General features: G+C 46.7%; 3 protein-coding genes and 2 pseudogenes across 3 annotated transcripts; 2 read left to right on the top strand and 3 right to left on the bottom strand.

The window, feature by feature from the left end:
• Positions 1-41,915: 41,915 nt before the first annotated feature.
• On the bottom strand, positions 41,916-43,411 carry LOC144109507 (uncharacterized; annotated as a pseudogene).
• An 11,543-nt stretch (positions 43,412-54,954) lies between these two features.
• Positions 54,955-60,418, bottom strand: LOC144113140 (dolichol kinase-like; annotated as a pseudogene).
• A 14,310-nt stretch (positions 60,419-74,728) lies between these two features.
• On the bottom strand, positions 74,729-129,061 carry Psa (puromycin-sensitive aminopeptidase). Its single transcript, XM_077646049.1, has 21 exons — positions 128,837-129,061; positions 128,614-128,755; positions 127,285-127,369; positions 119,325-119,524; positions 118,399-118,506; positions 115,650-115,850; positions 114,334-114,430; positions 112,651-112,799; positions 108,133-108,297; positions 107,958-108,062; positions 101,046-101,201; positions 100,884-100,962; positions 100,664-100,800; positions 94,921-95,055; positions 92,121-92,340; positions 91,577-91,719; positions 86,472-86,528; positions 82,530-82,637; positions 82,301-82,453; positions 79,563-79,610; positions 74,729-75,191 (listed from the first exon to the last, which is right to left on the bottom strand). The coding sequence occupies exons 1-21, from the start codon at positions 128,965-128,967 to the stop codon at positions 75,048-75,050; spliced, it is 2,763 nt and encodes a 920-aa protein (XP_077502175.1). The 5' UTR covers positions 128,968-129,061; the 3' UTR covers positions 74,729-75,047.
• Positions 104,594-105,386, top strand: LOC144113137 (uncharacterized). Its single transcript, XM_077646051.1, has 2 exons — positions 104,594-104,713; positions 104,757-105,386. The coding sequence occupies exon 2, from the start codon at positions 104,805-104,807 to the stop codon at positions 105,261-105,263; it is 459 nt and encodes a 152-aa protein (XP_077502177.1). The 5' UTR covers positions 104,594-104,713; positions 104,757-104,804; the 3' UTR covers positions 105,264-105,386.
• Positions 129,062-129,234: 173 nt separating the features above from the next.
• LOC144113136 (deoxynucleotidyltransferase terminal-interacting protein 1) lies at positions 129,235-130,829 on the top strand. Its single transcript, XM_077646050.1, has one exon. It carries the CDS (start codon positions 129,368-129,370, stop codon positions 130,688-130,690), a length of 1,323 nt encoding a protein of 440 aa, XP_077502176.1. The 5' UTR covers positions 129,235-129,367; the 3' UTR covers positions 130,691-130,829.
• Positions 130,830-144,179: the final 13,350 nt, after the last annotated feature.

The raw sequence follows: 144,179 nt of genomic DNA, 5'->3' as shown, positions 1-144,179 counted from the left end.
GGGGACAACCCCTTGGGTTGGGCTTAGCCTCGAACCCAGAGTCTGTTAACAATACAAACTAAATAAACAACAAAAACGCCACCACTCTCTCTCAAGTGAGAGTATACACAGGCTCTCTCTTCGGAGCTAATTCACTAGCGCCTGTCTTTCCACATTCTTGGCGAGTACTGCCTGTCCGCCATGACAGGTGTCCGTCACGGCCCTTCTGGGAATGCGCTTTTGTTCACGAGGCACGGCGGGAAGCTGTGGGTGCCTTCCCGGCGATAGCCCACGTCGAAAGGGGAAGGAGGGAAAGAATGTTGTCTTCGCGGTAGCGCATAGCGTCGGCTGTGGTACGGCACGCTCTGGCCCGCTGACAGCTCCCTTGTCCTGGAATGTGCCCGGGAGGGCCGCACCTGGAACGGCCACGCAAATTGGGGAGGATAAAGCCTGTTTCCCCGCGGCGGCGGCGGCGGGTCCGGTTGTTCTGGTCGTCACTCAAAGAGCATGGCTGGGTAATTGATGATGCCGCTGTCACGGCGGCGGGTCCCTTTGTTCTGGTCGTCACTCAAAGTGCATGGCTGGGTAATTGATGATGCCGCTGTCATCTGGGTCTCCGTCTACGCCGCGCCGTGGAACGCGGAACCTCGCAGCACACAAGGAATGTCACACTCGCTCACCCTCCAGAAGAATGTTCTCCGAACATTTGAGTCCCTGCAGCTCCCCTTGTCTTTCTGAATCGCCTCGCACAGTGCGTCCGACAAAACACTTTTCGCTGCACTCAACACCACTGCACAACACCAATGCCTCCGCTGTCATAACTGGCGTCTCCAGGGGCAGCACTGATCTTCTTTTACAGATAAACATGAAACTCAGCACCCAAGCCTCTCCTTTCTAGTCCAAACTGGACGAAATAAATTTACCACAGTTACAAAGGAGCTCCCACTTCTAGCACAGTCACGGCACAGACAAAAATATAGATAACGAAAGGAAGTAGGGCAGGTTCTGCATGCGCTCCGCATGCTCTCCTGTGAAGGTGTTACTTAATGACAGAAAGGTTTAACTATTAACTCCGATAACTTAACACATACGCATATAGCAATGTTATGAGCTGCGGCATTACACAATTCTAACCAGTTCACAACTCCGCTCTGTTTACGCCATTAGTCCGACTTAGCTTTCCGATTTCGCAGCGGATATCGGCCTTCATGAGTCATACTAAGTAAGTCTGTGCCCCTTTGTCTGCTTTGGGACTCGCGAGGGCTCGTGGCAGGAGCCTCTCCTGGCGTTATCTGCGCGGCAACCTCGCGCGCTTCTTCTTCTAGCAATGCATGAAGTAAATCCGGTGGCATTCCGGCCGTCAACTCGGGCGCCTGCCGAACAAATGCAGGAGAGGGCGTTTCTTGCGAACTATCTGCACGCTCCGCTTCACTTCTGTCCCCATCAAAATCCGCGCTTTCCCTTTTCTCATTTCGTGAATACTGAACCGGTGCCGACTTGAGGCGATTTGCGTGTATCCTTATCAAACGCCGGTTCACGTCTCGGACTCTGAAGTTTACCGGAGAAAGCTTCTCGACAACCTCGCACGGTCCTCTCCACTTCGTCTGGAACTTACGAGCTAGCCCAATCTGCCTTTGGCAGTTTTCAATGTACACGCTGTCCCCCACATCAAACGGCGCGTCTCTAGCACTGCGATCGTGCACCTCCTTCCTGCGCTTCGCCGCTTTCTTTAAGGACTCCTTTGCGATGTCCCTCGCCACTTGCAAGCGCGATTCTAGCTCAACCTTATAGTCGTCCAGTGAAGCGTATGGGACACGACGGGGGCCCTCTGGCACTTCACTAGGCTGGTCCGGGTCTCGGCCGTAGAGAAGAAAGAATGGCGATTCGCCCGTGCTCTCGTGTGCTGCGGAATTGTAGGCAAACATTGCATACGGGAGCCACAAGTCCCAGTCCCGCTGGTCGCGCGAAACAAAATGCGACAGGAACCCGGCCACGGTTTGGTTCAGTCGCTCCACCGCGCCGTTGCAAGCCGGATGGTACGGTGTTGTCTGCTTCTTAGCGATCTTAAGCAGCTCGCAAACTCTCCTCATTAGCTGCGACACGAAGTTCGTTCCCCGATCTGTCAAGAGTTGCCTCGGGGGTCCATGTCGGAGCACGATCTGTTCGACAAATGCTCTTGCAACCGTGTCTGCCTTCTGATCTGGGAGTGCTACCGCTTCCGCGTATTTTGAAAGGTGATCGACAAATACTAAAATGTACTTGTTTCCGGAAGTGGTCGTGGGCAATGGGCCCATTATGTCCATACCTGTCCGCTCGAAGGGAGCCGAAACCTCAGGGAACGGCTGAATTGGAGCTGGTCTTCGTCCCTTGGGTGTTTTTCTTTCGAGACAGGAATGACACTTCGCACAGTAGTCTCTAACATCCTGTCGCATGCCACTCCAAAAGTACAAACGCTCCACACGCCTGCGTGTCTTCGCTACGCCAAAATGACCGGCGCATGGCGCATCGTGAAACGCGCGAAGAACCCTTTCTGTCCACGACCGAGGTATGACGACTCTCTCCCAAGCGGTTTTCTCTGGTCTCCCTTTCCTGGTTGGCCTCGTGCGCCGACACAGGGTGCCGTCTTTGCCAATGAAATAACCTAGCTGTTCGGGGTGAGACGGTGCGTCCTCTAAGCTTTCGATTATTCGCTTCAGGTCCGGATCTTTGCACTGCTCTGTGCGTAATTCGGCGGGGTCGACTACGGGGACAAACTCATCTATAGCTGCCACGGCAGCTGTGCGGCTGAGTGCATCAGCATTCAGATGCGTCTTTCCTGACTTGTGCTCAACTTCAAAGCAGTATTCCTGCAGGTGTAGATTCCATCTAGCGAGTCGCGAGCTAGGGTCCCTGACACTCATCACCCATTTCAGAGGATGGCAGTCTGTGACTAGCTTGAATTTGCGGCCGTAAAGGTAGCATCTGAAGTGCTTTACTGCCCAGACAACGGCGAGGCACTCCCTTTCCGTAGCTCCGTACTTTTGCTCTGTGGGGCTCAGCTGTCGGCTAGCAAAAGCAACGGGATGTTCTTTGCCCTCGATAACCTGAGATAGCACGGCATCCACTGCGAACTTTGACGCATCTGTGGCCATAACGAAGGGCAAATTAAAATCCGGGTGGCGCAACAGCGGTGCACTCATTAGCTTCCTTTTCAGGGCCCCAAAAGCATTCTCCGCGTTTTCGTCCCAGCGAAAGGCGACATTTTTGGCTGTTAAGGCGGTGAGCGGCTTAGCGAGCTTGGCGAACTCCTCTATGTGCCTTCGGTAGTAACCGATCAGGCCGAGAAACTGCCGGACCTGGCGGACGCTAGTCGGGGATGGAAAATCCGAGACACACCTTAGTTTCTCAGGGTCCGGTCGCACGCCGTCAGCTGAAACAACGTGCCCGAGGTATTTCACCTCGTTTTTGAGGAATTGGCACTTAGAGGGCTTCAGCTTGAGACCCGCTCCTCTTAGTCGCACCAAAACCTGCTCAATATCGCGCAAATGGTTCTCAAAACTGTCACTGTATATGATAATGTCATCCATATACACGAAGCACAGCCTCCCCAGAAGACCTGCCAGGATAACATCAGCGGTTCTCTGCCAGACAGCAGGGCTGTTGGCCAGACCCATCGGCATTCTTTTCCATTCATAGTGCCCTGAGGGCGTGTTGAATGCCGTTTTCTCGGCATCTGCCGGATCCATTGCTATCTGCCAGAATCCCGCCGCCATGTCCACTACCGTGAAGTACCTGGCAGAGCCCAGCTGAGAAAGCGTCTCCTGTATATTGGGGATGGGGTATGGATCGATGCGAGTTACGGCATTTAGTTTGCGGTAGTCCACTACCAATCGATACGAGCCATCTGGCTTTTCCACCAATAGTGCTGGTGCTCCCCAGGGTGACTTTGAGTGTTCGACAATGCCGCGATCAATCAGGTCCTGCACCTGCCGCTCCATCTCCTCACGTTGGGAGTAAGGAATCCTGTACGCACGCTGGTAAACGGGCGATGAAGTGCCGGTTTCTATCCTGTGCTTTATAACGCCACAGCAGCCCAAATCCAGGTTGGACGCGGCGAATACCTCCGAGTAGTCGTTCAGCAAACCAGCCAGAGCCTCCCTCTCCCTGGATTTTACGTGAGAAAGATCGAACGACACCTTTGGAGCAGCCGAAGGACTAGCATGCTCTACAGTTGCGAGTACCGTATCGGTGGGCTCACGTTGCTCTGTCGCAAAGGTGAAGAAAGCCAATGTTTTGTTCTTGGGAAGGCTCAGTGGCTGCTGGCTACAGTTAACCACCCGTAGGGGCACTCTGTGGGCGTCATTAACTGTCACGAGGCACGCGGCTGCCTTCAGGCCATTGCTGAGAGAGTCGACCGGCTCAAGCACTCCCACGGCGCCGCTCTCTACATCTGAAGGCACAAACGCGTACAAAATGTGCTCCGACCAAGGAAGGACGACCGCCTCCTCGACCAGCCGGACGGCAACCCGCGAATATACCTTCTCCAATGATCCCACTGTTTGACGGGTGTCAATATCGGTAATGCGAATCTCAGCCCCTCTCCTGTTCAAAAACGGAACTTTTGAGCCGCCCGCATTAACCTCTTCCTCAGAGAATGAGACTACTACCTTCCCTTTTCTCAAAAAATCCTGCCCTAATATACCTGACACTCCGTTTGGCAGAGACACCGTGTCCGGGCATACGTAGCAGGGGTGCTCCAATGCAATTCCGCCGAGAGAGAAGTGTAACCGGTAGAGTCCACTTATGCCAAGAGGATCCCCCGTTATGCCTACAAATTTGGTTGCCATACCACCAGACGCTTCCAACACCTCGCGGTCCCCCTTCCTTCGAAGCGTGTTAAAACTGCTCTCCTTAAGCAATGTCACCTTTGACCCCGTATCTATCAACAATTCCATGCAACAACCATTTAACTTGCAACGCACAACAGGGCATGCCTCGTCGGCCACACAAACTACCACCACCTCTTCATCTACTGCTCCCTCCCCACGCTCCTCAGGCTGGGGAGGACTAACTAGTTTTTTGACTCGGCATCTGGAGCCCCGCTGTAGGCTTGCTTAGGGCGTGTCTCGCCTGCTTCTCTTTGTGGCTCCCCACGGCGCACGTTTTGGCAGAACCTGGCGATGTGTCCGCGACCCTGGCAAGCGAAGCATACGATTTCTTTAAAATCTCGCATACCGCGCCTGTAGCTTTGTGGCGGTCTCCGGTTTCCCGCGAATGGGCGCTGTTGAGCGCGCGCTTCAACCTGGCGTTCTACCTGCTGAGATAGCAGCTGTTCTAAGCGATCTAACCGCTCTGTCAAGAGAGCAACCTCAGGGTTGAGCACCGCTCTCTCTATGACGCGTACTCTCGCTGCGGCTGTCGTTAACGCCTCATTTTGTTCCTCATCCAATGCGGCCTCCACGGCTTGGTCGAAATTGCTCGGCTTGCGCGAGAGCACGAACCGGCGCACGGGGTCTTGCAGACCAGCCACGAACAAAGCGGTCATTTCCTCTTTAAGTATATCCTCCGCGTATTTCTTCTTAAGCTGGTCTCCTTCCTCCTCCCTGCTTAACGTATCGTGCGCTAGGCGCTGAAGCCGCGACGCAAATGTTCGCACGTCCTCCCCTACCATCTGTCCGGCGTCACGGAACCTCTGTACCCGCACGTGACGTGGTTCAGTGTCGAAATGCTCAAACGCGAGCTTCTTAAATTCCGCAAATGATTTTGTGGATTTTACTTTTTCGTCTCGCCATGCAAAATCATGAGCAGCTCCTGCCATCTTACACCTCGCCATTCCCAGCATTTGAGCATCGGACCGTCCCCCCATTTTCCCAATCTCTTCTAGCATGGAAAAGAAATCGCAGATTGGAACCCCTGTCTTATCTCCCGTAAACGTCGGAATGACGCTTCCTAATGCCAGCATGCTTGCTCCGAGCGACGGCTGTGGAGTGGGAGCTCCCTCAGATAAAGACATTTTTTTTTCAAGCCCTCCGGTGCCTCAAGCCTCTCAAATGGGGGTAAAAGTCCCACAATCAGTCCCGTGACTCCCTTTTGATTACAATTTTGAAGTCATGAATGTCGCAGCATTCAGAGGACATTTGCTTTTGAGACCCCACTTCTGACACCAGTGTGATGACCCCCATAATGCGCAGGTCCACACGGGACGGAGAGGCAAAGAGACACCGTATGGCTCAGTTTAAACAAACAGGTATATTCAATAATTACACATGATTAAGATTATACATCAGAGGCTGGGGCGACCGAGCTTACGTGCCGACGACTTCATGGGGGCGATGGAGTGGCTCCGGAGTTGGGCTCGAGCGGTTGCTGGCAGAAGCTGCACGCCGTCGGGCTTCGGCGCTGAAGGCCCTCTTCGCGAACGATGTCGTCCTGAGCGTGTATGCAGTAGAATTTCAATAGTCGTCCGTTTCTTCGAGGATGGTTCACAAACCCTTCCTCTAGTGTTGTTCGGCTTGGAAGATGAACAGGAGGCGAGCTTGTAGATGATGACAGCAGAGCATAATTTTACAACATACATATACAGAGAGTTAAACTGGAAAAAGCAGAACTGAATTTACAAAAGAACAAACTTTGCACTACTTTACTCATCGACCGGGCAGGTTAGTGCCTAAGTAGCATCACATTACATGCTAAGCATGGAGCCCCAGCTCAGACTGGACTGCATCCGTTTACATGTGCTTTTAAGCACTTGATTAACAAAGGACTAAGGGCGGTCATTTCCAGTGGCCCGCCCAAAGCATCAATTCTCCAATCCAAAATAACATGCGAGATGGGGACAACCCCTTGGGTTGGGCTTAGCCTCGAACCCAGAGTCTGTTAACAATACAAACTAAATAAACAACAAAAACGCCACCACTCTCTCTCAAGTGAGAGTATACACAGGCTCTCTCTTCGGAGCTAATTCACTAGCGCCTGTCTTTCCACATTCTTGGCGAGTACTGCCTGTCCGCCATGACAGGTGTCCGTCACGGCCCTTCTGGGAATGCGATTTTGTTCACGAGGCACGGCGGGAAGCTGTGGGTGCCTTCCCGGCGATAGCCCACGTCGAAAGGGGAAGGAGGGAAAGAATGTTGTCTTCGCGGTAGCGCATAGCGTCGGCTGTGGTACGGCACGCTCTGGCCCGCTGACAGCTCCCTTGTCCTGGAATGTGCCCGGGAGGGCCGCACCTGGAACGGCCACGCAAATTGGGGAGGATAAAGCCTGTTTCCCCGCGGCGGCGGCGGCGGGTCCGGTTGTTCTGGTCGTCACTCAAAGAGCATGGCTGGGTAATTGATGATGCCGCTGTCACGGAGGCGGGTCCCTTCGTTCTGGTCGTCACTCAAAGTGCATGGCTGGGTAATTGATGATGCCGCTGTCATCTGGGTCTCCGTCTACGCCGCGCCGTGGAACGCGGAACCTCGCAGCACACAAGGAATGTCACAGAACCTACAGTTTCTCGATACCCAGACGAGCACCAAGCTGACTGAGCCATTTGCTGCCCCTGTTGCTACAATTGCTTAGCGAAGTAATTGCGTAGTAGGTGGAATAAGTAGCATGTGCTGTGCTATAATGACAGTGATGAAGGCTTCAAAGGCGTCCCTGCAGTGACTCAGTGGCTGTGGTGCTCGGCTGCTGACCTGAAAGACGTGGGTTTTAATCCCAGCCGCGGCGGTCGTATTTCGATGAAGGCGCAATGTGAGATACTCGTGTACTGTGCGATGTCGGTGCATGGTATGCCCCCCGGGTGGTCGAAATTATCTGGAGCCCTCTACTGTGGTGTCCCTCATAGCCTGTGCCACTTTTTGACATTAACTCCATAAACCAAACCAAACCGAAGGTTTTAACGGCAGTGTCAGCAATTAAGGGAGGGCCCTGAAGCACATTATATTCAGGGTGTTCATACGTCCAGCATGAAGGGCTGCCCACATACCAGCAAGAATATTTCATATTCCCCGTTGCTTCTACTGTTTTCCCTCTCCTCATCATTCTTATTGCACTAAAAGGTACGCATTGTTGCTGGTAATCATCTTCCACATGGAAGCGGGAAGTTGTGTTGAAATTTCAGGGGCCGTGGCTCTTGAAAGACTGCAGCATCAATTGGTTCATGGTGACCCTGTTGTTGCTAATATTGAAGTTTGTTCTGATGAAACAGCAGACTGTTGGGTGCAAAATTTATGAAAATAGCGGTAATATGAGCCTGAGTTGCACTGAGATTAATTCACTGGCGCTGCAAGCTGCTTATGATGCCCTGTTCAGTAACAGTGCTTTGTAAATTAATATTTTTTGTTTGCATGTGGTTTGATTTATGTCTGACATGGGCATGTGTTATGACCCACAAGGCGAGCTTGACCTGTTTTCTCTGCTTTGTCACCACACAATAATTATTACAGCTCATATGTCTCTGGCTAGGGCATTACGTGGAACCGGACCATGCAAGCGCTGCGGCAGAATATGCGCAAAAAGCAGGACATGAAATCGCTTGGGATGACATAGAAATCGTCGCTACCAAAAGAAGCCTCTCAGCACAGCTGCACCTGTGGAATAATTGATTATACAGTTAATAGTGAACACTGTCAACAGAACTAAGGGGGAATCATCACCTGGCATATGCAAAATTAGGACGTCGACTTGTCAAAATTGCTGAAGCTGCTTCTTGCTCAGGTTGTTCTTCATTGTGAACAAGGAACTCTTTTTTGACAATTGGGCAGCGACCCAAGACTCCATCAACCATTTTAGTAGTAGAAAGATGACTGACGCCAACCAGGTTAACTTTTTGAAAAACACGACGTTTCAGGACCGGCTCGGTCTCTTCTTCATGGTGTGACTACGGGCGAGGGCGTGGCTACAGCCAGTAGCAGACTACGGGAAGAATGGTTAAGCACTCCCTGGGGACACCTCCCAAGAGGGAGGTGTCCCCAGGGAGTGATTAACATTCTTCCGTGTCTGTTGGATGTGCCACGACCTCGCCCGTAGTCACACCATGAAGAAGAGACCGAGCCGGTCCTGAAACGTCGTGTTTTTTTTTAAATTAATGCATTTTGAGAACTGCAACTCCAGCCACTCTTAAACATATATGAAGGGGCTGTCAGATAACTGAGTAGCCGAAGGTCAAGTTCAGTGGCACCACTAACTCCCCAAAAGTCCAAAGTAATCTCAAAGAAGTTGTAAGAGTACACGATTTGCCACGGCAACAGTGGCCATCCTGCAGTCATTTTCGACAGGAGCCGCTGCTCAAGCACTTAGCAGGCCTGCGTGGTCTGCACTCGGAAATACTTATAGTTCGTCGTTGCACAGAACACAAAGCTGGCCCTTATATAAATGCAAGGTATGCAGGTATGCTGCAGTCCTTGCTATAGCAGAGCTCTAGGAGTGGATCCAACAGATTCAAACAACAAACTAAATGCCCTATCCTAAAAGGAGCACATACTCGGGATGCATTTGAGATTTCCAAGTCGTGTTTGCATAGTCGACATCGTATGCTTGCCATGCCAGCACAAATCCCACCAACAGCTAGCTGTCTTCGTGAACGTAAATTTTCGCTCCCCTGCTAACCATGCTGTTTGTCTTATACAACAGGCGGGAAAAAAAATTATTTCTTCGATACAGAGGAATTTACTTTCCTTTTATCTAGCATTTCAGGCTTCGAGGTGCAGCTAAAAAGCACTACGCGGATGACGCCGTGATATGGCGATATGCCGTACACGATTCCAACCGCTTACCTTGAAAAAGAGCTATGTTTTATAAACACGCTACCTTGCGCGTCGACCTTCATTCAGTAGCATAAAAGTCTGCGCTTGTAGCAGGTACTGTGCGTGTTTGAAAGCACCGATTCACTGTCACTGAAGAATGATCCTCACTCACTACTGATACAGGCAAGTGCTAAGCAGTTCAATACACGAATTGCAAGATGAAGGATGCACACACTTGTCGGCCGAATGCACAGAATTCCTTGTGGTTACTTGGCAGAAGTCACTGCGAGCCTCGATCGTCTTATGTTTGGAGTTGGACAACGGCGAAACTGTAGACCGAACTGCCAAGCAACATCTATCATGCACGCGTAAACCCATTTCGCGCTGTTGACATGCTTCCGGAACTATACTTATCATTCACCTAAGCACGGTAGACCAAAACAGAACACAACACCGAGAAAAATCCTGTCCGTGCAACACCTCAACTACCTCAATGCCTTCTCTGGTCCGTGCGTTGTTAGCGTGTCGCGGTCGCGAGAACAGTCGCCCAGTGCTGACAGATCAGAAGAGGATCATAAGTCGGGAACAGTCCGAAAGTGGGGCACCACCAAAATAGTTTGACTTATTTTTATTGCAGCGGTCATAAGATCAGCTGATTTTTGCACTTGATGTATTATTCCGAGGTATTCTTAAATCTTTGGCCGTTTATTTTTACTTTGTCAGTAACCGAATCACGATCGTCTGCTACCAACTTGAAGGCCGAGAAAGTGCGACAGGTGCGCGGTTCAGTTAACTGTTTCATTGTGCCATTCTCCCCAATCTGAGTCGGTGCTTTGTTAAATATTATTTACGCCCTGAAGCTTATCTAAGGCGACGTCCTCTGCAGTCCTACTGCACTAGGAGCACATCAGCCCAAGCTCGCATACAGCGCATCCAGCGAATTGTGAGTGCCTTTCTGGTCGTCGTCTATACGCAGGATTTTTTCGAGCTGAAAAAAAATTTAGTTTGGTTCTCGGGCGCTATCTTTTTTCTTTACACAGTGCGCCAAGTCATTGGAGACAAAAACGAAGCGCTGTAGGCGCCCTATAGATGACCTGCAGCGAGCGGAAGGTAAAGAGAACAGTAGCCAGAGAGTATTCAAGACCATCTTGCACGCATCTTTCCGACCGCCTTGCATTCCACACAAAGGAGAGGAAATGCTAGCAAAGAGACTGAAGACAATAACCTTGACATCGGAGCTCCAAATGCTTTGGATGAGTCAGGAGCCATCGACTCTGTAGAACCTAGCTGCAGCTCAGAGGCTGGAGGAATTAGAGATAGCATACTTAATTAGCCCAAGTGAAGAACAGCCAAGCTTGGCCAGCGAACTGACGATATGGGCCCGTGATACAAGAGCTTGTGCATAACATTTTACCTTGCTTCTTAAAGCATTAAAGAGGCATGGCCACCCTGAACTGCCTGGTGACGCGATCAAACCCTCCTGAGAATGCCGAGGTCTTGCGACGTGAAAGAGATGGGATCTAGATTGTATCACTACTTTGGAATCAAAACAACCTTTGACCAGTGGCAGCATTACTGGAGACACAATTTCACTTCTGGTCAACATTGATGCATGGGCTCCCCATATCGAAGAGTCCAACAAAACAGTTCTGGCCCATATTGGCATCAGTTGCAGAGAATTACAAGCTGTGCCACGACTTCGTGTTACATCCAACAGACACATACGGAAGAATGTTAATCGCTCCCTGGGGACACTTATAGTTCTTACATCCATGTTTTGCGGCCACTGACCAGAAAGTCTTCAACACGAGGGCTTAAAAGCCAAGCTGCGCCTTGCCCGCAGTCACACCATGAAGAATAAATTAAGGGACCGAGCCGGTCTCGAAACGTCGTGTATTTAAAAAAAATTAACCTGGTTGGCGTCAGTCATCTTTCTACTACTAAATTAAATTTCCCAACCAGACAGACTTCTGTGAAATGTTTTCTTTTGAGTCGTTCAACCATGCTACTATACCTGACCATACAGCGTTCTGTCAAACCCTGGATTACCTTATATGAGGAATGGGCTTAGCTGAGATGTTGCTAAGTGATAAGTGGTGCCATTGTTATGAGAAAAAAAAAGAAGTAGGGGGGGTTGAAAGGCTTGTGTGAAATGGTAGACAAACTTCTGAGCAAAATTGCAAGTCTTTTGCTGTAAAACAGAGCAGCTAGCCGCACTTGGCCCAGGTGTTCATAGACATACGACATCATGATTAATAGTATCCACTTACCGTTTTCAGAAAGTGCTTCAGGCCTCTTTTAAATGAGATACACTGTAAATTGTAACAGTGATGTGTGCCTCATTGTGTTGTCATCGTAGGTATTAAGGAAATTAAGGAATTTGAAAGTGTGCGTAGTAGGGCGACATATAAGGGTAACCGCTGCTGGTTAGTATCGATAGGGTATCACAATCTAGTTAAACAAAGATCGCTCTCACCAAAAATGTGGGTTTTATAAGCTAGAAAACACGAAAAAAAATGAAAAACGTACACGTGTTGGCACCCCTGGTGAATGTCTCAAATGAAACGTGCATCGACATCAAGTTTTGGGTGAAGTTCTTCCCAGATATGCTACACTACGCGGCCTTCGCTTTAATACAGTGGCCGATCCATCCTTTTCGGTAAAGCTGCCATGAATATGAATGCGCTGGCGGGAAGATTTTAAAAAGTTTTCTTGTTTATAAATGCTTCTTTTGCTGCCGGATCAACGTCAACACGGCCAGAAAGAGAATCGATTTCTACTGAGCGAAATAACTTAGTGGAGTTGTTCTCAGAGGAGCAGCCTGATTCTTCAAGGGAATACTAGAATTTCTTGTATCTAAAATTGCCATTGAAAAGCAAAATGCTTTTGCTGAGTTGCAACAAAACTTGTGCAATAACTGGTTCTGGGCGTAGTATCTCAGCTTCTATCAAGTACTCATTTTAATGGCTACAATGTATGGTTGCTATACATACCGCAGCAGTGGCCAAGTGGTCTGAACATCCGCCTCGCATGCAGGAGGTGCGGGGTTCGCTCCCCAGTGCCGCCGGGTACCCACCGGTGATACAATGGGTACAAGCTTTCCCCTGGTCTGGGGCTCAGCTTATTTAGACTGAATTGCTTAGGAAATGGGTCTTTGACCTTACCTTGAGTAGAAGAAAAATACCTTGTGCTATGGCGCTTTGGCCACAGATGCCCTTGTGCCATAAAAAATCGTAATCATCACACACAATACGTAGTCCTATTTACGCTACAACGAGTGATGCCAAGGAAGTGACTGTGTGCACATTTGCACTATGGTTAACTTGGCCAACATCAGAAGAACCACAATGTTTGTCGCTGCAGTTCCTTGTTACAGTGAAATTAAACATGTCGTTCCAACATGTAAGTGTAACAGTAAGTGTGAACTCTGGAGAAGGCATCTTGGCACGATTGTGTTTCACTAAAGAGTGCATTTCTCTGAAGAGACCATTAGAAAGTGATTACTTAAGCATCTCGTTGGAGAATTGTTCACTGCTCAGTGAATATAAAAAAAAATCTTGCTTTAGCTCAAATAGAAAAATTCGTAGTTCGAATCAAAGTTGCACTAATCAACTACAACTAGTCGTAGTAATCAAATATCAAAGTTATAGTAATGATTAGCTGATCCTAAAGATTGGAAATTAATTGGACACACCAAAGGTAAAGGGACAGCAGTATATCCCACCAAAACTGTCTTTTGCCTTTTCTTTTACGCCGGTTAATTTTGAGTAATTTCTTCTGTGTGGGTTTCATTAGTGCCTCCTAGCAAGAAAATTCTAGTGAGTGGAATTGAAAGGGTGCAAATGTAGACACATTAACTCAGTCATAATATATTGTTTTATTTGTGTGCTAATGCTTCCATGTGTGCAGAACCATCAGCTGATTGCCTTTTGGGTACGCTAGAAAAAACTTTACGCTCATATGTTCTGCCAATTTGAGTAATGAGTCCTTTTTTTGATTGAATATTGTTGTTTCTTGTTAATTGAGAAGTTGTATTGTGCAAACAAAACATTGATGTGTTGTCTGTTTTTTTTTCTTTTTTACAGTCTTTTAACGTACTGCCAAACATCTCCAAGCCGGGGTCTGTTCAAAAATATTTCGCTAGCCGTAGTGACTTTTCCGGCACGACCAGTAGAGATCAAATGGGCTCACAGCAAAGCTCAGATGTAGCTGACAAGCTCTCATCAATCAGACTTCCCACTCTTCCGCAGCAAGATGGAGCTGGATACCGCGCTGCTTCAGATCATAGTCCTGCTGTTTTAGAGCATACCAGCCACACTTCTTGTTTTCCCGACAAAAGTGGGGGCGGTGAACCAGAATTGTTCACAACAGCAAGTCACACATCGTCACTGGTGTCTCCTGTGTGCCCACAGAAAAAAACAGCAGGGCTCAGAAACCTTGGGGTCATACTGCAGGTATTGAAAAGCCTACTAGAGACCTTTGTGGTTTTCCAGGTGTAGCAGGGGCCAGCCTGCTTCAAAGCCCAGCAGTACCAAGTGAAACTTTGCTCGTGGATCTTGCGACACCACAACAAGAGCAAAAGACCTCACAGTATTCAACGAACTCCAATGACAGTAGTATTACAAAGCCCTTCAGTGATGTGCAAGGTTTGCCGAAGGAAAATGACCTGCCATAAAACTTGGCGGGGGCATGTAGCTTGTCATTGGAACTGCCCGGACCTTCTGCAAATGATATACAAGGTGTTGTGAAGCCAGACACCGATGAGCTGGACTTGCAAGGTAACTCGGCAGTTGCAAATAAGCTGTCATTACTAGGGTCTGCAAAATCTTCACCAGAAGGGTTGGAAGACAGCCGAAAGAAAACAAGTGACATCTCTGCTCCAGCAGCATACTACATCAGTGAAGATAATTTATCAATCGGTGGCAAGGTCACTTTGCAAGAAGACTCTGAAGCGGACAGAAAAACTCCATCAGTGGATATACCCAGGACTCTGAAAAAAGAGCAAGGGAGCACTGAAAATACAGTTGACCATCACGATGCAGTTGGTGCTCCAATTCCATGCCATACTCACGAGCAGTCTAGTTTGTCGAGTGCCTCTTGTGTCAACTTGTTAGGCCCTGCTGAGGGTTCTTTATCAGCAGTCTTGCACAATGCACAAAGCATTTCCAAGTTGGAGAGCAGCCAAAGGAAATCAGATTACCATGACTCGGCTACAACAGCAAGCTGCACCATTGAGGCAAGCTTGCCATCAGAGACGAGGTCAGTTTTTCAGAAAACTCAGAAGTGAACAGCAATACTCCATCAGCCGAAATACCTAGCACTGCGGAGACAGGGCTGAGAGGCACTAAATGTACAGTTGACGGTCATGTTGAAGCCGGCGGTCCGTGCAATACTAATCGGGTGCCTAGTTTGTAAAGTACTTCTGAAGATAGCGAGCTAGACGACGATGAGGATTCCCTGTCAGCAGTAATGCACATTGCAGAAACCATCCCAGCAAACAACGTACCTCCCCCGGTGCGCCCAGAAAGGATGGAATGTCTCAGTCCCAGTAAAACATTTATCAAACATTTCCAGGCTGTAGAGGTAGGACACAGAAACACAAGCAAAAGGGAAGTGCGCCCACTAATGGCCTAGAAACGTTTTTTTTTTTCGAGCGTGTTAAGCAGAAACAAAAACTAATAATAGCATTTTGGTCCCAGAAAGGTAACTGGGAGCACGTTTGTGGGACCAATGCTTTTCAACAAAAAATACAAATTGACTCCTCGCTCCATTTTCTCTCTCGCGCCAAAAGCTACGGGGAGAGAAGGTTTTGCTCTTGCACTCGCCGTTTTGAGAGATAAAACAGTTTTGTTCGAACAGCCGAAGGAAGCGCATTTCACCCCGCATCTCTCTCGTGGGCCGTCGGCTCCATGCTGCAGGCAGGCAGGCTGCGGCGGTCTGCCTTTTCATCGCACCACCGGGAGCGGCGGTCACCAACGTGCCAGTCTTATATAGTGTTTCCAACTTCAGCACGGTGTGGCGGTCCCTGCAGGCATCTCCAACTACCAGCAGTCCTCGTTGCGCCGCTGTCTAGCAGAGGCGCAGTAATGGCCTCCCATCGCTCGCCCGGCTTCCTCGCTGCGCTCGCCCGGCTTCCTCGCTGGACGGAAGCCATCTTGCGCACACGTATTCGCGCAGCCCCTAGCCGCTCGCGCGCAAGCCCCAGCGCGCGGCCGCTCTTGCTCTCATCACTGGGCTGTCGTGAACTTCGTAGCTACGGATTTATGGCAGCTTTCCCGCGCACCTCGATGTGCCCACATAATTCCTTTTGGAACTGATGCAGCGGCGCGCGGCGCATCGCGTCTTTTGCGCAGCTTCACGGCCCTACACCATGATGGCGCTCTTACAGGCGTTGTTCGCGGCAGCGGATTTCAAGGCAATGGGAGACTCCTGGCGCGCACTCTGCATCCCTCAGCGCCTCCGACGACTGTGGCGTGTTGTTGGTGGCAGCGTGGCCGTCCACTGCGGTCATGGGCGGGAGAGACCTTGGGAAGCCCACCAGACTCTTGCTGCGAGTGCCCATGGTGCCCTGCGAGTGCCCTGCTCTACCTACATTGCCGTCCTGTCGCAGCGGTATAGTTTGTGTTGTGTTCGCGTCGCTGACTTTCAACCCACCCCCACCGGATTACTTGTGCCTTGATCCCCTTGATCTCGCCTCCCACGCCGTATTGTGCCGCACGCGCGGTCTGCTGTACTATGGGTGCGGCGCGCCAGGGCTCCTACCTCAAGACTAACCCCCTTTCCATCCGGCTCCAAGCAGTCTTATCTCCACACTTAGTCACAAGAAAATAAAACGAGGGTGTAACGAGGACGTAAGGCGTATGTTTGAGCGTTCGCTGTGCCGTGAGAAGGCGCAGGACAGAAGGCTGCATTGAATTCATGTATATAGTTGCAGCATTTTATTTCATCCCCGGGTTTCCGTTGGCAACGTCGTTAAGGTATGTTGGTTTATGCTCGTTTTTTTTTATTTTCACTTCGTAGAATTAATTTTTTTTCCTGTTTTGATAACACGCTCAAGCTTACTCCGAGGCCCGTGCGAGAGGCAAAGCCAGAGGGAGGTTTCACCCTGCAGAATATCCGTGACCTGGAGGGCGCTGCGTTCGCCGTGGTGAGCAGACGTGCTCATATCGGCTCCGTCGTTAATGCCCGCTTTGGCAATGCTGATTAGTTTGGATTACGAAGATTTTATTACCACTGTGTTCGTGAAGGTATCCGCTATCATCCGATACCCGACTTTCCATCCAAGGTGCGTTTTTCATCGATTCATCGGACTTTTCCTGGTTCACCGCCAAGAGGAGACGCTAGGCCGAAGCGAACCCAGGGCTCGCTAGGCCTAGCCAGCTGTTCTTCTGCCACAACATGGAGGGTTCCGCCGCCGCTTTGACGCACGGTTCCCAGGCTTCCCAAATGTGCGTGCAAGTAGAAGGAGAAGAAATTACGCCCGAGGAATTCCGACGCTCGCCCGGATGGCTGCACATCGGCGGGCACACGAGCCGAACACGCCTGCAAGGAACGCAGGGTGAGTCGACTTCTCGTGCCGATACTCCGAGCTCTCGACAGAAGCCTAAATTCAACAAGAACGTTAGGAGCGCAATTATTCGGGCGGCTCGCATGCCCGCCATGCCTGTAGAAGAAATTAAGATCGTCGTGCGGCCCCGCGATGGGCTCGATATTTTCAAGGCAGGAGCTGCATGCGTGGCTAATGCCATCATGGCGGCAGCGGGAATGGAGACGGCAGACCGAGCTGAGGATATGGCGTGTCCCAATACCCAGCAGAACATTATGGTGCTCAGCACTCCGAGCGAGGAACGAGCGGAGAAGTATGCTCGAATTCAAGCTATCAACGTCCGAGGCAAAATATACGAGGTGCGCGCGTACGGAACGACCGCCCACGACACAGTCAAGGGCGTGATCAGGGGCATAGCACTCGAGGACAGCGAAGCCGAAATAATGCAGCAGATTTTTACCAAGTACAACCCCCTTGCCGCGGGGGCGAAGCGTATCGGAAACACGACGACAGTAATCGTAGTGTTCAACGGTATCAAGGTTCCCAAGTATGTGCGTTACGGATCCACGCTCTACCCGTGCAGTCTCTACAGGAAGCAAATAGAAGTTTGCAAGGTATGCGGCAAGGTCGGCCACAGGCGCGACGTGTGCCCCACACCGGACGTTCGCGTTTGCCTTGCCTGCGGTGTTTCTAATCCAAGAGAGGGCCACAAGTGTGTCCCCAAGTGCAAGCTCTGCGGCGAAGAACACCCCACCGGGGACCGCCTCTGCAGAGCCAAATACAAGGTTCCATACGTCGTACGGCGACGGCGATGGGAACGCCGTAACGCCGAAGAAGAGCAAAAGCAAGCACTCGAATCAAGCTCGTTTCCACGCCTCGGACGCTCCCGCTCGCGCAGTGCGTCCCGTAGTGGATCCCGCAGCGCGTCGCGCAGCGCGTCGCGCCATGCCTCACGCCACGCTTCCCGTCATGCCTCGCGCAGCGCATCCCGCGGCCGTGACTCATCTGACGGGAACAGCTTCGGCGTTCAGCGATCGCGCTCCCGTGACAGAGTCAGCTGGGCCGACGCCGCAAAGGGCGGAGTTAAAAGCAGCAGCACTGCCACTAGCTCCAGCAGCGCCACTAGTGGCCGAACCACGCCGAGCAGCTGGCAGGCGTGGATTACCAGCCCCTACTACAAGGAACTCGAACAACTCCGCGCAACCAACGCGACGCTGGTAGAAACCACGCGCCGGCTCGCCCAAGAACTAGCCGAGGCCAAGAAAGAACTCCAAGCACAGCGAGCCCAGCCAGCCACTGTCCCAGCTCAGTCATCCGAGACACGTACACCCGCCGTTATCACCGAGCAGAAAACCGACACGCCATCACACCAAGGCACACAATCAATGGATACAACCCAAGACGAGCCCCAGCCGGAGCAGACCACTGACCCAACCCCCAAGAAACGAGCACGCACCTCATCACGACAGTACAAGGACCTGACCCAATTGGAAACTCAGCTCGAAGCAAAAATCGAAGCGTTCGCCAACACCTACGCCAGCACGGCTGCCGTCACCGACCAACGCCTGGCGCGGCTGGAGGAGCTGATCACCACGTCCTTCTGCACCATACAAGAGCGTTTCGCCTTCATTGAACAGACCCTTAAGCCCATAGTACGCAGCCCCACCTTTGTGGCGCAATTCTCCAACCACCCATACCTTCAAGAAGAGACGCAAGCTCCAACTCCGACACAATCATGTCCCAGCCCCAAGCCACAATAGGATCGCTACCGGGCCTTACGGTCTGGCAGTGGAACTGCAACAGTTACAACAGCAAGAGAGCAGTGCTGCAACAACACATCACCACAGTAACCAAGAAACCCGACATCATCCTGCTGCAAGAAACGGCGACGGTGACCCCACCCTCCCTGGGTATCGCGCTCATGTTAGCCCGGCGGAGGGACGGGGCGTCTGCACGTTCGTCCGCAAAGGGCTCACGTTCATCGAGCACCAACTCAAACACGGCCGCAGCAGGGTGGAATATACCTTCACCGAAATCATCCCAAACAAACAACGGAAAGGCAGCCTGTTCATCGCCAACATCTACAGTAACCCCAAGCACCAAACACAGAAATTCAAGACCCTACTACACACAGCCAGCACCCAAGCCAAAGACAACACGTTGCTGATCGGAGGGGACTTCAACGCCGCCCATCGAGCGTGGGGTTACGTGAAGGATACGGCAAAGGGACGGGACCTATTACAAGATATCCTGGACCACAACTGTGCCCTGATCACGGACCCCGCTCATCCCACCCGCATCGGCAACTCCGTAGCACGAGACACCACACCAGACCTTACGTTCATCAAGAACGACCACACGGGCAAAGTAACGTGGCACAACACCGGCGTCGACCTGGGCAGCGACCACTACATCCTCGAAATTACGATACCGAACCAATTCCGGCGCAACACCATTATGCCCAAGTGGACGGACTGGGACGGCTTCCGTAAGGGACGTCCCACCACAGCACAAGACATCACAGACATCGAAACCTGGACGGAAGAGCTTTGCGATGCTGTGCACTCGGCCACCAAAACCATCGAAACGGACGAGGACGTCATCGCCATGGATAGCCGCCTGGCCCATCTGTTCGAGGCCAAACGTTCGATACAGGCGCGCTGGAAGCGGCAACGGTGGAATCGCAAATTGAGAAAGAAGGTAGCCGACTTAAACAGGGCCATTGAACACCACTGCAAGGTCCTGTGCCGTCAGCAATGGAACGAAATCTGCAACCGAGCTGACAGGCAACTGCATCGCGGTTGCACCTGGAATCTATTTCGGCACCTCCTAAACGAAACCAAGACCAAGTCACACCAGCGCGACCGCCTCGCCCGCCTCCTGCACACCACCACACAACAACAAGGAAAAGACGCCGTTATCAAGAGCCTGGAAGCCAAGTATCTGCCGGACACGCCAACGGAAATCCACCCGCCGTACGGGGGGCTGCCCAACGCGTGGCTCGACCGAGACATTACCGTGTCAGAGGTACGAGTAGCGCTGCGCGAGCTCAACACCCGCTCAGCAGCCGGCCCCGATCTCGTTACCAACAAGATGCTACGAAACCACGACAATGCATCGATCGAGGCACTAACCCGTTACTTCAACGAATGCTGGCGTTCGGGCAAGCTCCCCGGACAGTGGAAAACGGCAAGAACAATCCTGATCCCGAAACCGGGCAAACCACCGGACATCGGCAACCTGCGTCCCATCTCGCTTACATCCTGCGTGGGCAAGGTGCTGGAGCACGTGGTGGCCAACCGGTGGCAGGAATACCTGGAGAAGGAAGGCCTCTATCCGGACACGATGATCGGCTTCCGACACAGTCTCAGCACACAAGACGCCATGCTACAACTAAAATAAGAAATCATCGACAACAAGACACAAGACAGCAAAGTAATTCTGGGGCTCGATCTACAAAGCGCATTCGACAAAGTCAAACACTCAGCCATATTAGCACAAGTATCACGACTCAACATGGGGGTAACGAGCTACAATTACATCCAAGACTTCTTGACCAACCGCCCGGTGGAACTGCACGCCGGAGACCTCAGACTCCCCGAACGCAAGCTCGGTAGCACGGGTACCCCGCAGGGTTCGGTCATCTCGCCGTTGCTCTTCAACCTCGTTATGATCGGGGTAGCGAGGGCAGTAGCGGGGACCGGCGTCCGGCATACGATCTACGCCGACGACATTACCCTGTGGGCGGCCGGCGGCACCGACGCCAGCATCGAGCAACAGCTACAAGCCGCGGTTACCGCCATCGAGCAGCACCTTGACGGCACCGGCCTAGTGTGCTCGCCCGCCAAATCCGAGCTGTTCGTCCTCACACCATTACGACCGGGACGGAAACGCGCCCCCCCTCGGGAATGCGATCACATCAAGATCATGATCGCATCGGGGCAACGCATCCCCGAAGTTCCCAAGATCAGAGTCCTGGGCCTGCTGCTAAACAAGAGCGGCCGCAACGACGAGACCATCAACAAACTTACCACCAAGGCAATGGACGCCATCCGGCTCATACACCGAGTCTCGACACGACGGGCGGGCATGCGTGAAGACAGTCTCGTGCGCCTCGTCCAGTCGTTCGTGATCAGTCACATCGCCTACGTTGCGGCCTACCTCAACTGGCAGGTCACTGACAGGAACAAGATCAACACGCTGATCAGACGGGCTTACAAGACGGCGCTGGGCTTAACGGAGACCACGAGTACGGCTCGGCTCCTGCAGCTCGGCGTCCATAACACCCTAGAAGAAATAGCCGAGGCGCAGCTCACCGCGCAAATGGAGCGCCTCTCTACCACCAAGACGGGGCGCAGTATACTGACATCCCTGGGTTACAACCCCCGAACCCCCAGCCGGCAACCATGCGAGATCAGCGAGGAGGCGCGGGCTCACATCCATGTGGACCCCATCCCGAAGAACGTGCACCCCGAATACAACCAAGAACGGCGGCAGGCACGGGCCCAGGCCCTCATCGAGAAACACGCCCAAGACCCGCACGCCCGGTACGTGGACGCAGCGGAATACAAACGAGAAGGCTTCGCGGCAGTGGTCGTTGCGGCGGCTACCGGCACCACGACAACGGCAGCGAGCGTGCGGTGCACGGACGCCACAGACGCCGAGGAGGTTGCCATCGCTCTGGCGATCTCCGAGGCCGAGTGTCACACCGTGCTCAGTGACTCGAGGAACGCCGTGCGCAACTTTGCCAAGGGGCGAGTGAGCGCGCCGGCGGCCGCCATCATCGGCAAGCTCCAGCCCCAAGACCGCCGCAGCACCATCCGTATCAAGTGGTTCCCGGCGCACGCGGGCGAGTGTGCATCCTCGCCGAACCACAACGAGACGGCCCATTCGGCGGCGCGAGCGCTTACCCTCCGCGCCCCCGAGAGTGACCGTTCCGTGTGGTGGTTCGAAACCAAGGACCGCGTAACCAGTTATGGCGAAGTTACCATGTGTTACCGCCTAGCTCGACGGACAATGCCGCCTCCCCACCCGGCACTCAGTCGGGAGGAGGCCGTCATCCTAAGACAGATACAGACCGGGTCACTCCTCGCCCCGTGTTACGTTTGGAGACGCCAAAATGCCAAGAATATTAAAGCCACTGGGAATCATCAATCTACCGAGGCTTCAAAGGGCCGTCGATGTGGTTGCAGCGCTACGAGTGCAGGTGGTGGCGTCTACAAGGATCCTTCCCCCCCCCCTGCTGTTTACGGGGTGAAACGGCTCCCCGCTGTCTGAGAACGGCTTTGGTGAACCTGTCTTTTGTTCTCAACGACGGACCCACCCGGGACATTTTTCTCCCTGAGGGGACGACGGGGGAGCCGGCGAGCGGCGGAACTGCAAATCAGCCGTGACAAATGCGGCCGGGTTTGACTAAGCCAACGTCTCCGGAATCCTCGTACTTCGAAAACAACTTCGACTTAGACTGTGCTTTCCCACGCTCTACGTGAAAGCTTCTGCGAACTGCGGTGGGATCCATTCGCCCCCACGCTACCGCTGTGAAGTGCAGGTGACTGACCTTCGACGCTCTCAATGGGACCCCCTTCGGGCTATTCATCACTGAAGCCTGGACAGCGCGGACACTAATCTGCCAGAAGTGGCAAGAGTGTGTGGCTGGGGGCGGACCCGGAAGACTGGACACGTGATCTACATCACAGTGATTCGAAGCATTTTTAATGATCTAGATTCCCCAACTAGGGACCTGGGGACAGCGGACCCTATTTAAGCAGCGATCTGGCGTGTGTTCGCCAGCTCCTGATTCACTCTTTCAATCTTTGTATAAATGTAAATAAACCCTTCAGTCTCTTCTTCACCTCGAAGACCCTCTCATCTCTTCGTCAACCCCACTACAGCAGTCTCCCGATCCGGAACCCGAGGACACCGACCTTGGCGAGAGACGGCACAGGCGAACCAGGGGCCCGCATCTAACAACTGGTTGGCAGCGGTGGGATCGAAGCGGCATCCCCCAACACCGGTGGTCTGCTACGGGAGAGAAGCCCCGCACCTAACAACTGGTTGGCAGCGGTTGGATCGACCATGCGGCGTGGTGTTGCTTCCGTGGGTGAGTGCTTGGACTTTGCTTGAGATTCGCCAGGCTTCAGTTGTTTGGGTTAATACATTGAACTGCTGGGAATCGAGGGAAGTTGATCAGTGAGTCTGATTGCGTGTAGCTCACGTCAACAGTTGTTCAGCAAAGTCAAGGCTCGGAGCAGTAAACATGGATCTAATGAAGTTGCCAAGGACAGATTTGCTGTCATTGTGCGAAGAGTTGGGTGTAGACGTAGGGGTTAAGATAAAAAATTCGGACATTTGCAAATTGCTCTTGGAAACCGAAGAGGAAAGAATAATTATCGATACGTGGGAACTCCTCAATGATGAGCGAAAGAGAAAGGAAGATGAGCGAAAGCAAGAGGAAAATGAGCGCCAACGGCTAGCGGCCGAGCGAGAGGAACGGGAGCTCAGAAGGTTACAGCTCGCGTATGAGCGAAAAAAACTGGAAGATGAGATCTCGAGAGGCAAGACTCCAGAGAGAGCGAGTCAGGCCAGATCGTTCCAGTTGGACAGACGTGACAACGTAAAGCAGTATTGTGAAACAGCGCACAACCGTCATGAAGATTGCGGAGCTTTAAGTGTGTCGAAACGCAGTATTGAAAGCCACACTGAGACAGAGGAGGATAGCTCCATTGCCGGCGAGCAGGGCGTTTCAGGGGTAAGCGCTCAGGCCGATAAGCGGTCGGTGGAGGACTGCCTTCAGGAAAGCGAACTGCCCAACTCGGGGGCAGCGGAAGGTCCGTCTGTCAGCAGTGTGGAGCTGACACTGACCTGCGAAGGCAAAGCGGCCAGTTTGCAATTGGATGAATGTCTCCGAGGTGCCTCTGTAAAACTAGATCAAGCTAATTGTGATCAGGAGACACAAACGGAAGTGTCTAAGCGTAAAAACTGGAAGAGGGCACCGACCAAGAAAAAACTGTTGAAATGCCAAGCCCTAAATGCAGGGGCGCAGACAGGTGCTAACGTTAGCACAGATAAAAGTGCGGCAGAAGCGGAAGAAAAGACTTCCCGCATGGGACCTTGTAATTTTGCAGCTAAAGTTACTGGTCAGGCGGCACGCGCAGATGCTTCTGAAGGTAACCCCAGAAACAGAAAGAGAAAAACGCGTCTACCAAGCAGAACAGGAGCGATGTTCTTGAAAGGGCATCGGCCAGCGTTAAGACCCAGACAACTCGGACCTGACAGAAAGGCGGTAAAGAAAAAGGCAAAGTGGCAGGAAAGATCAGAAGGCGCTAGACTGCGGTACACCCGGCGCATGGGAGCGCAGGAGTCGAGCAACACAGACCGCGCTCGCAGGCATGTTCGGCGCGCGCTCTTGAGAAAGATGGGTCCTTCACTTTCCCCACTGTATTCGAGGAAGCGCGCAGGGCGAAAGGGTAGCCGGGCTTGCTTGGGGCGAGAACAGAGAGCAGCTTCTTGCGCTTGTCGCGGTCCGGCGCCCGAAGTCGGTTATCGGCACTACGTGGGCTACCGGGGCCTTTTTAGCGCGTCGAGGGGCTGTGGAGATGACAGTAGCGATCAGGAATGTCTTCTTTCAGTTGCCCTTTGTCACGAGTTGACAGTCGTACAATCAGTCAGAGCGCGACCCCGGCGGGCGCGGCTGAAGAACTAATCCTTTCGACGCGGGGGTGGTGAGCCATGTTTGACCCCGCGTAGCAATTCGAAGTAGCTCTTCTTTTTATTCCTCTTTTTTGTGTGTGCGTGTAAAAACAGGGAAGGAAATGCTACTTTGTTTTACGTTAATGATTTGGATTTGATCAGGTGCTACTGTTTTCGTAAAACTTAAATAAAGGTGATTGTGCCAGTGAGTTAGAAAGGACGTGTGTCAATTTGAGATGCTACCAAGTGATAAAGGCACTCACAGGAGTTCAGCGAAGACATTTCCCGAGTTGAGGATGAGCTGTTTGCTTATGTAGAACCGTTCCGAGCAAGCAAATTTCTTTGTGTTTGAAAATTTGGCACAGGTTTGCTTTTTATCTTCAGTAGATTCAGAAATGTAGAACTTCGTCGAGATACCAAGAGCTTGTCGCTACATTCACTACATTAACAGCAGTGTTGCTAATGCCAGGCGAAGGCAAAGAAAGCACGGATATTTGTGCCAATTTGAGTACCTGTGTTTAACGGTGCTAGGTTAGATAGCCGATTACGCGAATGAAGTGAGGCTGCAGAATTCTGCAGAGAACAGCTGTAGCAGCTTTCTGTACCAGTGATGGGGACGAGGAGGCCGTCAGACCCCAAGATAGCCCCTATCGCTGAATTCCCGCAGCCCCGAACTAAGACGGATGTACGGTCATTTCTCGGTCTGGTGGGGTACTACCAAAGGTACATACCCAACTATTCACAGCTAGCAAGTCCTTTGACCGATGCGCTTCGCAAAGAAAAGCCGAATAGCGTTATCTGGGACGCAGCAAAAGAAATTTCGTTTCAGAGCTTGAAGAGCGTGCTGGTTTCGCGGCCCGTGTTACGCGCGCCGGACTACAGCAAGGAATTCGTGGTCCAGTGTGACGCCAGCGACCGGGGTATGGGGGTCGTATTAAGCCAAGTCGGAGACGACAATGAGGAGCACCCTATCCTTTATGCCAGCAGGAAGTTAACCGTAAGGGAAGAAGCCTACAGCGCTTCGGAAAAGGAATGCGCTTGTCTGGTTTGGGCCGCACAGAAGCTAGCCTGTTATGTTTACGGGGCGAAATTTACTTTCGAGACAGATCATTGTCCGCTTACATGGCTGCGTCAAATGTCGCCCAAGAATGGCCGCTTGCTTCGATGGAGTCTAGCCCTCCAGCAATATAACTTTTCTGTGCGATACAAAAGGGGCAAATGTCATGGAAATGCCGACGGATTGAGCAGGTTATTCCCATAATTGTGGTATCCGTTCGGTGGCAATTCGGTGCCTTTTCGTATTTTTTTAGGTGCCATTTAGCTTTGTTTTGGCGTGGTGTCCTATTATCCTTTTTCTTTTGCTTCCAAATTTGCCACCTCTCTTCAAGCCGTGTTCGGCGAATCGGGCTTTGGCAGCGAATTTGGCAGACATGGAAGCTGTTCTTAGTAGCCGAGATTACTGCTGTCAGCTACAAACTTTTGTGCTTACGTTTACATTGACAATGCAGTAGTATTGCAAAACAGCCTGGCGGCTCTCGGGTGAATTTCGTGCACTGCCTGGGGAGTGGCGCCATGTTGAGTGGCTGATTTCGACTAATGCCTCCGTTGTCCGAGGTTTAGGACTCTACTCTGTGCTTGCAGATAAGATGAAGAAGGGCCTCCCACGCTACAACTCAAGTCATCTCTCCTCGACCAGTGATTGTGACCACTGGCCGATCGAGATTGTCCTGGCCGCGGAGGAGCTGTTACGTTTGGAGACGCCAACATGCCAAGAATATTAAAGCCACTGGGAATCATCAATCTACCGAGGCTTCAAAGGGCCGTCGATGTGGTTGCAGCGCTACGAGTGCAGGTGGTGGCGTCTACAAGGGTCCTTCCCCCCCCCCCCCCCCCCTGCTGTTTACGGGGTGAAACGGCTCCCCGCTGTCTGAGAACGGCTTTGGTGAACCTGTCTTTTGTTCTCAACGCCGGACCCACCCGGGACATTTTTCTCCCTGAGGGGACGACGGGGGAGCCGGCGAGCGGCGGAACTGCAAATCAGCCGTGACAAATGCGGCCGGGTTTGACTAAGCCAACGTCTCCGGAATCCTCGTACTTCGAAAACAACTTCGACTTAGACTGTGCTTTCCCACGCTCTACGTGAAAGCTTCTGCGAACTGCGGTGGGATCCATTCGCCCCCACGCTACCGCTGTGAAGTGCAGGTGACTGACCTTCGACGCTCTCAATGGGACCCCCTTCGGGCTATTCATCACTGAAGCCTGGACAGCGCGGACACTAATCTGCCAGAAGTGGCAAGAGTGTGTGGCTGGGGGCGGACCCGGAAGACTGGACACGTGATCTACATCACAGTGATTCGAAGCATTTTTAATGATCTAGATTCCCCAACTAGGGACCTGGGGACAGCGGACCCTATTTAAGCAGCGATCTGGCGTGTGTTCGCCAGCTCCTGATTCACTCTTTCAATCTTTGTATAAATGTAAATAAACCCTTCAGTCTCTTCTTCACCTCGAAGACCCTCTCATCTCTTCGTCAACCCCACTACAGCAGTCTCCCGATCCGGAACCCGAGGACACCGACCTTGGCGAGAGACGGCACAGGCGAACCAGGGGCCCGCATCTAACACCCGGCAGTGCTACACGTACTTCACCCAGAACTCTATCCGAGCGATGTGTGCAATGTTTGTGCAGCTGGTCCGGCGGACCAATGGCACATCATGTGGGACTGTGCCAGGTTCCCGACCGAGGCTACCTCCAGGATATACCCGCCCGAACTTCAAAGTGCAGTGCAGTCTGCAGACAAGGACATTCAACTATGGGCCGTCCAGCAGGCCCGGGGTGCGCTCGAAAAGCACAAGCCTCACGACCCACCACAAACGGGCCGAACGGGGGTAGTGCAGAGGAGGGCATAACCCCGGGTCGACGCTTGGCCAACGTCACGACGCGTCAAACCGTCGGTTGCCGGCATTTTCAATAAAGTTTTTCCTACCTATCCGTGACCTGAAACCGCGTATCTGTATCGTGCGCCCATATCGTCTGTTCTTTTGGCACCCAGGTTGCTCTTTACATGCGTTTGCTTTTGCGTGTGCATATATGCTTTTGTACCCTTTAGAATGTTTTCTTAGGGTGCATCAACTTTCATCCTGTAATCCCACGCCTAAAGCATACCCTGTACGCTGATGATATTACCACATGGACCACTCATGGCTCTGACGGGGAAATTGAGGAAACTCTTCAGTTAGCAGCAGACACCATCTCCTCTCACGCGTCATCCATCGGGCTCGAATGTTCCCCATCTAAGTCCGCGCTCTTCCTAATTAGGCCAAAATCTAGCGCTAAGTCGCCCATCCAAATCAATTTAAAAGGATCCCCTATCCCCATCACACCCGCCCTCCGCATCCTTGGCCTCCACTTGCAGGAATCTGGACGAAATGAACATATCCTTAAAAGGCTCAAGGCCTCCACGCAATCCCTGTTGCACCTTCTACGCCGAGCGTCCTCCCTTAACAAGGGTTTAGACGAAGCGGACAACATGAAAGTAGTGCACGCATTTACGCTTAGCCGCATTCTATACGCAACCCCATATCTCAAGTTGAACCGCACGGAAACCGAACGCGTGAACGCAATGAACCGCCTTGCGACAAAGGCAGCCCTAAACCTACCTCGCAGCACTAGCACAGCCAAACTTCTTGCACTAGGCATGCATAACACCATTCAGGAACTAGTTGACGCGCACCTTCAGACACAGTACCTTAGACTTGCCACGAGCGCCACTGGCCGCCATATACTCTCCTCCCTTCGCATCAACATACCCGCTAACCAGTCAACCCTTATACCCATCCCTCGACACCTCCATACACCTCTCGTTGTGAAACCCCTTCCTCGAAACGTCCATCCCCAATATCACATCCCTCGCCGCGTAGCTCGCGCTAATGCCCTCCATAAGTACTATGGGCAAGCCCACGATGCCGTTTGGGTAGATGCCGCATGTACAGCGCATGAAGCGGTAGCAGTTGCCTACAATCCAACCCTACCTCACCCCCTAACTCACCGTCTTCCCTCGGGTCTACGCCTGAGGAGGCAGAGGAGACCGCCATCGCCCTAGCCCTTGCACATTCGGACGCCCAATACATCTTCAGCGACTCCAAAACGGCTTTGTCCAACTTTGCCAGGGGCAGGATTCACGCCCCTGCCTGGCAATTGTTGAACAACCCTACCCAAAATTTACCGCGCAGGGTAGAGCTTCAGTGGGTGCCGGCTCACTCTGGGAACCCTGGAAACGAGGCTGCCGATAAATTGGCCCGAGGTCTGATTTGCCGGGCTCAGGACAGTCTCGATCCAGGATTCTCGAGGGAGCGGGCGCACACCTTTGCGGAGCTCACGCAAATACCCCGTTTGGACCGTCGGACTTACCCTCCTCCCCACCCCTCTCTTACGCACTCCCAACAGATCCTCTTCAGACGCCTCCAGACCCGCTCTCTGTCATCCCCTCAGCTTTTATCCCACTATTGCGGCACATCCCCTGCATGCTCCCTATGTGGTGACCCCCACGCCACACTCTCCCATATCCTTTTCGGCTGCCCTGCTGACCCTCCCCCGCGGGGACAGCACGCCATCTCGAGCTGGGAAGACTGGGAGGTCCTGCTTATGTCTGCAGACCCGACATCGCAGCTTGCTGCGGTGACTCGGGCTGCCGACGTCATGTCCCGGCATGACCTACTTGATGCAGTGCGGGACCGCGCAGTGGCCCAGGGACCCAGCTGGGTCTAAAACTCACTTGCTGAATAAAGTTTTTCTGTCTGCCTGTCTGTATTATGTTTTTATTGCTTTATTTTTTCAGATTTCTCAGAGCTAGAGAAAAATTTGGCCATTATTATATGCTGGTGCCGTAGTACTCCGTACATTGTGTGTTAAATGGTGCATACATATGCGTCTCCTGTTTGTATTCATTTAAATGCAAAGAACACATCTAATAAACTGAAATTACATCTGTATTGCGCTGCTATTTCCTGTTATATGGGCGGGAACGGGCGGCGATTTTTTGAATTCATATTTCCTTTGTGTGTAAAATTTTGGCACATTTCATGTTCTTGTGGCGGGAGCAGCGCAGCACGAAACAAAGAATAGAGAGGCGGGAATCAACGCTGACTAACAACCAGATTTTTAATCCACGTTCGATCGAACATATACATCTTACTCGTGCATTAAGGAAAGAACATAAGCATGACAAACGCATAAGATTTACACGTGGTAAAAGATTAGGACAACGCACACAGGTAATCAATTTCGCTGCCACGAAACGCTATCGAAAGTATGCTGACGCATATACGTCGCTCTTTTGTCGGATGTTGAGCGCTTCTTCGGTCTCCCTGGTCCGTTGATCAAAATATGACGTGATGACCATTGTGTTGCTGAGCTGCAGGGCACACTCATGCTCTCTGCAAAGTTTTGATAATTCACTGCTGATGGCGCCCTTTAGGGATCTTTTGTGCTCTCGAAGCCGTTCATTCAAACAGCGCCCTGTTTGACTATAATGTACGTGCGTCCGCATGACAGAGGTATTTTACAAACCCTCTTTTCACATTTCACATGTTTTTTTTCCGGTGCTTTTTCTTTCATTGATTTTTCTTTCCTCGCTGTTGACTTTGGCGCACAGGCTTCTTAGTTGGTTGGGTGCTGACATGAGCACTTTTACACCAGCTCTTGTGCCTACCTTTTTGAGACTGAGGTTTGGTTTTGGTTTTATGGGAGTTTAACGTCCCAAAGCGACTCAGGCTACGAGAGACGCCGTAGTGAAGGGCTCCGGGAATTTCGACCACCTGGGGTTCCTTAACGTGCACTGACATCGTACAGTACACGGGCCTCTAGAATTTCGCCTCCATCGAAATTCGACCGCCACGGCCGGGATCGAACCCGCGTCTTTTGGGCCAGCAGCCGAGCGCCATAACCACTCAGCCACCGCGGCGGCTGAGGGAAATGTCATTAATGTAAGGAATGACCGCGTACGGCTTCCTTTCCTCTGATGTGGTTGTGACATATTTTCTGCTTCTAAGTGCTTGCAGAATCCCTTCTGCGACACTGGATAGCAGTCTCGTCGGGTAACCTGCTGCTTTCAGCAGACTGTTCTCGGCGTCAAAACTGCCTTGAACTTCATGATGACAGGATCTCGTCAATGCGGCTCTCATTGCTACTTTTGCTAAGGACTAGAAATAACAAGTGAACTCCCAGAAAACAACGTTATGCGATTTCTTGACTTGACGCTAGTGTGATGACCCCCATAATGCGCAGGTCCACACGGGACGGAGAGGCAAAGAGACACCGTATGGCTCAGTTTAAACAAACAGGTATATTCAATAATTACACATGATTAAGATTATACATCAGAGGCTGGGGCGTCCGAGCTTACGTGCCGACGACTTCATGGGGGCGATGGAGTGGCTCCGGAGTTGGGCTCGAGCGGTTGCTGGCAGAAGCTGCACGCCGTCGGGCTTCGGCGCTGAAGGCCCTCTTGGCGAACGATGTCTTCCTGAGCGTCTATGCAGTAGAATTTCAATAGTCGTCCGTTTCTTCGAGGATGGTTCACAAACCCTTCCTCTAGTGTCGTTCGGCTTGGAAGATGAACAGGAGGCGAGCTTGTAGATGATGACAGCAGAGCATATTTTACAACATACATATGCAGAGAGTTAAACTGGAAAAAAGCAGAACTGAATTTACAAAAGAACAAACTTTGCACTACTTTACTCATCGACCGGGCAGGTTAGTGCCTAAGTAGCATCACATTACATGCTAAGCATGGAGCCCCAGCTCAGAGTGGACTGGACTGCATCCGTTTACATGCGCTTTTAAGCACTTGATTAACAAAGGACTAAGGGCGGTCATTTTCAGTGGCCCGCCCAAAGCATCAATTCTCCAATCCAAAATAACATGCGAGATGGGGACCACCCCTTGGGTTGGGCTTAGCCTCGAACCCAGAGTCTGTTAACAATACAAACTAAATAAACAACAAAAACGCCACCACTCTCTCTCAAGTGAGAGTATACACAGGCTCTCTCTTCGGAGCTAATTCACTAGCGCCTGTCTTTCCACATTCTTGGCGAGTACTGCCTGTCCGTCTGACAGGTGTCCGTCACGGCCCTTCTGGGAAGCTGTGGGTGCCTTCCCGGCGATAGCCCACGACACAGGGGGGGGGGGGGGGAAGAATGTTGTCTTCGCGGTAGCGCATAGCGTCGGCTGTGGTACGGCGCGCTCTGGCCCGCTGACAGCTCCCTTGTCCTGGAATGTGCCCGGAAATTGGGGAGGATAAAGCCTGTTTCCCCGGGGCGGCGGCGGGTCCGGTTGTTCTGGTCGTCACTCAAAGAGCATGGCTGGGTAATTGATGATGCCGCTGTCACGGGTCTCCGTCTACGCCGCGCCGTCGAACGTGGATCCTCGTAGCACACACGGAATGTCACACTCGCTCACCCTCCAGAAGAATGTTCTCCGAACATTTGAGTCCACGCAGCTCCCCTTGTCTTTCTGAATCGCCTCGCACAGTGCGTCCGACAAAACACTTTTCGCTGCACTCAACACCACTGCACAACACCATATGCCTCCGCTGTCAATACTGGCGTCTCCAGGGGCAGCACTGATCTTCTTTTACAGATAAACATGAAACTCAGCACCCAAGCCTCTCTTTTCTAGTCCAAACTGGACGAAATAAATTTACCACAGTTATAAAGGAGCTCCCACTTCTAGCACGATCACGGCACAGACAAAAATATAGATAACGAAAGGAAGTAGGGCAGGTTCTGCATGCGCTCCGCATGCTCTCCTGTGAAGGTGTTACTTAATGACAGAAAGGTTTAACTACCAACTCCGATAACTTAACACATAAGCACATAGCAATGTTATGAGCTGTGGCATTACACAATTCTAACCAGTTCAAAACTCCGCTCTGTTTACGCCATTAGTCCGACTTAGCTTTCCGATTTCGCAGCGGATATCGGCCTTCATGAGTCATACTAAGTAAGTCTGTGCCCCTTTGTCTGCTTTGGGACTCGCGAGGGCTCGTGGCAGGAGCCTCTCCTGGCGTTATCTGCGCGGCAACCTCGCGAGCTTCTTCTTCTAGCAATGCATGAAGTAAATCCGGTGGCATTCCGGCCGTCACCTCGGGCGCCTGCCGAACAAATGCAGGAGAGGGCGTTTCTTGCGAACTATCTGCGCGCTCCGCTTCACTTCTGTCCCCATCAAAATCCGCGCTTTCCCTTTCCTCATTTCGTGAATACTGAACCGGTGCCGACTTGAGGCGATTTGCGTGTATCCTTATCAAACGCCGGTTCACGTCTCGGACTCTGAAGTTTACCGGAGAAAGCTTCTCGACAACCTCGCACGGTCCTCTCCACTTCGTCTGGAACTTACGAGCTAGCCCAATCTGCCTTTGGCAGTTTTCAATGTACACGCTGTCCCCCACATCAAACGGCGCGTCTCTAGCACTGCGATCGTGCACCTCCTTCCTGCGCTTCGCCGCTTTCTTTAAGGACTCCTTTGCGATGTCCCTCGCCACTTGCAAGCGCGATTCTAGCTCAACCTTATAGTCGTCCAGTGAAGCGTATGGGACACGACGGGGGCCCTCTGGCACTTCACTAGGCTGGTCCGGGTCTCGGCCGTAGAGAAGAAAGAATGGCGATTCGCCCGTGCTCTCGTGTGCTGCGGAATTGTAGGCAAACATTGCATACGGGAGCCACAAGTCCCAGTCCCGCTGGTCGCGCGAAACAAAATGCGACAGGAACCCGGCCACGGTTTGGTTCAGTCGCTCCACCGCGCCGTTGCAAGCCGGATGGTACGGTGTTGTCTGCTTCTTAGCGATCTTAAGCAGCTCGCAAACTCTCCTCATTAGCTGCGACACGAAGTTCGTTCCCCGATCTGTCAAGAGTTGCCTCGGGGGTCCATGTCGGAGCACGATCTGTTCGACAAATGCTCTTGCAACCGTGTCTGCCTTCTGATCTGGGAGTGCTACCGCTTCCGCGTATTTTGAAAGGTGATCGACAAATACTAAAATGTACTTGTTTCCGGAAGTGGTCGTGGGCAATGGGCCCATTATGTCCATACCTGTCCGCTCGAAGGGAGCCGAAACCTCAGGGAACGGCTGAATTGGAGCTGGTCTTCGTCCCTTGGGTGTTTTTCTTTCGAGACAGGAATGACACTTCGCACAGTTGTCTCTAACATCCTGTCGCATGCCACTCCAAAAGTACAAACGCTCCACACGCCTGCGTGTCTTCGCTACGCCAAAATGACCGGCGCATGGCGCATCGTGAAACGCGCGAAGAACCCTTTCTGTCCACGACCGAGGTATGACGACTCTCTCCCAAGCGGTTTTCTCTGGTCTCCCTTTCCTGGTTGGCCTCGTGCGCCGACACAGGGTGCCGTCTTTGCCAATGAAATAACCTAGCTGTTCGGGGTGAGACGGTGCGTCCTCTAAGCTTTCGATTATTCGCTTCAGGTCCGGATCTTTGCACTGCTCTGTGCGTAATTCGGCGGGGTCGACTACGGGGACAAACTCATCTATAGCTGCCACGGCAGCTGTGCGGCTGAGTGCATCAGCATTCAGATGCGTCTTTCCTGACTTGTGCTCAACTTCAAAGCAGTATTCCTGCAGGTGTAGATTCCATCTAGCGAGTCGCGAGCTAGGGTCCCTGACACTCATCACCCATTTCAGAGGATGGCAGTCTGTGACTAGCTTGAATTTGCGGCCGTAAAGGTAGCATCTGAAGTGCTTTACTGCCCAGACAACGGCGAGGCACTCCCTTTCCGTAGCTCCGTACTTTTGCTCTGTGGGGCTCAGCTGTCGGCTAGCAAAAGCAACGGGATGTTCTTTGCCCTCGATAACCTGAGATAGCACGGCACCAACTGCGAACTTTGACGCATCTGTGGCCATAACGAAGGGCAAACTAAAATCCGGGTGGCGCAACAGCGGTGCACTCATTAGCTTCCTTTTCAGGGCCCCAAAAGCATTCTCCGCGTTTTCGTCCCAGCGAAAGGCGACATTTTTGGCTGTTAAGGCGGTGAGCGGCTTAGCGAGCTTGGCGAACTCCTCTATGTGCCTTCGGTAGTAACCAATCAGGCCGAGAAACTGCCGGACCTGGCGGACGCTAGTCGGGGATGGAAAATCCGAGACACACCTTAGTTTCTCAGGGTCCGGTCGCACGCCGTCAGCTGAAACAACGTGCCCGAGGTATTTCACCTCGTTTTTGAGGAATTGGCACTTAGAGGGCTTCAGCTTGAGACCCGCTGCTCTTAGTCGCACCAAAACCTGCTCAATATCGCGCAAATGGTTATCAAAACTGTCACTGTATATGATAATGTCATCCATATACACGAAGCACAGCCTTCCCAGAAGACCTGCCAGGATAACATCAGCGGTTCTCTGCCAGACAGCAGGGCTGTTGGCCAGACCCATCGGCATTCTTTTCCATTCATAGTGCCCTGAGGGCGTGTTGAATGCCGTTTTCTCGGCATCTGCCGGATCCATTTCTATCTGCCAGAATCCCGCCGCCATGTCCACTACCGTGAAGTACCTGGCAGAGCCCAGCTGAGAAAGCGTCTCCTGTATATTGGGGATGGGGTATGGATCGATGCGAGTTACGGCATTTAGTTTGCGGTAGTCCACTACCAATCGATACGAGCCATCTGGCTTTTCCACCAATAGTGCTGGTGCTCCCCAGGGTGACTTTGAGTGTTCGACAATGCCGCGATCAATCAGGTCCCGCACCTGCCGCTCCATCTCCTCACGTTGGGAGTAAGGAATCCTGTACGCACGCTGGTAAACGGGCGATGAAGTGCCGGTTTCTATCCTGTGCTTTATAACGCCACAGCAGCCCAAATCCAGGTTGGACGCGGCGAATACCTCCGAGTAGTCGTTCAGCAAACCAGCCAGAGCCTCCCTCTCCCTGGATTTTACGTGAGAAAGATCGAACGACACCTTTGGAGCAGCCGAAGGACTAGCATGCTCTACAGTTGCGAGTACCGTATCGGTGGGCTCACGTTGCTCTATCGCAGAGGTGAAGAAAGCCAATGTTTTGTTCTTGGGAAGGCTCAGTGGCTGCTGGCTACAGTTAACCACCCGTAGGGGCACTCTGTGGGCGTCATTAACTGTCACGAGGCACGCGGCTGCCTTCAGGCCATTGCTGAGAGAGTCGACCGGCTCAAGCACTCCCACGGCGCCGCTCTCTACATCTGAAGGCACAAACGCGTACAAAATGTGCTCCGACCAAGGAAGGACGACCGCCTCCTCGACCAGCCGGACGGCAACCCGCGAATATACCTTCTCCAATGATCCCACTGTTTGACGGGTGTCAATATCGGTAATGCGAATCTCAGCCCCTCTCCTGTTCAAAAACGGAACTTTTGAGCCGCCCGCATTAACCTCTTCCTCAGAGAATGAGACTACTACCTTCCCTTTTCTCAAAAAATCCTGCCCTAATATACCTGACACTCCGTTTGGCAGAGACACCGTGTCCGGGCATACGTAGCAGGGGTGCTCCAATGCAATTCCGCCGAGAGAGAAGTGTAACCGGTAGAGTCCACTTATGCCAAGAGGATCCCCCGTTATGCCTACAAATTTGGTTGCCATACCACCAGACGCTTCCAACACCTCGCGGTCCCCCTTCCTTCGAAGCGTGTTAAAACTGCTCTCCTTAAGCAATGTCACCTTTGACCCCGTATCTATCAACAATTCCATACAACAACCATTTAACTTGCAACGCACAACAGGGCATGCCTCGTCGGCCACACAAACTACCACCACCTCATCATCTACTGCTCCCTCCCCACGCTCCTCAGGCTGGGGAGGACTAACTAGTTTTTTGACTCGGTATCTGGAGCCCCGCTGTAGGCTTGCTTAGGGCGTGTCTCGCCTGCTTCTCTTTGTGGCTCCCCACGGCGCACGTTTTGGCAGAACCTGGCGATGTGTCCGCGACCCTGGCAAGCGAAGCATACGATTTCTTCAAAATCTCGCATACCGCGCCTGTAGCTTTGTGGCGGTCTCCGGTTTCCAGCGAATGGGCGCTGTTGAGCGCGCGCTTCAACCTGGCATTCTACCTGCTGAGATAGCAGCTGTTCTAAGCGATCTAACCGCTCTGTCAAGAGAGCAACCTCAGGGTTGAGCACCGCTCTCTCTATGACGCGTACTCTCGCTGCGGCTGTCGTTAACGCCTCATTTTGTTCCTCATCCAATGCGGCCTCCACGGCTTGGTCGAAATTGCTCGGCTTGCGCGAGAGCACGAACCGGCGCACGGGGTCTTGCAGACCAGCCACGAACAAAGCGGTCATTTCCTCTTTAAGTATATCCTCCGCGTATTTCTTCTTAAGCTGGTCTCCTTCCTCCTCCCTGCTTAACGTATCGCGCGCTAAGCGCTGAAGCCGCGACGCAAACGTTCGCACGTCCTCCCCTACCATCTGTCCGGCGTCACGGAACCTCTGTACTCGCACGTGACGTGGTTCAGTGTCAAAATGCTCAAACGCGAGCTTCTTAAATTCCGCAAATGATTTTGTGGATTTTACTTTTTCGTCTCGCCATGCAAAATCATGAGCAGCTCCTGCCATCTTACACCTCGCCATTCCCAGCATTTGAGCATCGGACCATCCCCCCATTTTCCCAATCTCTTCTAGCATGGAAAAGAAATCGCAGATTGGAACCCCTGTCTTATCTCCCGTAAACGTCGGAATGACGCTTCCTAATGCCAGCATGCTTGCTCCGAGCGACGGCTGTGGAGTGGGAGCTCCCTCAGATACAGTCATTTTTTTTTTTCAAGCCCTCCAGTGCCTCAAGCCTCTCAAATGGGGGTAAAAGTCCCACAACCAGTCCCGTGATTCCCTTTTGATTACAATTTTGAAGTCATGAATGTCACAGCATTCAGAGGACATTTGCTTTTGAGACCCCACTTCTGACACCAGTGTGATGACCCCCATAATGCGCAGGTCCACACGGGACGGAGAGGCAAAGAGACACCGTATGGCTCAGTTTAAACAAACAGGTATATTCAATAATTACACATGATTAAGATTATACATCAGAGGCTGGGGCGTCCGAGCTTACGTGCCGACGACTTCATGGGGGCGATGGAGTGGCTCCGGAGTTGGGCTCGAGCGGTTGCTGGCAGAAGCTGCACGCCGTCGGGCTTCGGCGCTGAAGGCCCTCTTGGCGAACGATGTCTTCCTGAGCGTCTATGCAGTAGAATTTCAATAGTCGTCCGTTTCTTCGAGGATGGTTCACAAACCCTTCCTCTAGTGTCGTTCGGCTTGGAAGATGAACAGGAGGCGAGCTTGTAGATGATGACAGCAGAGCATATTTTACAACATACATATGCAGAGAGTTAAACTGGAAAAAAGCAGAACTGAATTTACAAAAGAACAAACTTTGCACTACTTTACTCATCGACCGGGCAGGTTAGTGCCTAAGTAGCATCACATTACATGCTAAGCATGGAGCCCCAGCTCAGAGTGGACTGGACTGCATCCGTTTACATGCGCTTTTAAGCACTTGATTAACAAAGGACTAAGGGCGGTCATTTTCAGTGGCCCGCCCAAAGCATCAATTCTCCAATCCAAAATAACATGCGAGATGGGGACCACCCCTTGGGTTGGGCTTAGCCTCGAACCCAGAGTCTGTTAACAATACAAACTAAATAAACAACAAAAACGCCACCACTCTCTCTCAAGTGAGAGTATACACAGGCTCTCTCTTCGGAGCTAATTCACTAGCGCCTGTCTTTCCACATTCTTGGCGAGTACTGCCTGTCCGTCTGACAGGTGTCCGTCACGGCCCTTCTGGGAAGCTGTGGGTGCCTTCCCGGCGATAGCCCACGACACAGGGGGGGGGGGGGGAAGAATGTTGTCTTCGCGGTAGCGCATAGCGTCGGCTGTGGTACGGCGCGCTCTGGCCCGCTGACAGCTCCCTTGTCCTGGAATGTGCCCGGAAATTGGGGAGGATAAAGCCTGTTTCCCCGGGGCGGCGGCGGGTCCGGTTGTTCTGGTCGTCACTCAAAGAGCATGGCTGGGTAATTGATGATGCCGCTGTCACGGGTCTCCGTCTACGCCGCGCCGTCGAACGTGGATCCTCGTAGCACACACGGAATGTCACACTAGCCTTTCTAGGCGCTCGCATATGCTGGCGGTACGGACCACGAAGCTAGAAGGGACTGCTCCCATACACATCTGCGCAATCCAAGATCATCAAGCGGGGGTAGAAAAAAACAGAAATGAGAGCCGCATTGACGAGATCCTGTCATCATGAAGTTCAAGGCAGTTTTGACACCCAGAACCGTCGGCTGAAAGCAGCAGGTTGCCCGACGAGACTGCTATCCAGTGTTGCAGAAGGGATTCTGCAAGCACTTAGAGGCAGAAAATATGTCACAACCACATCAGAATAAGGAAGCCGTACGCGGTCATTCCTTGCACTAAAGGCATTTCCCACAGTCTCAAAAGGGTAGGAGCAAGAGCTGGTGTAAAAGTGCTTATGTCAGCACCCAACAAGTTAAGAAGCCTGCGCGCCAAAGTCAACAGGGAGCAAAGGAAAAAATCAATGCAAGCAAAAACACCGGAAAAAAACATGCGAAATGCATGAAAAGCGGGGTTTACGAAATACCTCCGTCATGCGGATGCACCTACATTGGTCAAGCAGGGCGCCTGTTTGAATAAACGGCTTCGAGAGCACAAAATATCCCTAAAGGGCGCCATCAGCAGTGAATTAACAAAACATTGCAGAGAGCATGAATGCGCTCCGCAGCTTATCAACACAATGGTCATCCCGTCATATTTTGATCAACGAATCAGGGAGATTGAAGAAGCCTTCAACATCCGACCAAAGAGCGACGTATTTGTCTGCATACCTTCAATACCGCTTCGTGACAGAGAAATTATCTGCGTGCGATGTCCTAATATTTCACCACGTGTACATCTTGTGCGTCTTTCATGCTTTTTTCTTTTCCTTCTTATACGAGCGAGATGTATATATTCGACGAACATGCATTAAAAATCTGGTTGTTATTCAGCGTGGTGTCCCGCCTCACTGTCTCGTGCTGCGCTGCTCCCGTCACAAGATCATGCACCAACCAGCCCAAATTTTCACCTTGTTAAAGCACATTTCATGTAAACAGGTAAGTCTGAAAGGCCAGGCCAGCAAGCATTCACGGGAGTGGACAGATGTATTACACCACCTGTAACGTGAGCATGTGCCTGAAATTTGGCACATATGTGCGCTTAGATGCCTGAAGTCTGCATGAAAAAGAATAATTTTATTGAGCCAGAGCCGAGAAATCTATAGCATTAACCTTTTGGGGCCGTCCCTGGGATGCACAACTCTTTGGACACGGCTAGTTGTGGGGACGTTTTTTTTTTGGATGACTTCGGGAAAAATGAGCATTTCCTGGGGACATTCCAAATGTCCTGAGGGGATATTTCTGAGAGATTTTGAGGAGGTTTTGTTTGTTGGAATGTCCAAGTTGGAAACTGAAAGCCCACACGTGGTACCCTCAACTATTGGCAGCTTCCAGCAAATATTAATTTCACCTTCAACCACAGCAGCAAAGAAAGCAGCAGATGTGGGAGGTACAGCGATAATGCCAGCTCATTCAGGGGACGGCAGTGGCAGAGGGACCGAATTAGCAGAGATTCCTATCATGCATCCTTCTAACAGTGGCGAGACTACTTGGGGAGGTTCCTCAAGTCATGTTGTTCCGACTGCTGCTGCAGTGCCATTGGCAGGTGTCTCGAGTGGTGCAGCTAGCCAAGCAGGGCTGGTGCGCAGCAGCGCAGTGAGCAGGTTGTTGCCTTGGCTGCAGAAAGAATTGTAGGTGGTGCTAAGAAAGCGGTGCACATTGTGGTTACGTTGCCTTCAAGGAGTGCTGTACCTGGGGAGAGTTCGCAGGCTACGCAGAATATAAACACAAGGGCAGAAGGACTGAAGCGGCCATACTCCAATGCAGGCAGTGAAAACAAAGGGCTCTCTGATTTCCCATCCCGGCTACGTTCTCATAAGAAGCTGGCCGTCATAAAAAAACTCTGTCCTGAAGACCTGAGCACACATGTGGGCCGAACTTCTCGTAAAACAAAAGGAGGAGCTCAGGCGTCACAGTCAGCTGGCAAGGGACAGCAGGCAGCGATGCAAAGCCGACAGCCAGCAGCGCCAAGAACAGGACGAAAGCAAGTCTCGGGTGGCCAGCGGAAAGGCAAGCTACCAAGCAAGCACCCGGAGCACATGGTTCCCGATGTTCTGCACCCCGTGCAGAGTCCCTTCTCCAGTGAGTCCAGCTGCGAAAGTTCAAAGCTGAACAATGATGGCTCATCAGGTCCTTCCGATACCAAAAGTGCTCCGTATTTGTCCGCCCAGCTCAGAAGCATGAGATGCTCTACTGGGCAATCTTCAAGCACCTCTGCATCCAAGAGGGCTACTAGCTCCATGGAAACAACCCGGAGTCGCGTTCACAAAAAATGTAGAATATGCGAATAGGCTTCCCTGGCTATCACTCGGCTCTAGCCAGCCGGCCACTGTACAGAGACGAAGTACCTGTGATAAAGTCAAAATGTAAGCGGACAGTCGAGGACACTGGTAATGTTGACGTGGACCTTGATCGTTACATCTCTGAACTTTCGGCCACTAAGGGCCTTGAGATATATGAGAGTGTGTTGCCAGATCTGTTTGACAGTTGTACTACATAGTGTTACATTGCCGTGCTGTACATGTTTCGTTTTATTTTTGAAGTTCAGTTCCTCAGGAGGCCACCAGCAAAATGTAAATAAACCTCAATCTTTAAGCCCTCTTGGTACAGAGTTGCCATTTTTATGCAATTTTTCCCGTGCTGTGCATATTTTGGTTTGTTTTTGCTGAACTTGAGCGTCTCAGGAGGCCACTGGAAAAATTTAAATAAACATTAAGGTTTGGGGCCTTGTAATCCATAGCAATTTTTATTTAGATTGCCTGTAAAAGCAACACCTACACAGTTATGCAGTGTTACAAGCCAGCATTATGAGGCATATACGGCTGTCATCATAGGGTACACATGAACTGGGAGTGCTAAGTTGTCCACTTGAGTTGTGAAAGCTTCACGATATGAGCCCCGAGACAGAGCACCACAATCAGCAGTACAGTGTTCAAGTGCCCCACAGTGGGCACAGCAGTGAACAGCACTGGTATAGAATGCAAATTGCGCAACAACTGTGACTAGTATCCCCTCTACAGTCTTTGACATTCCAGGCCACTGATGCTTCCCCAGCTTGGATCCAATAACAGACGCTGCAGTGTCTCCAATGCCAAGAGCTACTGTGCCACTGAGTAGAATTAGTTTCTTCTCTGGATCCCCAAACTGTGCAGGAAAAAGCAGCAGTGATGCAGCACACCCAATAAACAAGTAGACGGGCGTTAAAATGAATGCCCCAGCATCCTTCTCATCAAGAAACATGGCAAAGGTACTTTGCAAGCATGTCCCCACAGGTTGAATTTCCAGGGTCCGGAACAGTTCGAGCAGAACAAACACTCCAAAGATAGCACCACATGCAAGATACATAAGGTCCGGGTCTAAAAGTACTCCTGGCAGGTACACTGACACGGTTGATGCATGGAAAATTTTGCGCACAACTCTAGAGCTGCTGCTGTACTTTGTTGAATACCAGTGCACAAATAATGCAGCCAATGCAGACATGATCAGCCCCGACACCATGAGCGAGAGTCTAGAGGAGTTGCTGAAGCAGTGGTACACAAGCAGACTTACATGTTCCGTACCGACCATGATGCTGCACAGGGGATAGACTAGCACAGCAGCAGGGAAAAGGAGGCCCATGTAAAACCCAGCAGGCCTTTGCAGAGCTTGCATTTTAGTCACTGCTGCTCAAACAATGCAAGGCTGAAGAGCCCCGCTTGAAGGAACCCAGCTGATGAACATTTAAGGACACAAATGTTTTCATAGACAATGCGGCATCCCAGGCTGCATCCTGACATAACGACAAATGTTGTGATTGCTTGGGAAGCTATCAGCAGTTCACCGAGAGTGAATATGACTGAGGCGAGTAAGACGGTAAAGACGACACAAGAGAGTTGAAAATTCCCACTTCTGCCACAGAAGCCGAGGCACTCCACGGAAGGGAAACGCTTGTTGCCACAGCAAGTAAAGCCGTGGTCCATTCAGCTGACACCACGCAGATGAGACTGCTAGTGACCTTGAATATAACGGCGAGAGACAACTTCAGCGAAGGTATAAAGGTCGCCGTGGTCATACCTGTTGCCAACTGTGAGCAGGCAGAAGGATAGAAGAACAGTCAGCCACAACCCACTGTCGGCGTGCGGCCTCTGGCTGAAGTCCGTTTGTTCTGACTACTGCCAGCGCAGGAACAAGAACAGGATTATCAGAACGGCCACCGCAGTCATAGACTGTGCGAGCATGCCAAGACGAAATGCAGTCATAAGTGCGCCCGCTGCGACGAAGTACTCCAAGCGCATTCGTGCTCCTTGATTTGCAGCCGGCATGGCAGAGTTCCATGGACAAAATCGAAAGATGTCGAACTGCTTGACCGCAAAGATCAGAATGGCTACGAATCAAAGCGATATGCGTTAGAAAACGCGCACGTGAACGGACGGAAAACACATCACGTAGGTTTCATGGCGTATTACGCTGCCTTTCCGCAAAGCTCAAGGAAAGGGAAAAAGCCACAATTTCGTAACGATCTCACGAATCACGTTGAGCTCGCCAAGGTAGCAAAGTGAACCAGGCAGCACATGCTACATCTGGCAGCTACGCCCACTCCGCTACAAGCGAATGTGGCACGGCCGCGGTCCCCGTGATGAGAGACTCTGCGAGAATCTAGGAGGCTGCGAGAGAGAGTGCCAAATGAAAGCCGAAAAGTGAGGCGAAAGAAGGGTAATTTCCGCTAGGATCGCTGCGAACGTTATCCTTCCCTAGGTGCTTTCAATGCCTCCTGAAGAACATGCCTGAAGCGTCAGGGCATAGCCTCCCCTATTTTTCTGTGCCTGGTCAATGGCGGTTGGGGCCGTTGCCAGGCGCCGTTCGCGCAAGTACGCGAAGCCTCTCGCAGATGGTGCGTGCAGCCCTGGATTGAGCAGATGACGCAGCAGTAAAACGTAGCGTAGAAAGCGTCGTGCTTTGTTACAGCACAGCTTCCATTTTTTCCAAACATACATAACGTGGGAGAATGGTCACGATGTTGGCTACCTACACATTGTTTTTATACATATACAAGCGTGCGTAAATGAGTTGTAGTAGTAGTATAAGGCTTTATTCAGGCACAAAACATTAGGTGCCTAGGATGTCGATGGTCTGCTGCACGAGCAGGCGGTGTTCACTTTCAGCTCCAAGCCAGTCCAGCTAGTATGGGAGGGTGTAGGGAAGAAACCCGATTGCAGAGCAACAGGGCAGGAGAATAGACGATGGGAGGTTGGCATAAAGAGGTGATCAGTCGGAACATGAAGGGTCACGACGGAATTTGTATACGTAACCTGTTCCTAGACATCTTTTTTTCCTTTTCTCTTATTAACTTGTACCTGGCTTGCCAGGTAGCACAAAATGTTATAAGACCATTCCATATTCGTTGCGTATGTTACATTAAAGTCAAATGTTGTGTGAACGTAGTTAAAATTTAACAGATTAGTTGGCGCTAATATTGTTACGCTAATTTAGAGGACGTAACTATAGTAAAACGTTAGAAATGGGAACTTTGGTACAGCGTTACAATTTAACTGGTAATGCAAAAGTTTGATATCAAGCTTTGATAATGTTAGAGGTACAACAAAAATCTTACAATGAAGAATAACAACATAATGCAAGGAATTGCATGCAAAGTGTTAATGCAGGAGAGATGTACTGACTAAAATGTTTATGTTAAAAAAGGCTTAACAATTTAGTATAACTCGGGTTTATAACCGCTTTGTAGGGCGCACAAAAAGCACTGCCGGAGAAGTAATGGAAGACATATAGGAGTTCAGACAGCATCTCAATTCGAAAACATGTAACAACCGTGTAACTTTATTATGCATGTTACATGAATACACGAACGCTTTTACTTATTTATTCAAACACCCTAAAGGACCGGGCGGGCATTACATAGGGTGGGAACAACATTAAATACAAAGCAACAAAAAATTGCGATAGGTACAAAATTCGTTGGCTGGGAACACCAAGTTGAAAACCACATAAAACACTCAAAATATAAAGATACATGGCAGTTGGTTTTGGAAAGCAGTGCTTCAACAAGAATAAAAAGGATTCAGCTCAAAATGGTGTTTTAGGGAGGTTACAAACGCTTCGTAATCATTTCCAGATGCAATGGTGCCATGGAGTAGATTCCATTGACGGATTTTCGAGGAGGAGAGGTGACTGAAAGAAGAGATTAATTCTAGCAAAGACTGGTTTGACTTTCAGTTGGCGATCAACGCGTGGGAGCCGGCCTCACCGACAATGCCAATGACACTAGATTTTGTGAAGAACAGGGCCTTTAACAGTCGTTAATACATACAAAGGACGCCATGTTATTGCGGCCAAGAAGGCACTGGAAATTTTTTTTCTTGGGATGTAGCGTTTATCTTGGTGGGAAATTGGCTGCATAATTGTTAAGACTGAAAATACCAATTTCACATATAGGAAGCAGAGACAACCATGTAGCCAGTGGGATCAGAGTCCACACCGTTGGCATGTCATGTCACATTTGGTGAGCTCAGTTGTGCTGTATGAGCGAAGGCAGTGACTGTCTTCCCCGATGGCTGTGGCCTTTTTGAGAAAGAAACAGGATGGCTGAGACTCCTGACTCTGCCAAGTTGCAGTAAATTTTTTATACGTGTTACTTCCAGAAACGAAATTGACTGCAATCTATACAGAGCACATGCGCTTGTCTCTTCTCATTTTTGTTGTCAGAGTTGTCGCGCAATGTCAAGATGCTATTGAATTGCTACAGTGTTACCATTTTCCACCTCCACCTCAAAAAGTAGTTTCTTTAAATATTTATGGACAACTCAGTTTTGCTTTCGTGTTTTCTTGTTTAAAATGCCGCATTAGACAATAGCATACAGGGATCACACCATTTTATTCACTAACACCACTAAATTTATAGCTGATTTTCCTCCCGGTGCTGTTGTGGTTTCACAAACTGAACGAAGGCAGTCACATGCAACTGATGTTTATAGGTACCGTGAGGCATGCAAAAAAATGGCAGGGTGGTTAACCATATGTTGTCTGTTGTCACTCTACCACTTGAAGCAGGATAGCTTGGCCATTGCAGAGAATCAAAACTATGCATGAGCAATTCTATTGCTGTTTTTTCCATACCTCATGTGACCTTAACACCAACTGCATATGCCACAGCCACCGTTCTGTTGGCAAAACCAACATTAAAAGAACATCAAGGCTTGTAGCCGTATGACTACAGTTGGGTGGATGCTAATGGGTAATTACTCCCTTATTAGTCTAGAAAATCTACTCTAAATTACTTAGCAGCTGTAGACGAACACCACGCAGTATTCCATGTATTCTATTTCAAATGCATCATTTGAAAGAAAAACGCACTCAAATAAATTAGGTGCCTACAGTGTTTTAGACCTTACAACTTTATGATCTGGCTTATTTTTACCTAAACTCCACATATCTTCCTTCACTATAGAGTTTGTCAACAACCAGAAGATTTGAGCTCTTCAAATATAAATTTTTTTGCCTTTCAATTACACTGAATGCTCCTACTGCTATTCCTGTCTCAAGCAGGTCATGCATTTTGATTAAGTGTTTTGAAGTTGTTAGCGGACAATCCGCGTAAATATGAGAGCAAGAAATAAACAAGTTATTGAACAAATACTGCCAATAATAAAGACAAAATCTTGAGATGTCATGATAGTTGGGGCAGTTGGTTTCCTCAAGCATAATAGATGTGTAATAAAATCCTGCTGACATAATGAAAAGAAGTTCTACTTCTTTCACATGGTAGCAAGCACAAAAGAAATGTTTTTACACATTTTGAACCTGCCAAGTAAGTAAATGAAAGTAAGCTAGACAGAGTTTGACTTGACCTAACTTTTTACTGCAGTTGTGCTCCTCAAGCCTTGGAGATGCTTACTAAACATAGTGCACTAGAGAGGTCACTATAGCTTTCTCCAGCTGCACATAGCACGTACCTATGCAGCTAGTCAAACTGCCATAGTCAAGTGTTATTAAGGAAAGCAAATACATATAAGGAACATGTACCTAACATACCTGGTAAACTTATGAGGTGGACTGAAACTCATCTACGGGATAAAAGACAGAGAGTGGTTCTAGTTGGCGTATTGTCATCTTACAACAATGTCTTGTCTTGCACCCTGCAAGGTTCTGTTTTGGGCCCACTTCTTTTTCTGGTGTTTATAAATGATCGCGCTCAAAGTGGTACTAGCCCAGCCAGGCTTTACACTGATTATTGCTCTTATTCATCACAACGTTGGCTACGAAACTGATCACAACTGCTTGCAGGATGGCCTCAACTCTGTTCTGTCGTGGTGCAGCACGTGGAACATTACAGTTTATATTTCTAAGTGCAATGTTTCACTAATAAAAAGTGGTCTTTCATTAAAGATTACCTGATCAATGACTTTCTCTTGTCTGTTGTGAGAGAGTATTAATACCTTAGGGTTATATTGTTGAGCTCGATGTCATGAAACGCTCATGCAGAGTACTGAATAGCAAAAGCTAGCCAGTCACGTGTTGAACTGCTTGCAACGCAACTTCAGACATGCTCCACCGGAGCTATAACCAACCTTGAAAATCGCAAATGTTCACTCGATCCTGCAATACGTGTGTGTGGCGTGGGACGTGGCAACAAAAAAGAATATAGATATACTCAAATGTAAACAGAAGCATCCAACTCTAATCTCGACAGGAAACTGATTTCACGAATCGTTCATCTGATATTGTGAAACGTTTGGCGTGGCCCTTGCCTTCTGATACAACTATGTTTTGCTTTTTAATATCCTAAAGAATCAAACTGGAATTTTCAGTGAACCTCGCGTTAAAGAAACCTACTTATGTGTCTTCCCGTGTGGACAACAGCATGGACATAACAGAATACAGCTGCCGACCAAACATTTTTTAAATTTTCTTTTTTCCCTCCACAAAATACAAGAGTGCAACAGTTTACCAGATCCCATTAACACAGTGCCTTCTGTGTCGTCTTTTTATTACTACATGGCCATTTTTGTATACATGGACACAGCTGAACTGTTGCAGTGTTTCTTTTTTATTTTAATTGAATTGTTGCAGTGTTTCCGTTTTTGTCTATTGTGTACTGTCCATCATGCTGCTGTCATTGAAATGTTGCAGTGTTTATTCTTCATTTGTACACTGTATGTATTCTGTATGAAGCACTCCATTTCTACAGTCCATCTTTTTTCATACCCTTGCTCTATAATAATGCCCTGAAGGGCCCTGTAGGAACCTGAATAAATAAACAGATATTTTTTAAATAAAAATTGCTTCCTTTATCAGTGCCTGTCTTTTCAAGGAGTGCCTTCAAGACTGTAATACATTATATGTACCACTCCTGCCAGCGAGTGAAAATTCCCAAGGAACCATTTGCTCCTCTTTCCGAGAGTTTATAGCTAGACGTTGACTGCTTCAAAGGCCACTGGTTTCCCACATTTGTTGCCTGTGCAAAAAAATTAAAAGTCAAGCGACAATGACAAAGTGAAGAGCACGTTAAATCACCTTCAGTTACATAAATTATGCATCGTCTAAGAACACAACTTGCCAACAAAATTTTTTCAACTCGTGGAGTGGTACAAAAGGACTCGCCCTCATAACACTGAGGTGAGTTATCATTGTTATCACAAATACTGCTAGCACAAATCTGCATGGACAGTCACAAGGAAGATATGTAGGAGCATTAATGTGAGAAGTTGGGCTAGTTGATATGTATTAATGGTAGATGAGCACAAAAAAGACGAAGATGGCAGAGAAGACAGCAAGACACAAGTGCGTGTGCCTGCCGCGGTGACTCAGTGGTTATGGAGCTCGGCTGCTGACCCAAAAGACACGGGTTCGATCCCGGTCAAATTTCGATGGAGGCGAAATTCTTGAGGCCCGTATACTGTGCAATGTCATTACACGTTAAAGAACCCCTGGTGGTCGAAATTTCCAGAAACCTTCACTGCGGCATTCCTTATAGCCTGAGTCGCTTTGGGACGTTAAACCCAATAAACTAAAGCTAACCACAAGTGCGTGTGTTTTGGTGTCTTCTTCTCTGCAGTCTTCATTCTTTTTCACTCATTTACCATGAATGTAGAAGCATGCCTGACAGTTTAAAATCTCGCGACACTGAGTATATTGCACGGCTCGTGCTAATGTAAGTACATTATTAATAAAGCAGGCAATATACAAAGGTTGCAAACACACCATTGTGGCCACCGCCTGTGAGCAGAAACATGAAAAAATGCTTGTTTTTGCAAATCACATGCCGCTACCTACTCTGACCTACACCATAAAACCAACATTGTGTGCTCAACAACACCAGCCATAACAACATGTGCAACCCCCGTGTAGCATCACAGCAGACTCAAGGGTGACACTAAGGAAATGATGACCCAACAAAATCAATTGTGGTGTTAATTACTTTGAGCGCAAGCTCACATTTAGCAGGCCACAACCGAAAGATGCTAAACTTAGAGAACATGTGTATACATCATGTGAGTACTTGACATGCTGCACATCAGATAAGCACACATCATGGCAGGCCTTGCACAATAGTGCATCTTCTAGGGACACTGTAGTTCCAATTTGATCTTCAATTTGCTTATACAGTAAGTACCTTGTCACAAGTGGTATTCTACAAGGTGCTGCTTGCCAGGGCCTACTTTCTGCACTTCCTTTTTTTTTTTTTCGCAGGTAGATGCAGGATTTGCAATAAGGCAGATTGCTCATAGTAAGCAGTATTCCAAGGCACTCACCTGATAAAGCCCAATCAGCATTTCTACACCTTATGTAGATTTACAATATTACCCAATTTTCCCTGCAATTACACCAAAAGTTACATAGCTACCTTTTGAAATTGTGAGGAGAAAAACAGCACAACAGGACGGGACTGAGGCAGGCGACAACACCCACCCTGTTTTGTGGTTTTGCTCCTCACGATGTCCTACCTACTGGCCTACAACCAAGTCTTTCTAAGTTACATTTTGCACTTGAGTCTACTCATGGTCTCAAGTGATTTCAAGACCAACTAAGCTGCCCTTGCATTGCCTCTTCCAGGAGACTATTATGCATTTTGAGAACTGCAAATCCAGCCACTTTTAAACATATATGAAGGGGCTGTCAGATAACTGAGTAGCCGAAGGTCAAGCTCAGTGGCCCCACCAACTCCCCAAAAGTCCAAGTAATCTCAAAGCAGTTGTAAAAGTACAAGATTTGCCACAACAACAGTGGCCGTCCTGCAGTCATTTTCGACAGGAGCCGCTGCTCAAGCACTTAGCAGGCCTGCGTTGTCTGCACTCGGACATACTTATAGTTCGCCGTTGCACAGAACACTAAGCTGGCCCTTATATAAATGCAAGGTATGCCTGCAGTCCATGCTGTAGCAGAGCTCTAGCAGTGGATCCAACAGATTTAAACAACAAACTAAATGCTCTGTCCTAAAAGGAGCACATACTCGGGATGCATTTGAGATTTCCAAGTCGTGTTTGCTCAGTCGACATCGTATGTTTGCGATGCGAGCACAAATCCCACCAACAGCTGTCTTCGTGAACGTAAATTTTTCGCTCCCCTGCTAACCATGCTGTTTGTCTTACACAACAGGCGGGAAAAAAAATTATTTCTTCGATACAGAGGAATTTACTTTCCTTTTATCCAGCATTTCAGGCTTCGAGGTGCAGCTAAAAAGCACTACGCGGATGACGCCGTGATATGGCGATATGCCGTACACGATTCCAACCGCTTACCTTGAAAAAGAGCTATGTTTTATAAACACGCTACCTTGCGCGTCGACCTTCATTCAGTAGCATAAAAGTCTGCGCTTGTAGCAGGTACTGTGCGTGTTTGAAAGCACCGATTCACTGTCACTGAAGAATGATCCTCACTCACTACTGATACAGGCAAGTGCTAAGCAGTTCAATACACGAATTGCAAGATGAAGGATGCACACACTTGTCGGCCGAATGCACAGAATTCCTTGTGGTTACTTGGCAGAAGTCACTGCGAGCCTCGATCGTCTTGTGTTTGGAGTTGGACAATGGCGACACTGTAGACCGAACCGCCAAGCAACATCTATCATGCACGCGTAAACCCATTTCGTGCTGTTGACATGCTTCCGGCACCATACTTATCATTCACCGAATCACGTTAGAACAAAACGGAACACTACACCGCGAAAAATTCTGTCCGTGCAACACCTCAACTACCTCAGCGCCTCCTCCGGTCCGTGCGTTGCTCGCGTTATCTCGCGTGTCGCGGTCGCGATAACAGTCGCCCAGTGTTGACAGACCAGAAGAGAATCATAAGTCTGGAGCAGTCCAAATGTGGGGCACCACCAAAATAGTTTAAAGGATATATTTTTATTGCAGCGTTCATAAGACCAACTGGTTTTTGCATTTGATGTATTATTCTTAGGTATTCTTAAATTTATGGCCGTTTATTTTTACTTTGACAGTAACCACTTCACGATCGTCTGCTACCAACTTGAAGGCCGCGAAAGTGCGACAGGTGAGCGGTTGAGTTAACTGTTTCATTGTGCCATTCTCCCTAATCTGAGTCGGTGCTTTGTTAAATATTGCTTATGTCCTGACGCTTATCTAAGGCGAGGTCCTCTGGAGAACTGCTGCACTAGGAGCACATCAGCCCAAGCTCGCATACAGCGCATCCAGCGAATTGTGAGTGCCTTTCTGGTCGTCGTCTATACGTAGGCATTTTTCGAGCTGAAAAAAATTCAGCTGCTTCTCGGGCGCTATCTTTTTTCTTTACACAGTGCGCCAAGTCATTGGAGACAAAAACTAAGCGCTGTAGGCGCCCTATAGATGACCTGCAGCGAGCGGGAGGTAAAGAGAACAGTAGCCAGAGAGTATTCAAGACCATCTTGCACGCATCTTTCCGACCGCCTTGCATTCCACACAAAGGAGAGGAAATGCTAGCAAAGAGACTGAAGACAATAACCTTGACATCGGAGCTCCAAATGCTTTGGATGAGTCAGGAGCCATTGACTCTGTAGAACCTAGCTGCAGCTCAGAGGCTGGAGGATCATTGTAATGATCCTCCCTATTATGATCCTATCACTATAGTGATAGTGAAGAACAGCCAAGCTTGACCAGCGAACTGACAACATAGGCCCGTGATACAAGAGCTTGTGCATCACATTTTGCCTTGCTTCTTAAAGTATTAAAGAGGCATGGCCACCCTAAACTCCCCATGGTGACGCGGGAACCCTCCTGATCAGAATGCCAAGGTCTTGCAACATGAAAGAGATGGGATCCAGATTCTATCACTACTTTGGAATGAAAACAACCTTGCAGCAAATTATGACCAGCGGCAGCTAGCATCACTGCAGTCAACTTTTGGTCAACATTGATGCATGGGCTCCTCATATCGAAGAGTTCAACAACAGTTCTGGCCCATATTGGCATCATTTGCAGAGAATGACAAGCTGTGCAACGACCTCGTGGCACATCCAACAGACACGTACGGAAGAATGTGAATCGCTCCCTGGGGACACTTGTAATTCCCTCTTCTTACATCTATGTTTTGCGGCCACTGACCCGAAGGTCTTCAACACGAGGGCTTAAAAAGCCAAGCTGCGCCTTGCCTGTAGTCAGACCACGAAGAATAAATTAAGGGACCGAGCCGGTCTCGAAACGTCGCGTTTTTCAAAAAAATTAACCTGGTTGGCGTCAGTCATCTTTCTACTACTAAATTAAATTTCCCAACCAGACAGACTTCCGTCAAATGTTTTCTTTTGAGTCGTTCAACCATGCTACTATACCTGACCATACAGCGTTCCGTCAAACCCTGGATTACCTTATATGAGGAATGGGCTTAGCTGAGATGTTGCTAAGTGATAAATGGTGCCATTGTTACGAGAAAAAAAGGAAGTGGGGGCGTTTGAAAGGCTTGTGTGATATGGTAGACAAACTTCTGAGCAAAATTGCAAGTCTTTTGCTGTAAAACAGAGCAGCTAGCCGCACTTGGCCCAGGTGTTCATAGACATACGACATCAAGATTAATAGTATCCACTTACCGTTTTCAGAAAGTGCTTCAGGCCTCTTTTAACTGAGATACACTGTAAATTGTAACAGTGATGTGTGCCTCATTGTGTTGTCATCGTAGGTATTAAGGAATTTGAGTGTGCGTCTTAGTATGCGTAGTAGGGTGACATATAAGGGTAAACACTGCTGGTTAGTATCGATATGGTATCACAATCTAGTTAAACAAAGATCGCTCTCACCAAAAATGTGGGTTTTATAAGCTAGAAAACAAGAAAAAAATGAAATCGTACAGGTGTTGGCACCTCTGGTGAATGTCTTAAATGAAACGTGCATCGACATCCAAGTTTTGGGTGAAGTTCTTCCCAGATATGCTACACTACGCGGCCTTCACTTTAATACAGTGGCCGATCCATCCTTTTCGGTAAGGCTGCCATGAATATGAATGCGCTGGCGGGAAGATTTAAAAAAATTTTCTTGCTTATAAATGCTTCTTTTGCTGCCGAATCAACGTCAACACAGACAGAAAGAGAATCGATTTCTACTGAGCAAAATAACTTAGTGGAGTTGTTCTCAGAGGAGCAGCCTGATTCTTCAAGGGAATACTAGAATTTCTTGTATCTAAAACTGCCGTTGAAAAGCAAAATGCATATGCTGAGTTGCAACAAAACTTGTGCAATAACTGGTTCTGGGCGTAGTATCTCAGCTTCTAACAAGTACTCATTTTAATGGCTACGATGTATGGTTGCAATACATACCGCAGCAGTGGCCAAGTGGTCTGAGCATCCGCCTCGCATGCAGGAGGTGCGGGGTTCGCTCCCCAGTGCCGCCGGGTACCCACTGGTGATACAATGGGTACAAGCTTTCCCCTGGTCTGGGGCTCAGCTTATTTAGAGTGAATTGCTTGGGAAATGGGTCTTTGACCTTACCTTGAGTAGAAGAAAAATACCTTGTGCTATGGCGCTTTGGCCACAGATGCCCTTGTGCCATAAAAAATCGTGATCATCACACACAATACGTACAGTCTTGTGTACGCTGCAACGAGTGATGCCAAGGAAGTGACTGTGTGCACTTTTGCACTATGGTTAACTTGGCCAACATCAGAAGAACCACAATGTTTATTGCTGCAGTACCTTGTTACAGTGAAATTAAACATGTCGTTCCAACATGTAAGTGTAACAGTAAGTGTAAGTGTGCACTCTGGAGAAAGCATCTTGGCACAATTGTGTTTCACTACAGAGTGCATTTCTCTGAAGAGACCATTGGAAAGTGATTACTTAGGCATCTCGTTGGAGAATTGTTCACTGCTCAGTGAATATAAAAAAAATTGCTTTAGCTCAAATAGAAAAATTCGTAGTTCAAATCAAAGTTGCACTAATTAACTACAACTAGTCGTAGTAATCAAAAATCAAAGTTATAGTAATGATTAGCTGATCTTAAAGATCAGAAATTAATTGGACACACCAAAGGTAAAGGGACAGCAGTATATCCCACCAAAACTGTCTTTTGCCTTTTCTTTTATGCCGGTTAATTTTGAGTAATTTCTTCTGTGTGGGTTTCATTAGTGCCTCCTAGCAAGAAAATTCTAGTGAGTGGAATTGAAAGGGTGCAAATGTAGACACATTAACTCAGTCAAAATATATTGTATTTTATTTGTGTGCTAGTGCTTCCATGTGTGTAGAACCATCAGCTGATTGCCTTTTGGGTACGCTAAAAAAAACTTTACGCTCATATGTTCTGCCAGTTTGAGTAATGAGTCCTTTTTTGATTGAATATTGTTTCTTGTTAATTGAGAAGTTGTGTTGTGCAAACAAAACATTGATGTGTTGTCTGTTTTTTTTCTTCTTTTTTTACAGTCTTTTAACGTACTGCCAAACGTCTCCAAGCCGGGGTCTGTTCAAAAGGATTTCACCAGCCGTAGTGACTTTTCCGGCACGACCAGTAGAGATCAAATGGGCTCACTGCAAAGCTCATATGTAGCTGAAAAGCTCTCATCAATCAGACTTCCCACTCTTCGGCAGCAAGATGGAGCTGGATACCGCGCTGCTTCAGACCATAGTCCTGCTGTTTTAGAGCATACCAGCCACACTTCTTGTTTGCCCGACAGAAGTGGGGGCGGTGAACCAGAATTGTTCACAACAGCAAGTGACACATCGTCACTGGTTGCTCCTGTGTGCCCACAGGAAAAGACAGCAGGCCTCAGAAACCTTGGAAGTCATACTGCAGGTATTGAAAAGCCCGCTAGAGACATTTGTGGTTTTCCAGGTGTAGCAGGGGCCAGCCTGCTTCAAAGCCCAGCAGTACCAAGTGAAACTTTGCTCGTGGATCTTGCGACACCACAACAAGAGCAAAAGACCTCACAGTATTCAACGAACTCCAATGACAGTAGTATTACAAAGCCCTTCAGTGATGTGCAAGGTTTGCCGAAGGAAAATGACCTGCCAGAAAACTTGGCAGTGGCATATGGCTTGTCATTGGAACTGCCCGGACCTTCTGAAAATGATATACAAGGTGTTGTGAAGCCAGACACCGATGAGCTGGACTTGCAAGGTAACTCGGCAGTTGCAAATAAGCTGTCATTACTAGGGTCTGCAAAATCTTCACCAGAAGGGTTGGAAGACAGCCGAAAGAAAACAAGTGACATCTCTGCTCCAGCAGCATACTACATCAGTGAAGATAATTTATCAATCGGTCGCAAGGTCACTTTGCAAGAAGACTCTGAAGCGGACAGAAAAACTCCATCAGTGGATATACCCAGGACTTTGCAAAAAGAGCAAGGGAGCACTGAAAATACAGTTGACCATCACGATGCAGTTGGTGCTCCAATTCCATGCCATACTCACGAGCAGTCTAGTTTGTCGAGTGCCTCTTGTGTCAACTTGTTAGGCCCTGCTGAGGGTTCTTTATCAGCAGTCTTGCACAATGCACAAAACATTTCCAAGTTGGAGAGCAGCCAAAGGAAATCAGATTACCATGACTCGGCTACAACAGCAAGCTGCACCATTGAGGCAAGCTTGCCAATCAGAGACGAGGTCAGTTTTTCAGAAAACTCAGAAGTGAACAGCAATACTCCATCAGCCGAGATACCTAGCACTGCGGATACAGGGCTGAGAGGCACTAAATGTACAGTTGACGGTCATGTTGAATTGTTCACAACAGCAAGTGACACATCGTCACTGGTTGCTCCTGTGTGCCCACAGGAAAAGACAGCAGGCCTCAGAAACCTTGGAAGTCATACTGCAGGTATTGAAAAGCCCGCTAGAGACATTTGTGGTTTTCCAGGTGGAGCAGGGGCCAGCCTGCTTCAAAGCCCAGCAGTACCAAGTGAAACTTTGCTCGTGGATCTTGCGACACCACAACAAGAGCAAAAGACCTCACAGTATTCAACGAACTCCAATGACAGTAGTATTACAAAGCCCTTCAGTGATGTGCAAGGTTTGCCGAAGGAAAATGACCTGCCAGAAAACTTGGCAGTGGCATATGGCTTGTCATTGGAACTGCCCGGACCTTCTGAAAATGATATACAAGGTGTTGTGAAGCCAGACACCGATGAGCTGGACTTGCAAGGTAACTCGGCAGTTGCAAATAAGCTGTCATTACTAGGGTCTGCAAAATCTTCACCAGAAGGGTTGGAAGACAGCCGAAAGAAAACAAGTGACATCTCTGCTCCAGCAGCATACTACATCAGTGAAGATAATTTATCAATCGGTGGCAAGGTCACTTTGCAAGAAGACTCTGAAGCGGACAGAAAAACTCCATCAGTGGATATACCCAGGACTCTGCAAAAAGAGCAAGGGAGCACTGAAAATACAGTTGACCATCACGATGCAGTTGGTGCTCCAATTCCATGCCATACTCACGAGCAGTCTAGTTTGTCGAGTGCCTCTTGTGTCAACTTGTTAGGCCCTGCTGAGGGTTCTTTATCAGCAGTCTTGCACAATGCACAAAGCATTTCCAAGTTGGAGAGCAGCCAAAGGAAATCAGATTACCATGACTCGGCTACAACAGCAAGCTGCACCATTGAGGCAAGCTTGCCAATCAGAGACGAGGTCAGTTTTTCAGAAAACTCAGAAGTGAACAGCAATACTCCATCAGCCGAGACACCTAGCACTGCGGATACAGGGCTGAGAGGCACTAAATGTACAGTTGACGGTCATGTTGAAGCCGGCGGTCCGTGCAATACTAATCGGGTGCCTAGTTTGTCAAGTACTTCTGAAGATAGCATGCTAGACGACGATGAGGATTCCCTGTCAGCAATAATGCGCATCGCAGAAGCCATGTCCATGTTACCAACTGAAAGCCCACGCGTCGTCACCTCAACTATTGGCAGCTTCCAGCAAATATTCATTTCACCTTCAACCACAGCAGCAAAGAAAACAGCAGATGTGAGAGGTACAGCGATAATGCCAGCTCATTCAGGGGACGGCAGTGGCAGAGAAACAGAATTAGCAGAGATTCCTTTCATGCATTATTCTAGCAGTGGCGAGACTACTTGGGGTGGTTCCTCATATCATGTTGTTCCAACTGCTTCTGCAGTGCCATTGGCAGGTGCCTCGAGTGGTACAGCTAGCCAAGCAGGGCTGGTGAGCAGCAGCGCAGTCCATGAGCAGGCTGTTGCCTTGACTGCAGAAAGAATTGTAGCTGGTGCTAAGAAAGTGGAGCACATTGTGGTTACGTTGCCTTCAAGAAGTGCTGTACCTGGGGAGAGTTCACAGGCTATGCAGACTATAAACACAAGGGCAGAAGGACTGAAGCGGCCACACTCCAGTGCAGGCAGTGAAAACGAAGGGCTCTCTGATTTCCCATCTCGGCTAGGTTCTCATAAGAAGCTGGCCGTCATAAAAAAACTCTGTCCTGAAGACCTGAGCACACATGTGGGCCGAACTTCACGTAAAACAAAAGGAGGAGCTCAGGCGTCACAGTCAGCTGGCAAGGGACAGCAGGCAGCGATGCAAAGCCGACAGCCAGCAGCGCCAAGAACAGGACGAAAGCAAGTCTCTGGTGGCCAGCGGAAAGGCAAGCTACCAAGCAAGCACCCGGAGCACATGGCTCCCGATGTTCTGCACCCCGTGCAGAGTCCCTTCTCCAGTGAGTCCAGCTGCGAAAGTTCAAAGCTGAACAACGATGGCTCATCAGGTCCTTCCGATACCAAAAGTGCTCCGTATTTGTCCGCCAAGCTCAGAATCATGAGATGCTCTACTGGGCAATCTTCAAGCCCCTCTGCATCAGAGAGGGCTACTAGCTCCATGGAAACTAGCTCCATGGAAACAACCCGGAGTCCCGTTCACAAAAAGTGTAGAATATGCGAATAGGCTTCCCTGGCTATCACTCGGCTCTATCCAGCCGGCCACTGTACAGAGACGAAGTAGCTGTGATAAAGTCAAAATGTAAGCGGACAGTCGAGGACACTGGTAATGTTGACATGGACCTTGATTGTTACATATCTGAACTTTCGGCCACTAAGGTCCTTGAGCAGTATGAGAATGTGTTGCCAGATCTGTTTGACAGTTGTACTACATAGTGCTATATTGCCGTGCTGTACATGTTTCGTTTTATTTTTGAAGTTCAGTTCCTCAGGAGGGCACCAGCAAAATGTATATAAACCTCAATGTTTAAGGCCTGTTAGTACAGAGTTGCCATTTTTATGCAATTTTTCCCGTGCTGTGCATATTTTGGTTTGTTTTTGCTGAACTTGAGCATCTCAGGAGGCCACTGGAAAAATTTAAATAAACATTAAGGTTTGGGGCCTTGTAGTCCAGAGCAATTTTTATTTAGATTGCCTGTAAAAGCAACACCTACACAGTTATGCAGTGTTACAAGCCAGCATTATGAGGCATATACGGCTGTCATCATAGGGTACACATGAACTGGGAGTGCTAAGTTGTCCACTGGAGTTGTGAAAGCTTCACGATATGAGCCCCGAGACAGAGCACCACAATCAGCAGTACAGTGTTCACGTGCCACACAATGGGCACAGCAGTGAACAGCACTGGTAAGTAGAATGCAAATTGCGCAACAACTGCGACTAGTATCCCCTCTACAGTCTTTGACATTCCAGGCCACTGATGCTTCCCCAGCTTGGATCCAATAACAGACGCTGCAGTGTCTCCAATGCCAAGAGCTACTGTGCCACTGAGTAGAATTAGTTTCTTCTCTGGATCCCCAAACAGTGCATGAAAAAGCAGCGGTGATGCAGCACACCCAATAAACAAGTAGACGGGCGTTAAAATGAATGCCCCAGCATCCTTCTCATCAAGAAACATGGCAAAGGTACTTTGCAAGCATGTCCCCACAGGTTGAATTTCCAGGGTCCGGAACAGTTCGAGCAGAACAAACACTCCAAAGATAGCACCACGTGCAAGATACATAAGGTCCGGGTCTAAAAGTACTCCTGGCAGGTACACTGACACGGTTGATGCATGGAAAATTTTGCGCACAACTCTAGAGCTGCTGCTGTACTTTGTTGAATACCAGTGCACAAATAATGCAGCCAATGCAGACATGATCAGCCCCGACACCATGAGCGAGAGTCTAGAGGAGTTGCTGAAGCAGTGGTACACAAGCAGACTTACATGTTCCGTACCGACCATGATGCTGCACAGGGGATAGACTAGCACAGCAGCAGGGAAAAGGAGGCCCATGTAAAACCCAGCAGGCCTTTGCAGAGCTTGCATTTTAGTCACTGCTGCTCAAACAATGCAAGGCTGAAGAGCCCCGCTTGAAGGAACCCAGCTGATGAACATTTAAGGACACAATGTTTTCATAGACAATGCGGCATCCCAGGCTGCATCCTGACATAACGACAAATGTTGTGATTGCTTGGGAAGCTATCAGCAGTTCACCGAGAGTGAATATGACTGAGGCGAGTAAGACGGTAAAGACGACACAAGAGAGTTGAAAATTTCCACTTCTGCCACGGAAGCCGAGGCACTCCACGGAAGAGAAACGCTTGTCGCCACAGCGAGTAAAGCCGTGGTTCATTCAGCTGACACCACGCAGATGAGGCTGCTAGTGACCTTGAATATAACGGCGAGAGACAACTTCAGCGAAGGTATAAAGGTCGCCGTGGTCATACCTGTTGCCAGCTGCGAGCAGCCAGAAGGATAGAAAAACAGTCAGCCACAACCCACTGTCGGCGTGCGGCCTCTGGCTGAAGTCCGGTTGTTCCGACTACTGCCAGCGCAGGAACAAGAACAGGATTATCCGAACGGCCAACGCAGTCGTGGACTGTGCGAGCATGCCAAGACTAAATGCAGTCATAAGTGCGCCCGCTGTGACGACGAAGTACTCCAAGCGCATTCGTGCTCCTTGATTCGAAGCCGTCATGGCAGAGTTCCATGGGCAAAATCGAAAGATGTCGAACTGCTTGGCCGCAAAGATCAGGATGGCTACGAATCAAAGCGATATGTGTTAGAAAACGCGCACGAGACTTCACGTAGGTTTTATGGCGTGTTACGCTGCCTTTCCGCAAAGCTCAAGGAAAGGGAAAAAGCCACAATTTCGTGACGATCTCCCCAATCACGTTGAGCTCACCAAGGTAGCAAAGCGAACCAGGCGGCACATGCTACATCTGCCAGCTACGCCCACTCCGCTACAAGCGAAAGTGGCACGGCCGCGGACCGTGTGATAAGAGACTCTGCGAGAACCTAGGAGGCTGCGAGAGAGTGTGCCAAACGAAAGCCGAATAGTGAGACGAAAGAAGGGTAATTTCCGCTAGGATCGCTGCGAACGTTATCCTTCCCTAGGTGCTTTCAATGCCTCCTGAAGAACATGCCTGAAGCGTCAGTGCATAGCCTCCCCTATTTTTCTGTGCCTGGTCAATGGCGGCTGGGGCTGTTGCCAGGCGCTGTTCGCGCAAGTACGCGAAGCCTCTCGCAGATGGAGCGCGCAGCCCTGGATTGAGCAGACGACGCAGCAGTAAAACGTAGCGTAGAAAGCGTCGCGCTTTGTTACAGCACAGCTTCCATTTTTTCCAAACATGCATAACGTGGGAGCATGGTCACGATGTTGGCTACCTATACATTGTTTTTATACATATACAAGCGTGCGTAAATGAGTTGTAGTAGTAGTATAAGGCTTTATTCAGGCACAAAACATTAGGCGCCTAGGATGTCGATGGTCTGCTGCACGAGCAGGCAGTGTTCACTTTCAGCTCCAAGCCAGTCCAGCTAGTATGGGCGGGTGTGGGAAAGAAACCTGATTGCAGAGCAACAGGGCAGGAGAATAGACGATGGCAGAGGTTGGTATAAAGGGGCAGATTAGTCGGAAGGATCGCGACGGAATTTGTATACGTACGTCTGCCGCTCTGGATGAGGCTGGGGCAGATGAACTCTGAAGGTACAAGGAGCACAATTGCACGCAAAAATAGAAGGAATTGAATAGCCGCCATCCTAGCTCAGTTGGTAGAGCACAATACGCGACATATGGAGGTTGTGGGTTCAGATCCCACTGGCGGCATGTGGTTTTCTTCTGCTTCCTAATAAAGCCGTTGCTGGCTGTGTGGTTTTACTTTTGCCCGTGTGCGGCCCCCAAATTCCTTGCGCTGCAGCAGAAACGAGAATGGCATTTTCAAATATCTATAAACTAATATGGATATTACTTATGGTAGATTTTCTTACTCTTTGTCAATGAGGAGCCTAAGTGCAATAGTTAAGGTAATTATTTAATATTAGTTAACCAACCTTTTAGTTGGCGTTTAAGCTTTATACTGATGCACACCACCGCTGACAACGCTATGGCGAAAAAATGTGCTCTTCTAACTCAAAAAGCCCATTTTAAAAAAAATTCGACTCAGGTGAAACACTCTGTATATGTACGAATGACCTGCCATTCAAGTAGAAGCAGAATCTGTTCCAACCGGATAATCGTAAGGCAGTCTTTTGTTGTATAGTTGTATTCTGCCTTCAACTAGGAACGGCTGACATTAGCGTCTACTCCTTTTCGTTTTGGTCGAACACGGAACTGAGGCCAAGGTCGCTTGCGTCAGCGCATATCTCGGTTTCTGCGTCTTAATCGAGGTGGCAAAGGATTGATTACAACTGTAGGATGCATTGAAGGTTCCTGGACTAAAGTTTCACTGACTTCACGTGCGTACCCCTAGCAGACGTTCTGTTCTGTCCGGAGGCTTATGTATGCTAAATAAACGAAGCAATTTGAGGAGAAGATGGGGTGCGATTGCTGCGCAACAAAGATTTATCGCACTGATTACTGGGAATTCTGAGCATATATATTCATGGCTGCCTGCGCCGCGACACGTTTTGTCGGTAGTTCTCCCTCACTGATGGTGGGCTTCGTTGTTAGCTGCGAACACAGCGAGGCAAACTCAGTTGCAAATTAAGAGCAGCTCTTGGAGACCCCACAAATACAGTAAAATATTTCCAACTGCCGACTCGGTACCAGCCAACACCCGTGCAAGTCTACTGCTCCGGACGCTCGCTAATTCGCTCTCTGCGGGTTCCGCACCGGCTATCTTGAACGGGCTCCCGAAGGGAGGCAGCACCTTCTTTAAGGAGGCCGCGTCCATGTATGACCGGCGCGACAAGAGATCGTCGCAATAGCTGAGCTAAAAAAACAACAACAAAAAACTGGGGGATATTTTTAAGCTTCGTCTTTAAGGGTATGGCGCGACAGCGGTTCCTCTTGCCCACGTAACGCAGACACCGCAGCACTGCCCACACAGACGCCGCAGCGTATTGGACGCCGAATGGAGTGTCGCTAATAAATTCACCCCTCATTTTCTCGTCGCTTCAATGCCGCTGAGGCGTTTCCTTTGCTTCCGTACGCTCGGTTCCATTTTTCCAGATCGCCGAAACTGCACTCACATCAAGTTCCGTTGTTTGTGCGGTGAAGCCTCCTCACACGCGACAGTGCCGCTTACAATGGGTGTGACACGGCAGCGGTATACCTACACTGTGCTGCACTGCTAAGGATACGGGTGGCCCTTACGGTTTTGGAGAAGTTATGCTTCAATGGTCCCGACAGTATGCACACAATAAAGCATTGCTGAAAACGTGGAAAATAATCACTGCCGCGCTATTCTCATCTCAAAATCAGGCAACTACTGCACAGACTTTCACCAAATTTAAAGTGATGCAAGCAGCACCTTTTTTTTCGGGGTCATTCGATCATTCACACATTTTTTCTGGTCCCTTGAAGTTCCAAATAACGAGCTTTTAGCCTTGCAGCCCATCAAATACGTCCGCACCGCGAGTAGGCTGACTCCTCAAATTGCTGATGGCCATTTTTGTAGGCAGTCGCACCACATAATTTTGAAACTGCCGTTGAACCTTTTTTTTTGTGTGTGTGTGCCAGAAGTATTCAAACTATTCGCTTCGAACCAAAAAATCACTATTCGCACACCCCTAGCTGGAAGGCTGCGAAGTATGGACATCGCTACCGGAGAGGGCAAGCGTAGCAAAGGGCATCAGTGCTCGACAAGCGATTGCCCAAATATTCCTACTCAGGTCAGAATTGCATACTGCACTGTTTCCCTTGCCCCTCTTGACGTGCGCGGAGCGACAGGCCCTGTCAACAGGCCTAGTGCATGTCCAGTCGCGTAGTTTTGTTTTTGCAGCTTCGGCGCAAAGCCGTGGCGACAGCAGCCATCGGTCGCCAAACGTGCCAGCCAAAGCCGTTTACAACGATTGCCTTGTCAATTTTTTTTTCTTTACAGAAGGCGTCTTGCCGCTCCGACGCCAATGCGCGCTTACCTCGCTTTCGACCGTGTGTTATTTTCGTTCTTCCAGCGTGCCAAACCTCCGTGCTCGTCACGAGTACAGACTTTAGTCACGAGATGTTCTGTTTACGCGGTGAAGCCTCCTCACGAGCGACGCCACCTGCCAAGCTACAGCGGTACCGCGTCGACGAATACTGGAAGAAGCCGCGGATACCCTCACCATTAGGAAGCAGTTCCGCTTCAGATACTCCTGGTAGCATGCACGAATTAAAAGAATCTTATTTGACCATTGCAGAGGTTTTTATCAGATAAATGCAGTTTTTTGCAGTTTTGGGTGTCATTCGATAACTCTACATACGGATAATTTGGATCATTCTTCCAATAACTTGAAGTCTGAATTAATGAGATTTTACTGTATATGTAATGGCCCAGTATGCTCCTGTGGTTGTAGTATTAGTCCAGTAAGGGTTTGAATTAGTCCAATTCGAAACAAGAACAGCATTAAATTATTTGACATCAGAAATTATTACTTCAGTTACAGAATGTCAAAGGAAAACCTGCAATTTTTTACACAATGCGTAACGAATATGCGGTAATAGCTTTTAAGCAGCCTTGCTCATCAACTCAGTATTAGCCCGCTGAAGGGTGCCTATTTGAATATGGCAAATGTTGAGGAAAGGACATTAGTGTTTGTGTGCTCCAAATGGAGACCTCTGTCAAGGTGTTGGCCCCGCAATTACAATAGCCTATCAGACTATTTGATTAATTTCTTCTTAGGGTAATTACTTATTAGTTGTCAATAAACAAACAGAATATTAGTTCCATTATCACAATTCCTGCTGGGGTATAAATCGGCACAGGCAGGATTCTTAGCGAAAGCTGTGCACACAGCTAAAACAACACACAATACATCATCAATGCCTTGAGTCTGCAACAAATCAGGGAGGGGCTTTGTGGTGCACCTACAAGCTTCGTGTAATACTATGAACAGTTTAGTGCAAACTTTGCTGATAAATCATGTCAGTGCTGCATTATCGTAGTTGCCACACATCCCAGTAAAAAAAAAAACAATTGAAACTGATTAGGTTTCCAACTGGTTTCAGTTGGTTCTAGTTGGACTGAATGGGTTTCCAACTGGTTCCACTTGGAACGGTGTTCCTACTGAATAGTCCAAATGGACTGACTGCCAACTGGACCCATTGAGTTTCCAACTAGTTCTAATTGGAATTGTTGCTCCAGTTAGTCTAAATAGCGTGCCAGTTGGACACAGCAGTAGTCTGGTAATTCACGTTTCCATTGAATGCTCAATTGAATCAGTCTTCGCCAACTGGAAAGCCCAATTGGTCTGACTAACTGCACCCAATATATTCATGTGAACAATTGCATATTTGAGAAACATGGCAAAACTAATTAGGTTATAAGAACTATCTACAGCTTAATCTACTAAATTGTATACATCATTTATGCTATCTCTGCCATTGAAAATGAATTTAATAACTATGCTTAACTGGTAAGTGCCACTAGCCCCATTATGGGAGTCCCACATATGGTATATATAAGCAGAAGCAAAAGTGCATTGTGCACGTGGATATGCGTTGGGCTTATGTTAGGTGTGTGACTGTACTAGCTGTTTCTTGTCCTCACAAATCAGTTTTTCTTTTGAACCTAAATATTTCTCACATTGTGTACCTTGCGCAGACTAAATAATTGGGTTGTAGACTTCGTGCAAGTTTACTGGATGCAATAATTGCCTGCATGGGACCTAACGGGAACTATTATTCGAGTTGGCCCAGTTGGTCCAACTGGTCCAAATGTGTGCTAATATACGATTGGAAATTGCAGTTGGTATCAATTGGAAATTTCCCAATTGGAATAAATTTTTTTTTCTTACCTGGGATGACAATGAGCTCAAATAAACTTAATGACCACAGAATCTGCTGTAATTATGTGCGCTAGCTGAAATCACTAAATTTCTGCACATGCAAAAGTGACATGACGTTTGATGAACTACAGGAAAGCTTGTGCTAGAGAATTGTACTTTTCTATCAAAATAAGATCTGCACTTGCAGCCATATCCTGAGTGTATGCATTTCTACAGATTAGCCTATTTCGCAGGCATAGGATCATTAATGGCAAAGTCCAAGAGAATAAATACTCAGAGCACTTCCAAATCAACTTTTCCTGCTCTTTCAGAGCAAGGTTATTCCAATGGCAGATTGGGATTACGGGTTGCATTTCCCAATGGCAAATTCAAAGCAGTTGCCGAGCTAAGGTTGCTCTGAAGTGCAGCATGGACTGCAAGCATGTGTGACATGTTTCCTTAAGCAGTGCACTTCCTTCTTGCGAGTCTCTGTCTTCCATTTCGCTGGAGGCTATGCGTGCTCGGAAGAGCAAGAGAAAGGTGCGTACTCCGTCAGAGGTGCGTGAATGCCCTCGGCTTGTGCCAAATAGAGCAGGAGGGCTCCAAATGCAGGTTTAGGATGAACGCCCTCCGCCGGATTCAAGCGCTCTGTCACATACCGGGTGGATTGCACTAGATTTGCAAACAGACTGCACCATAAGATACTGAATCCTGCCCTTTAGTGTGTAAGAAAGAGCTAGATTTCAAAGCTTTGAACTTGATGCACCAATAAGGCTGCACCGAGATGCAAAATATGAAGATCATCAATTAGATCCAAAGCTGGCAGGTGGCACAGCAAAAGCCAAGAGTAGCAATTTTGTTTGTGCCTTAACTTCAACAAGATCCAGCTTCTGGTGATACCTCCAAAAATGCCCTATTAATAACAATATGGAGCACTGGAAGGGCACTCTACTCAATAATATGGAGCACCGGGCAGCACTATGCACCCAGCAGACCTTCGACCAGTTTATAGATTTAACAGTGTGCAAGGAAACAAACTTCCGTATGAGCTTCATGCAAAGTATATAGATTTGTACGTATCAAATAAAGGTAACTAATGTAACCTGGAACACAAGTTCACGCATGTACGGTCAACTTTATTCATTAGTACCACAACTTGCACAGAATCTATCGTTTACCAACTCGTACTAAGGGAGTACAGATCAGTAACAAGCTTACTGAAATAGAATATAGACTCAAGCAACTAGCAAAAGTTCAGACCCCACTAGATTAAAAAATGACTGCATGCAACCTGACCACAAGGTGCACAACGCTACAACCTGTGAACATTTATGGATACAAAAGGTTGGAAAAGGTTCAGCAGTTTTTACCAACACAAGCCGAAAAAAAATGGCATATCAACGAAAAAATGAAGAAAAAGACGCAGCACAGCATGGAAAATTTAGCTCTTGAGGCAAAATACAGCTCACTGGTATGACTTCACTCAGTCGCAGGGGGAAGATTCATATTGGTACACAAGGACTGCTGGACCACATGTTCCTTCATTGGTTTCAGAATGCATCTTACATTACATTCAGAACCAGGGTACAAATATAAAGCGAATTCTTTTCGTGCTGCTCGAGATAGAGTGAGCTTCACCACTGGACTCGCCAGATGCTAGGAGAAGCCTCATGTTGTGTTCCCTCAATTGTGTGCGCTATAGATCCTCATGTTGACTACCCAGTAGCCCGAACCCTCACCCTTCTACGAGAAGCCAACTTCTCAACAGCCTTGGGGTCACTCTAAGTGCACAGGTAAAGGACATGGTGGCTACAAACTTAAAAAGAGGCAGTCGCAGACTGTTGAGAAAAGAAGGCAATGAAAGAGTTGAGGGAATAGAGAAAGAGAAGGATAAACGGGCACAGGACTGGGCAGCACTAAGCAGTGGTAGCATGGCACAACGGTGGCCGCTGCGGTGTGAGAGACTGCGTGCGTTTACCCATCAGAGGCTTTGCTGTGATCGATGGTGTCGCAGGCATTCCTGAAGTGCTGCCTCTCAAATTATACCGTCGTATTAATTGCTTCGATATTCTTGACGGCACCTGCGTGCCATCTCCTTGTTTTCCAGGCCCTCTGTTGTAGCTGGCTTGATGAGGCTATAATCGTAATATATTTTTTTTTATTTTCAAGAGGTCTCAAACTCATCCCACATGTTATATTTGTGGCCGTGTTATATACATGCAAATACAATAGCGCTGGTTGAAGAACTGCTCGTCAGTAGAATTGCTCCAGAAAGCTCAAGTTTCTCCCAATTCCCTAAAGCCCATGTCACACTGCGGAAACAGAACAGTGACACGTTCACTAGTGAGTTGTCAACAAGTCGCCTAATAAACTCGTTCCACAATTTCTTGTCACACTGCACGAACGGCAAAGAAACAAGACAGGTTGCTGTAGTGTTGCCCCGGTATGACAGCTTTTGGGAACCAGAACAATAGACAGCGTTCGTAGAACCGGTTTGCCCTGTTCTCCGGCCGGGCGAATTTCCTGGAGGCATCGCACCAACCAAAGCAGGCACTTTGTGGTGATTCACCACTCGTGTGCCTTTCATGCTTGGAAACGTCTGCAAAGTGCAAAAAACAGCGTTTCCTTTCGTCGCAAATCTGTCTGCCATGGTATGGCGTCTTGCAGGCAGGTGCATACAAACAGGCAGGTTGTCGTGTCCACCGTCGGCTGGCGGATGCGACCGCCGTGGAGAAGAACGTTTCTTACGATCCCTGTCGCACTCTTGTGAGCAAGTGAGCACTTCTGACGAACGCGGCTATGTAGGAAGCTAAAAGGAATGCCTTGGGCCTTGCGCACGGACTGCCTTGGCTGCGAGCTCCAGAAGTTTCGTGACAGGGTTGTGCGCGATGCAGAAGCTGGCATATGTGTGTGCCAGTTGCTCACGTGAACATGCCGCCAGGAAAGTGACCTGATCGTGATGATAGAAGAGAGGCGGTTTCTGTGGAATATTTCACACCTATCATTGCCTGATCTGAAAGTATCTTCATTTCAAGCGACTGCTAGTTGGGACCTGATTTCACAGGTGAGCGCAAGTTACCTGTCCTGCTACTTTTGAACTTGAGATGAACAAGAAAGCAGTGCTGCATTTTGTTCGCAGAAATAGCAATCATAATAATTCTACCGAGTTCCCATTTCATTGCAAGAATGATGAGCATAATTATACATGTTTTAGTACTCTGTTAGGGTGGAATAAACTCAATGAATCTGCAGAGATTGTGATGTGATTTGTAGGGAACTTGTGGCGATACGTCTTATTATTATACTTCAATAGGGCAGAAAGCCAGCCCGGGTGGTAATGCATTGTGTAACGGCAGCACATAATACGAAATCCGTAGAAGTAGGCACAGGATACAGAAAGTACACGCATGTAGTCTGCGTTTAATTCTCTCGCATCAAGTTTTCAAAAGCGTCTTGCTTAAAGGGACACTGAGGAGAACTCTATCATTTTTTTTTTGTTAGCAAAATCTGATACTTCGGCATTTCATGGCTTTGTTGCCGCTTGTCCGGGCGCGAAAGATGCATTTATTTCAAAGAAATTTGGATTCGAAGTTGAGAAAGTTTTTCCCGCCGCTCTGATTCAAACTCGAGAACTCTTATGACGACACGGAGAACTCTTATGACGTCACAGAACGGAGTGACGTGATACGTGACGTAAACGCAGACTCCGTGATTTCTGACGGCTAGCGGTGCGGTGCGCAACCTTCCTTTGCCAGCCTCAGAGATTCGTGACTTCCATGAAGTAAGGAAAATTCCTCCAAGGTGGCGCCTCTTGTCCTAGGAAGTCATCACGCTTGTACTTGCGAGATTGGCCTGTGGCGGCGAACCTGTATTTTGGTTCTTGCTATTTTCTGCATTACAAGAGCTTTGTTTTCAGTAAGAGTGGCGTTTTTGTGATCAGGAGCTGCTATTCTATCGATACAAGCCAACTTCAATTTCTCCTCAGTGTCCCTTTAAGCACCCTTTGCAGCCAGCACATCATCCATATGGAGCGTGGTTTCTTCTGCGGTAGCAGCTCGTCATCGGAGTCAGAGTCGCGCACGCTGATAATTTGTCCGATATTCTGTGAAACTGCCAGTAGCCACGGCAGCGCAAGGTGTCTCCAGTTTCCACGGCTGTGCATACACAGCAATCGTGCACGGAGGAGAGCGTGTGAGCAAGAGCGGACAAGCGGTGGGGAAAGCGACGGAGCTGGTTTCTCTGGTGTGACAGAGTTTCTGAACAAGCGGAGCCCATGCGGCCGACACATGTTGGCGGGCAACAGCGACACGTTTCCCAATTGTTGGTGTTAACGCGTTGTGACAAAATTGCCAACCCCACGAAACCCCTGTTTTGTCGGATGGGTTGGCCGACTGTTTCCACTGTGTGACTCGGCCTTAAAGGGGCTGCGAAACACTGCTTGAACGGATGCCAGTTAGACTTCAGATGGATTCTTTATGTTACACAGATGCTGACTCAAAAAGAATTACGAGAATCGATCCATAGGAACAAGAGTTATTCAATGAAGAAATTTCAAAATACAAGCAAACAAAATGCTACCCTCAACTCGATTTTCACGCAGCTTCCCATTCCCATTTCACTCTCCCAATGACGACACGTAGTGCGATCAATCAAAGCTGCCTATCTGAGCACGTGGCGGAAGTTCGCACTCCATGGTTGCCTGTTCTCTGTAACTCGTTCATGCCAAGGCTGGCAGCACCGTTTGCATGGTACAACAACCATGTGAACGCCCAGCTGACCAATGATGACCCAGCGATGACCCACCGCCAAAGTGATGTCATATCCGCTGCTAAAAACCGCCACTGTATGGTGACACCGTCAGCGCCACGAATTTGTTTTTGCGAGCTAATTAAAATATTAAAAACCACAGTATACGTGGTACGACCGATGCTAATAGCATTACTATAACTCATTCCATGCAACCAACAGGCAAAACAATGCACTGAAAATGTGTTTCGGGTCCCCTTTAAGCCTCTGAATACAAACGCAAGGCATTATAGTACAAATCTACATCAAAACAGTGCAAGGGATCAGGCACACGCTAAAGGGTGTATCGGCAAGCAACGACACCAAAACATAAATAGCACTGGTCATGTTGAAGTGATGCAGGGTTCAAACTGCAAAAATGTCATAAAAATTGAAAATTCAGAAGACAGCAGATTTGGAATCTATAAGGCCTTTTCAATCACACGCAAAAAAGTTGGCGCTGGAAACAACCACACACTGCTCCTAAAACAATGTTTTTGTGCCAGTGGGTAGCCAAAAACTTGGTTGTAATCTCCACGAAAGCGGCACATTTTCAAGCGCAATACCTCTGCTTTTGCACTGCTGCTCGCGACAAGTTCGGTATCACTGGAAAGCTTGTTTCGCTGGAGTTCTCCCATTAGAACCACATGACTAAGATAGAAAAAAGAAAAGAGCACAAGCATTATTAATGCCGCGGTCTCTAAAGAGACGCTGCCATGGACTGCTCGCTCAACTTCATGCAAGTTTTCTCAAAAGTGTTTTTTTGCCCGACTGCTCAGATTGCAGAAAGCATAGCATGACAACGCATGGTGGATTTTAACGAGCTTTGTTGCATTGTATTACTTAATGAACTCATTATACAGTGACGTTCCTTCATTTTTGAATTAGTTTTTTTTTGTACTTTGCAAATACCTTGACTGAATGATGACTGAATAATGAATGCATTATGCAAGCATGGATATAATGTTCTGAGTAGAAAAAGATCAGATTAACAAAAATATTCGGGGAATGCCACTGCATGAACCACTGACTATAGGCTCCTAACATGTTTTGTTGTCAAGCCAGGCTTTCTGCAAGTTTGGTATAGCATTAAAGCGCATAAAAATTTAAAATGTCAGAACTACTGAAGGTATAGGAGTGAAAATTTGTATTTAATCCAAAGTGCACTTCCCAATAAGCGCGCCAAGTTTCACCACTCTATGCCAAAAAATAAAAAAAATTTCGCCAATAGATTTTGGGACTCTTGAGGCCTGCAATGCACACTTGCACACTGATGAATGTTATATGCACCAAATGCTGCTTCTTTTTTTTAAGAGCATGGTTCAAATATCATTAAAGAAATCTCACATTTCCAAAGAATGCTTCATATGATTCATTAGAAGACATATGCAGTGGTGGGAAGTGCAAAGAGCATTTTGGAGCAAGCTTTGTAGCAGGAGAAAATTTGATTTGGAGCAGCTTTGTGTTTTGTAGCAAGAGCCCGACATTGAGAAATAAGGTTGAAATGTGATTATATAGGATGTTTCACGTAACTGGTGCCATTGTCTAAAAAACGACAACGTGCTGCCTGCAGATCTGAACAAGTAGTGCAGGATTGTAGACAGTCGTCTTGACCAGGCCTGCATATTTTTCAATGCACCTAACTTGCAAATTGCTCAACAAAGATAAATTAGCTAACCTTTGTATTAGTGCTTTCTTTATTTAAGCTTAAAATAATGCCTGTGAGATCTGAAAAGTGTCACGCGACTGCTCATTCCTGCGTCACTATTTTAACTGGAACCCTCAAACCTGCTCTCATTGAAGGAGATCGGTTACGAACTGCTCCAATTAACAAACAGGCCACCACCAGTCACAGCATGGGTCATAGCGATTGTTCTGGGATGAGCATGGGTGATGATGATGATAGTGGATTTTTATGGTGCAAGGGCATCTGCGGCCAAAGAGTGCCATGGCACAAGGTATGTCTCGTTTCCTCAAGGTGGGGTCAAAGACCCATTTCCCAAGCATTCCACCCTGCTTACGCCGAGCATCAGGCCAGGGGAAGCTTGTACCCATTGTATCACTGGTGGCACTGGGGATCGAACTGCGCACCTGCCGCATGCGAGGCGGATGCTCAGACCACTGTGCCACCGCTGCGGTCAGGGATGAGCAAAGGCACTTTGCTTTGGTAACATTACGATGCTGCAGAGGATTGCTCACGATATGGTAGCCAGCAAAGCCACCCTAACCATGCCGTATAGCACAGATGATTTTCTGCACTCCAATATGGACACTGAGGACTGAGAAGTTTGCCTGTATCGACAGATTGCCTTGTCCTAACGACAAAGGCTTTCACTTAAAACTGAGCTCTTACAAGGTAGAAAAGGCAAAAAAAATTAGCTGCTGTTTAGCTATTGCTGAACCTGGTTAGAGAGTGAAAGCTGAGGTGTATCGGGCAAGTAGACGCGGCTCGGCATCTGCAATGTTGAGTGCATTCCTCATACTGGATAGGCGGCGCGTCCACCCTGCCACCCTGTTGATCGCGAGAGGTTGGTCACCCAATGAATGCTGCGGCCTATTGCTGCAGTGCCACATGTTTGCCACAACGTTGTCAGCAATAATGCATGCAGCCCACGTCTCTCTCACCACCACTACGTACCTCAAAGCGCAACTGAGGTGTCCACTGACCCAGGGAGCCAGTTATGCACCCTTCCTTTCCTCAAAATCATCAGAGTCAAGAACGTTGTCAACGTCAACGCCAATAAACATAATGAACACCAACGGCCTATAGAAACAGAGGCGCGCACTTGGTTTCAGCGGCGGCGGCGGCAGATGAGTGACGTCATAGCTGTCACATGGTTTCTCGGTTCAAGGAGCAACAGAGGGGAGTAGTAAAGCTTTTGCATAGCCACCGCCAGCAGATTTCGAAACTAAACAGTGTGTTGAAAGTTTTTTGATAACAAAGTTATAACGGAGTATATGGGACAAGTTTGATTCGAGTGGCAGAAAAGCATTTAAATGCAATTTCCTGAGCAATAAACATGTGTTCTGCTCTTGGATGAGCATCAACACAGCCAGAAAGAGATTTTAGCTTTACTGGAAACAAACAAAATATCAAGTGTTTCTGATGAAGAGACTTGGTTCGGATGACTTCCTTCCACTGAGACTACAATTCAAATTGTTAATTGTGGGGTTTAGCATCCCAAAGACACATAGGACATGAGAGATGCAACAGTGTAGGATGCCGGAATAATTTAGACCACCAGGGCTACCTTAATGTGCACCGACATCACACACCACACAGGCGCCTTTGCATTTCACACCCACTAAAATGCCCTGGCTAGTAGCCAGGCACGCTAACCACTGAGCCACCATGGTGGGTTTGTAATTCACAAGCTCACATGGAAGAGGGCATACATTAAGAACACAAGCTCGAGATCACGAGTGCACAGTGTGGTCTTGGTATGCCAACCCCATCATTGTAAGTGCTGCAATATGAACTCCTACTTATACCAACAGACTTTCTACCCCAAAAGTTTGAATTATGTGGTTCTACTGAGCAAACAGACTGAAGTAATAATTCATTAGCATCCACCATACAGCTACGAAGGAAAGCCGAACAGATTTCACGGAAAGCTTGCAGCTGAAGAATTCGTCCTGGTGCAGGTTTGCAGCAAGCATGAACGAGATCCGTGAAATAGAGGTAGCAGCTGTAACAAGTGTGAAACCTCACTCGAGGAATAACATTTACCCTATGGGACAGGGGATGGTGCTCTGCAAGCACTATATAAGGCCCTCCAAAAGCCCTTTTTTTTCCCATACACACTCACCATGTTTGTTTCAGACAATATTGGCAGTGTCGTTGAGGCAGATATGCAAAATACATGCATGCTGTGTACTAACAGTAGGCGGTATAAAAGCTAAGAAGTTAAACGGGCGGATTTGAACTCGATGGTTCGTCCTTCTTGTCATAAGTTGAGAGAAGAATCCAGACTCATGCCTGTGGATTTTCAGTGATTACCTGTGCCACCTCGGATTCGCTGCCGTTCTTGGTAGCTGGAATGGTAGTTTGGTGCAGCATTGGCGCAATTTCATCAAAATTCATTGATTTGTGGCAGCATATAGCAGGATTAATGAAATGGCACAAGTCTGCACAAATGGCACAGTATTCCCACCACTGCATATGTTGTGGCAACTTTACTGTTACCTTCAGTGCCTGATGCACAATTATCCTGGGCACTAGCAAACAAACTGTTGTTTACGAAAGCAGGACACTGTTCACAAGTTTTTGGCACATGTGGTGACATCACAATGAGTGCCAGGTTTTGCAAGATGAGACAGTATTTGCAGTATTTTTAATGAAAAAGTATCATTACACAGGTGAGATCTGCAGAGGATCATTCAATGATCAGAAAAATGTCGCATGCACACAATTTTTATCCATCATTATTGTGCTTAACACCTACAGCACATCTCATTCTCACAACATTCAATACACAAAATAAGTCACTGCAAAACTGTCACGCTCCAAACTGAGATTTTAAAGAAGGCTATCGGCACACACTTTCAAACTCACACAATTTATGTTGAAAAGAAAACAAACAAACTTTAGCCTAATAGCCAACACAAAATCAAAGACCTTTCTATTAGAAGCTTTACGACGATGAGGCGGTCCTTAGTAGATACTGCCTAATATCTTCAGTGTCTCTTGCAAGCCAGGCTGCATTCAGCCTGATGTTTTCCAGGGACTGCTGGACTACCCGTTCCACACCAGGAAAGTAGTTCTGGCTGAAGAACAACTGCAGAAGGTAAGGAATAGTCAGAAACTTACAGCAGTTGCACAGTACACAGTAATGAATACAGATTTTCATGCAATGGTCAATAAAAAATCAAAAAAATTCAACAGACTGCAAAAGACAATGCTTAAACTGCACCATGGCCACCGCTTCGGTGCTCCAATATCATTAGTATGATAACTTAAGGGTGCACTAAAGAGGAATTTGAACTCGTCTTTTTACCGCGGTAGCAATATGTACACGTTCTGGGCATTCTTAGAAACTTTGAATTATTGTCCTGTGCGGCTGACTGCCCTAATTAAATCGGGTTAAACATCCTGGCTCCCACCTTTTTTTTTTTTAACTCTACGTGGTAGGTAGGGGGAGTCAACCAACGCGTCAGCCAGTCCCGTGGCGGCTTGCCGTTCTGCCATCGATGGAGTGAGTGATACGCAAATCAGAGATCATGTGTATTTTTATTTTCGTGGGACTAATTTGCGGCTATATTGTCTGCGAGTGAAACTGTTTATTCACAGAAACCTAAAAAACAAAATAAAAGCGAAATCGACGCCGCCACTGGACTAGATGAAAGCACTCCACGTGTTGGTTGACTCTGCCTACCTACCGCATTCAGTTAAAAAAAAAGGTGGGAGCAGGGACGTTTAATCCGATTTAATTAGGGCAATCGGCCGCACAGGATATTAATTCGAAGTTTCTAAGAATGCCCGGAACGCGTAGATAGAGTTCTCGCGGTAAGAAGACAAGTTCAGATTCTCTTTAGTGCACCTTTAAGTGTGACTGCATGGTATGATGATATCAATGTTTTCCCGATTTTTTTTTTAGAGAGAAAGATAACATCTGATTCTAAAGCAGGCAACCACAGAAGATACTATTCAGAGGTACGACATTTTGGTCACCAAAAAAAACGACCATCATAACAGTGCCAACACGAACACTTCCTTCACTTTGTTCACATCTGGCTCAAAACAGTTCCCACAAAGATGTAATTTAACCCTGACGAAAGGAAAAACTGACCCGTGCATTGATCACCTAACAAAGCGCAGTATGGCATGCAGGCTTTAAGGTCCCGAAGCACATAGGCTACGAGAGACAGTGTAGTGGAGAGCTCCAGATTAATTTCGACCACCTAGGGTTCATTAACACGTAATGACATTGCACAGCACACAGGTGTCTTTGCATTTTGCCTCCATTGAAATTTGGCCACCGCTGCTGGGCTTTCATACGGCACCCTAGTGCGCAATAGCCAAATGCTATGACTACTGAGTCACTGCAGCAGGTTACCGGACAAAGTAACTGGCAAACAAAGAACATCATGAGCCAAAGAGCCCCATCATACACAACTTGTGGGTCCACTGCAATGAGGTTTCCAAAAATATATGGGAAGGTGTCTAGTCCAAAATATTCCATGAAGAAAAAAAATGACCAAGCCTTCATGTTATGGGATTTCTATGTGAAGACAAAGCTATCTAACCTGGCCCACCATTGAAAGTGTGATGAGCCACTGTCTCAGACTCTCATGTGCAACTTTGATGTCTTGGAAAAGCTGAATGAACTGTTTGAGGTTGTTACACGAGTTTTGACCATGGGCTCCAGTCAATACGCCGTGCACAGCGCCTATACGGGTGCCACGGAAAGCCTCCTAGCGGCAGCAGTTGGAACCGTAGGCGGGCCACTCGCCGCGGCTTCCTGCTGCCACTGCAAGCGTAAGGACCGCTCCACTAGCTCCCTGTATATATTTTGAAAATAAAGTTTTTCAGTCAGCCAGTGGCTGAGATACGGACACGTCATTTGCTGCCCGTGGGCATCCCGCACTGTTAATTTTGCAATGAAAAATGGCAACGGAATCACACTGCATGAGAGTGGAGCTGTAGCTGATGTTACATCTCACAGGGACGATAGTGTTTGCCGCAAGTGAGCGTCACCGAGCCTTGCACTTGCTAGACGAGGAGCTGATCATAGTATGACATCTCTGCCGACAGGCATTTATTCACACAATGAGAAACCTTTCTCATCTGTTTATCATGCGAAGCATTTTACCCATTTACACTAAAAGCGCAGATTTCTCGCGGGTTGAGGCTGTGGCACCGCACTTACGATTGACACAGGTGCGGTGTTGTGAAAAGGTAGCAATAATAAAGCTGGGAAAAACAAATGTTCTTAATTATTCGTAAGCAAAATTAACTGCCAATTTTCTTAGATGGTAACTACGTATTTGTTGCTGAACTAAAATGAAATAAGCCTCGCTTTCATGTGCACCACTATACTGATTGCTTGAAGGAATACTGACAGATTACATATTGCAGCTATGTAGTTTGCTATACTACAATTAACGTGAAAAAGCTAGATATTCATATTATTTACAACAGAGTAATTTAATTGTTGCTGCCGAATAGTACGATCAGCCTGATAACAAGGCACAGGAATGGACTCTCTGATGAAAGAACTCTGTGCAGTGCGCATATCTGAAAAGCTCTCATCATTATAAGCGTGGAGCGAATAGATGCTCTTCTCGGGGAAAGCAGTTGAGATTCTACCAGAAAGGCATATTGCTGAAACGGTGCCCAACAGGCCAGAGCAAACCATTTATTTTTTAATGTTTGCATTTAACTTAAAGGGTGGGTACATTCGCTTCACATGGTTCAGGGTGGCTTTCAATGCACAATACCTAATTTACAGCCTGGAAAGGCTCGTCCATTCTGGTCCCATCTATTTCATCCCATGAATAAACTAAGCATGGCGCGTAAAACACTTGAGGGTCAACATGACAATGTACGACAGCTATAGACACCATAGCTCCGAAGTTCAGGCTTTTTGGACCACTATAATTCATACGAGAAAGCGCTCACTAGCAATGTAACGTCACAAGAGTACAACGGTCACAAATGCGAGTGCAATAACACAGCCGCTCGATCTCGAGCGGCCGAATTGCAATAAGCAGTGTGACCGGCTTGGAAGATTATCAACATGAGCAGAGTGGAGAGTGCCCATTGATAATTTTAAAGTGACAGGCTGCATTTAGGTGTAACTTAAATGTTGAGCGACAGACAGTGGCATGATAGGCATGGGTATGCGGTCTCGTATGGTGCATCCTTTTCAGCCGTCACCTGCTTCTCAAATCCCGATATAGCGAACTCATTGTTAGAAGCACACAGCAGCAGTGAGCCACTCACAACTTGGCTCTTTCCTTTCTTTTTTTTAGAAGCGCACTTACATTGAAAGGCAGGCGACCTGTTGCATTTGCAAACACTGCGCCTGTTTTGCACCTTGCGAGCCATAACAAGGTGGCTATGCATGAAAACGATCACTGAATGTAGGGGAAAACACAAATACAAGAAAGGCAATAAACGCTCTAGCGTGCAAATTGAATACGACGCAAAACTCCATTCTTTCGTCGAACAGCCATGATCTACCACTGTCGAGCGAAGGTGCGAAGAGGACACAAGGGCATGTTCCTAAAGAGTTTATAAGTTTATTAAGAGTTTATTTGAAATCTCGAAGTATTCGCCTTGGGTAAATAATGTTTTTGGAACTCTTGTCGCGTGCTGTTTCTTTTCAGCTAACCTCCTCCTGGATGGCACAGCAGCGCGCATGCAACCAAAGCCATGACTCCGCGCTGTATGCCTGCAGTCTCGCGCGTATGCCGCAGCCGGTCCATGCATGCTCATGCTCGCGGTGCCCAGATCCGTACATGCCAAGTGTAGGCGGATGAACTATTCGTGGTGCGCACGCACCGCAACCGGCATGGCAGCACCTGCGGATGCGCGGTTCCCTAGACTTCCATGAAACGAGTCTGAGCTGACTGCAGCTGCCCTAGATGCTCTTCTCTGTGTGAAATTAGCTAAACAAGTGCAATGGCACGAGCACGGAGGGCAGCTGGCACGAGGCACACGAAGATGGGTGCCCCCCATCCAACACCTGAGGTGAGGTGCCGCTGGGCGCGCGGTGCACACGCCTAGCAGATGTCCACGGAATCACTGCCGAAAAGCAACAGCTGCACAACGATGAAATCGCAATGAAGAGCAGCAGTTGGAGGCCCCACACATAGGTCTCTCACCCCCCAGATACGTCGGCACCGCATGCAGGTTGGCTCCGCCAAGTTCCGACGGCCATTTTTGCACAAAGTGGACACAGCTTCAATGAGTGTGACAAAGCTTCAATGCATTCTCTCATTTTTTCATGTAATGGCCTTGTGCATCCGAAGAATACGTTTTTGAAAATTCTTAGTGCACCATTCCGGCTTATTTGTGTGTCAGAAGTATCCAAAACATTCACTTCGAAATTATTTGCAGAATATTATTATCTGCATTGAACAAAAAAAAAAAAACTAATCGCAAATGCTTAATTACATGCGAGGATGCAGTTTTCTGAACTTACCTCAATTTCCAAAGCTTTTTCTTCAGTAGCAAAGTTTTCAGTAATGCACTGCAATAGACAATACCATGATCCACAAGTGAAAAAAAAAAATTTTTTCAAGTAACAACTGGCTTTTCCCACATCTGAACACAATGTTTGCTGAATGCATTATCATTCCAACCTTTCCTTCACAGGTACCTTTCTCTTAAAATTGCTGCAACAAACACAACTGCCCACTCTACTATGCTATATGTAACATCATCTCTAACCATGTGCAAAAAAAATAATATGGCATTGCCTCCAAAGGTGTGCACATATCAACACCAAAGCAGAAAATGATGAACCCAGATCCTACAGCAGAAAGTTTCCTGCAAGGCATCACAAACTTGCATCACATCAAACAGGCATTGTTTTCTCTACTAACTTTGTGATGCATGCTGGATATCATAGTGAAAGCAGTACCTCTAAATAATCACAACGCTAACATGAAAATGCCATTACAAGTGCTGCACACACAATTTTACAAGCCATCCAGGACAAGTCTGCTCAGATCAAAGCGTCGTTAGCTGATAAATTTGCACTGCTAACTACTGCTTAATGGAACATTCACAATGAGACAGAATTACTAACAATTACAACATGACACATGTATGAATGAGTACCTAAAATCGATCTGCCAGTCAAAATTTGGGACATAACAGGGGTACAACACAAAGGACACATTTCCACCTTGACTACAATAAGAGTGATTTTGCCATACGAGACTTTGCTCATTTCAGAAACTTTCCAAGTTAGGTTTTCTGAAAGCTGTCTTAAAGGGACACTGAGGAAAAATTGAAGTTGGCCTTTATCGACTGGGTACCAAGTTCTAATCCCAAAGAGACCACCCTCACTGAAAATGAGCTTTTATAAGCTAGGAAACGACCAAAAAATGAAATACAGGCGTTGCCATCACAGGACGATTTCTTAAGTAAAATATGCATGTGTTGACACCAAAGTCTGGGTGCAGATCCCAAAGGCTACGCTACATTGCCATTCACTTTGAAACGATGGCAACTAGTTCATTTTGGTGCAGACATCAGAAGTTTAAACTGAGTGGAAGAAAAATTTTTAATCCAATTTTCTCAGCCAGAAATGCACCATTTGCTGCCGCACAAATGTCACCATGCTCGGAAAAAGCGGAAGATTCAATTTTTACTGAGAACAATAATCAGATAGAGTTTCTCGGTGTGCCTTTACAAGTAGTGGCCTTTTATCAAGAGAGGTTTTGTAGTGTCAAGTTAGGCTCTAGTAGCCTCTAGTGCCTATCCACTTTCTTTCTTTTTTAGCCTCACGTCACGCGAGGCAAAAACGACATCGAGTTGTCAAAGATCATTCATTCACAAGATTTATTGCTAGACGTGGCTCCTTACAGTGAACCATTTCTGAATGACTGACAGTTTCCAAGGGTTGTTCAATACCACCATGGATGGTGCACACAAAAATGTGGGCCACCTGCCAGTGCTGCCGGCAGCAGAGCCAAAGCTACAGACGTTTTCACGCGACTCGATTTTCTGCGACTCACTGTGTGCACATAGGCTTCAGGCTTTATCTGCGTTCCTGGTCTTACAATCCCCCTCTCTCTCACTCACACACACGTACGCACACACACAGTAATTTTAATAAGAATCCTGCCATAAATAAATAAAGTTTTAAGATCCGCATTCCCACTTAAGCTAAAAAAAAATAAACAGCCCAATTTTTACCTGTTAGATTTTACACACACACAAAAAAAAAGGAAAAACAAGGGGCCCGATGCATCTAAGCCAAGCAAGCGAAATGATGCATGTGTGCACTGAGGACACTGCATTGCAAGTATCATCTGCTAGGCTCTTCTACAGAGCAAGACACAACCCCAGATGTTCTGTATTCTTGAAGCATTATCAAATGTCATGCGTGCATTGAGCGCAGGTGCGGAGCATACCGGACCACAGCCACAAAAGTTGCTATCACCATGCTCCTTTCTCCCCTTTTTAGTGACCACTGCCTGCGCTCACTGTGCACGCAGAATTACAGAAAGGAACAAAAAGATGTGGATCAAAAGGAACGTCTTATTCAAGCTTGCGCTGGTGAACGAGAACTCTTCAAGCAAAGGGCTTGCGCTACAGCATATCACTCAACGACAAGAGCTTGGGAGACGACACACAGATCGGGTTGTACTCAGCGTAGAGGCGTGTATTCTCACTTGTTTTTCAACTGTCTTCAGTCCCGCGAAGCTAACCAGCAAGCCATATATGCTCCTGTAATATCACTTAGGAACTGGACGGCTGTATGCCTACTGTGTGTGAGCTGGAGTTGCTTATCGCCCTGCTTAGTATACTATGTAGACATATACACACACAAATTTCAACATAAGAATGGAGTAATGTAATGTGCTTCTGCACAAAGAGGGACTGCAGCTATTGCAAGGCATGACAAGCATAAACATTTGAATGCTTACATACCTACGCAGAAAAAAGTAATCGGTTGAATTTGCGATCTGATAGAGCATTCAAAACGTTCACTTTTTTCATGTAAACAGCATGCATACCAACATACCCACTCCACAACAAGCACAGCTAAGAGAGAGTAACTGCAGTCAACAAAAGTCAAGCCAATTAACAACTTCCAGCATGTCTGAGACAAGCAGGCTTAACAACATAAGCTTTAGCACATGAAGTAACTTTCAAGGACTGTTTATCAAGAAATTACAATGCTAGCATCTAGACCTTCAGACATACCTTGACAAGCCTTGCAATGAGGAAGCCTGAGCAGTAGCGTTTCCTAACAGCATCCTTGTTGTTCTTGAAAAAGCTCCATGTCAGGTCCCGGCCAACAGCCGTGAGAGCACAGTAAATAATGACGAAGACAGCATCTTGAGACTTCACTTCATCCTGTACAGTGAGATGAGAACTTCGCATCAGAATATGCTTAATTTTCAATCGAGAGACAGATGGGGTTCACACCTACCGAGAGAGCAAATTCCAAAGTGGCCTGAATGAGTTCTGGGTTGGTTACCCCAGCAAGAGCAGCTGAGAGTCGGTTCTTTTCCTCCTGAAGGTCAGTGTTCCTGTAGAGCTGTAAACATTTAGTTTGTCACATTACTATCAGAAGTTAATTGTTAACGGTAAAAATTAATGTTCCCCTCAACAGAGGGCCCTAACAATTTCTATAGCCTTTGTCTGCTTTTACACAGTACAGCACCATTAATTAGAACTCTACAGGAAACAAAATTTGTTTGAATACAGTACAGTCTGGTCTAGTCCCACTCCCTTTGACTACTGACGATAACGCTCTCTGCAGGTAAGCACATGGTAACTGGACCATGCAATCATTGCCACCTGTTCTCCAATGCCCAACCTAAAAGAATAATTAGCATTTGTGGTAATCCTGCAAAGAAAGACAGTTTATACCAGGCAGTGCTATTCAAAGTGAGTACTGTGTACTTGCGGAAAACTGCAAGTTGTGGTTCTTGACTTTTTCATCACAATACCAAAAATGACTAAGGTAACAAACAGCATCACCAACACCACAAAATGTCGTCAGCAAAAACTGCCATGTTTTCACGGTGGCTTGTTATCAAGATGGGCCTCGGCTAGGTAACATTCTGCATTTTCAGGTAAATCAGAAAAACTTGCATTCGAGTTGGCTTACGATTGTGCAAATATGGTATTCTAGAAGGACAAGCTGCGACGCTTGGATAACAAAGGTGATGTCATTGTAGTTCATCTATCTCTAGTGAAGGCTAATTTGCATCTACACAGGAGGCTGGCAACAGGGGATGTCCTGTACACTTCACACAAAAGGCACAGACCAAGGTTATTCACCAGATCCAGCTGTTTTAGGTATGAAGGCCTTGCTGAACCAGAGACCCATAATCCAGACATTAGTGTACCAGGAAAGGGATAAATGTATAGAAGACATGGCCTATCGGACCTCCAGCGTTTCCACGAGAGCACTTTATGTTCAGAGATCGGAACGCTTTCTTTTTTAAGGTGTTTATGTGTTGCAGGAATGCTAGTTTTCTGGCTTCCCTGCATTCTTGTGCACACCAAACTTTGTGATCTTGTCATACTACTCTCAAGGACTGAAGAATAGTTAAGTGCAGTAATGATGCAGGTTGTGAACTTTTAATAAGTTTGTCCCACTAAGGTTATTTGAAAACATTTTCTCCAGACTAGCCTTTTCTTGAAACAGTGCCAACAGTTGGCCAAGTGTACCTTCTAACGGTTAGGTTTGCTCGGGATGATTGATGAAGAGGATAAGCTGATCATTACAGGAGGGTGATCCCTTCCATAGAGGTTGTTGGGAACATCCCATTTAAAATAAGCAAAACAGAGGGTGAACTAAAGGATAAATCTCTAGAACTCATTTTTACAGAGCTCAGAGAGCATTGTGTGCATTTGCCTGTATTGAGCAGGTTGAGCAGGTTTGCCTGTATTGAGAAGCATGTCGTAACACAGGCTTACCTCACTGTGTTATACTCCTGTCACACAGAATTCCTCGAAGGCTTTTCCAGCAAAGGCACCTTTTTTCACCAAAGGAGCAAAAGCTTAAAGGAGCAGCGATGCAGCTACACGGTGCACCCCGAAGGTGAAACAGTCGTTCGGGCTTAGCACCCGCTGCTGTGCTCGAGGCGGCTGAAGTGAGTCTTTTAAAATTGAAGTGGGGTATTCTGTCCATTCGTTGAGCTCAGACAATTTTTTTATTATGATAGCTTCCTTAAAAGCACTGCGACAGCTACTCTCATCAGCAGCGGCAGGTTTTGTGTACTGCCTTGGACACCAGGGGCACTCGGTGTTGCTGAACACTTTAACTGCCTTGAAATCTGGGCATAAAATATAAACACCCGCACTAAAAGCAAAGCCAGAACACCTTTCCCATTAAAAAAAAAAAATATTTTCAAACATTGTTGGCTGTATCTATTTTTTTTATTGCGTTTACTTTTTGACGTTGGATGGCACTGCGATCGCAGGTTCTCTAAGGCCACACCTTTGGGCTCCAAAGGTCTCTGACGAGTGCCTTCGCCTCCAAGGCCCTTAGCGGCAAAGGCGCAACATTTTTGCCGTGTAGCTGCACTCCTTACACCTTTGGATATAAGGACCTGATTCTTAAAGGCCTTTGTGGTGCCCGTGTGACAGGGGTATTACACAGCAATGTAAGCCACATAGAGGAAGGTCATAATAGAGCGCTTCATCAAACAAACACTGCAGAGAAAATAAACTATAATAAAACACAATGAAGACTCCTGAAAGAAAAAAAAGCTGTGTACTTAAAACAAATCACTGATGTTTTCCTTCGATGTGGTAAAGTGGTGGTACACTTATAATGGCAGGGTTTCGCTGCAAGATGGCACATCAGTTTCTTTTAAACGATTTTCAATGCCAAATTAAAATTATAAATCCCCGTTTCTTGGATATTACAGTGCTCAATTCTTACAATATGAGGCAAGATCTTTTCATTTTCACCACAATCTCACAACACGTTTAGGTCAGTGGTCGGTCTCTTTTAGCTCTGTACTCAGAATTAAAGAAATGCCTTAAAGGACCACTGAAATGTTTATTTAGTGAGATAGCACCACTGCCCACAAACATGGATCTTGCTGGATTTTGTACGAAGCAGTGCTCAACCTTGAAGCGCAATAGATAACCAGGTGGCAACATGTGCGTCACGCAGCTAAGCCAATGAGAAAGCAACGTGGTCGCACAGCTGCAGCCAATGAGAGTGTGGCTGTTTCAGAGCTGCGGCTGTGTTTCACAGATGGTGTAGAATCTCTTTCAGGAAACATGTGCGTCACGCAGCTAAGCCAATGAGAAAGCAACGCGGTCGCACAGCTGCAGCCAATGAGAGTGTGGCTGTTTCAGAGCTGCGGCTGTGTTTCACAGATGGTGTAGAATCTCTTTCAGGGGACTCCGGATAGGGAGCATGGGTGCTGCTGGCGCCCCCTCAAGCAGTGCTAGCGCACCTACTTTACATTTGATTAACTATACAAAATAGGCTGTAATTTTTTTCAGTGCCGATTAATCTGGTGAAATGGTTTCCTTACGCATTCCAGAGAACAGTGAAAAACAATTATTAAAATGAAAGCATGCAAACAAAAACAAAAGTTATTGCACTTAAAAAATTCAAAATAAAGAGATAAAACAAGAACGCATTTCCCAAACGTTTCACTCGCCCATTTCACTCACCCATTTCTGAGTCTGGGTGCCACCAACCAGAACCATGCCTTGCAGACACGCAATGGCAACTTGCATGCAAAGCTTGCATGGGGCAGGGGTTACTAAATCAACAAAAGGAAGCTCCTGGATGTTGCTTTCTTGGTACGATAAGAAGGCTAACATCGGTCCCTCACCCACAACCTCGCGTCCTGTCCGGCTTTTCTCATCACATTTTCGGGCAAAGTGTGTCAGCTAGGTTCTCTTTTCTTTATTTATATACATATCTATTTTTTGCTGCCTTCTCAGTGCAGTTTCAACAGCGTTCGCCTCCATGAGAGTTTGAAGATTGAAATGGAATGTGTCGCTACTGCCATTATTCTTGTTAAATTTTCATTTCGTTTAACTGCTTCTTGTCAACTTTTGTTGGATGTGAAAAGCTTACAGCACTTCAAGATGTCATACTTTGGATCCATTTCCCCGAGTACAAAAGGAACTAAGTTCAAAATGGATGCCCAACCAATTACAGTTAAGGCAGCGGCAAATCTGGATGCCATCTCATTTCATTCAGCTGCCAAAAATTGCCGCCGCATTTCGACACAATTGGCTTCAAACGAGCATTTTCGGAGATTAAAATAATATATTAATTATTTCGGCAACCTCTTTGGGCGTTCAGGCATCGCACTGTATCATATTTTACATACAAAGAATAAAGATTTCATGCTTGATTAACTTCGCAGGGCCCCTTTAAACTTACCTTCAGGAACTCATCATACAGCTTTCTGTCAGCAACTGATGCTGTTGCCTGGTAAACCTTGAAAAGAAAAAAAGTGGGGTTTCCTTTGCCAAATTTGACAAATATCAAATTTAAAATACACCACCGAAGATTACCCATTTATTTGCATATTAGTAAATACATCATAAAGATCAACCCTATAACATCAAGAACAAAAAAAAGAGAAAAAGTTTGAACGTTGAATAGGTCGTTCCACGGAGATTGCACACTGTGCTGAGCACGAAGACACCGTGTTCTGAGGAATACACAAAAGAAGTTAAAAGACACAAATGCCTTCATTTCGTTCTACAGTAAAAGCATATCAATTTGAACTTCAACTGACCATGAAAAATGTTCAAATTATCCAAAAGTTCAAGTTATCAAATGACCATGAAAGAACTGTCAAGAGCTGCTTGCATCACGGTAGATTTATTTGGTGAAAGACTAGGCAACGGGTACCTGATTTTGAGATGAAATCAGCGTGGCAATGACTGCTTTTCACGTTTGCACTAATGATTTGTTGCGCGCGTACTGTCGGGAGCGTCGACGTAGAACTTCTCTCGAATCATACGAGCCTCCTGCATCCTTCATGGTGTGACATGGTGCAGCTCCACTGCTACTACATCACACCTATCATAAGCGGCATGTGAAGAGGCTTCACCGTACAAATAGCAAACGGCATATGATAATTGTGAAGTTTCGGCCCACTGGTGGTAGAATTTAGCCCCGCAGACGCAAATAAGGGAACTGGTGCCGAAGCCAGACGGAAAAAAAAAAGGGGGGGGGCAAAAGAAATCATCAGCGACGCGCCAATCAGCGCCTGCAACGGTGTTCAGCTGGGTTAGGTTGGCTGGGTGATACTCGCTGGTCGAGCCACCACCGCTGCGGGTTGATGTGAAGCTTATACTCCGTTTCATACATAGCAGTCAAAGCTCCCAAAGCCAGCGCGCCTGGTTTGCGCAGGCTAAGTCCGTGTAAAAAAAGTAGTCTGCCATACAACCAAAGTGAACACAGGCATAATTTGTTGCGACAAATCTTTAGTGTGATGACTAGCAACCTCCTGGACTTCGTATTACCCCCCGACACATTCTCGCCCTCCGACTCATTGAGACTTCGAGAAGTAAGAATGATATGTGGCAGTATGATACAGTCGAACCTCATTATAACGAAGTAGCATCGGGACCGTAAATCAGTTCGTTATATCCGATATTCGTTGTAACAGTAGACATAAATATCGGCTGTGACAAATTCGTAATTTGGCTCGCGCAAATATTCTAGACACTAAAATGCATTATATACTTGGCTTTGAACCCACTACAAACGTGGTAATCCTTACCTGTCTCCTTGTGGCATTCAATCAAAATAGGCCGGAATATGGGAAGGTTGACACGACTGTTCTTACGTCGCCGCGCACGTGAAAGTGCGTGGCGCGAAACGACTGCACCATGTGTCTGCGCATAGGCGACTTGGTGTAGAGAGAGGAACTCGAGTGAGACACAGCGGGAACCATCGCGCCTGCGTGCTCTGCCGAAGCGCGATTGGTGGCCCCGAGAGGGACCGTTGAAAAAAAAAAAGCTGCCAAAGCAGCTTTGAGAGAAGAGGAGGAGGAGGAGAGGGGGCGTTGGGCGAGAAGAGAAGGAGGAGAGGCGGCGTTGGGCGAGGAGACATATGCAACGCCAGCCCGGGATCAGCCAAACAGGTTTGCATTCGTTCATTTGAAGAAAGATGTTATCTTCGTCTGGTGGCTTTTCACAGCGCTGCGCAGAATGAAGTTTTCTACATTGTCCATGCTCAAGAGGGCCTTTTCTACGTCAGCAGTTTTCGTCGTCGGGAGTTTTTCCAAATATCCTTTCAGCCTCCTGGCCATGTCCGCGGCATCCGCACTGCTCATCGTTGGTTCATCCCGTTCACTCTCACCGCTGTCGCTGCTGCTGTCATCCTCGGGCAACAAAATGCGATCCACAATTTCTTGATCCGTCAGCTCGGGCGCCACGGCCAAGTTCTCATCGGCCGAAACGAAATCGTCGAATTCGACGCCTGGGACTGCCAGCCGATCCCAAGTTCTGTCCAGCTCTGCCTGGTCTTCGGGCTGCACTTCTTCTTCGTCGGCAGGCAGAACAAAACCGGCATCCGCGAAACAGTTCCTTATTGTCGACTGCCTCACCTCATTCCACGACCCGTACAACATTTCGAGTGTCGTCTTGATGTTTATTGTTGTCGATCTATGTCGATCGATGTCAAACACCAGTTGCGTCACCAAACGCTTCCTATAATTGCACTTAAGCGAACGAATAATGCCTTTGTCTAAAGGCTGCAAAGCAGAAGTTGCGTTCGGTGGCAAAAACTGCAAGCGAACTGCCTTCAGCACGATCGAAACTTTATGCGCCGAACAGTTGTCCAAAAGCAACAGGACCTTCCTGTGCTGCCTCTCCATGTCCTGGTCGAACGCTCTCAGCCAGTCCTCGAAAAGCTTGGTCGTCATCCACGCTTTTTTGTTCGACGTGTATTGAACCTGCAAATTCCGGACGCCTTTCAGGCACCTCGGATGTGCCGACTTGCCGATGACGGTGAGCCGTCTTTTGTCGGAGCCGTCCATGTTCACGGCAACGACGACAGTCACCCGGTCTTTGTTTTTCTTGCCCCCATGGCAGGTCTCGTTCTTCATCGCCAGTGACCGCTCTGGCAACAACTTGAAAAACACGCCGGTTTCGTCGACGTTGTATACGTCGCACTCGTCGTACTCCTGGAGCAGAGGACGAAAATTCTCCAGCCACGTTTGACATGTCTCCATGTCGACAGCGGACCCTTCGCCAGACAAAGTGTGGCACGCGATCTCGTGCCTATCTTTGAAACGTTGCAGCCAACCGCTGCTTGCACAGAAATCGTCATGCCCCAGTACGCAGGCCAGGCTGTGGGCCTTCCGTTGAAGAAGTGCTCCCGACGCCGGCAAATTTCGCGCCCTCACATCTTTAAACCAAGAAAGCAAAGCCGCTTCCACGTCCGGGTGATGGCAAGGCCTAACTCGTTTACGGTCGGCTTTTATGGCGTCCTCGGTGTTGCCCTCAATCTTCTTTCTAGTGGCCAAAATGGTGGATAACGTACTTGGAGGAACGCCGAATTCCGAAGCAATATCCTTTTTCTTGCGGCCACTGTCCACAGCTCTCAGTATCTGCAGCTTTGTCTGGAGCGAGATCGCTTTCCTCTTCGATGCCATTTCGAGCGCTGCAACAACAAGACTGGCCGCTGTGCTGATGTCAGAACGCCGGCCTCAAAGTTGCCAATGTTGCTGCGCTTGCCTTTCTTTACCGCTGGACAAGTGGCGCCGCCTTTCGGCCCTCTGTCATGTCATGAGCTTTCAGAGTTTTCGCGCTCTGTTCACAGGTGGCGCGACCATCCAAACGCGATTTTTGTGCCAGACGGCAAAACTTTTTCAAACGATAAAAAAAAAAAATTCAGCTGTGTATCGGCCTTCGATTTTCATTTTGGTTTTTGTTTTTTTTTATGCTACTTTCAAGTTCTGAGCCTCGTGTAAACCAAATATTTCTTCGTTACAGCCGATATCGCGGCGGATCTCGCGTTTTCGGTTTCGTTATAAAAGAATAAATGTCACTGAAATGAAGCATGACCAACCAAAATTCGTAATTAGTTCGCTATAACCGATAATTCGCTATATCAGTGTTCGTAATAACGAGGTTCGACTGTACAAGCTAGTAGGGTGAATTGCTACGACTCCATCCGAACCTAAAAAGAAGTTCACACTTAGTGAAAATTTTAGGCCGGGGGGGGGGACATTGATCGCCTCAGAGTATCGACCGCGATTTCAGTGCTAGCACTTCGTTTTATATTGCTCTTAGTTTTCGTTCAAACACTCACCGAGGCTTTGAGAAGAGTGAATGATACGTGGCGGAGTAATATGCTCTCACGGACACACTACTTCCGCAGCCTCTGCAGCGTTGACTGCTATGTATGAAACAGAGTACAAAAATGCAAAAAAAAAAACTAAGCAGCCGGAGTGTTCTCAGATACGGGGCTGCCCTTTGTTGGCACGCCTGCATTCGCGCACACATCAGAGGTGAATGAGCAACTATGCAGCATGGAACTAAGCTTTTGATTAGGGCTATTTTGACGATCTCTTGCCACACTGGTAACAACTGGATGCAGCCTTCCTTCGGGAGTCCGTTCAAATTATCCAGTGCGAGACCCATAGCGTCCGAATCCATAGACTTGCATGGGCGTTGACCGGGACCGAGCTGGCAGTTCAAATTATCCGGATTTCTGAATTAATAGGGGTCGAATTAATGAACTTTTACTGTATTAAAGTTTGGCAGGCACCCACAATGTCCACAGTGTCATCAACGTCGTACGTCAACGGCAATGATCAACTGATCCTCCACGGATACACGAAAAGCTTTTGCACTGTTAGTGTACACCAATAAGCACACCTGTTGTTCTCCACAGTATCTCATGCATGTTTAGCGACATGGAACCCTCCTATTGCCGCTCAACTTTTCAGCACATCCACATGTGAGATGACAGCGCTCTTAAATGCTGCTGAAAATGGTCACCCACACTTGGAAGGCACGACTAACAGTGAGAATGAGTGACTGGGAGAAGTTTCCTTTTTGCAATGACACCTCTAATGTACACAGTTGGCACGGTTAGCTCTGTGCTTGTCTTCAGATTGGCCTTATCTGAGAATTTTTTGCACGGCAAAGGTTTTAAAAAACCCTGGTAGAAACTGCCATAGTTTCAAGGCCCAAAAGCAGCCAGAAAGCAGGACTCTCTGCAGTACCATTGCTGGTGATATTCTCTCCCTTTTCTGTATTTGTAGCCAGCTTCGAACCTCACCGTTTGTAATTCGTGTAATGGGTCCCAAATTTGGACACCAGGATTTGGGAGAAAGACAAGTCAACCTATATGTGAGTAAATATAGTAGTGCCCAATTCAAAAATTCGATAATAATGAGGTGAACTCTCAAAATCACCATAATGGTAAATTAAAATGCTGTATTTTTACGCCAAATGGCGTAAGCCAAGGAAGCAAGTAGTGCATAAATACAAAAAATGATTTTAAAAACGATGACTTACTGCTCCACGTATGTCAGCAGCGATAATTGCAGTCCAAGCCACATGGGCATCAAACCTTCTCCTGGCTTCAGCCAGAACTTCTGGATCCTTGAAACGAGCCAGGCGGTCAATCACGGTGCTTCGCAACAGTTTAGCCAAGTGACCTTAAAAGATATTTCATATGTTTAGCAGCAACTCTGCCCATTTACAATGTGCTGTCGAAATATTCCAGTACTAAAAACAGGCTTTTAAAGATGCAGTTCAATTTCAAGTAATGACACTGCATTTTCACCTGAAATGACAACGATTGAGTTGCTTGATGGCTTAGTACGATGCTCACTCCAAACTTGCACTGGGGACTTAGCATAGAAAGCAGCATAAGCATACATCTGGAATTCACCTTGGCTGCAAGGCTGCTAATGAAACTACACAGCACAATTCTTGAAAAATGAATGTGCCACCGCTCCATGCCACTGCTGCCTCATAATATTAATGGTAGTATGAAAGAAAAGGAGGTTTCAAGTCGACTCCTAACGGCTTGTACATGAGCAGGAAAAGAGCTTACTTTCATCGGGCTTAGGGTCCCAGCCCAACTTGGAAAAAATCCTGGCCAGGAGCCGGCGTCCATAGACATGCAGAAGCGGTTGCAAATCAGTGTGCGAGAGTAGTTGATTCAGTTTGCCTAGACACGAGTTGATCGAGTTCCACACAGTGTAGTTGTCTTCTTCCACGTATGCTTCCATGAGGCGAAGGATGTCCACAGTAGACTTGTGGCCGCTTTGTACCTGGAATGTGATATGAAGTGGCAAAAAACCATTCTCATCTTGGCTGACTGTGTAAAAGTAGCAAAATAAATAATTTGCCTTTAGTACTTTTTAAAATACCTTTATACAAAGTAGTATCTAGTATCACCTAAAACCACTGGGTTTCTTACCAGTGAAAAGTTACACACTGTTCAGCTTTTTTTATGTATCAGTGAGCCCATTCTTAATGGCAATGGCACTGCATTTCAGATAAAATGAACAACCGTGGATGTGCCACTAAGAGCGAACATTCCTTGCCTCTCCTCCTGAAAGAATGAGGCCCGAAAAAGCAATAAAAAAGCAATGAAGCCGTAGGTTACAGCAGCAGAGAGTGCATTGACGGGCTAAGAGGTCAATGAGTGCAAGTGTGCTTAGCAGCTGGGCAAAGCATCTAAAGTGCAGGAGAAGCGCAGTGGGATGGCTGGTGATCAGCTAATGGTATATATCTGAAAAGTTTGAATAGTACTAGTCATACGGTGTGCCTTGCTGGTCCAGGTGATATGGCATGCGTTGTCTGCCCATTTGCATCTCTACCTTGCAAGCTGCTATCGCATGCTGCTAATGCACGGACAGCAGACAATGCAGGTGCTGTCAACGAGGGATTGAATACGCATGTCCGAACAACATTTTAAATTTCAACAAAAAAATATATATAATGATGAAAGTGCACTGGGAAGAACATACTGAGCTTATTTTTTAAAAAATTCCCTTTTCAAAAAAAAAAAAAAACACCACAAAGCCAACTTCGTGCACGGGCTGGTTTTCCTCTATTGACAAAACATAACCTTTGGACCACTGTAAAAAAAGATGGTTTGCACCCAGCTGTCCTCATATTTTTCTGTCGACACTCTATGTACAGCGTAATGAGGTGATGGGTATGATTTTGCCTTTCAGGATGGGTGCCACTTAAAAAAGTAAAAGCAACACATCTTGACAAATGTTCAAAATATGGAGGGGTATAGATCCTTAAATTTGGAACCTAGAAACCTTACAACTTTGAGATATGATTATGTTTTCTTTAGGCAATATCCATACTCATTTTGGAGGGCCTGGTGGGACCCTTTTCCATGTTTGAAAATGCACTCGATTGCGAGTAATTTTAAAAATAATTTGCAAAAAAATGCTACCTTGAAAACTTTCAGAAATGGTGGTTTAGAACATGCCCGATCACATGCTTAAAAATATGCTGCATTATTTTTGTATTTCTAGATTTGCAGAGTAGCGATTATGACCGTCTCAGTGGGATGGCTGCTACCACTAGAGCAGCAGATTAGAAGGGTCGAGTCCCAACTTGAAATGACTATAAGTGGTCAATGAGCACGAAAAAATTTCAATTTGCCTAAGAGGTCCGAAGTACTATAATTTTCACGCAAATATTCACTTATATTTGCAAATATTGTTACCTCACCAAGGTCTGAATTTTAAAAGGTGATGTGCTTGTATTGTAGCAACACTAACAAAAAAAAAAAAAAACCTCGACATAAGCTTTTGACGAAAGGTGTCCTCTAGATCCACTTTTTAATAGTTTATGCACACAAAGCCGACTTCTCGGACCGGAAGACACTGTTCAGGCAGACGTCTTTTCAGCCAAACAATGTAAAGATCCTGGATACTGCAAAAGTTTTTCTGATAGTACAAAATTTTTTTTTATGCCCCCTGAAATAATCTGCACAGTACATGCACAGGGAGTCTCAGATTCCTTGTCAATACTGATGGGGGTCTCAGAGAGCTCCCTGGCTTTAAGCTCTGATTTTGACTGAGGGCATAATTATTTTGCAACGTTCATCACTAGCACCAAGAGTACCTTAAGAGCTGCATGCATGGAATGAAGCAATCATGAGACCAAGCAAAGATAACAGGCAAGACAGAGGGTTGCAAGCAACTGACAGATTTTCTGACTTGCTGGTATAAGTGTGGATAACCAAATTAAATCATTCACACAGATATACCACTTTACTGGAATATGCAATGATTTACTCAGGAGCAGAGTTCACCAGTGACCATGTGTTTGATGGTCTTTGGGTGAAGATGCCCTTTTAGTATATAAAAAAAATCCATTGTAATTTACTCGAACTGCTAGAACTGACCACTACGCTGAAATCCAGAGGGCACACTAGGGTCATGCAGTGCACTGAAAAGCTTGCAGCCCTGTGCAGCAAAGTGAGCGACACTTCATCATAGTTGCCAACTTTGAGACTGTGTCTGCAACCAAATAAGGCCACATGGTCACACAAGCCAGACACGGGCATCACACCCTGAGCACAGCAGCTAGTTTCTAACATCACCTTCGTGTGTCTACAGCACATCACTCCCACTTTTTCTGACAAACGTGGTACTCTGCACAACAAAGGAAAAAAAATGAGCTCTAATTAAGCTACATCAATGGAGTTATCACGATTTGTGGAAAATTCCCATGCAGTGCCTTATTTCTTTTGGTGCCAGTGTGCCAGACAACACTTAAATTCAAAACACCTACACTATGGCACCACAAGGTGGTAGAGAAACCACTCAAAAGGAAAAAAAAAAGAAAGAAAAGCAAGCAAACAAAAATAATGAACTTACAAGAGCAAATAAGTCACTTTGAAGGCCCAGCCTGTCCAAAGGCGGCAAGATCTTGTTTTCCACTGCTGGGATCAGCTGGCTGAGCATTTCAGAACTGTACAAGGTCCTGTAGCAGCCAACAGTTCCAACGTTGACCTGAGCAGGTTCAGAATTACATCCACAGACTGCTAAGACAGCCCTGAATGACAGTGGTCCTTTTTTCTGGATTCGCATGCAGTCTGCATGATCCATAAACATGAACTAAGGCTTAAAAAAATAAGGCCATCAATTTTATTTTCATGAACGCTAAAGATTTGTTTATTGACAACATTGCAGTACACCTATAAGTAGTAGTTACTGGCCTTTGTTGAATTCACAAGAGTCATTTTTTCTTTTAAAAAGAATATATGAAGGGTGATGCATGTGAACAAGACTACAAGAAATTGCCATTAGATCCATCCATCATAAAGTGTAGTTAATTACACTGCTTTTCAGGGCAGCTTTCCATTTCTGCAGGTTCTCCACCATTGCCAACAAAAGTAGAAGGGAAGGTGAAGCACGGCACATCAATGAGCACTCAGCCATGGTACCACATGTTACCCTCACTTGTTTGCAGCCTTTCCATTACTGCCCAGAAAATGGAGGGTACATTAAGTTACCTAGTTGAAAGTGCTGCATTCAGATTTAAATATACTGCATGACCATCAAGGTGCCGATATCATAAACACTGAGGCTTCAACTAAACAGAATTGTTTTATTGACAGCTTAACGACTAGGGCAAAACTAGCTAGTGCACTGATTAATGTTGCCTGAGGGTAAGAGAGCAATGAAAAAAGTACTAGTAGCAGCAGCATACACGTCAAGTACCACTCCAATCATTCGATTCCCCATCAGGACATTACCTCCACCTTGTCTTGGACAAACACTACATATTATTACACATTCTGGTACAAGCTAGTACAGGGCCATCTCGTACACAATTTAGATGGTACTTCTTGAATCTGTACAACCACAGTTCTACTTCAAGAGTTGTTTCCGTTGTTCGTCCTGTGCACAGCTTTACTCTTTTTGCTCCAACTTCAGAAGAATTGTCCAGAAGAAGAAAGTCTACAGGCTAGATTTTACAAGCACAATACCTCACCTTTGTTCTCACTGAAAGGTAGTATGCATTTCCAAAGCCTAGCTCAAATTCCAGCCAATCTGACTATACCCCTTGGTGTGCTAAAGGACAAAGGAGAATTTCACCCAATAATTATTCTCACTAAAAACTGATTCCGTGGCTCCTTATGAATATGCTGACACATGTGCGGAAAAATTGGATTTAAAAATCTTTCCACCAGTCGATTCAAACTCGTGATGTCCTTAACAAAAAGGATGGGTTTCCACCATTTTGAAGAGAATGACAGTGTAGTGTAAACTCTAGGATCCGCAGAAAAAATCTGTGTCGACATACGCATTTTACTTGTAAAATTGGCCAGGGGAGGTGACACCTGTATTTCGTTTCTTGGTCTTTTCTAGCTTACAAAAGCTCCCATTTTCGGTGCGAGTGGTTTCTTTGTGATTTCTAACGCAGTACCCTATCGATATAGGCAGATTTCTATTTGTCCTCAGTCCCCGTTTAAAATATGATCTCAGTAATTTTGCTGAGACACTTAAATTGTCTGTAATGTGTACTGCCTGTGGTGTGGAACGATACCAGGCTCTGAACCAGATGCTTGAACAGCAACCAACAAACAGTAAAACCTCGTTAATTCAAATTTCAAGAGACCGCAAAAAATGTTAGAATTATCAATGACCTCAAAAAACTGACAACTACTACTTGTATCATGGAAAACTGTGAAAGATTTAGCAATGATCGACTGCTTTTAAGATGAGAATAATGCGACAATAAGTATTTTTCACATTTCCATCAACGTCTTACTGCATGTACACTATTGGAAGCGTCGAAGCAGAACTGCTCAAAAATGAAAAGGGACTCCCCAGCATCCTTCACGGCACTAAGCAGTAGCTGTGGAGCCCCCTTTGCCATGGCCGCCTGGATCAGACGCGGCCGTGGTTCATAGTACAGTGAAAGCTCGTTAATTTGAACCTCGATAATTCGATTTTTCGGACAATTCGAACTACACTACTTGGTCCGGCCAAGTTCCATAGAGATCTGTGTATATAAAGAGCCCGTTAATTCGAAAGCAAGTTGGTTCCGATATGGATAATTCGAACTATGCGCTGCCGCGTCTGGGCGGCTTTGCACAGAGCACGTGGGCAAAAAAAAAAATAAAGCACTTCCGCATAGTTAGAGGCTGTGCTCGTCCTAAACGGGGACAGAAGATGGAACCAGATAAAACCGTGGATGAGTGGGTAAAGCCTAAATAGCGTCATCACTGGCGCGGCGACCGACGGCGCCGGAGGGTAGGGGTTGGCAGCCGCGGTGGCAGCTGCCTACCCTCATTTCCGCGCAGCCTCCGAAGCTCAAAACTAAATACTCGTTAATTCGAGCCCTGTTAATTCGGAAATACAGATAAGTACTGTCGGCACAGTCCCAGCCAACGCCCATGAAAGGCTATGACTTTGGACGGGCGCTACAAATTACGAGCGAAAAACTTTTTTTTTTATCTGCGAGTGTCAATTATCCTTCCACCCATCAGTCGCCAATGGAAGCACGCGATCAGCCGCGATTATGACGCTGGCTTTTAGTATCGCCTGGCCAGCGCCTCCTCTATTTTCGGCCTGGCGGTCAGCCGCTGGCCGAAAGCGGAAAATGTGGGCTATCAACGTGGGCCTCTTCTACAACATGGCCACGCCTGCCGAAGCGGCCTCTCGCTTCACCACGACCTCATCGTTGCCGCTACACTGTGCTTCATGCTCACGGCAAACAAAAGTCGCATGAAGCTTTCGCTTTGGCTGAAGATGCCCGCAGCACAAAATTTTAGCGATGAAACGCGCCATATTGTCACAATGCTCCTGGGTTTTCGAAGCTGCTAGGCTTAGCCACTACGCGTTGGTTTACGTCAGGAAGCGCGGGAGGTTCAAACAGGTTAATTATTTTGGTTCAGAAAAGGGTCACAAAGAATAATTCGTCCTCTCTGCCGCCAGTGAATAAATAATAGCTTAATTGTAAATGCACAGCTGTTCTTTTCACCATTTTGCTAAGCATATGGAACCATATCATTCTAAATCCTGGCAGCACCGGTCTGGCGGCAGCCGCCCGTTTTCCACCGCTTGCGGTGCTGCATGGCGGCGGTGCATCGACTTTCTGCCGCGCAAGTTCGCTCCATGTGGGTCACCCTTAAGGCGAACGTACTGAAAACAAGGCTTGCACAACCGGACAAGCGCTGGCACTCTACAAAGTTCGCTTCTGCCCCTTGCTAGAGCTAACGTCAAAAGGTAAACACACCGTGATGTTACCACTGAATAGCATTTTGGCGCACTGCCAAGAAATGCATTGTGGACGGTGACGGTGCGAAACGGAGGGAAGCATTAACGACTGACGCTTTTTTTTTTTCAAATTCTTAGGCAAAAATCTGGGTTGGGTTTGTTCATTATACGAGTGGGTTCATTGCGCGAGTAAATACGGTACATATACCACAATCAAATGGTTCTTGTCAGTTTTTTCGAGGCCATTCGATAATTCGAACTTTTTTCCTGGCCCCGTGAAGTTCGAATTAATGAGCTTTTATTGTACAAACAGCGAATGGCACATGACAAGCGTGCAGTTTCAGCAAAATGGAAGAACCACGCGAATGACAGCAAGGGAAATGCACAGTGATGCCAGTCAGTGACCGAAACGGTATGCAGCTGGGCTCGGATGGCTGGCTGACATGAGGCCAATAGCTGCCGTCGCCATGGACTGGCGTGATGCTCAGAAAAGTGAAACCGAAAATATGCGGTTGGACAATTCTCAGAGACATGGCCGTCCATTTTCCATTATGCCTGCCATTGCGTGCACATCAGAGGGGGCACAGGCGAGTGAGCAACATGCAATTCAGGTTTGAGTAGGGTTATTGTGACACCCACTTGCCGTGCCAGTCATTCCTAGACACTGCCTCTTTTTGGGAACCGTTCGAATTAACCAGTGCGAGATGTGTAGCATCCGAAGTAGTGAGCATCCCACACCATAGACTTACACTGGCACTGGGCGGGGTCGCCGTCAGCAGTTACAATTGCCCGAATTTCGGAATTAACGAAGGTTGAATTAACAAGCTTTAGCTGTAAATTTCGTATGCACCCTTTAACGTCAATTTTGGATGAACTAATTTCATTTGCATGTCCAAATTAGGTTAAAGTGACAGAAGCCAAGTGTACTGTGGCATAGCATGCCACTCTCCAGAGGCGGTTTTGTTCTCGGCACCTCATAAACAGTAGCAAAAAGTCTTGTAGTATTGAAAGACCTCATAGTTAAAAATGTGATCTCAATCACCAAATATAAGTCGACTCCCCAACTCAACTGGCCCAAACTTCCCAGCCCCCAAAAAATTGACTCCCAATATAAGTCAACATTCCCCCCATAGCTGTCACACATGGTCAAGCTGCATGCAGCCAGTTTGAAGCACTTTCTTTTTCTGCACTACTGCTAAACCAGGACTCAAATCACCAACTGCAACTTAAGCCAGAAAAAAAGGTTTCAGGTTCCATGCCCATTTAAGAATAAGAAATACAAATTAGCAAAACTACATCACATACATCAGGTGCTATAGTAATGCTGAACCCCTGAGGTAAATCGTGGAGAACTTCACAGTTATGACCCTGTCACATGGGCATGGCTGAACTCCTTTCAACTCCCTTCAACTAAGGTAGTCTTTATCCCAAGGGAGAAAGATGCATGCCATGTCATACAGCAGTCCTTAAGGAAAGGAGGTTTAAATCTCATCTTTACAAGCAATTACACTAGCTTTATCGCATAAAATAAGTATTCCAGCTCGGTTACTTATGGTTTACTCTAGTGACTGCACTATGCTCTCATCCTAGGCACTTGACGGCCTGCCATTTCGTTTGTTTGATCACGCATGCTCACACCTCACATGTGTAGCCATGTAGCAATTCTCCACGCCATGTAGTGCTATACGATGGACGACGCATGTGAGCAACCCGCACAACCTCCAATAGCGAAGTGTTAGAGCGGAAAATTAGCAGTCTCAATTCATTGCACAGGCATTGCACAATGTAGTGCATGGTGTCCAGCACAGCGGACAAAAGCGCTTTGCTGACAACATATTCGCCCTTTTTGCAAAAATATTTTCTTCACGTGACAAATGCACTTTGTGTTTATGTGTTCGTATTGAATGAACACTGCCCGATGGGATCCTCTGAGAAGCTTATTACAGGCCGCGTGACACAGCGACATCATCTTTGAGGCGAAACTCCCTTGCATTCATTTAGATCAAGGAAGCTCAAGGGAGTTCACAGTCAGCTCTGTGACTGAGGTATTATGCTGCCTCAGTAGTCCTTTTTAATGCGAGATGCAACATTCAGGTTTTCCTAACAGGCTTCACAATACACTTGGCAAATGTTACATCAGGTAATGTCACATAATTGCAATCAGCAATGCAAGATGGCCCAAAATATGCACATTTGCGAAAGAATACATATGCTCCAGAAATCTAGCCTTTTCAAATACAGCCTGCTGCAATTGAGTTGGGGCATTAAGCAGAATTATCAAAATGTGCACCCATCCCTCCATTGTTTTGAAGCTCGTAACCATTCTACAAACAGCTCCACTTTGTGCCAGTGCAATAATGTGATAGTACATGCAGGATGCTCATGTTATTACCTTAACCCATTCAGCAGAGGAAACACCCTCCAGCACCACTACTGATGATGCAGAATCAAGAAGGAACTGCTTTGCAATTGTTGTGGGTGCTTTTGAGGTTGTAATGCTGATAGGGACCATCCAGAGAAAGCCATCCTCTGAAAAAAGCAAAATTCGGTTTGTTTCAGTCTGTGCACAGAGGGGGCATGTGGTACAGCCTAAAGGCTGATGAGACACATACTTGTAGCTTTCCCATCAGCATTGAATTTCTCCTGAGAAAACATCAACACCCGGTTCTCACCATCCTGGCGACTTGTCACCTGCAAATGAATTTGGTGCCCTGGTAGCATTGCCCTGTAAAATCATCAGATCCAAGACACCTCTGTTCTCGCTTTTTACTCACTGATATCACAGGGTAGCCTTTCTGTTTCACCCATGTGTTCATAATAGCCTCCACAGGGACTTGACACACTTCTGCCAAGGAATGCCACAGGTCCTCCGTAGTAGTGTTGCCATATTTGTACTTACTCAAGTACACGTTCATGCCTTCCCTGAATTTCTAAATAAAACAGAAAACATTTTGTACCTTCTGAATAGACACACACAAAACAAAAATGCTTAAAGGTGAGCAGGCACCTAATTCAAGCAACTACACAAGTAGACCTGTTAAGATGGAGCTGACTATGCCCCCAACAAAGGTACACTGGACTCAAACTGTGCGACCATTTGGTCAGTTCACCCTATTGGGCAAGAGGCCATCTCTCGGCAGTACCCGCATGACGATGGACAGAAGATCATGTGTGCTGCTCTGCAATGCATCTCAGGGCATTTGGTTTTCACGTTTATGGCTTCGTGCTCCTATTTACAGGACATCCGAGCAGTTAAATCGACTTATCCAGCGACAAAGCATCTCAATGAGTGAATGCGGTGTGAAACACAGTGAGCAGAGTTTTATCTGTCGCTAAAACAGTGCAGCAATCAACATTCTGCACCAATCATTCAGTGCATTGCCACCATTATGGACAGCACCGAAGCGGCTACGAGGTGCACTGTCACCAGGTCAAAGAATTTCTGCGTTCATGGCGAGGAGCTGTGCAGGACTCATAGTCACACCAATGCAGTTCGAATCAAATCAAATCGGGCCAGTCGGTTTCGTTTTGCTCTGATGTATGCGGCGCCATTTGACTGCATCCTTGTACTAGTACTAAGTGGCAAGGTAGCGACAGTGTTGTACGCGTTACCAAAAAAAATAACTAAATACCCTACTCGTTACGCAAAAAAAAGGAACACGTTACTTCCCTACGTTAGCTACAAAAAAGGTCACGCGCTGCGGTTACTAAAAAAAAGTACCGCACGTTACTCCGCCGTTACTTCATGACCATAAATTTTAACTAGTGTGTCTTCACTGCAAGAACCCACGATAACAATTTTATAAAGCTCATCTTTCACATAAAACTTGTAGCCCAAAAAACGATTTTACGCGAAATCCTGATTTAACGACAATACTTTACACAAATGAGTGGCAGCTTAGCAATGTTATAGTGGCCTAAAGTTGCCTGTAGAGTTACATGTGATGGCTTCTAACTCTGTGGCACATGGTGAAGCCATTTTCTGAATGTGACATTAAACATAAACTGACACTTCATCATCAATTTTGACTTCACAAAGAAAACATCGCTGAACTCTCAACAAAATTACAGTAATTCTGCAAAATTTGACACTCCAAAATTCTCGGCATGCTTCCACTCTTTAGAGTGTTGTGTGTGTGAGTGGTTTGGGAAGGTCATGATAGATTAAAGCAACTGTGTGAATGAGTGTTCGTGCATGTTTTTCGTGCTTTATGGGCATTATGTCTTTTTTTTTTTAGTTGGGTGCGTCGTCAAGGGCAGGTGTTTTCTGGCAGGCATGTGAGCCGCAACAAGGGTCATCGAGAGCACCTGTACATTTTGTTTATATTTGCAATGCCACTTTAGGTGCTCTGCGGTTTTTTTTCTAAAAAAAGGGGGGGGGGGGGGGGGGGGCAGAGTGGGGGACAATTGGAATAAAAAGTACCTAGCAACGTGACACCTCACGTTATCGAAACATGTTAACGTAAGTATGTTACCCATTACAGTTCCCAAATGGTATCGAGTATGTTACTAAGTTACCGAAAAAAGTAACGCGCTACCGGTAACGCCGTTACTTGTAATGCTTTACTGCCAACACTAAGTAGTGGGAATGATACCAGGACTTGGACAACACAGAGCAATCTTTAAATGCTTAAACTATGGAGGTGTGTTTCAGCCAGCTAGCTCCTTTGGCGTCAGCTTATACTTAGTAGACAGTTTAGCCACAACTCCATGAGCGTAATCTTGCTCACCAACCTGGTTGCTGCACACACAACAATGTGAACTCTCTTTTTTGCTCATTCTTAGCGTGAATAACTACAGTCAAACCCAGATATATCGAACTCGCATATTTTGAATGCTTGGCTATATCGAACGCACAGATTGTCCCCTTGAAAATACTACGCAAAAGTATAGGACAGTTGCGCAGTATATCGAACTCCAGTTTCTCTGGCCGTTCGATATTTCGAATGCTGCGTCGAGCCCCTGGGAGATGCGCTTCCCCAAAGACACCCGCATCTCCGGTCGCACAACATGCGGCACGGAGGTGAGAGGCGACGTTTGCAAGCCATGCCTCCTTGGGAAAGAGAGAAAACCAATCGTAAGTGAGGACAGCGCCTCCTCACTGGTGACTGAGGTAGACGAGAGAACTGGAAAGAGCCAGGTGTGGCCTCCGCGATGGAGTGCCGCCGGAGCCGATCGCGAAGGCCACGAGCCAGGCGGTGGTTGCGCCCGCAGCGCCCCATGACTGGTAACGCACATTTCCGCTGAGTTTTCTCTATAGGACAGTTGCGTAGTATATCGAACTCCAGTTTTGCAGGCCGTTCGATATTTCAAATGCCGCGCCGGGCCCCTGGGAGGTGCGCTTTCCCCAAAGACACTCGCATCTGTTCATTTCCCTTCGTGTCTCCTCGACCGAGGCTAGTCGACTCAATCGGCCGGTGCGGGGCCTGTAGCATTTTTCTTGTGCGTGTCTTTGTTTCAATGTGCTGAATGCAGCGTGTGTGACTGCTGTCATCTAGTGAGCTATGGCATCTACGGGCACAAAAAAGAGAAAGAATCTGGACTTCGCAACAAAGCTTGAGGTGATCCGGCACGTCGAGAATGGCGAAAAGAAGTCCTTCGTGGCACACGCATTCGGCATTCTGCGCAGCATTCTAAGTATGCTGTTCAAAAACAAGCAGGACATCATGCTTAAAGCAGGTGAGTAAAATAGCTTGGGAGCATGTCATGCGCGCCCTGCTGCTTTCGACAAAGTTGAGAAGGCGCTGTATGTGTGGTTTCTCAAAATCCGAGCGAAAAACACCTCTGTGGATGGTCCCATGTTATTGGAGAAGGACAAATAGTTTGCCACGGCTCTTGGCGAAGAGAACTTTTACGGTGGCACTAGGTGGCTGAAAAGGTTTAAAAGCCGTCACGGCACTGTGGAAAATGCCATTTCAGGCGAAAGTGGGGCTGTCAGCAGCCAGGAGATGCAGCAGTGGCTTTCAGAGGAGCGGCCAAAGATCACTGCAAGGTTTTCGCCTGCCGAACTCTTCAATGCAGACGAGACTGGCCTCTTTTGGCAAATGCTGCCGAATAAGACACTCGATCTCTGTGGAACCTCATGTCACGGCGAGAAAATGAGCAGAGTGCGTGTGACGGTTATGCTTGCGGCAAACATGGATGGCTTGTGCAAGCTGTGTTCGTTTATCGGAAAGAGCACGTCTCTGCGCTGCTTCAAGAATTGCAAGCAGCTTCCCGTCCACTACGGCTGTAATAGAAAGGCCTGGATGACACGCCAACCAATAGCTGCAGGCTTGGGACGCCGAGTTGGGCAGGTCGGCCCGCCGAGTATGCCTTTTGATAGACAACTGCTCGGCCCATCAAACGACTTGCAAGCTGCAGAACATTGAACTCAAGTTTCTGCCGCCGAACACCACAGTGAGGCTGCAGCCCATGGACCAGGGTATCAAAGGCTTGTAAGGTAGGCTACAGAAGACGTGACCAGGGTATCAAAGGCTTGTAAGGTAGGCTACAGAAGACGACTTGTTCAGCGCCTTCTTATAAACCTCCGCATGAGAACTGATCTCAAGATTGACCTGCTCGGCACCATCCAGATGATTACCAGCACTTGCAACGACGTAAAACAGGCCACTGTAGCCAACTGTTTCGGCAAGGCAGGCCTTGAAGTGGCTGGACATGAATGTCCTGAAGCTTTGGATGACAATGATGAATGCTTGGAGGACGCGTTTTGCGACTTGTCCCATTTTCCTGGCGTCATCCCGTCGGAACTTACTGCTAAGGACTTCATCAACATTGACAGCGAAGTTCAGGCTGTAGCTGACCTCGCTGACGAGGACATTGTGGCCGGAATAGCTGGCGCCCAAGAAGGCGATTCCAGCGATGACGAGGACAACTGTGTTCCAGAAGAGATGCGCCCGTGCACAGCCGCTGAACTGGCATCAGCGTTTAGCCTCATTTGGCGTCGTCGTGGCGAAATGGAAGGTACCGGGCTGTCGCACCTGACAGTCTAAAGAAAATTAAGACTAGTGTTTTCAACTTCTGCCAAGCAATGCTTTGTTGGCTTCACCTTCGGAGGCGTTGGTTTACTTCCTTGAAACAATTGTTTCTTAGCTGGAAGCGCAGTCCCGTCCTGCGTGACGTCATAGTGGCTTTGCCTGTCGCTGTGCACTGCAGAGAAGCCTGAACGCCAATGCTGCTTTATTCTGCGATTACACCACCATTTCAAATCCTAGCACAAAAACACTTCACATTCTTTGCTTGCAAGTTTCACATATTCAACCGCTTTAAACTCGTTGTATTCTAAAACCTCTTCACTTGCCCTTTAATGCTTAGTGTAATAAATGCTCCCTTGGCAATTATCACTTCAAGGCCATTTCATGTATTCTTTTCATGAATGATATATTTGGACACACCTAACATGCTCATATATCCCTTTCTGGGGCGCTTCTGCCTAGACAGATTTTTATGGTCCCTTAAAAGTTTATCTTACAGGGAGTCTATTGCGCACACTGGAAGATGATGACGATGAGGATTATGGATTTTTATGGCGCAAGGGCATTTATGGCCAAAGAGCACCATGGGACAAGGTCATTTCGAATACTCAAGGTGGGGTCAAAGATCCATTTTCCAAGCATTTCACCCTTGATAAGCCGAGCGCCAGGCCAGGGGAGCTTGTATCCATTGTATCACCGGTGGGTACCCGGCGGCACTGAGGATCGAATCCCGCACCTCCCGCATGCGAGGCGGATGCTCAACCACTTGGCCACAGTTGCAGTATCACACTGGAAGATGCACTAAACTCTGACAATTTTCTGTACCCAAAGGCTGGTATGCATTGGTAGTCGCCTGTTCCTATTTATTCTGCAGCACAATTCTAGAAGGCCCTCAAACCAAACAAGACAAACAAGATTAACTTACCGTATTTATTTGAATCTAGGCCGATAGTTTTTTTTTCAAATAATCATATTCCAAACTCCAGGGTCGGCTTAGATTCGAGGATTTTAAAAAATGCACCAGTTTTTCATTGAAACAGCTAAATATGGTGCATAGATAGCGCCATCTATAAAAGTCAGAATGGCAGCAGCCACTAGCCGTGCCAGTAGCCAACCGTACACAAGCGAGGTCGCCATTTTGACCTGTGTCGTGGTGGTCGTATCTGTGTGCGGCGTGGTGTTATCGCGATGGCACCAAGCAGGAGATGCCACTACAGTGCCGCTTTCAAGCGAAAAGTTGTGATAGCTGCAGAGGCATCACCGAACCTTCAAGCCAGACGGGACTTCAGCGTCGACGAGAAAAAACATCCGTCGTTAGAGGGGACGACAGCAGCAGCTTTTTGCATGCGCCGCAATGAGGATGGCATTTAGCGGACCAGAGAAAGGCCGTCACCACGAAGTGGAGACAGGTTTGGCCGACTTTGTTCGGACGCAGAGAGCAGCTGCCCTTCCAGTGACAACAGAAGTGCTCCAAGCAAAAGCTAGGGAACTTTCGAGGGAGCGAGGCCTAACGCCAAAGGATTTCAAAGCCAGCCGGGGCTGGCTTCAGAAATTCATGAAGCGCTTCGGCTTCAGCCTCAGACGTCGCACTTCAATCACCCAGAAGCTGCCAAGCAATTTCAAAGAAAAGCTGATAGCTTTTCAACGCTATGTGCTGCAAAAGAGAGAAGTGGCAGGCTACAACCTTGGGCAAATCGGCAACGTCGACCAGACGGCTCTGTATTTTGATATGCCAGTGGAGTACACCGTGAATGAAAAGGGTGCCAAGGAGGTGAAGGTGCGCTCTGCGGGCTACGAGAAGTAGCACATAACTGTGATGCTGTGCTACACAGCTGATGGACATAAACTCCCTCCTTATATGATAAAAGGAAGACACTGCCTGCTCGAGAAACTTTCCCAAGAAATGTCATTGTGCAGGCAAATGAGAACGGGTGGATGACGGGTGCGATGGTGGAAGAGTTGGTTAAGATTGTGTGGCGACGGCGTCCAGGAGCCCTTTTGACAAAGAACTCGCTCCTTGTCGTCAACTCTTACCGTGGGCACTTGACCGACAACGTGAAGGGTGCGCTCGCCCAAGCGAACACTGACCTCGCTGTCATACCGGGCGGCATGACCAGCCAGTTGCAGCCACTTGTCTGCATCAACAAACCTTTCAAGATCGTCTGCGGAAATATTACACGGACTCGGTAACTGACGAAGACCACATGCTAACGGCAACGGGCTGCATCAAATGTGCATCGCTATTGCAGCTGGCGGGCTGGGTAGCTGCAGCGTGGGACGACATCCCGGGTACTTTGATCGTGCGCGCCTTTAAGAAGTGCAGCATATCTAATGTGCTTGACGGTACCGAAGATGGTGCACTGTTTGAAGGTGACAGTGACAAGGAACATAGCGACGAGTCTAGCAGCGACGACGACGCTGAATGAGCTCTGCACGTTCAGATTCAATAAGTGCTGTTTGCATCTTGTGAACGCTGTCCTCGCTTTTTTTTTGTTCGGCCTACATTCGAGGTAACATTTTTTTTTTGTTGGCTTTGGACTTAAGGGGGTCGACTTAGAATCGGGGTCGGCCTAGATTCGAGTAAATACGGTAATATGTCTTGCTTCTCTTAAGTCCTACTGCACATAAAGGGAAGTTGGCATGGTCAAACAAGAAAATAATATCAATATAAGGCACAATTTAGCATTACAACTGATGCTGAAATGAACTTACATCATCACCAATGTAGCTGTGAAGCATCCTGATAATTGATGCACCTTTGTGGTAGGAAATATCATCAAAGATTTCATCTATCTCACTGGGATGCCGCACAGGCACCTGTAAAAGACGAGCTTGGGTCAGACTTCCATTGAATTAAATGAAAAAGCCAAGGGCTCCAATATATCACCTCTATGGGATGGCTGTTCTGCAGAGCATCCAGTTCCATGGCCTGTGCATAGCAGTCAGTGACAAACTGAGTCCAAATGTGGTACTTTGGGAACAGATAATCAACGCAGAGGAACTCAATGAATGAAGCAAAGCCTTCGTTCAGCCACAAATGTGTCCACCATTCCTTAAAAAAAAGAAAAAGGGGTATCTCGTAAAAGTCTGTTTGCTTTTCACACGATTGCAACATTTCACGCTGCATTTCACAATGGCATCTTGGAAGCAGGATAGCAGGCTCTTTGATGGTTGCACAGAGCACGTAGCAATATGGACAATCGAAGCATAGATTTCAGGGCAAAAAAATTTCACCATGCTAACCTCACGACAGCCCCGCTGTTGGAAGCAGGACGATCGCTCCTCACACAATGTTGGGATCGCACAAGCAGTACTCGACTCCCTTAAAATGAAAGTAATAGTGGCTGCCGAAAGCATTGGTACCGTGTCAAGTGCTGCTGTATGGCCTGGATGAGGTAGGGAGGACCTGATATTAATGTTGCCGGATGGCTGTAACAGCCCTCTCCACCCACCTACTGCAGCTGTGTTTGAAAAAAACATGGCGTTACAAGTACACGCACAAAAAGATGAAGAGACGAAGGACAGCCACGTGTACTCGAAGCACCATTTATTTTTCAGAAATGCAAAACCAACTAGCCCGGCAACATATATTACTGAAGTACACTGCAGTTGGATTGTGGATGCTTGGATCCACACTCCCGAGGAGTAGGAGTGTGCGAATATCCGGAAATTTCGAATACCGAATCAGATATTCAAATAAATCAAATAGCATATGTTTAAGATTCTTTTAAATGAGTCGAATATGTCCCAAAGTTTTTGAATGATTTTATAATAAATGGTGTGTAGTTCGAATACGGCCTACTATATTTTTTTTGACAACTATTCCACAAACAGCTAGAAACCATTCATGCCGCATGTCATGCTGCTGCGATCGGTATGCGCAGGATGAAAGGTTCAGCACCGCTGTGTGGCTCCTTCCAGTGGGGGTGTTCATTCATGGCCTCAGAGATTCGACAATGCAGCAGGGCCTAAACAGGTTTAGCAAACGGCCTTAAAAAGTCTGACCTCAGAGGCCATGCCCCATACGTAGCTATCATTTGTCTTGCGCACCGAGATGTGGCGCTAGTTTATTATCTTCTGTTATCTACAGCAAAATTACTATTCCTATGCACTTAACTTGACAATGATAAAGTTAATACACTGATCTCGTGTAGTGACCCTGAAATGAAGATCAGTGTTGTGTCTTAACAGATACAGCTATATCACTTCGCTGTTTCTTACTTCACTGTGTTTCGCACTTTGCTGTTCCTCACAATTTCTCACTGAATATTCGCACAAGTAGTGAATATTTGTAAATATATTCTACTCATATACGATTTGGTTCTCTTAACTATTTGATACGTATTCAATTCGGCTTTTAGCCAAACTATTCGTATTCGATTCAATAGGAAAGTTACAGTATTCATATTCGATTCGGTTTGGAAAAAGTACTATTCGCACATCCTTACCGAAGAAAGTACCCACAACGACAATGATGACCACTAAAGCATGAAATGTAGTGTAAATAAATGCTTTCGGTGAGCTTTCCTTATTCACATAATATGGTGACGAAAACTTTTTTTTCCAATTTCTGCTATCTAAATTAGAGCTCCCGCTATATGCTGGTCTGTAATATATGAAAGTTTTCACGGTAATTTTTGCATTCCTTCGCGAATCATATGCCGTTTACGAAAAAAAAAAGGCCCCGTGAATTATTTTTATCACCACAATGTTTTCTATTTGCAGCTAGGAGCGGAAAGTGAGGTGGCATCTGCGCATGGCAAGTTGTTTTCCTGAAGCGAATGTGTTGTTGTTTCTACAAACGGCTTTGTACGTTTCTGGTGGCTGGGTGCTTAAAAATCAGTGTTTTTTCTTTTTATCCACTTCTCAACTCTTGCTAAATTGTGCGGCACCATGTAGCACGAGTCACACACCTGCTTTTGCAGTGTCGGAGAGAAGAGAGGAGCACTAAAGGGCCTGCCACATCTGCGTCATCAAATATTCTTAAAATGCAATTTCAGCCGAATCCTTGAAATATTGAGCTTGCAAAAAATAAGCAGTTTACAGTGTATAAACCATGAAACTTCTAACACTAACAGCGAAAAGAATGAGCACAATTTGAGTAATACAGTGAACAGCGTACAGTGAAAGCTCCTTAATTCGAACCTCGATAATTCGAATTTTCGGATAATTCGAACTGCACTACTTGGTCTGGCCAAGCTCCACAGAGATCTGTGTATAAAAAGGCCGGTAATTAGAAAGCGAGTTGGTTCCGCTATGGATAATTCGAACTATGTGCCGATGCGTCTGGGCGGCTTGGCACACAGCATGTGGCCAAAAAAAAAAACACCTCCGCATAGTTAGATGCTGCGCACATCCTAAACGGGGACAGAAGATGGAACCAAATAAAACCGTGGAAGAGTGGGTAAAGCCTAAATGGCGCCATCCACGGCGCGGTGGCCGGCGGCGCCAGAGGGTAGGGGTTAGCGGCCACTGTGGCGGCTGCCTACCCTCTTTTCCGCGCAGCCTCTGAAACTGGCAACTAAACACTCGTTATTTCGAGCCCTGTTAATTCGGAAATATGGATAAGTACTGTCGGCGCGGTCCCAGCCAACACCCATGAAAGGCTATGACCTTCAGACGGGCGCTACAAATTACGTGCGAAAAACTTTTTTTCTCTTTGCGAGTGTCATCCATCCTTCCACCCATCAAACGGAAGCATGCGGTTAGCCGCGATCATGAAGCCGGCTTTTAGCATCGTTCGTTGCAAAAGGCGTTTGTTGCTATAGCAAGTTCCAATGATTGAGTGGCAGTAGACGGCGTCCGCCCCAATCGCCCATGGCACGATAAAGGGCGACCCACATGGAGCGTTTTTCTTGCGGAAAACTACCGTCCGGCTGCCGGGCGGCCTTTCGCCGCAGATCAAGCCGGGCTAGATATGTCCACCCGGCGGTCAGCCGCTGGCCGGAAGCGGCCAACGTGGGCTATCAGCGCGGACCAATTAAGGCGTGACCACTTCTGACTTCCGCCCGCTTCTATAACATGGCCACGCCTGCCGAAGCGGCCTCTCGCTTCACCACGAACTCGTCGTTGCCGCTACACTGTGCCTCATGTTCACGGCAAACTAAAGTCGCAAGGAGCTTTCGCTTTGCCTGAAGATGCCCGCAGCACAAGATTTTAGCGATGAAACGCGCCAGATTTTCAGAATGCTTCTGGATTTTCCAAGCTGCTAGGCTTAGCCACTACGCGTCGGTTGACGTCAGCAATCGCGGGAGGTTCAAACAGGTTAATTATTTTGGTTCAGAAAGGGGTCACAAAGAATAATTCGCCCTCTTTGTCGTCATTGAATAAATAATTGCTTAACTGTAAATGCACAGCTGTTCTTTTCAGCATTTTACTAAGCATATGGAATCACGCCGTTTCTAAATCCTGTGGCAGCCAACCGGTTCCACCGGTTCCGCTGCGCAGCTGAAAAAGGCTTGCACAACCGGAGTTCGCTTCTCCCCATTGCTAGAGCTCGGTGCAGCATCATGGCGCACTGCCAAGAAATGCATTGTGAACCGTGATGTGATGTTGGAAACGAGGGAAGGGTTAACGACTGACGCTTTTTTTTTTTTCATATTCTTTGGCAAAAATCGGGGGTGGGTGGGTCCATTATGCGAGTGGGTTCGTGTTACGCGAGTAAATATGGTACATATACCATAATGCAAATGGTTCTTGTCAGTTTTTTCGAGGCCATTCGATAATTTGAACATTGGATAATTCGAACCTTTTTCCCGGTCCCGTGAAGTTCGAATTAACAAGCTTTTACTGTATTTCCTTAACACAGCAGTGAAGTGCTACCAGCAGCAAAAGTTCACAAGATGAGTGTTCTTGAAAAACAAGTTATTGTAGCCCTGCCTTGAGACCCGGTTGCCTGGTATTCTTGCCAACGGACGCATCATGCACGTTCCCTCACATCCATAGATGTTTCAGACAAATGGAAAACGCCAGAATGGAATAATACATTTTTTTTCTGCACATCCGTATCCTGTAAACATTACTTCAGCTGCCGCATAGCTCTCACGACATATGCCCTTAGAACACAAATTTGGCAAAGAAAAATCATAAATACTTGAAAATAAAGCAACTGTGTCACAAGCAGGTGTAGAAGATGATGAAAAAACAAGGTTTCCTAGGCACCACACAACTGATGGCAATATGAAAAACAACCCCATTGCATGAATTCGCTCAGGCAGGAGTAAAGACATCAATGCTAAAAAAAATTTTAGCTCTTGATAGATATCTCCATATTTTGAGATGCACTGCATATGACTGTCATTTTCACACACAGCAACAGAGAGTTGAATACAAATTCAACACAAAAGCAAGCAAACAGCATAACTGGACACGTGTAAAATGCCACAAGAATGAAACAGAGACCCACCATAGTAACCAAGTTGCCAAACCACTGGTGAGCAATTTCGTGTGTTACCACCAAAGCAATATTTTGTTTCCTTTCAGCAGATGTGTTCTGCTCATCCACAAGGAGGGCACACTCCCGGTGAGTTACCAGGCCCCAGTTTTCCATGGCCGCTGAAAAACACATGAACAAGCCCTTTCCACAACAGCAACTTCATAAAAAAGCAAAATTACGAATACGCTAGTCGTTCTCCGCGATGTGAATGCCGTATAATATATGCATTATTCTAGGTCCCTTTCTAGAAATGAACACCACATGTCAAGTAGTACTTAACTTCCACAGTATCACAAGAGAAGTGCCTCAAGAATGAGTGAAACATGAGCAAGTATTGACAGGTTTTAATTGTATGCGGCACTGTTTACTGCTTCATATACTACTAATTGAAGTACACCTAGCATTACTACTGTTCTCACTACTACAGTCGTTTTGTTTTCCGAAAATGGACAATGGTTTGCTAGGACTTATATCTATTGGTCAAATATTTAGGGGAAACCCCGAAGGTGGAGTAGATTTGTAAGAAGAGAGTAATTACTCATTGGCAACCACCCAAGCGCAGCCATGTGGTTACAAAGGGAAGCTAAACAGCTTTCTCAGAAACTTCGCAGTTAAAGAAAAATTCGTCCTGGTCTGGGGTTTGAACCCGGGACCGCCACTTCACCGAAGCAGTCCCCCTGACAACTGGGCAAACAAGGATGGCAAGCTTATGATACGGCGAGAGCGAATTGATCAATAACTCGAAGTAGGAACAGTGTTGGTCAAATATTTAGGGCTTTGTAGCCATATGGCTGCGCTTGGGTGGATACCAATGAGTAACAGCTCCCTTATATACGGCTTTGTAGCCGTACAGCTGCACTTGGGTGGATGCCAATGAGTAATTACTCCCTTATTACCCTTATATCTATGCATTGCCCTCCTAATCAGCACCTTTACCACCTTCCTTTGCTCTCCTAACATGAAGAGCTATTTCTCATAAGCTTCATTATGACAGGCAAAAGCAAACACTAACAGTACAACGCTAAAATTTAGCAAAAGGTAAACCTGTATTTCTAAGTGCAAAGCCAGAAAGCTAAGACATTGTTGGCGATGGACTATTTAACTTAACTCTGCCAATATGAGTTGCGATAAAACATGTGGCCTGCAAGATAAAATTTTGATTTGCTACATCAACAATAAAACCCAACCAGTAAACACATCAAAAGTGTTAGGCACGGAAAATACTGATAACTAAAAGGCATATTGGTTCTCACATGGAAGCACTGTCTGCAATCATTCAATTTTTTTTTTTGCCCCTAAACCTCTCAGCCCTTAGGCATTTCAACGCTACAGATGCTTTTGCATCTATCATGAATAAGCCTGCTATGCAGGCTTCTAACCAAGCTAAAGTGGCTTCTTATCAAAGCAATAGCCTGTACAGGAAGAAATAAATGACATTTTATTTTAGTTTGTCTGTATTAAAAATTTAACACTTAGTTACAAAAGAAAAGAAAAGGTAAATAAAGCCACCCATTACTTGATCAAATCGGCAGCAAGATATGAAAGAGACGTAAGTATAAGCAGTTGCCCTTTCTAGACTACTGAAGATCCAGTACATGACTAACAGAGCAAACAGATCTTTCTTGCATAAGATGTTAGAAAACAGTACATTACCAGCAGCCAAGTCAGGTACAGCAATCAAGTCCATTTTTGGCAATGGGTAGGCAATTCCAAAGTATTCCTTGTAATAAGGTAAAGCACGAGTAGCGACCTGGAATGCAATACAAATCATGTGAGGATACAGACATGACCCCTCAAGATCTTCACTATTCAAAGTGGTGTCGGGGTGCTCACCTTCAAAGACAGTGCTAGAGCAAGCCTGCATCACCATGCAAAGTGGTGCAGGCATGAACAAGAGTGGGATGAAAAGTTTAACTCCTACCTGCAATGCAGTTGATTGGGGAGAGGAATCTTTATGAGTGTTTCATGTGTTCCCTAACAACTCCAAAGCAGTTTCGCTACTGATGCTCAAGCTAAGGCATTGTTTGAAAAAAATAAATTACTTCAATCCTTCATGGCTAACCCACTAAAATTAATGACAGCGTCACTAGGAGGCGGTTTACTTCCAGGTTTTTTCTTTTTCACAGTTTGGAACAACCTACAGACTGATGGTGCAAAATGTCAAAAGACAAGGTGGGGGTGGTCGAATTTTAAAGCATAGATCCTTCGTGATATGAAACTAGGCAAACATTATGATGAAAACATGCCCTTCAGGAAAAAATTTTTTATATACCCATCATGACTTCCACCCAGGTGGGGGCTAAACTTTTCATCCAACCTTTACATTCAGGAAGTGTTCCAAGTGTAATGAATCTGTAGTCAGACCTAGCAGTAACAACAATAGCCTCAATATTAAAACTGCAAAAAATATGTAATCAGGCATCTATCCTTGATGAAATAAGCCAGAACTTTCATGTTGCCATTCATCACAAAATACTGGCTGCTCTGGTTTGCAAAGCAATTAAACACGCAAAATTTATCAGGTGAGGACCAACTGCAACAAGCCAAAGTAGCTGCTCAGTACAGATGTAGCCTACCACATCAATACGGCTACTTTTCCACACAGCACAATGTTCTAGAACGTGCACATACTAACGCTACAACACTGTCACGGGAAAGTGACATACCAAAAGCAATCACAGAGAAATGCACTATAGACATCCACAACACCAAAAGATTAAACTTTGAAAGGCCACATTCTAACTCGATCACAAACAACTGTCAATTGTTGAATAATGCCAAGAAGAGGTAAACATACAGAAATCGACCCAAGATTAGCCATACTTCACCAATGTTAGCACTGTGCTTTAAGTGCTTCCACAATTCTGTAGCATACCAGATACAGTTGAAGGTTCACAGGATTTATACAAGATCCAGTAGAACCCTTCAGCAGGAACAGCTTCCCTCAAGTGTAAAAGCCAGGTACTTACCTCTAGCCCATACCTCCCTTGTTCCTGTTTGCCTTTGGGTGTATATATCCTGACCACAACACCATCCTCTGACGTTCCTTCAATATAATCATACTCGCCCAGCACAAATGCCACCAGGTATGTGGACATCTTAGGTGTTCTGGCAAAGGTGATCACACGCAGTGTTGAGTCTCCAGGACACTCAGCATCGCTTACGACATTCTGGCTCCACAATGAAAGAAAAAAAAAAAGCAATAATCATTCCTTGCAGCTGTGAACTATGGTCATTTCGTGCACCATAAGAAACAAATGTATCCAGGCAACCATGCCTGGCACATGAGTGTACACAGTGTTGCAGTGTGATGAAATTACTGCTGCCACACGTTGGGTTTGACATATGACATTAACAATAATAAGAAAAAGCAGCTCTACTGCAGCTCTCAAGCTTGCATAAGCGAAACTGGTTAACAAATTTCAGCAGTAAATCCAACACAGTATAGGCTCCCTCTCTGGTGGCTGGCGCACAGACCTGGAATCCACAGTGACAGGCATCAGAGTGCATTGCGCAGGTCAGGCAGGTGGTGGTTGCAAAGTACAACCTTTAGTTCATTGCTGCATGATTAAACTGCCCAGCAATTAAGTTTTGTTGTATTTTTCATGTACTGCAAACTTTGTGGGCATTTATTCACATTACCAGCCACATCTCATACTAACACTTCAAATTCAGAACACTCACTTTGCAGGTTATAACTGATGAAACCAAGCCACTGCACTCAGAAAATTTTGTAACCTGAATTTTTACAAGCAGCAAGTTTTCAGCACTTGCAACACCAGCCTATGGTAAAATTTTGCTAACAAACACAAAGATCCTAAAATTAATCAAGTTCTTGAACAAAAAGACAGTCGCACACGAGCACAACAAGCTCTTCACATTCTGTTAACTTGTGATGACCTTATGCAATTAGAGCATTGCTCCAAACACTTCTGCGCACAAGCGAGTAAAATCTGCATGACCGATAGCAAAGTATACAACACGCATAAGAGCACACAAGGTACCAAAGAATGCTGTATTCCTAAAACCTTCCAATGCTTTGTCATCAGAAGAAAGAAGCAGCAAGGTTATACCGTATGCCAAATCTACAACAGGAAATGAACCTAACCTTAGCAGCCCAAAGGAACCTCAATTACGCCAGCAAGCTACCTAACCAAGCCCCAACTTCGTGAATTCGTTTATACAAGTTTTTCCTGGCCTACAAGTTAGGGCAGTGTCAACAATTTTACTAACTTTCCAATACATTTTTCATTATGCTACAGTCCACATAACATCACATAACACCAGTCATAGAGTATAAAAGAACCTCTTGTTGGGCTAGTTGGTAATTGATCACTGTAATTTAAAGATGCCAAAAACCACACACACACACACACACACACACACACACACACACACACACACACACACACACACACACACACACACACACACACACACACACACACACACGCACGCACGCACGCACACACACACACTATCAGTAATAGAGGTAGTATTTGACTTTCAGGTGCAAAATTGTAGTTCTGCACATCATATAATGCTACGCAACATGAAGACACGAGGAAAATACAAAACCTGAACAAAAGTGCACTCATGAAAAGCAGCTCTGCAATATTCAGCCCTCAATAAAAAAAAAAAATCTTTTCAGGGCATTTATCACACCATTACTCGTTAACTCCTCGAATGACCTCTCCTGGCCCACATCATCTGTGCACGAGGCTGGTCTGGCAGGCTAAACATGCCGCTTCTGGGAGCGTGGGGCTGGAGATGCAACAGAGAACAAAAGCGGCAAGGGAATGCTCAACACATGCAAAACCGGTTCAGAGGAGAAAGTGGGCGATTTTAACCATTGGGCTATGCCCCTTTTATGTCACATTGTTTACAACAGAGAGGTTAATTCCTACAAGCATTCTCTACCTATGCTGAACAACATTTATGTGACAAAATCTATGTGCTTACACAGCATGATAGCAAATTACAGTGCAATCTACCACAATGCCTGCTTTGAAGAGATGCTGCAGTTACACATGCATACCACTTCTTGGTGCTGTGCCCTTGAATTTTGGAACATTGAACATCATTTCCCAAGCCATGCATGCCTGCTAAACCATTATCAAGCCCTCATGCACTAAGTACTCATTCACTAATGTAAAGAGCAACAGACTCTTACGAAGAATGCAAGAGCACATAGACACTGACACAGCACTATATTCTGATAGCCACATAAGTCAGATACAACTCAAGAACGCAGCGGCAAAATGCCCCTCAAAGGAAGCCCTCCATCCAATGGTGTCTACCGACTGTCACAATTTCGTCGTTAATCCCCTTGCACCTCCTAGCGTGACATCACCGAGGGGCTAGCAGGAACCAGGGGATTAACCATGGATTAATCGAATTAACTATGACGTCAAGACAATCTGTCGACACCATAGGCTGGAGGGCCTCCTTCGAGGGGCATTTAGGTTTATGGTTTAGGTTTATGGCGGTTTAACGTTCTAAAACGACTCAGGCTATGAGGGGCATTTGCAGCTGCATTTTTTTGACGTATCAGACTGTACTGTTATTGAGGTAAATGCATGTGCAGCGCAAACCAGGTACTAACTCATACACAGAAACAGCCCCCAGAATGCATGCAATCATGAACTTTGACCTGTTATCTTACTGCACGTGCTAAAACATGCAAATCCAGCTTTAAGTAATAAAACAAGGTATTACGGTGTTGGAAAGTGCGGTGTAACCCTTTGGAACAATGAGTGTCAGGTCAAAAGAAGCCTTCAGAGCTGGTTCATCCCAACATGGGAACGCCCGACGAGCATCGGTGGGCTGGGAGAAAGAAAAAAGTGAAAACTTAGGATTACAGGAGAAGTTTCAGCAAACAAAATGGCTGCATCTTCAAGTGCCATACTGTCGGCTAACCAGAAAAAAAGCTGCTCACTGAGCAAAACTACAATGGTGCTGTTGCTTTGATTAGTGCCTCCAGTTATGTTGAAGTTTAATGACGACTGCCTTTCGTTAGCCTACACCATCAGCAAGACTACTTCACAGACTTTCCACCTGCATGTCAAAGACGAGACAGATACTGCATCCTCATATTAAGCATGTACAGCAGACCTCTGCCACTCAGGGCACAACCCAAGGTGGCAGCCATGGTTCATGAGAAAGTATTAGCATAAGATTAGGCCCAGAGAAAAGAATAGCACAAACATATATTTTAAAAGACAATGGACGTGGGGGCTTTCAAGGACCAAGGTGTCGTTTTGGTCCTGGTAAAGTTTAGTGAAATTTGCATAAAATATTAATGATGCCCTAGTCACTAATTAGGCAATTATTGATGAATAATTTTCTTTACCTAGTAAAAGTGATCAGGCTACAGGTAACAACCTAAATGACTGTACGAGAACGTTTGAGAGGTATTCAGATACAAAGTAACAATCACTCCTGACACAGCAACCCCAACTTCCCAAGCTGCAATGCACTAGTATATTTTCTTTATATCACTACAAGCGAAAAAGAGGGCCTGAATTTGCTGCACCTAAATGAAACGATGCCATGTAACAAGGTAAAAGGCACAAAATTCTTGCTTCAATCAAATTTACTTTACGGACGTCATGGTGCTAAATTATAGCAGCTAAAGAGCTTACCTCAAAATGGGTAACACCTCCAAATGTCTCTTCACCATTTTGTCCTTTGAATTTGACCCAGTAGAAGCCTCTCAATTTTCCATTCATTTCACCTGAATAAGTAAGCTTGAGTTGCCCTGTGCCTGGGGCAAGCGTGGTGTCAAACTTTATAGTAATCCGTTCCTCCTCCTTGGATGTGGCAATGCTACTTGCTTTCAGTTCTGCAAAATTTAACCAAAATCATCTGCTCACATCATCTATTCATACACTGTAAGCCCAGTTATGAGCAAAAAGACCTTATAATGTACAAGCAGATACCTTTCTCAACAAACACCACAATGCATTGTAAAATTCATAAACTCAGGAAAAGCTGTTGGTTTTTCCGAAATAAAAGGTGTTTTGTATTCTTCCCGATGTGCAATGTGAGGTATTTCAAGCAGAATAGCTTAACCACTGTTTTATAACTGACCGGAAACAGTTGAGGCATGAGTAAAGGTTTGCCGGTGGTGTTGGTCCGGTGATTTCCAGAAACTGGATGCACCGCTTGAAGGCTTCTCGATGATATGACTTGCAGGCGAAGCGATTTAGTGAGAAACGAACTTTTATACAGGCTATTTACGGATGGGTACAAACAAAAGTCAGTATACGGCCACAACTATCCGCGGCCGGCCTAGCCGACTGCCTGCACAGAGGCGAGGGACACCGCGTCCCAACAGTCAAACTGGCGCGCCTTGCAACAGCTCTCAACGATCACTCCCTCCGCACTCGGCCAGACCGAGCGCCTCCCAGCTAGTAGCTAGAGAAAAAAGCACACGGGCGCGGCTCACTTCGTGCGTACACCCCGAAGATGCCCGCGCCCCTTTCCACACGTAAAAATAAACTGCTAACTGCAGCTCATCAGTTTTGACGAATAGGAAAGCTCAGAACTGATGTCAGCGTTTTCCCTTACCCCCGAGTTCCTCCCTAGGTGGTCTCGCAATCCTTCGCCAAGGGGACAGAAGTCCAAGGTCGAGGCCGGCACATAGCCCCGCCGTCTGGAGTGTCCCGAGTGGCGAAGGAAACCGCAAGGACGAATGGGGAGACTAACCAAAAAGGCATGAGTCCCCTTCTAACGGCGTGCACCAAAGCCAAACAAAATAAAACAAAACCGGACGCGCAGCCTAGGTCACTGCCCTCTCGCGGAATATTCGCAACACATGTACAAAAAGATGCGACAGCGCGCTGAACCCTACAGCATGCAAGGCTGAACACACAAAAATGCGACAAGGCTGACCATTAGAAGCGAGGTTCTCGGCAATACACAGACCCCTATTGGCAGACATTTTTACCATTTTGAGTATGTGAAACGAAACAATGGTATGCCACAGCAACAAAGAAAGGCCAATCTAACATTCCTTGCACACTAAAACTACAGCTTATAGAGAACTGCAGTGCAACAACAACAGCAGAAGAAACAGAACATGTGCGTGCATCACCAACTAGAGTGCACCTGTGTCTCTGATGATCCCACGACCTTGGGATAATCAGCCGCCAAAGCCACTGACCCACCGCAAGGGGAAAAAAAAAAATTAAACCACTAGCATGTAGCTTCCAATAAAGCTGGACACTATGTGACTCACCTCCAAGATAATTCCTAGATTACGTCAAAGGCTGCTCTACATACCCTTCACTTACCAATGTCCAAGAATCTCATGAACTCATATTTCCCAAAGAATATGCTGCACCACTCACTTTGATGTTCCATTCAGGAAATTTTAGGAGCAAAATATAACAAGTATAAACATCTTCACAGGTATTGAAGAAATTTTAAGAAGTGAAATTTTTCTCACTCATTCCAAACAGCCGGGTTTTCCAAATTGTTGCACGTAAAAATGGCCATAAATAGGGATTTTTGTGTCTAAATAAGAGAATTTCCGGTTACAGCAAGGAACATCACTGCTTAAAGATGCTTAAAAATTAAGAGTAGCATTCTTAACCTGCCAACGTAATTGCACAAAAATGATTCACAGAATTCATAGTAGTTTTTTCTCTGTAATGGTAAAATTGCTATTGACACTATAATTCAGATAATCCAATGGGGCACTACGTCGCTATCTTTTATAGGAATGTTGAAACCACTGGTGGCCAGAGTCCCCTAGCGTAAGCGTGAGCAATGAAGTGTCAAGCTAGTTCTCATCTTCCTGCTTGATGCTGAACGCCGCTGCTTCCAGCACCAACTGTCTTTGTTAAAGCTACCTCTGGGCAAAAAGGCACCATCGTGGCGACTTATCGGCAGGAAATGACAGCCCGTCACCGTGAGCAATTTCATGGCTGTGCCAACTGTGATTAGGAGACGGCATAAGGGGCTTGATCACGTAACTGACTGGAGATGTTTGCACTTGCTCAGATGTTGGTACTTGAAAAGCCTAGTTCTTGCCCAGGCCGGGGCTGGAGGGCAGAAGCCACAGTTGTATCAAGGAATCAGGAAGATAAGCTGGAAGACATGCAGATGCAGCGTGGCTGCTTCTGGCGGTTCTCATTGCAATATGCAAAGGAAATGGGCAGCATCCTTTGGCATAAGTAGCAGCTTTGTACACAGTTGCGAATTTGGAGGCATCAAGGTGGTACAGAAGAATTGTGCCCATGATACAAGAAGGTTCAGAGCCGTACAGAAGATTCATGGCGGCTTCCATGAAAAAGTTGTAAACGTAGGTGACAAAAGGTAAATGTAAATTTTAAAACAATGTTTGATGCTGTTAGTCATTCCACTTTGTTAAATATCCATGACTATGGTTTAATCAAATCAAATCAAATTTATTCCGCAACAAAAAAGTTACGAGGAGGGCAGGTAAAAGCTGTGCGAAACAGCTTGAGGAGCCCTGACTCCCTAGCACACGGGGCAGCATAGAAGCGGGCGGCTAAGGAAGAAAACTTGGGCAAAACACATACATGAGTTAGGCAAAATATTCCAAGAAGAAAGCACCAGGAAATGAGGGGGAAAAAAAAGTTCAGTGTATGACATCATTATACAAAAAAAATATACAAAAAAATTTTAGTGATACATCAGATATGTCAATGTTAGTTTCTTTTATTACGCTATTTAGAAGTGCGGGAAGTAGAAATTTCAGCATTTGATGTCCATAACTGGTTTTGCATTTGGCGACGTACCACACTTCGGGATGGCGAACATTATAAACAGGGAACTTTTCCGCTAGCCGTGCTAAGCTTGTTATGGCATCATTATTTTTTTGTAAACAGAGTTTATACAAACGACATAGCTTGTAGTCATGCATTGATGTAACATGAATTATGCGGTGCTTCTTGAATAAACCTGCAGTGTGAGCGCGATAAGGGACTTTACAGGCCAGGCGTAAAGCTCTTTTTTGTAAGGTGGAAAGTTTACTAATATTTCCAGCTGTTGTTGTTGACCACACAAGAAACGTGTAACTTAATAAAGAAGAAAATAAAGAATTATATATGAGCATGTTAACAGGCGTAGGGAAGAAGTAGCAGTGATGGCGCATAATGCCGGTTGTCCTGGATAGTTTACTAATAATATAGTTCACGTGATGATCCCATGTCATGTTTTGTGAAAAGTATACGCCCAGTGATTTAAAGTCTTTGACCACTTCAATTTCAGTGTTATTTAACAAAATAGGAGACAACTGCACATGTGTATGGCGGCGGTGAAATAAAACAGCCTTCGTTTTATTACTGTTAATTTTAAGGCAGTTCATTTGTGCCCATGCATTAATTTTGGACAGTGCGCTATTTGCTCGACTAGCTAAATCTGAACATGATTCACCGGAAAAGAACAAACTCGTGTCATCAGCATAGATAACATGATGGGCCGTTTCATCGATGCAGTCTATCTCATTGATATAAAGGATGAACAGAAACGGGCCCAGTATGCTTCCCTGCGGGATACCTGCTTTAATAGGTTTTATCGAGGAATGTTCTCCTTCAATGACGACAAATTGAGAACGGTATTGCAAGTAGGACATAATTAATTTGCTTGTGATGCCTCTTATGCCATAATGATCAAGTTTTTGTAGCAGAAGTTCATGATTAATTATGTCGAAGGCTTTTTAAAAATCTAGAAAAAGCCCAAGTACCATATTTCTGCATTCAAATTTTCCTAAAATGAATTCTTTTTGGGCGAGTAGTGCGAGCTCAGTAGATTTGTTTTTGCGAAAACCATACTGTGAGGAGCTTATCAAGTTAAAGCAGTCAGTGAAAGAAGTCAGGCGTTTCAAAATTATTTTCTCCAAACCCTTGGAAAACACAGGTAGAATCGATATAGGACGGTAGTTGGACAAATCATTTCTGATACCCTTTTTAAATACAACTTTTACTTTCGCAATTTGCATGCTTTAATTTGCATGTTTAAGAGATAAACAGGCAGTTTACTGAGTAGTTTTCTGTTTAGTCACAAGTAGGTTGTCTCACAAGATGTGGCACCCTCTGAGAAGCACATGAAAATTTGACTGCTACACAGAAAAAGGATTGAAAACGAATTGATATGGGTGCCACTGTTCCCACTATAGATGCTACCCATTGGCACAAGGCACCAATTACACATACTAAATGGCAGGTGTGCACCAGCAGCTGCCACCTACACCTGTCGCCAACATGAACTATGAATGTGCTGCCTTTCTGCAGTTAGACAGCGGTTTGCTTTCAACCAGTGTAGCACAGAAGAGGAAGAGAGGCGCACATGCACAGTGCAGCCATGTGAAAAAGTTGTATTAACCTGGTTTTGCAACTGAAATCTGGTTTTGCATCTGATACTGACCTGGCTACCTGAGGTCTCTTATCCCATGCTGTTCTCCTTTTCACTATACATAAATCAGACTAAACTAAAGTACCTGAAAACATTAATATATGATAGCAACATATCTCAAAATACTCAAGCTACACCATCAGCACACAATACAAAACAAGTGAAAAGATAATACTAAAACAAATGTGGCTCTTAAAAACCTTTCCACAATTAACTGAAATCCAAGATTAAAATTTGAATTGTAGCCATTTTGCTCTATACTATGTCTAGACTATAAACTAATGAGTGTCACAAGTACCCACCGGTATTTTTAAACATCATAGATACTGAGGAAAAAAGTTTACATGTCACTGCCACATTTTAAAACAATTTTTTTGTCCGCATAAATTTGCCCATATTCAAAGTTCGTCAAGCTAATTCAGAGCCTTGAGATAACACGTACCGCACACTGTCATTACCCATGCTAAAATTACTCAGAGATGCAGTTCTGTAGAGCATGTCTACAGGGGCACACTATAGGCTGCACCTGTTAACTCAATCTCCATTAATGTTGCAAAATAAAAAGGTGAAGTGAGCTTAATGATGCTTTAGCCTGATATATACTAATAATACTAAAATAAAAATTTCTATACAACCTTTAAAAAACTTTTGGTCAGTAGTGGCAGGAACAGCGCAGCACGAGACAAAGAAGAGATAGGCGAGACACGACGCTGTCGTGTCCCGCCTGTCCCTTTTTTGTTTCGTGTTGCACTGTTCCTGCCACAAGATCATGCACCAACCAGCCCAACTTGTCACCTTGCTAAAGTACCTTTTGATCACTACCTCACATTGTAATTAAAAGCCAACAATTGTTTGTTTTTGCTTCATACACTATCATAAGAAATTAATTCTTTGCAACCTATACAAGTTAACTCATGCATGATAGCTGTTCATGAAGAGTTATTTGTGACAAGACCCATAACTGGCCTTAAGGCTATAGGTGTGTACAAATGGTTTGAAATCAATAAAAAATACTGCATAAAACTGCACAGAGGAGTAAAATGACTGGAGAGGAGTAGATAATGCCTGTGGCCTTAGAAGATTGGTTTATGGGAGTTCGACGTCCCAAAGCGACTCAGGCTATGAGGGACGCCATAGTGAAGGGCTCTGGAAATTTCGACCACCTGGGGTTCTTTAACGTGCACTCAGATCGCACAGTACATGGGCCTCTACAGCTTCGCTTCCACTGAAATTCAACCACCGCGGCCGGGATCAAAATGGCGTCTTTCGGGTCAGCAGCCAAGCACCATAACTCTCTGAACCTGAATACATTTCATCTCGTAGATATCACCCTCATAAAGTTGGCCTCTGCTTTTGTCGCATGAACGCATATTTCCACTCATTTATTCCAAAGACAAGCAATGAATGGAACCACCTGCCCACCTCAATTGCCACAATTACCGACTCTGTTTTATTCAAATCTGCTCCTGAAGAATATGTTTACTCCCAGTAATATGCATTTTATTGCGTTATTGTTCCTATTTTTTGTCTCTGTATTGCCGCAATTCCTGTGTTATAATTACATACATATAGATATTTTTCATGCATTCCACTCCCTTCTGTAATGCCTCCAGGGGCCCTGAAGGTATTGAAATAAATCAATCAATCAATCAATCTATGCAGCTGTGTGGTAAGTAACGCAGTTAATGGAAGCATCCAAAAATGATGACGCATGGACTGCAGGTCATGCATTCGCATATCTCCAGCAAGCAAGATGCAGGCTGTAACCCGAGTCATTCATTTTCTCATAAAAAAATAACTCTCCTTTAAAACCTTTTGCCCTAACACCATTGTATGGCACCCCCTACACCAACAATAGCCTGCTCCCAGGTTTTGAGAGAGAGCAAGAGTAAGGAAGAGGAGAGGCTGAGAGGTTTTCAAAGGCTACTCCTCACTTTAAATGGCTGCTCTGATAATAATTTATTGCTGCTGCAGAGTACAGGGACAGGCAGACCTATAGGCAGGCCTAGCAGAGATGCGGAAATAGTTTACATGGGTATGGCAGTAACTGTTCTAAATAAATAAAGAACCAGTATTTGATTTGGTAAACAGTTTCTTGATAGAACTTCTCATTTCTATATTAAGTTTAAGAAAATTATGAACAAGAATGGGCATTTAATGTACTGCACGAAAGCAAGCACTAGAAGTCAATTACCTGTGCTAGAAAAATTAACCCTAAAAAGCCAAAATTATGAAACCTTTCATTGAATCACCTGAATTATACCCAAATCTGAACTTGAAATATAGTTCTCAATTTTTACCAAATCCCAAATTCCTAAAAAAAAATGTAAAACATGAAAACGAAGGGCCCTAGGTACACTGCACAGCCAACATCATGCAGAATGCGCTGCACAGAGCTCCACAAGCTTTTAAACAAGACAGTGTGTGGCACTATGGTGGATCAATCTGGTTTCAGCAGTACACAATACAGCCATATACACCTGGCTGCCAAGGCACGAACTCTACTGTATAAGGTTGCATCGGCATTTCCCTTCAATGGGCTGGTGCCAAAAAACGCGCTCTGCGGACATCCTTAGCATGTTATTTTGATGTCTGATCATGGAGCACAAAAAGAAGTGCTGCCCCTGTAGGAACATGTAGGAACCCTATCCATGCAGGAACCTTGAAGAGGTTTGGCAGCTAGAAAAAAAACAGTGCATAAAGAGGTACTGCAATCAATATATGCCCTGTGCTCAAATGTGAAGGCCCTTTCGAGTAGACATATTCGACACTTAGCCTTCCAACAGGACTGAAGCTTACTGAGCATTCAAGGGGCCCAACTACAGCAGTGAAAACCCACATGATACATCCTGCCTGTGCCAAGTGGTCAATAAAATGTACAGGTATGGCCAAAATATTGTGCAACACGCTTTGGCATTTGAAATTTTCTCAAACATTCTATAGAGACGACATCAGGGTTTCTTGGCGTCATAAGCGAGCACACCAGTGGCATGTGCCAACATATGTGTAAAGTACTGCCCAATTTTCGTTAGGTAAGGTGTGAGAAAAGTTTTATCACCAAAGCGTGCTCCGTAATATTATGGCTGGGACTGTACATCAAAACAGCATGGCCCCCCAAAATGCTTTCAGTCATAAGTGCTTATGTATGAAGTGCAATCAGAGCGCTTCAGAAATAATCAGAGCGCTTCAGAAATAATGAACAAAGTAAATTATACGTACCTTTTCCATGCTCAGGAATATATTCTGCAGACTTAACGTCAAGATCAAGTGAATTGAGCACCATGACATCACTCGGCTCAAGGACCTGCAATCAATTTCCAAAAAAGACATTTGAATGTAGTGTGTGTTGATATAGTTGTACAGCATTAGTGGTCAACCCTGAACAAGGTTACTCTAGGTCTCTTCAATTTGGCGGCAATATCTGCACCAGTTCAAAGAGTGCAGCACTTTCGCATTCATTCTGCCAGTGCAGCTCGTGCACTTCCATCTTCGTTTTGCAAAAGTACCAGCCTAATGCAGCGAGAGTTCTTGGCTGGCTTGCAGTCGCTGAAGTGTAAGTGCAGCGGTAGTGCAGCAATATGGCAGCGCCCAAGTGTAGATCGGAGAAGCGGAAAAGATATGACAGTAGTCTCTTAATGAAATGCTGACAGTTCTTTTTGAAAAGAGGAGGTGAGCAGCTGTTCGTGGTGTCATAATTGCAAACCCAAGTGGTCAAGTCGAGCCCCATGAGCAGCATTTCTGAGCATATTCATAAATCATCAGTGTGTGTATACATACAATTCGACTTTTTTTTTTCCAGTGCAACGACAATTTGCTGAGGCTGGTTCATGGCAACACTTCATTGCGATTCGCTGCTTGAAAATTCTTCACGTGGTTCGAGATTTTGGCGGCCGTTGATGTCGGCGGCACGCAGTCGGCTGTAATTTGGTGGCGACGCAAGGCTAGCAGACGACCAGGCTTGCACTCGACCATTCGTTCTGGAAGCAGCCAGTGCCAAGCTGCACTTGAACTGCCTGAAATGACGCTGCACGCTGGCAGCATCGCCGCGGAACTTCACGGGGCTAGTGCAGAAAAAGCAGCCAAATTGAAGAGACCTTCTCAAATGCTACAGCCACAAACCGATGACGTTTGTGAGATTTACCGGTTTTCAAAATTCCCGCCAAACGCTACAAACTTGCTTCAACGCAACCTGCACGCAGAATAAGAACGCTGCCAACATATTGTTGGAGGGAGTAGCATGAACCGGTATGTTCTAAAATTAGTAAAATCAGACCAAAATTCACGAAATAGTGTTTTGTTACTATAGCAATGTGCACAGCGCTGATTTGCGGTACCGTCTTTTTTTCCTCGCCAGCACACGATACCGTCAAACCGATACGGGATCAAAGGTCAATCAAGCACTGAATAAAAAAAACTCATTAAAATAACGAGTGCGCAAAACGGAGAAGACATATTTCCAGCTAGCAATCACCGCGCAAAACGAAGAGGCAGTGGTACATTTGACTGAAAAAATGCTCCTGAACTTAGTCAAGATTGCCATTTACTTGCCTGCAGCGTCACCACCGTTCGGCCATCAAATGCAAGCTTCTTTAGGTCCGGCTTCAGCTCTATTTTGTAGTTCACAGGTCTAACATTCGTAGGTAGGCGCTCAGAAGGGCTCTCGCCGGACATTGCGATGTGTCTGGGCGTGCTAGAAGGTATGGAGCACAAAACTTGTAGACACTAACGAATTGAAGAATTCTTTACAGGCGCATCACAACTGATTAATTACCACAATTGCCCGCAGATGTTGAGACAAACGCCAGGCCTCTGAGCACGAGAGGAAACCGAACAACTAGCGCGAGGAACAGAGAAACGAGACAGCACGAAGCCCACACCGCGAGGCACGAGAGCAGCAAGCATATCTCCGGTTTGTTGAGGCAGAGCTGGTACAGACTGGCACAGATCTATTGCGTTCCGTTTTTCATAACTTTATTAATAATAATCCTCCATTCAAGAGTCTCGAAAACAAAATTGAGAATAACCAAAATAAAATGTTTCCGTAACTACGGCTACTTTACCATTTAATGTTTAATCATACTATATTTCTTGTTAGCAAAATTAAGTTTGAAAACGCCCAAAAAGGCTAAACTATTTAGTGAGAATAAATAAAAAGCATGTTAATTTTGTTTTGCTCTTTTCGTTTTATAAGTCAAGCACGGCGCTGGTCAAGCCAATCACAGTCATCATATGGCTAGTCGGTCGGTGGGAGCGGGCGTAATCTGCCTGACTCCGATTTTTGTTTTATGCTGGTCTTCTTGCTATGGCTTCTACTATACCAGAGATACGAATATATTCTCCGTCAGACAAAGGCGACGACACATCAGACTCTGATCGTAGCAGGATAACTGGGGACGGAAGTGACCGCAAGTCAGCTATGTTGTTCCGTGGCTCTTGTGAAGTGTTTTCAAGCGACAACTCGACCATGGTACCGTGGTTGAACACATTTAACATGCGTCCATATAATCTTTCCTGCTTGCCGTCCACCATGGCATATCGTCCATCGTGCCGATCACAGTCTGTGGCCATTAGTCGTGCAAAGTTGGGATGTATTACAAGTTCTGCGAAATCATTAGATGTGTTACGCCAGAACTTGCAAAAGAGTATCAACCGCGAAATAGACGAAATACTACAACGATACTTGGAGAAGTTCTTTAAACCAGGCTTGGAGAACGTGCGCATCAACAACGGCGAGCACTCGATATCTGAGCAGCACATCCAAGCCGTGTGTCGACAAATCCTCGAAGAAGCCAAGAAGATGTACCACGGCAGCTACACTCGCGGCAACAGCCCGACTTCAGATTGCAACATTGACTCGGGCCGAAACAGCCCATCAGACTTGAAACTGGGTAGGTTCTTGAGCAAGCAGTCGGCGGCGGGCCGTAGGCGACGCGACAACTCGGACTCCGACTCGGAGGCGAGCTTGCAGATGGTGAAAAAGAAGAAGGGCCGGCCGCCTCTTCACCAGGGAGGAGTCCTGTCCGGTCGGTCGACGCCGTGCAAGCTGAAGGCTGATGCAGTGAAGCGTGAGGGTCCCAAGTGGGACCCAGCCCGGCTGCAGCCGGGCTCGCAGTTCATCATGGGTGCGAAAGCGAACAAGGCGCTGGGCCTAGGTGCCACGCGCGGCCGCCTTTACATTAAACACCCGGAGGTGTTCAAGTACTCCGGTGACCAGGAGGACAAGCAGTGGCTCTACGAGCACAATCAGATGCCAGCCACGGGCGGCAAGGCTTACATGCTGCTCGTCGAGGACATCCGCGAGCTGGCCGAGACGGATGAGTACCGAGGCAGTCCGGGTCTGATGCTCGACGAGATCGTAGGCTTTTCTGTGCCCGACAGCATGCTGGTCAAGATGCAGGCCGCTATGCTGGCCATGCGCACTGACCTGCCGACCGGGTCGCGTCGCCGCGGGACACGCCCGGCTGATCTGCGGCACGACGACGGCTCGGCATCGCCCGCCGAGGAGCCGCTGGGCGCATCACCGTTCGGCCAGGGCTTCGAGGACGTCTCGCCGGCTGCTTCGGACGTGAGCGCCACAATGGAGCCACCCCACACGGCGCCCTTTGAGTTGGGCCTAAGCCCCTAAGTGGTTGTGCCGCCAGTAGTGCTGTGCTGCAGAGCACTTAGTGTCTTCGCCCATGTGCTGTTGAGGTGAGGGAGTGCGTGTTGTTTTTGAACGTCCTTGGCCATCTCCCTCAGCATGTGAGCTTTACCATAGCATAGCAAACCGCCTTGTGCTGCAAGTGTGCTGAGCATGTTCGACACCCGCTTCAGAGGTTCAGTGGCTGCAGAAATCTTGCTGCTGTGCACAACTTTGCAGGTTATATCCTGGATGTGGTGGGTATGTTTAAATTTAGGCTGAGAATTCCGCATATGTGAGAACTCCAGGAGGTAGAAATACTCTGGTATCGCAGTGGTGGCTGTTTGACCATCTGCCTCATATGCAGGAGATGTGGAGTTTGATCCCAAGTGCCAGCAGGTACATGCTTTTCCTTGGCCTGATACGCAACCTTTCTCTTATGAAATGATTGGAAAATAGGCCTTTATCTCCACCTCATGCAGACCAAACACATTAGCCATGGCATTCATTGGTCAAACTGCTTTACACCATTAAAGCTGAGCTCCATGTACACGAAATGACACAAGAAGACCCAAGCTACAGCAGCAAGCAATGAGTGGTGCTGTTGCTCAAAGTATTTTACTCGTGTCACTTGCCTCGTCACTCAGACCTGTCTTCCCAAAAAAGTTTACTAATTGACTGGCAGTCCCCCCTGCAATTAGCCAATCAGCCCCTCGCTGGCTCTTTCCGGTTTGTCATATTGTTCCTCCCTTGCGGTCTATCTTCACCTCAGCAAGTGTGCCGGCTTGGTTATCACCAACTGCACCGCCGCCATAAAGAAAATAGCGCTTTTCCCATGGCTGTGAGGCAGACCCACAAAATTTTAAAAAAGTGAATGACCTGCTTGTTGATAACGAAGGGCTAACAACATTTGAAGTGAACTGCGGCCAGGTGTGCAGCAGGGCGAGATACATGTCGAGCCGATAATGGATGCTGAATATCCAGTGCTGCTACAAGCAGTCAGTGCAGAATCACTTGCGGTGCATAATGCCACTTGCATAGTTTGCTCACTTACAAACAGATCCAGGTGACAGATTACGAGAGTGCTGACTAAGCTGGTGTGCACAGGCTTCAAACGAAAGCAGATCTCCTCTGGTGCATGTCATGTATGTCACCATCGCTTGCATGACGTTTCCTGTCAGCAACAGAGCGAACGACAGCAGTCCTCACTGTGTTGCCCTCTTTTTCGTGCACATGGAGCTCGCTCTTTGAAATCATTCACCACCATCGTCATCAAAACTAATCTTGAGCCCTCCGGTACAGCGGGCCTCACACTTCACAGTGTTACTTGGGCATGTGAATATATAATTCTTGTAGAAAATGCTTCTTTGACAGGCCACATACTGCTCACAAGAGTCATTAGGGCCACTGTTACACTATGCAGGTGAACTGAGAATGCATATCATGAGTTAGCTCCTAGAACACTTCTTAGTTTTAGCATGCATGCGAAGTGATCGGTGTGATGATGGTGCTTAGCACCGAGCTTCAGTGATGCCGGTCAGAGCAGGTGGCAGTAAGGAGATTTGACATGTGCACGTCTTTTCCATTCTGCTCCATATACACCAGCATGACGGCCACTGTGGCTTGATTGCAAGACACCTGTATGTCATCATCATCAGCCTGACTATGCCCACTGCAAGGCAAAGGCCTCTCCCTTGTCTCTCCAATTAATCCTGTCCTTTGCCAGCTGCGGCCACCTCTATATCCGCCCACATAACTTTTTGCTTCCTCCTGCTACACTTGCCTTCTCTTGGAATCCACTCTGTTACCCTTAAAGACCAGCGTATCTTGCCTTCGCAGTACATGCACCTCCCCAAGCCCATAGTTAGCCTGGAAGGGGGAAGGTATGCTGAAAGCATAAGAAGGGACAACCAATCTTTGGTTGCCATGGAAACCACCTGGAGGATAGTTACCCTGAAAGGACGAGTAGGGTTACCATGGAAGGAGGCTTTATGGCAAGAGCGCAGTAAGGGGTAACCAGAGAATGGTTACCATTGTAACTGCCTAGAACGTGGTTAATGTGGGCGGAGGAGGGAGTGGCGAGATCATGAGATGGTGCTACGGTATGTGGTTGCCATGGGAACCAACCGGAGGGTAGTTACCCTAGAAGGAGGAGGAAGGTGCGATGAGAGGAGGAGGCTATGGCGAGTGTGTAGGAAGACTTACCATGGTAACCATCCGGAATGTGGTCACCATGGAAGCAGGAAGAAGGGTATGGCGAGAGCGGAGGAATGTGGCATGATCCATCTGTGGCAGCTGCTGCGAAATGCGTCGCCTGAGGAGAGGATCACTGGCAGCGCTGCACTTCTAGATCAGCGGTCTGGAGAGCAGACCTAGAATAGTGTCTCTGTGGGCAACTAAAAAGGGCTCCTTAGAACCATGCAGATGTGAGGTCTCTCTAATATCCTCTACCACAACATATCGTAAAGTATAAGCGCATTAACAGCTGTCGTCGATTCTCGCGTTAACCAGTGGTAACCGTCCTGTGAATTTTAATTTTTATTTCCTTTTTCTTATGACGCCTACTCAGTAGCATACAGTCATAAGGCAACGCATATGCTAGGTTCACTTTTGTTCGCCAAGAAGCAATGCAGTTTTGTTGCCTATGGGTTGCATGCTTGCTTGCCCTGCTGTCTGAAAGTCCTGAGTTCAATTCCCTGCACCATCGGAAGAAATTTTTTTTTTTTTTGAAGCCACGGTGACGTCGTCTGGGATTTTTGGTGCCACTGCTGCTGGTCAACACCTTTGCTGGTTTTGTTGTTAATGAGCCGTATCATGTTTTCGCATTAAAATTAATTTCTTTGAATCCTTAGTGTATTTATTGTCTAGAGATTTATGGGTGCGTTGTTTAATTCAGAAAATCACAATTAGGCTGCTTATAACTATTCCAGGACGCATGAAATGAGGGTGATGAATAAATTTTTTTCAGTAAAGTTGACTTCCATTTACTTTTGACATCACCTGTATACGATGTATTGCAGTACATATATTAGTGTGGACAGAGAAAAAAAAAGAAAAATAATGTTTCCCAGCCCGCACCGCCTAAGGCACAACGGGCTTGTATTGCAGTAAAAAAAGTATGGTGGGGCAGCCTAAAAGAATGTAAACAATTAAGCCCCTGCCTTGTATTGCAGTACAAAAAGTATGGTGGAGCTGCCATAAAAAAAAAACGTAAACCAATAAGCTCCTATGTATTGCAGTACAGTCGAACCAGATTATATCGCCGCTGCGGTTGGTCAGTACTTATGGTGCTCGGCTGCTGACCCGAAAGACGGGTTCGATCCCGGCTGCTGCGGTTGAATTTCGATGGAGGCGAAATTATAGAGGCCCGTGTACTGTGCGATGTCAGTGCAGGCAAGAACCCCAAGTGGTCGAAATTTCTGGAGCCCTCCACTACGGCGTACCTTATAGCCCTAGTCGCTTTGGGACGTTAAATCCCCATTAACGAAATGAAACCAGATTATGTCAAACTCAGTTAGATTGAATTATCCTTTATATCGAATAATGAAACTACAGTGTGAATGTATAGAAAACGTAAAGCTATATCATACAAAAATTAACCGTCACATCCAATATATCTAACTTCAGGCAACACCGGGTGACTCAAGAAGCTGGCTTTCCCTCAACACATCTCCGGGGTTTAGCTTCCTCACAGATCCTATTGAACTTCGGACAACTCAGGTCGGCACAAGAAGCTGGCTTTCCCTCAGCACATCTCCAGAGGTTAGCTTTCGTGCACGGACCTGCGGATACTATTGGTGCTATGGTGCTACGTAGCGCACACCGACCAAAGATGATATGGATGGACCAGAATATGTATTTTTACCGTGTTGTGCCAGTGTTGTTGCGCAGTTCATAGGTATGGTGCGTCATGCTGCCATCGGCAGTCTCACATGGGTTTCGTTCTCTCTCTGTGCGCGCGATGGCAGTCACGAAACAGCAGAAGCTCCGCTTTTCCGTGAAACTGGAAATTATCAAGCTAGTTGAATGAGGTGAGAACGAGCTGTGACGTACAGTTAATTTGTACATGTAGTGATCAATGTTAAAATAATGTTACTTGGTGGTGATGCTGAATTTTAATGGCACAAGGGCAGCTTGACCCCAGAGAAGCCGAGCACCAGGCTAGGGGAAAGCTTGTTCACATTGTACCACCGGCGGGTACCAGGCAGCACTGTGGATTGGGCCCTTTATCTCCTGCATATGAGAGAAAAAAATGTTTATATAGCCACCCTTTTAGACATGGCAGTTACCATATTTTCTGGTGGATAAGTCAGTCTTCTCAAATTGCTGTCTGTGCAGCTCATACAGTGGTGCATCGTATGTGCACACTGCGACAGCAGTAAGAGTGGCACTTGGCAAAATTGCTGGCATTATCTAGGTGAAGACAGAAAATTTTCTTTGTGTGAAGCTTCAGCAACTGGAGCTACCATCCTCCAGAAGTGCCACACACCACCAACCCTCCTACCTCTGCCCAACTTCACCCTATAGAAAATTTGTGTTGGATGTGTGAAGCCTTGGCTTAGAGTGAAATTATGGAAGTAATCATCGATGTTAAATTAAACTTCTATCACAGCTTTCTTGCATCAGGTTTCATGATCATCCTGTCAACTTTGAAAATCATGAAATGCTGCCTATCTACTCCGCAGCACATCCACCAAGAAACCATCATTGAATGCATGGGGGAAAAATCTTCAAGGCGCATTCTGCCCATTGTTCATATGGGTCACAGAGCAACAGAAAACGATAGCACTCCTGAAGTGTAAGAATTTCATAATCTCATCCAATTTAAGTGTCCTCCAGGGTATGAATTAGACAGTGCTGATTTGAGTAGGCGGAACCGTTAGCGTTCAGTGTTCATTTGAACTGCTTTTACTAAAAACTGCACACAATTTGCTGTGCAAAGAAGTGCCCTCAGCATAGTTCGAGTGTAGATTGCTCACCATAACTGTGCAGTTTACATTGCACTTTTCTATCGTCCTTATGGGAGGCTTTTTCTTGTTCGCGGTAAGCTTGTCTTTTTGTATCGTTACAACTACTGATCAGCAATGGGAAGCGACAGCAGCTGTTATTTTTTGGGTGACTATTATGTTGAAACAGGCAACTGGCAGATGTATTCTGCTTGCACGTATTTGGTGATGGCATTATACTCATGTGCAGGTTTATCAGCTTGGTTTTATTGTGCCAGCCATGTAAGGAGTGCATCTTACACAAAGGTATGACTTCTACAAAATGTTCAGGGAAAAGCACATTTTCTGAAGGGATGCGACTATTACTGTGGTGCGGCTTATTGACCAGAAAATATAGTAAAGAATAGAGGTATGCGTTTTGTTTCTTGATGGTAAGCATTTACTAAATTGTTTGAAGTGTTAGTGTGCATATATTACATGACCACTGCAGGTGCAAAAAACTGTCACTGTACAGAGGGAAGTTATAATATTTAAGTATGATATTGTAATATTTCAAGGCAGTGTTCAAAATTGGAGAGGACACTTAAGCTCCGCCTTAAGGGCAGAGCTTAAGTGTAACCCACGCGGTAGCGTGGTGGGTTTGGCTTTCCATTCTGAGCAGTTTGACACCTGTGAACGCATTTTTCATTTTTTCTCAGTTGTTTCAGTTAATTGATTAATTACACAATATTTTTTCTTAATTAGAATCATCAAGCATTGGCTTTTCATTCTGAGAATTTTGACACCTTTGAAACCCCCTTTCTCCCCCAATTTTTTTCTTCATTTTTTAAATTAATTACAATGATCTCATTAACTTGTCATTGCCTATCACACATCAGTGAATCACTAGAATCACAAATTACCGTGATATGATTTTTTTAAGCAGCCCCCGATCATTTCCGACACGTGGTGCTGACTACTACTACGCTGACGGCTTTTCGACTGAACAAGCTGTATATGCTATCGCGTAATAATCTCTTGCTATTTGCCAGCGGCCTTGGGATCACCCCTTTTTCGTTGTTATTGGGGTTAGTTTCAGCAATACAGAGTCCGGTTCTTGTGTTCTTGCACGTCTTAATGATAACTGTTAAGTGGCACATGCACCTGTGTTTCATCAATGGCATTTACTGTCTTCGTCGGTAGCAGGCTATTTACTGCAGTGGTGACTGCTGTTTCTCTTGTGAAGAAGAAGACGGGCATTAGTCTAGCCACACTGCCATCGCTCAGAGCGAGAGCCTGCTGACACTGACAGACCAGAGACTGTTTCGCCGCCGTGGTTTCCCTGCCACCTAAGCGCTGACCTGAGCCCCTGTTACACGGTACACACGTGTGTGCTACTTGTGCTGGTTAGATTTATTTGGAATGGGATTTAGGTTGTTGAGTTCTAATTCTGTGTGAATCCCTCATGAAAGATTTGAATGTTAGTGGGATCCATTTCTTTGCATATCCAGGAGGCATGTCATCAAATGCTGTCGTGCCAAGTATATGTTAGTAAATTTATCAAAACATGAATGTTGGCAGTGCAAAAAACAATCTAAGCAAACTGGCTTGAACATGCTCAGATTTAATATCAGGCCTTATAGGAATCATGCCATATGGCATTGGAACTAGTAATTTAATTTATTTTTTATTGTCTGTTCATTTTTTGTGACTTCTTGTTAGTTGAATGTGCCGTTTACTGTCTACGACAGTGCAGGTATCCTGTGCATGCTCCTCTTGCTTGCTTGTTTGCTTGCTTGATGGTGGCTGAAGGCGAGAGAGTGAAATGGAAAGATTGCAGGGTTTTTGCATTGCTTGTAAAACTTACTAGGAGCATGCTAGGTTATCGGCTGCTAATCCGAAAGACGCAGGTTTGATCCCGGCTCTGGCGGTCGCATTTCGATGGAGGGGAAATTCTAGAGGCCCGTGTGCTGTGGGATGTCAGTGCACGTTAAAGAACCCCAGGTGGTCGAAATTTCCATAGCCCTTCGCTGCGGCATCCCTGATAGCCTGAGTAGCTTTGGGACGTTAAAACCCCAATAAAGACGTTAGGTTAATCTTCATACTTGCTATTGGCCTTGCACTTTGGCCCTACTATGGTAAAGTAAGTGTTCATGAAAAAAAGGCTGATTAAAGGGACACTGAGAACAGCTTCATCTAACTTTTGTTCACAGTAAAAATCAATTCTATGGCTCTTTCCATGTGTGCTTAGCTTTGTCCTGTGGCAAAAGGTGCATTTATTACCGACCAAATTATATTACAAATTTTTCCACTACTTGATTCAAATTCGTGACATCAGGGCTGGAAAGGACTCCATGATTACTGTTTGGAAGTGAATAGCAGTGTAATGTAGCCTCAGGAATGAATGCTAAAAACTGTCTTGATGCACTGCAGTCTGTTTGCGAAAACAGGCGGTTGTAATGACACCTGTATTTAATTTTTTTTTAACCTTTTCTAGCTTATAAAACTTCCATTTTCAATGAAAATAGTGCTTTTGGGATTAGAACACAGTAGTCTATTTATACAGGTAACTTCAGTTTATCTTGAGTGTCCTCTGGTATTAGTTGATCAAACAATTGATAAAACTGGATATTTAATTTCTTGGCATTATTTTCTTTAATGACTGAAGAGAGTTGGTTGGAGTGATGTATTTGTGAGGGTGTAGGGCTATCTTTAGCTGAAGCAAAAAAAAAAAAGGACATTACTGGGTGAGATATTTTCCTGCAGATTTAATGCAGCTGTTGTTCGTGATGGTGATGGTAGAAAAAGGCAAAAGGGCAGAAGGAAAAGATTCAGTTTCATGCCAGTTAGAAATAGAATCCAGTACAGCCCTTTCCATGCTTTCCTGGAAAATGTGCCTACTTAAAGAGTGCAGTGGGCAACTTTTCTACATTTTGTTCTGTGCTTGGAACAATTGGCTTCTTAGCATGCGTTGCTGCAAGGACAGTGGTTTGTCCTTCATATTCCAGGAAGCTTCATGCAGTGCAGTTGTCATCAGTAAATGTCACCCCTTCCCGCAGAAGCATGCCATTCATTGGCTGTAATGCTATGTAGCAGTCTGAACGCATTTATTGAGATGTGACCTTGTAGTATGGGAAGGGTGGCATACCACTTTTGCAAATGGGAGAAGTTTGGAAGTACATGTCTTATTGTTAAGACGTGCAGGTGAAATGACTTTTACAAGTGTTGGTGCAACAGTTCGTTTACTGTTGTTCAAATATCTTTTTTTTTTGGTATCCGGGCAATTTGCTTGCAATAAAGTTGAGAAGTAGTGAAGGACAACGTAATTGCATCAGCAGTTGCAGTGTTCTGGAAACAAATGACGTTAAGCTTACCTTTGACTCCCTAGCACATCAGCTCCCTTTCACCAAACGTGTGTACATAGTTGAGACAGCTGAGCAACACCTGAGAGGCAGCATCGTGTATGCAGTAATGTGCTATTCTAGCAGTACTTGCCTCTCGTGGCACTTCATTTTGCTTGTGGTGAACTAGACAGATGCATTTCTTTCTTTGCTTAGTTTTCTCATTTCACACTCCAAACAACCCTGTTGGCCAGCTCTTTTGCAGTTGCTTTGAAGCATAAGAATGTTCTGTCTTAATGATTTTTTACAAACGCCTCTGCCTTGAGGCTATATGTGGTTGAAACTTTGGTCGGTGATCCTCAGCAAAGTCCTTTGTGCATGCTGAACAATGACAGCAAGTGTGGGCTTTTGTCAGATCATTATTGTGTATATCTCCAAGCGATATTTACTTGCTGCTCTTTGATAGTAGAGGCTTCAGTCCTTCTCTTTTGATTCTCATGTCTGGCTCTGTTTCAGGATGATGACGGTGTTTAAACCTTGTGGTCCAAGGTTTAAACAGTGTCACTACCAAGAACAGTTCAGCACTCAGAACACTTCTGCTGATAACAAAAAATGGGGTCAGTGCAGATGAACAATATGCATGTGTGGCTGCAAAAACACAGAGTCACTCTGGACAGTGTCACCATTAAGAAAGAATATGGACAAAAGCCACAAGATATGGAGTTAATCTAAAAACATTGAATGAGTCCTTGCCAAAGTCTTAAGGCCAAAGGCTTTTCGCTTCAGCCGCATAACAGAGCCATTACGGCAATATTAAAGACCGAATGACCTTGAAGTGCTAGCAGAAGGTTTCTTCTTGCTGTAAAGAAGTTTCCCGTTTGACTTTTGTTTTAAATGATAAGCTGCACGGATAATTCTAGGAACATTCATTTCGCTGGAGCTGAATGCTGTGGCCTTAAGACTTTTGACCAAGACTGTACATTTAAAAGTAGGCTTGCTGTGCGCAGTTGAAAAATGTGAGCAGGCAAAACCTGTGTTATTTCTAGTTACGCCCCTACTGTGTGGCTTGAGGTACCTAAACCTAACATTTGTCCTCAGGGGCCTGATGGAGAAAGGGCATTGATGGGTATGTGAACTAAAGATGGTGCTTTTCTAAGGCTAGCAGTGCTTTGGGCTGCCATGAGCTGGCATGTTGCTTTTATGCATGCAGTTTTTGTTGTTCTGCATACAGTTTGTGAGGCAGAGCATGCAATTTCAACAGCAGCTTTCTTATGAACTGTCCACTTATGATGGCCATATTTCATGAAGCACTTGTATATCCTTCTCAGTGTTTATTAAACTCTCCAGGTACACAACATAGAGGTCTTGCAGAAGTCTAAAAGCGTACCACCCATGAGTATCAGAGAAAACTGGGAATCGAAATAAAAACTGGGTTACAGGGCTGAAGACAGTGCTTCTTGTGAAGTAGTTATGTCGTCAAACACTTAGCAAAACTTGTGCACACATTCAGTAGCTGAAGCGGCGAGTCCAGATGACGAAAAACAGGCCTAAAATTTTTTTATTCAGCTAGCACAGAGTGTGTGTTAATGGGCAGGTAAAGTTTGATGCTGATGGTGGTGGAGATGCACCCTGGTGGTGGTGGCAAAACTTTATCGTCATCAAGACAAGGAGGGTGAGGTGTTAGGGGTTAAGGGTCGTCTTGAAATAATGTGTGTGGGCTCTCATGGTGGTGTCAGGTCACTGGAAGTTCATGTTTATGGGCAACCTCTAGGGCCCAGCTCACTTTGGAGTGGGTTCCAACAACCCCAAAAGCTACATGTAAAAAAAAACAAACTAAAAGGTCCTGACAATTAACAACAAAAGTAGCATGTTCCTCAATTGCAACAGTGTGTTCCAATGCTACAAGCCTTTAAAACACCTTACAAAGCTATGTCAAGACTGGTGTAATGCTACTTAACACCACCAGTGCTCATGGTGGCACTTTGTCACCTCTACAGCTCAAGCACTTAATCCTTTCTGCCACCTCCCACAAATCTGAATGCTGTCGGCAATGAGGCTGTCTTGGCTAGAGGCTGGATACTTTGGCATTCTGTGATAATATGTGGCACTGTTTCCTTTGTTTATCTGCAAAAGGCGCACTGCGTCGGGAGCCTGTTGGTGTAGCTTGTGAGCAGTGCATCACTGCGTGCATTGTGGCTGTCCTTAGAACTTTTCAAGAGCTTCTCTGTAGTAATTCTTAGTTTTTGTGCCACGTGCACTGTCAACAGAGACTTCCTTTGGTTGTTTCCATCCATTCTGCTGTTCTTCCCTGTTGTACCTGTCTCCGTATCGTGGCTTCTGTCAGGTTGTTAGGAGCAGTGGATTGCAAGGCATTCATGCTGGTACTGGGAAGATGGAGCGGCTGTGTGGTTGCGTATGCATCCTACCCATCATGTTACATCATTTGACGTGCTCGTAAAAATGGTGTGGATCTGGATCTGCCGTGCCTTCTGGTAACTTATCTTAGAAGCACAAAACACGAGAACACAAGAAAAAGGACGACGCAAGTGCAAGTGCTCATTTCATGTCATCTTCCTTCTTGTGTTGTCGTGTTGCACGTTTCTTCTCATACAAATTCTATCCAACTCGCCCAGCTTTCCACCCTAGTTCTCTTAACTCATCATTGTCTCTTATAGAGGGCCTTCGCTGCCATTTCGCTCACCAAAAAGATTAAACTCTCACTTCTTCATATCTAATAAAATCCCATAGAGCCTTTTTACAAGGTAGTTCTATATGCTACCCAAGCTGGCTGGTGAATGAAGTAGCTTGAGGCTGTGATGAAATACATATTGACATATTTTGTTGTACTTGTCAGGTATCTATACTCCTACCCTAAAGAAGCTACTCAGTCAAAGGGGGTTTCCCCACGCTCCCGCACCATCACTGCACATTTCCAATGATTATACCAGAAGAAAAGATTGCTCATCACCTCTCTACATGTGCCAAGTAGCTTCTGAAAATCATCCAGACTGTTTTGTAAGAAGAATAGTATAATCCACATAGATCAAGACAGAAGTCCGTCAGACCAGTGGCTGCCCCTGTTCCCATGTTGTAGAATGGAGCCATGACCTGACACCTAGAACCTTTGTGTCGCTCCAGCCGCTTACAGCTTGAGCAGAGGCAGCAACAATGAACTCCCTTGCCAAAATTGATGTGCAGTGTTATTGAAAACTGCCAGGAAGCTACCCTAGTCCACCTTAGATGTTATTCCATTGTGAAGGGCCTTAAGGAAGTGAGTGTCCTCTGCAGTGAGACCCAGTTCCTGCTGTGTGCTCCAGTGAATTGGCCTATGCATACAGTCATAGGTATGACTTAAAGGCTAAGGTCTTATCTCTATGCAAAGTGCACGTTATTTATAATGTGCACAAAATTTTTATGTAAATACACCAGCAAATAAAAAAAAACTCTCCCAAAAGCCACATCCCCCCTTGAAGTAAATGAACATGTTAATTTGTCACCTTTCTTTTTTTGACTGCCTTTGCTTCTGTGTGAACCTTCTTTTAGAAGGTTGGACATAGCCGCCGCGGTGGCTGAGTTGTTATGGCACTCGGCTGCCGGCCCGAAGGACGCGGGTTCGATCCCGGCCGCGGCAGTCGAATTTCGATGGAGGCGAAATTCTAGAGGCCCATGTGCTGTGCGATGTCAGTGCACGTTAAAGAACCCCAGGTGGTCGAAATTTCCGGAGCCCTTCACTACGGCGTCTCTCATAGCCTGAGTTGCTTTGGGACGTTAAACCCCTATAAACCAAACCAAACCAAAAGGTTGGACATGAAATGACTCCACACCAGGCTTCGTAAAGGTTGCTGATTACTATCCAGCTGCAAGAACTTCAAATGTTTATTAAGCATGACTATTCAGTTCACTGTTCTCAGGCTGTTGTTTACTTTCAGCACGGGCAGTCATGTTGAGGATGCGGTTCCTCAACTCGTTCATCTCTTCTTCAATTCCACTTCTACTAAATCTCTATGAGATCTGTTGCCCGTTCCAAAATTTTGCCGATTTTCTTATATATAAATGCAGACTTCTTTTCCACAGTGCGAAGCTTTGAGTGCACCTCTCCAATGTAGATGAAAAGTCTAAATCTTTCTTAGATGAAACTCTTTCATCAGAAGGGCTGTGACGTTCTTCGTGACTGCTAGTTCTGGCAGGTAGGTCATCTCGTTGTCGTTGCCGTGCACCAAGGCCGCAGGACACACGGGATGTTGGCCAGTGATGACTCGTAGTTCGTAGTTCAGGAAGGCGGTGCAAGCATGGCATCTGCAGGTTGACAAAAGCGTGGTTGTTCACCTGAGCAATCCACTTTTTCACACGACCACTTCGCGCATGCACGGCTCTTCTTCTCTGCCATCTCCTGAGCTATGCTGGCTGAAAACAAATCCCTAGCTTCTACTGTGCACGTGCGTCATCATCATCATCATCAGCCTTACTACACCCACTGCAGGGCAAAGGCCTCTCCCATGTCTCTCCAATTAACCCTATCCTTTGCCAGCTGCATCCACCCTTTGCCTGCAAACTTCTTAATCTCATCCGCCCACCTAACTTTCTGCCGCCCCCTGCTACGCTTACTTTCTCTTGGAATCCACTCCGTTACCCTTAAGGACCAGCGGTTATCTTGCCTTCGCATTACATGCCCTGCCCAAGCCCATTTCTTTCTCTTGATTTCGATTAGGATGTCATTAACCCGTGTTTGTTCCCTCACCCACTCTGCCCGCTTCCGATCTCTTAACGTTACACCTATCATTTTTCTTTCCATGGCTCGCTGCGTTGTCCTTAACTTAAGCTGAACTCTTTTCGTTAGCCTTCACGTTTCTTCCCCGTAGGTGAGTACCGGTAAGATTATGCTGTTGTACACTTTCCTCTTGAGGGAAATTGGTAAACTGCCACTCATGATCTGCGAGAATTTGCCATATGCCCCATTCTTATCCTTCTAGTTATCTCCCTCTCATAATCCGGATCAGCTGTCACTACCTGCCCTAAGTAGACGTATTCCGTCACTATTTCTAGGCTCTCGCTGCCAATTGTAAACTGTTGTTCCCTTGCTAGGCTGTTGAACATTACCTTGGTTTTCTGCATGTTAATTTTTAGACCCATCGATCTGCTCTTGATCATGATCATGATTTGCAGTTCACCTCCTGAGTGACTCAGCAAGGCAATGTCATCAGCAAATCGCAGATTATTTAGGTATTCTCC

Source organism: Amblyomma americanum, chromosome 1, assembly GCF_052857255.1.
Source record: "Amblyomma americanum isolate KBUSLIRL-KWMA chromosome 1, ASM5285725v1, whole genome shotgun sequence".
Lineage (NCBI taxonomy): Eukaryota > Metazoa > Arthropoda > Arachnida > Ixodida > Ixodidae > Amblyomma > Amblyomma americanum.
The sequence above is the reverse complement of the archived record's forward strand: the minus strand, read 5'-3'. Positions and strand labels throughout refer to the sequence as shown.

Excerpts from the sequence above, each read along its gene's own strand:
- LOC144113137 (XM_077646051.1), top strand. The coding sequence starts at position 104,805 with ATGAGAACTGATCTCAAGATTGACCTGCTCGGCACCATCCAGATGATT.
- Psa (XM_077646049.1), bottom strand. The coding sequence starts at position 128,967 with ATGCTTGCTGCTCTCGTGCCTCGCGGTGTGGGCTTCGTGCTGTCTCGT. Across the intron at positions 108,298-112,650 it reads TTGGCAACTTGGTTACTATG|GAATGGTGGACACATTTGTG; the intron begins GTGGGTCTCTGT and ends CTTTTTTTTAAG. Across the intron at positions 95,056-100,663 it reads CCTCTGCTGAATGGGTTAAG|GTCAACGTTGGAACTGTTGG; the intron begins GTAATAACATGA and ends GAACCTGCTCAG.
- LOC144113136 (XM_077646050.1), top strand. The coding sequence starts at position 129,368 with ATGGCTTCTACTATACCAGAGATACGAATATATTCTCCGTCAGACAAA.